This window comes from Lucilia sericata, unplaced genomic scaffold (assembly GCF_015586225.1).
Source record: "Lucilia sericata isolate MDLA Ls3-8-SP2 unplaced genomic scaffold, ASM1558622v1 Contig000923F_arrow, whole genome shotgun sequence".
NCBI classification, from domain to species: Eukaryota; Metazoa; Arthropoda; class Insecta; order Diptera; family Calliphoridae; genus Lucilia; species Lucilia sericata.
In genome coordinates this window covers 1-122,500 of record NW_023994910.1, presented here as the reverse complement: position 1 = coordinate 122,500, position 122,500 = coordinate 1, and the positions used below count along the sequence as shown (strand labels likewise).

At 28.7% G+C, this 122,500-nt stretch overlaps 1 protein-coding gene across 1 annotated transcript; it reads left to right on the top strand.

Annotated features, from left to right (window-relative positions):
- Positions 1-48,911: 48,911 nt before the first annotated feature.
- LOC119609051 (centaurin-gamma-1A) lies at positions 48,912-116,872 on the top strand. Its single transcript, XM_037963726.1, has 9 exons — positions 48,912-49,598; positions 97,652-97,884; positions 109,612-109,888; positions 111,873-112,820; positions 112,886-113,365; positions 113,494-113,611; positions 113,682-113,900; positions 115,334-115,478; positions 115,549-116,872. Exons 1-9 carry the CDS (start codon positions 49,430-49,432, stop codon positions 115,993-115,995), a joined length of 3,036 nt encoding a protein of 1,011 aa, XP_037819654.1. The 5' UTR covers positions 48,912-49,429; the 3' UTR covers positions 115,996-116,872.
- The last annotated feature ends 5,628 nt before the right edge of the window (positions 116,873-122,500 follow it).

The following is a 122,500-nucleotide window of genomic DNA, read 5'->3' as shown; positions in this document are numbered from 1 at the left end:
GGTTAGGCAGGCATTTTTTTATTATTTATTTTATGTTTTTAAACAATTTTTTGATTCGTATGTGACAATTGTTAAGCCCTTATTTTTTCATTTTCTGCTGCTTTGTTTTGCTTTAATTTTAACAAAATTTGTAGCAAATTCTCAACCTTGTTCGAGACCTTAGGAATAAATCACAAAAACCTTTTTCATTTTAAAATTTCGAAAAGGATTATTTGCTTTCAATTTTATGTTTAATGTTTATGCTTAAGGCGTTACACTTACTGTGACAAATATTTTTCAATAAAAAAGAAACTATCCTTGCCAAAAAATATAAAAAAGGAATTAAGTCCTAGCAGCGGTTTACCTGCTGAGCCTAAGATTTATTTGTTTTTTGTTTTCTTTTTCCGAAGGCGGCGTTTCTTTTTGTTTCTTTTTCATAACATTTTTTAATTTCATTAATCTATTTTCCATTTTCTGCTTGATCAGTGAGAAAATAGGATTTCAATTTAAAGTTGGTCGAACATGTTGTGGGTTTTTGTTTGAATATCAAGAGACAAATTCCAGATTTGTGTTAAGTTTTGTGGAGGGATCAGTAAGACGGATTAGACAGACAGACGGACGGACAGACAGGCGGACATAGCAAAATCGATTAAGTGATGATTCCGAGCCGATTAAGGTGGGTGTAGGGTGTATGTACCAAATTTCATAAAATTTTCTTGAAAATTGCGGACTATAGCTTGCGCACAAGATTTACATGGACATACAGACGGACAGATAGACAAACAGGCAGACAGATGGACAGACAGACGTACGGACAGACAGGCGGACATAGCAAAATCGACTCAGTGATGATTTCGAGCCGATTAAGGTGGGTGTAGTGTGTATGTGCCAAATTTCATCAAATTTTCTTGAAAATTGCGGACTATGGCTTGCTCACAAGATTTACATGGACACGCAGACGGACAGATAGACAAACAGGCGGACAGATGGACAGACAGACGGACGGACATACCAAAATCGATTCAGTGATGATTCCGAGCCATTTAAGGTGGGTGTACGGTGTATGTGCCAAATTTCATCAGATTATCTTGAAAATTGCGGACTGTAGCTTGCTCACAAGATTTACATGTACATATAGACGGACAGACAGACAAACAGGTAGACAGACGGACAGACAGACAAACAGGTAGACAGACAGACGGACATAGCTAAATCGATTCAGAAAGTGATTCTGAGCCGATTAAGGTGGGTGTAGGACCAATATTTTTGAGTGTTACAAACTTCAGCACAAACGCACTTTCGCCACTATGGGGTATAAAAAGTGTCTAAATGTGCGACAAGTGTCTTCTTTTAAACTATTTCTATATAAAGCAAGTGTTTAATTTTCGTCATAGCAAATTGTTATACCCTACACCACTTTAGTGGGGAGGGTATATTGGATTTGTGCTGATGTTTGTAACATACAAAAATATTCGTCCTAGACCCACCTTAAAGTATACCAATCGGCTTAGAATCGTTTTCTGAGTCGATTAAGCTATGTCCGTCCGTCCGTCCGTCTGGCTGGCTGTCCATGTAAACCTTGTGCGCAAGGTACAGGTCGCAATTTTCAAGATAATTGGATGAAATTTGGCACGCACGTTTTATTTGACCCAAGGACGAAGCCTATTGAAAATGGTTAAAATCGGTCCATTATTTCACCTAGCCCCCATACAACAGAACCCCCCGAAAAGGGCTTCTGAGCTCATAATTATGTTAAATATACAGATATATCGATAAAATACGGCACAACTAAGTTTTATAGAAGTCTTGATGACCCTGCCAAATTTCATAAAGATCGGGCCACATTTGACCCTAGCTCCCATGCAAAGTCCCCTTCAGAAAGTTACTTGAATGTCCCAAATTAACTTATAAACACAAATATCGCGATGAAATTCAGCACAATAAAATATTATGTCAATATAAATATATTCACAAAATTTTATCGGGCTTGGTCCATATTTGCCCCTAGTCGCCATATAAAGCCTCTTTCAGAAAATTAGTTTTTCATCCATAAATTGCTTAAATGTATCGGAACAAGGGAATATTGAAGATAAATGCTTTATTATGAAAAATAAATCACATTTAATATTCATAACTGGTGTAGGGTATCATATGGTCGGCCACGCCCGACTATAATTTCTTACTTGTTTTTCCTTTTAGTTTCTCTCTTATATAGAAAAATATCTCGCTTTTTACTCTACTTTAAGAAGAAATGTCCACAAAGTTTCTTCTTTTAACACTCCTTTCTATATACAGAAAAGTGTCTTCTTTCTACATGGAAAGATATCTTCTTTTCTATACAGAAGAGTGTCATTCTTGAAGCCTTATTTCTATATAGAAAAGTATCTCGCTTATATAGTTTTCTATATAGAAATTGACTTAATTTTATAGCCTTTTCTTTATAGAAAATTTCTTCTTTTAAAAGTATTTTCTATATAAAATAGTGTCTTCTGTTTACACTTCTTTCGATACAAAAAGAGTGTCTTCGTTTTAGATACTTTTTAGATAAAAGAGAAAAGTATCTCATTCTATAAATATTTATATAGAAATTGACTTAATTTTATACACTTTTCTTTATAAAAACACTCTTTTCTAGATAGAAATTTGCCTAATTTCTACAGTCTATTCGATACAATAAAGTGTCTTCTTTTTAGATACATTTTAGACAAACGAGTGCATATATTTTCAACATAGAAAAGAATCATTCTTCAAACGAAAACATTTTTCTATATAAAAGTGTCAAAAAAGAAGATAGAAAAGAGTCTTAAAAGAAGATACTGTTCTGTTGTTCAGTTGTAGAATAAACTGTTTTTTTCTCTAGAAAAGTATTTCCTCTTTGTGTAACGCTACTTTGTCAAGTCTTTGTATGCTCACTAACATGTATTCTTCTCCCTTTCGCCTGTCTGTGTGTTCTCTCAGTTAAGGGTTGTTTAATATAGTGTATCCTTTAATATTTTCTGGCTTAATATTACAACAATCCATAATAATAGGATTTAGTTTATGGCAAAATCTCTAAACTAATATTATTGCATCAAGTATGTTTTTGTAACATAAAATTTGGCTTATACTTGGTGAACATGTTCTGCTTGAGTTAATTTAATATATTGGCTGAACATGTAATCATAATGGTATCACAACTACATTTACCCTGATTTAAACAACTTAAAGGTCAACAAGTTCAATTTCCAAAAAAAATATATTTGCAAAAACTATACACATTTGCAAATATTGGCAGCAAACTTTAACAAATTATAGGGGAGATTAAATTAAAGAGTGTACGGCCGTTATAATTTGAATTTCTGTCCCGCATATCCTGCTGTGTTAAGTTCATTTACATCATTTATCAAATATGTAGTTTTACAAAAAACACACAAGCTGCACTTTACTTTTTGAATGACTGGTCAGTCTGTATATTTTCTAAATTTTTCATAATTTTTTTTTTTGAAATATGAAAAGGCGGCTGGCCACTAGGACAACTGCTTAATCATTTTTGAACAAAAAGTCATAACGTTTTCTTGGTCGCGTGCCTTTAACAAGTTGAAATAATTTTTTTTGCATTTTTAACTAAATGCGCATGCTCAACCACTTAACGCTTTAAAAATGGTCATTTTATAGTTTTAGTAAGGATTTCTAAAGGAAACTTTTTAAAAACCATTAAATATGCAATGCATTTTTTTATGTTTTATTTTTTTAACAAAGTGGTCAGTTTTTTTTTTTTTTTTTTTTTGTAGGATTAAACTGTCCCATTGCTAACAAAAGGGTTGTTGAAGTGTAATAATATATGCAGTTTTTATCGTAAAAAGTGTGGTCAATTAGAGGCCAAGAAAATCAACGTGTTTTTTTGTTGGCAAAAAAAGGGTTGAGGGAAATATTTTTTCAACAGAAAAAGCACAAAAACTTTATAGAAAATAACAATTAAAATAAACATTAAACACGTACTAAAAATTATGCTATTATGAAAGGATAAAAATAAACCGGTTCGAAGGACTATATCAGCGCTAAGACAAAATCGTTTCAAAAAAAAAATTAACTAGAACTAAACTGAACTAGAACTGTAGTAGAACAGAACTAGAACAGAACTAGAACAGAACTAGAACAGAACTAGAACAGAACTAGAACTGAAATAGAACTGAACTAGAACTGAACTAGAACAGAACTAGAACAGAACTAGAACAGAACAGAACTAGAGCTGAACTAGAACTGAACTAGAACAGAACTAGAACTGAACTAGAACAGAACTAGAACAGAACTAGAACTGAAATAGAACTGAACTAGAACTGAACTAGAACAGAACTAGAACAGAACTAGAACAGAACTAGAACAGAACTAGAACAGAACAGAACTAGAGCTGAACTAGAACTGAACTAGAACTGAACTAGAACAGAACTAGAACAGAACTAGAACAGAACTAGAACATAACTAGAACATAACTAGAACATAACTAGAACAGAACTAGAACAGAACTAGAACAGAACTAGAACAGAACTAGAACAGAACTAGAACAGAACTAGAACAGAACTAGAACAGAACTAGAACAGAACTAGAACAGAACTAGAACAGAACTAGAACAGAATTAGAACAGAACTAGAACAGAACTAGAACAGAACTACAACAGAACTAGAACAGAACTAGAACAGAACTAGAACAGAACTAGAACATAACTAGAACAGAACTAGAACAGAACTAGAACAGAACTAGAACAGAACTAGAACATAAATAGAACAGAACTAGAAAGAACTAGAACAGAACTAGAACAGAACTAGAACAGAACTAGAACAGAACTAGAACAGAACTAGAACAGAACTAGAACAGAACTAGAACAGAACTAGAACAGAACTAGAACAGAACTAGAACAGAACTAGAACAGAACTAGAACAGAACTAGAACAGAACTAGAACTAGAACAGAACTAGAACAGAACTAGAACAGAACTAGAACAGAACTAGAACTGAATTAGAACTGAACTAAAACTGAACTAAAACTGAACTAGAACTGAACTAGAACTGAACTAGAACTGAACTAGCACAGAACTAGAACAGAACTAGAACAGAACTAGAACAGAACTAGAACAGAACTAGAACAGAACTAGAACAGAACTAGAACAGAACTAGAACAGAACTAGAACAGAACTAGAACAGAACTAGAACAGAACTAGAACAGAACTAGAACAGAACTAGAACAGAACAGAACTAGAACTAGAACTAGAACAGAACTAGAACAGAACTAGAACAGAACTAGAATAGAACTAGAACAGAACTAGAACAGAACTAGAACAGAACTAGAACAGAACTAGAACAGAACTAGAACAGAACTAGAACAGAACTAGAACAGAACTAGAACAGAACTAGAACAGAACTAGAACAGAACTAGAACAGAACTAGAACAGAACTAGAACAGAACTAGAGCAGAACTAGAACAGAACTAGAACAGAACTAGAACAGAACTAGAACAGAACTAGAACCGAACTAGAACAGAACTAGAACTAGAACAGAACTAGAACAGAACTAGAACAGAACTAGAACAGAACTAGAACAGAACTGAACTAGAACTAAACTACAACAGAAGTAGAACTGAACTACAACTAAACTAGAACTGTATACAGCGGACACTTTGCTCTAGACAAATGTCAAGATTCTTTCCTATAAAAAAATTATTTTAAACATTCCCATTTTATAGCTTAACAAATCTTAAAATTAATTGAATATATCCCGCATTTAAAAAGTGTGACAACTATTAAAAATATAACAACAAAAAATTATGACAAATAATTATTTGTTTCTTACATCATTAAACCGAAATAAAAACTATTTGGTACAAACAAAATATTACAACACCAGTGTCCAGCATAAAACTAACGACCGTTGAAAATTAAAACAAATCCTTTTTAATAAGTAATTCTAAAACAAAAGTGTTTGGCAGAGACCCCTTCAGCAGTAACCACCACCACCAGCAACTCCACACTTTCACAAATCTAACAAAAACACACATGTAAATTGTATATCCTGGTTCTCTGCCTCTCGCTGGCATTGTCCTTGTTGTTTTAATACAATCACGTACACACTGACTGACTGACAAACAGACACATACGTAGATAGTAGACAAGCCTGTACAGCGAAACAATGAAGGACATTATTAAGCGTATTTAGTGTAATAAATGTAACATTTTATTATTGTTGTAAATTTCTCCTTTTGTAGCTGCATTTTTATTTGAATCCTTCTCGTCTCGCTATTTTATTTTCAAAAAATTCTTCTGTTGCATTTAAATCTGACAATTTCATAAAATTAGTTGTGTCAAATAAAAATGTTTAGTTTATGACTTTGAGGGTTTTGTTTTGCGACTGTCATAGAGAAGGGTAAATATTTTGGGGATTAATACAATGCGAGGGACTATAAACATTATTATATTCATATTTTTCGAAATTATGGTTATTAAAATGTAGAAATTTGCTAAAAATCTTCTGAAGAGAAGATTAAAGGATTTAGAAGAATTTGGGACAAATGTTAAGGCTCTTAATAGTAATAAAAACTTTGTTTGTAGAGTTATTAGTTTTTCATAAAACTAATGTTTTTTAATTATAAGATCAAAAATAACTCATAGATCATAACCATACATCCAAAAACAAAATTATACGGTTTCTCTAAAATTAGAAATGAACTAGAACAGAACTAGAACAGAACTAGAACAGAACTAGAACAGAACTAGAACAGAACTAGAACAGAACTAGAACAGAACGAGAACAGAACTAGAACAGAACTAGAACAGAACTAGAACAGAACTAGAACAGAACTAGAACAGAACTAGAACAGAACTAGAACAGAACTAGAACAGAACTAGAACAGAACTAGAACAGAACTAGAACAGAACTAGAACAGAACTAGAACAGAACTAGAACAGAACTAGAACAGATCTAGAACAGAACAGAACTAGAACAGAACTAGAACAGAACTAGAACAGAACTAGAACAGAACTAGAACAGAACTAGAACAGAACTAGAACAGAACTAGAACAGAACTAGAACAGAACTAGAACAGAACTAGAACAGAACTAGAACATAACTAGAACAGAACTAGAACAGAACTAGAACATAACTAGAACATAACTAGAACAGAACTAGCACAGACTAGAACAGAACTAGAACAGAACTAGAACAGAACTAGAACAGAACTAGAACAGAACTAGAACAGAACTAGAACAGAACTAGAACAGAACTAGAACAGAACTAGAACAGAACTAGAACAGAACTAGAACAGAACTAGAACAGAACTAGAACAGAACTAGAACAGAACTAGAACAGAACTAGAACAGAACTAGAACAGAACTAGAACAGAACTAGAACAGAACTAGAACAGAACTAGACAGAACTAGAACAGAACTAGAACAGAACTAGAACAGAACTAGAACAGAACTAGAACAGAACTAGAACAGAACTAGAACAGAACCAGAACAGAACTAGAACAGAACTAGAACAGAACCAGAACAGAACTAGAACAGAACTAGAACAGAACTAGAACAGAACTAGAACAGAACTAGAACAGAACTAGAACAGAACTAGAACAGAACTAGAACAGAACTAGAACAGAACTAGAACAGAACTAGAGCAGAACTAGAACAGAACTAGAACAGAACTAGAACAGAACTAGAACAGAACTAGAGCAGAACTAGAGCAGAACTAGAACAGAACTAGAACTAGAACAAAACTAGAACAGAACTAGAACAGAACTAGAACTAGAACAAAACTAGAACAGAACTAGAACAGAACTAGAACAGAACTAGAACACAACTAGAACAGAACTAGATCAGAACTAGAACAGAACTAGAACAGAACTAGAACAGAACTGGAACAGAACTAGAACAGAACTAGAACAGAACTAGAACAGAACTAGAACAGAACTAGAACAGAACTAGAACAGAACTAGAACAGAACTAGAACTGAACTAGAACTGAACTAGAACTGAACTAGAACTGAACTAGAACTGAACTAGAACTGAACTAGAACTGAACTAGAACTGAACTAGAACTGAACTAGAACTGAACTAGAACTGAACTAGAACTGAACTAGAACTGAACTAGAACTGAACTAGAATTGAACTAGAACTGAACTAGAACTGAACTAGAACTGAACTAGAACTGAACTAGAACTGAACTAGAACTGAACTAGAACTGAACTAGAACTGAACTAGAACTGAACTAGAACTGAACTAGAACTGAACTAGAACTGAACTAGAACTGAACTAGAACTGAACTAGAACTGAACTAGAACTGAACTAGAACTGAACTAGATCTGAACTAGAACTGAACTAGAACTGAACTAGAACTGAACTAGAACTGAACTAGAACTGACTAGAACAGAACTAGAACGGAACTGGAACAGAACTAGAACTAGAACAGAACTAGAACTGAACTGAACTAGTATAGAAAAATAACATTGTTTTTGTTCAAAAAATTTTCCATAAATTTTATAAAATAATTTTCACCTTTGTTATTACGCAAAACAATTTTTTTGTACTTTCTATAGAATGCCATGCTTTAACTGCTGCAACTTCCGTTTTACTTTCAACACCCTGTTCAGGAAGCAACAAAAGTACGAAAAGGAAAAAAAACCTGAATGCTAAAAAAAGTTGACTTCTATTGTTTGTTATCCGTTTGGTAGAGACGGATATATGACACGCGTCATATTTTAATTATGACAGACGTTAGTTGACATAAACACACATACTACAAACAATTGTATGGTTTGAATTGTCCGTCCGTCCATCCGTCCGTCTGTCTGCCTGTCCAATTGACTGACCATATTACAAACAGGATTATGGAATAGTTTACTTTTTTATTGGACTGGTTATTGCGTACAAGTGGTGTAAAGTTACAAACCCTGGGTTTTGTAAGGATAGTCATCAACTATTTGATGATGATGATGATGATCATGTTGTATGTTTTTGCTAGAGTTCGGCGTTTTGTTCTAAAGACATTTACAACCCCTTTTTTGGTTTATATGTTGATGATGTTGCAACATGTTCATGGTATTGAATGTTGATGAATTTGTTCCACTTATTACAAAAGGGGGTTTTTGTAAATTCTTCTTCGGTCTTGTGCCGGTGATAGTGGTCAGTCTGTAGTTCGTCATTCATGTATTCATTCAAATGGTCATCATCCTCATTATCGTTTCTTTACTGCTGTGTAAATAATTGTTATTGCTTTTGTTGTTTTTTATTATTATTTCTCTGTTTAAACTTTAAAAGTCCTGCTGAGTTATTTTTTACAAGAACCACGATTCGTTGCACTTTAACAATGTTGCGCTTGTTAGCAAAAGAAAGTGATTTTTTGCCATTTGTTGTGGGGGGAACATGTTAATGAAGTCATTATTATTTGTAATTAAATTTATGTAACAGATGTTGTCAAAATTTGGTTCTTTAATAAAAAAATCTAAACAAATATTTTTAACACATTTTTTCTGGGCAGTATTACTATTTAAAAGCCACAAACCGGCAGCTGCTTTTTCCAATTTTATTAGAATTTTTGTTTAGAATTTGCTCTAAAAAACGGGTTAAAAATTCTAGGCTTTTAATAGATTTTAGATATTTATCTAATAAAGAAAACAAAAGCCTTTAGGCTAAATATTTTCTATTCGGAAAACCTTTAGCTTTGTTGTCTTTTTTTTACTAAATGAAAAAAATATCTTCTAAAGCACCAGCTTATTATGTGCTGTTTAGTGTAAACATTACATTACGCTTACAGAATATGTAATTTTTCTATTCAAACACAAAAGTCCATATACATAGTTAAGGATCTTGATAACAAAAAAAATCATTTTTAACCAAACACACCAAAAAACCAACCACCAACACCTCATACCAAACCAAAAACAAAAAAAAAAAAAAAACACCATCAAAACTGTTTAATCAAACACACAACATCTAACCAACCCCACTATAGGTATCTGGCCCACATGTGTAAATCTTCTAGCTTTACACGTTAAAGGTCATATATTTTACCCCTTTCCTTTTATGCAGCAGATTAACTAAGAATAACAAAAACACAAAAAAATCATCATTTCATTTTATATTTTTTCCTTTTTAAACTAATGATGGACAGTTGATGAAATGTCCTGTTAGAGAAAAAAAAACTCAAATGATAAACCAGTTGCCTGAACAAGCATTCTTTTTTATACGTAAACAACACAACAGCACGTTTCAGTGCATTTTTATAATCTTGTTAACTAAACTAAAAGTTTTTTTTAAAGGGTTGCATTTTTTAGTATGAGAAGTTGACAACTAAAATTTATTCAAGTTTTTTATAATTGTATTTGAAATTCGAATTGTAAATTAAGTGAGTAAATTAATAAATAAAAGAGAGCGAAAGTTTAGTTCTACATCACTTCTAGATTAGTTTTACGTAAATTCTAGTTGTAGATCAGTTGAAGTTCAGTTGTATGTCAATTGTAGTTCAGTTCTTTTTCAGTTCTTTTTCAGTTCTAGTTCAGTTTTAGTTCATTTCCAATTCAGTTCTGGTTCAGTTCTAGTTCAGTTCTAGTTCAGTTTTGGTTTGTTTCTAGTTCAGTTGTAGTTCAGTTCTAGTTCAGTTGTAGTGCTGCTCTAGTTCAGTTCTAGTTCAGTTCTAGTTCAGTTCTACTTCAGTTTTAGTTCATTTCCAGTTAGTTCTAGTTCAGTTCTAGTTTAGTTCTAGTTCTGTTCTAGTTCAGTTCTAGTTCTAGTTCAGTTCTAGTTTAGTTCTAGTTCAGTTCTAGTTCAGTTCTAGTTCAGTTCTAGTTCAGTTCTAGTTCAGTTCTAGTTCAGTTCTAGTTCAGTTCTAGTTCAGTTCTAGTTCAGTTCTAGTTCAGTTCTAGTTCAGTTCTAGTTCAGTTCTAGTTCAGTTCTAGTTCAGTTCTAGTTCAGTTCTAGTTCAGTTCTAGTTCAGTTCTAGTTCAGTTCTAGTTCAGTTCTAGTTCAGTTCTAGTTCAGTTCTAGTTCAGTTCTAGTTCAGTTCTAGTTCAGTTCTAGTTCAGTTCTAGTTCAGTTCTAGTTCAGTTCTAGTTCAGTTCTAGTTCAGTTCTAGTTCAGTTCTAGTTCAGTTCTAGTTCAGTTCTAGTTCAGTTCTAGTTCAGTTCTAGTTCTAGTTCTAGTTCTAGTTCTAGTTCTAGTTCTGTTCTAGTTCTGTTCTAGTTCTGTTCTAGTTCTGTTCTAGTTCTGTTCTAGTTCTGTTCTAGTTCTGTTCTAGTTCTGTTCTAGTTCTGTTCTAGTTCTGTTCTAGTTCTGTTCTAGTTCTGTTCTAGTTCTGTTCTAGTTCTGTTCTAGTTCTGTTCTAGTTCTGTTCTGTTCTAGTTCTGTTCTAGTTCTGTTCTAGTTCTGTTCTAGTTCTGTTCTAGTTCTGATCTAGTTCTGTTCTAGTTCTGTTCTAGTTCAGTTCTAGTTCTCTTCTAGTTCTGTTCTAGTTCTGTTCTAGTTTTGTTCTAGTTCTGTTCTAGTTCTGTTCTAGTTCTGTTCTAGTTCTGTTCTAGTTCAGTTCTAGTTCAGTTCTAGTTCAGTTCTAGTTCAGTTCTAGTTCAGTTCTAGTTCAGTTCTAGTTCAGTTCTAGTTCAGTTCTAGTTCAGTTCTAGTTCAGTTCTAGTTCAGTTCTAGTTCAGTTCTAGTTCAGTTTTAGTTCTGTTCTAGTTCTGTTCTAGTTCTGTTTATTTCTATTCTAGTTCTGTTCTAGTTCTGTTCTAGTTCTGTTCTAGTTCTGTAGTCTGTTCTAGTTCTGTTCTAGTTCTGTTCTAGTTCTGTTCTAGTTCTGTTCTAGTTCTGTTCTGTTCTAGTTCTGTTCTAGTTCTGTTCTAGTTCTGTTCTGTTCTAGTTCTGTTCTAGTTCTGTTCTAGTTCTGTTCTAGTTCTGTTCTAGTTCTGTTCTAGTTCAGTTCTAGTTCAGTTCTAGTTCAGTTCTAGTTCAGTTCTAGTTCAGTTCTAGTTCAGTTCTAGTTCTGTTCTAGTTCAGTTCTAGTTCAGTTCTAGTTCAGTTCTAGTTCAGTTCTAGTTCAGTTCTAGTTCAGTTCTAGTTCTGTTTTAGTTCTGTTCTATTTCTGTTCTAGTTCTGTTCTAGTTCTTTTCTAGTTCTGTTCTAGTTCTGCTCTGGTTCTGTTCTAGTTCTGTTCTAGTCCTGTTCTAGTTCTGTTCTAGTTCAGTTTTAGTTCAGTTCTAGTTCTGTTCTAGTTCTGTTATATTTCTGTTCTATTTCTGTTCTAGTTCTGCTCTAGTTCTGCTCTAGTTCTGTTCTAGTTCTGTTCTAGTTCTGTTCTAGTTCTGTTCTAGTTCTGCTGTAGTTCTGCTCTAGTTCTGTTCTAGTTTTGTTCTATTTCTGTTCTAGTTCTGTTCTGGTTCTTGTTTTGTTTTTTTATCAAAAAGTACTCTTTCACATTCTATTAGTTATTTATTAAAGTTTCATTTAAACTGTAACAATTATGAGCTCATAAATAATCCTCCAAATTGCCACATTTTCATTTCATTTTCACTTTTAATTTCCACCTACACCTATTTTCTCGTTTTTTTTTATTAAACAAAACTATTCCTATTTGCATTTCAAAACTGTAAATGAAGACAACAACAACAAGAAAAAACTATTTGTTTAATTTTAATTGTACACCCAAATGAGGTATTTGAAATATAACACACAACAACTACAACAACAATTCTCCAAAGCACAGGTGTAATTTAAAAGATACAAAACAAAAGAAAATATGAATGTATTCAATGACTGAATACCGCATCATGACTCACTCCTTTAAAAACACCTACCAGTCACTCCTTCTCCTCGTCTCTTCTTCCTGCATTTCAGACTCTTCTCTCTGTATTTTCCAACCAACAAACAATTCCTTTTCTATTCATGATAATTACACATTTATACAGACATCAGACAGAAAAAAAGAACTAAACGTTAAATACATGTTGTATTGTTGCATGCCCCTCTGGTGCACCTACATTTACGGAATTTAAACAAAGTCATGGTGTTACGCGGCGAGTGAGTATTCGAGTGTGTTAAAGACACGCGCTACTTTTCTCCGTAACGCAGTCTATAGAGGATTCACGCTTGTTTTTTAACATTTTCATTGAAAAGAAAAATTGTTTCAAAACTACAACAAAAAAGAGCGAGAGTCCTTTTTAATGTAGTTGCAAAAAAACATTTACATACATATGTATTTATATGCATTTAAGGCAGCATAGAACAATTTCTCAATTTCAATGTAGTAGTAAAAATGCAACATACTTGTTAGAAAGAAAAACCTGTTAATCGTTTTCGTATGTTCAATGCCCATCACTGCTTCCAGCTAGTATGTATGTATTTGTGTTAATGTATTATTTGTGTCAGGACGTTGGATGTCGTTGCTGTAAATTCTGTTAAATTGTTGCTGTTATTAAATAAATTGTGCTGTTTTAAGTATAATTATGTCAGTTTGTGTCTCTTTTAGTTTGTTAAATTGTTTGTTGCCCTTTTTATTATGAATAAAGACTTTAATTTGCTTAATACTCGATTATTAACTTTATTTTTGAATTAGTTATTTAGAAACGACTACTAATTATAGGTTACAAGGATTAAGTAGTTAAGATGTTGGAAAAATATGAAAAACATATTTATCTTTAATTTATGAGTATTTATTATTAAAAATACGACAGGTTGGTTTAGATAATTCATCTTTAAACTATGATCACAACTAGTCATAGACACGTGTAGAAAATAAAAATTTTCTTGAATTAATTAAAAATTAAATATAAAAGTATATGAATTAAAATTTAGAAAAAACTAACTATAACTATGATATTTTGGAACAGATCGAGAAATAAACTAGACCTGAACTAGAACAGAACTAGAACAGAACTAGAACAGAACTAGAACAGAACTAGAACAGAACTAGAACAGAACTAGAACAGAACTAGAACAGAACTAGAACAGAACTAGAACAGAACTAGAACAGAACTAGAACAGAACTAGAACAGAACTAGAACAGAACTAGAACAGAACTAGAACAGTACTAGAACTGAAATACAACTGAACTAGATCAGAACTAGAACAGAACTAGAACAGAACTAGAACAGAACTAGAACAGTACTAGAACTGAAATACAACTGAACTAGATCAGAACTAGAACAGAACTAGAACAGAACTAGAACAGAACTAGAACAGAACTAGAACAGAACTAGAACAGAACTAGAACAGAACTAGAACAGAACTAGAACTGAACTAGAACCGAACTAGAACAGAACTAGAACAGAACTAAACCAGAACTAAACCAGAACTAGAACAGAACTAGAACAGAACTAGAACAGAACTAGACAGACCTAGAACATGAACTAGAACAGAACTAGAACTAGAACAGAACTAGAACAGAACTAGAACAGAACTAGAACAGAACTAGAACAGAACTAGAACAGAACTAGAACAGAACTAGAACAGAACTAGAACTAGAACGAACTAGAACAACTAGAACAGAACTAGAAACAGAACTAGAACAGAACTAGAACCGAACTAGAACAGAACTAGAACAGAACTAGAACAGAACTAGAACAGAACTAGAACAGAACTAGAACCGAACTAGAACAGAACTAGAACAGAACTAGAACAGAACTAGAACAGAACTAGAACAGAACTAGAACAGAACTAGAATGAACTAGAACTGAACTAGAAATGAACTAGACACTGAACTAGAACCGAACTAGAACAGAACTAGACAGAACTAGAAACAGAACTAGAACAGAACTAGAACAGAACTAGAACAGAACTAGAACAGAACTAGAACAGAACTAGAACAGAACTAGAACTAGAACAGAACTAGAACTAGAACAGAACTAGAACAGAACTAGAACAGAACTAGAACAGAACTAGAACAGAACTAGAACAGAACTAGAACAGAACTAGAACAGAACTAGAAACTAACAGAACTAGAACAGAACTAGACACAGAACTAGAACAGAACTAGAACAGAACTAGAACAGAACTAGAACAGAACTAGAACAGAACTAGAACAGAACTAGAACAGAACTAGAACAGAACTAGAACAGAACTAGAACAGAACTAGAACAGAACTAGAAACAGAACTAGAACAGAACTAGAACAGAACTAGAACAGAACTAGAACAGAACTAGAACAGAACTAGAACAGAACTAGAACAGACTAGAACAGAACTAGAACAGAACTAGAACAGAACTAGAACAGAACTAGAACAGAACTAGAACAGAACTGGAAGAACTAGAACAGAACTAGAACAGAACTAGAACAGAACTAGAACTGAACTAGAACTGAACTAGAACTGAACTAGAACTGAACTAGAACTGAACTAGAACTGAACTAGAACTGAAATAGAACTGAACTAGAACTGAACTAGAACTGAACTAGAACTGAACTAGAACTGAACTAGAACTAAACTAGAACTGAACTAGAACAGAGCTAGATTTGAACTGAAATTTTACATATATTAAAAATTTCTTTAAATAATCCCTTCTAATTCATCAATTTTCTTATGTCTTTTCAGGTATGTTAACTCTTTTTCCCAAATCTAATCGAAATATATTTTGTAAGTATTTCACGCCCTGGTTTCTATCATAACTGACATATTAAGCAATTTGTTAAACTTTGATTAATATTTACAAAAATTTCCTTAATCCTTTATAAAAATGTTTGTAACAATAAAATATTCGATTATAAAAAACATTTCTAAATGAACCACAAAATCAACTGCCTAATTTTAGAAAAAAAATGAAATTGCCAAAAAAAATCTAAATTGTATAGACTTTTGTAAATTTAATTCTAAAAGATTAATATCCTAGCAATTTATTAATGTATTAAAGAAAAAAATCAAAAAATAATTGTCTGGCATGATTTAAAAAACCTTAAAAAAAAATTTCTTAAAAAAAATCTTTTAAATCTCATTGTGATTACTGAATGACTGATACAATTCAGTCATGTCTTGTCTTGCCTTGTCTTGCCTTGGATCAATGTAATTAATAAAGACAACATATAGATCATGTTACAATTTCTTTGACAAGACATTTTGTTTCAATGATCTTGGTTTTGAACTATCCAACAAGGGAGGAAAAGAGAGGGTGACTTTCTATAGTGATCTCACTGAGTAGCGATTTTTCTTTGTTTTTCTGCCATTTAGACTTTGATTGATTTCAAAGTAAACTAAATGTTTAAAGAAAAATTGTTTTCGGCTACTGTTGTTTTTGAATAATTTTGGAAAAAATATCAAATTTTTTGGAAAATTTTATAAAGAGATTGTAGAAAATTTGATGCTGATTAGTGGTAATCGATCAATGATTGTAACGGTTAATTTGAAATGTTTTAGAAAAAGTTTTAATCATTTGCAAACCTGAAGAGTACATCTAAAGAAGATATGATTTAGAACCGAACGAAAATAGGAGTTTAAGGGGACTACGATTAAAGCAATAATTAGATAAGTAACAGAATAATTTTTATGATTAAAAAAAAAATATTTTTTTATGATAAAATAAAATTTTTTCCAAAATTTCTCACAAATTTGTCTTTCAAAAAATCTTCTCAGTTACACCCAAATAATCCTACAAATAATTTGCCGTTTTTTCCATAAAAAAATAATCTTTTAAAAGCAACTCAAGGGTTGTTTTTTTTTTTTCTTCTTCCGATGTCCTATATCATAACAACATGTATTACTTAGTTGTGGGTTAAAGTTCATTTGTTGTAAATGAACAATATTATTAGCAAAATATTTATGAAACGTCTTTAAAAAAACATGCAATTTTAAACGAACAAGGGTTGTTGCAAAAACCCAAAAAAAAAACGATAAAATTTTTCACAGATTTCCGAAAATAGAGGAGAACTAATTTTTCTTTAGACCTTTTGACAGTTTAAACTGAAATTTTAAGTAACTTTATTAGTTTTTTTCACACAGAGTTTATGTAATATTTTTAAAATAAATTAGCCATGACAATTTTAAATTTATTTCTTTAAATTTAACAAAAAAAAAAGATTCAAATTTTACAATAAAAATCATGTAATTCAGTTCTAGTTCTGTTCTATTTCTGTTCTATTTTTGTTCTATTTCTGTTCTAGTTCTGTTCTAGTTCTGTTCTAGTTCTGTTCTAGTTCTGTTCTAGTTCTGTTCTAGTTCTGTTCTAGTTCTGTTCTAGTTCTGTTCTAGTTCTGTTCTAGTTCTGTTCTAGTTCTGTTCTAGTTCTGTTCTAGTTCTGTTCTAGTTCTGTTCTAGTTCTGTTCTAGTTCTGTTCTAGTTCTGTTCTAGTTCTGTTCTAGTTCTGTTCTAGTTCTGTTCTAGTTCTGTTCTAGTTCTGTTCTAGTTCTGTTCTAGTTCTGTTCTAGTTCTGTTCTAGTTCTGTTCTAGTTCTGTTCTAGTTCTGTTCTAGTTCAGTTCTAGTTCAGTTCTAGTTCAGTTCTAGTTCAGTTCTAGTTCTGTTCTAGTTCAGTTCTAGTTCAGTTCTAGTTCAGTTCTAGTATAGTTCTAGTATAGTTCTAGTATAGTTCTAGAATAGTTCTAGTAGAGTTCTAGTATAGTTCTAGTTTAGATCTAGTAGAGTTCAGTTATAGCGCAGTATAGTTCAGTTTTAGGTTAATTCTAGTTCAGTTCTAGTTCAGTTCTAGTTCAGTTCTAGTTCAGTTCTAGTTCAGTTCTAGTTCTGTTCTAGTTCTGTTCTAGTTCAGTTCTAGTTCTGTTCTAGTTCTGTTCTAGTTCTGTTCTAGTTCTGTTCTAGTTCTGTTCTAGTTCTGTTCTAGTTCTGTTCTAGTTCCGTTCTAGTTCTGTTCTAGTTCTGTTCTAGTTCTGTTCTAGTTCTGTTCTAGTTCTGTTCTAGTTCTGTTCTAGTTCTGTTCTAGTTCTGTTCTAGTTCTGTTCTGTTCTGTTCTAGTTCTGTTCTAGTTCTAGTTCTAGTTCTGTTCTAGTTCTGTTCTAGTTCTGTTCTAGTTCTGTTCTAGTTCTGTTCTAGTTCTGTTCTAGTTCTGTTCTAGTTCTGTTCTAGTTCTGTTCTAGTTCTGTTCTAGTTCTGTTTCTAGTTCTGTTCTAGTTCTAGTTCTAGTTCGTTCTAGTTCTGTTCTAGTTCTGTTCTAGTTCTGTTCTAGTTCTGTTCTAGTTCTGTCTAGTTCTGTCTAGTTCTGTTCTAGTTCTGTTCTAGTTCTGTTCTAGTTCTGTTCTAGTTCTGTTCTAGTTCTGTTCCTAGTTCTTGTTCTAGTTCTGTTCTAGTTCTAGTTCTGTTCTAGTTCTGTTCTAGTTCTGTTCTAGTTCTAGTTCTAGTTCTGTTCTAGTTTGTTCTAGTTCTGTTCTAGTTCTAGTTCTAGTTCTGTTCTAGTTCTGTTCTAGTTCTGTTCTAGTTCTAGTTCTAGTTCTGTTCTAGTTCTGTTCTAGTTCTGTTCTAGTTCTGTTCTAGTTCTGTTCTAGTTCTGTTCTAGTTCTGTTCTAGTTCTGTTCTAGTTCTGTTCTAGTTCTGTTCTAGTTGTGTTCTAGTTCTGTTCTAGTTCAGATCTAGTTCAGTTCTAGTTCAGTTCTAGTTAAGTTCTAGTTCAGTTCTAGTTCAGTTCTAGTTCAGTTCTAGTTTAGTTCTAGTTCAGTTCTAGTTCAGTTCTAGTTCAGTTCTAGTTCAGTTCTAGTTCAGTTCTAGTTCTAGTTCAGTTCTAGTTCTAGTTCAGTTCTAGTTCAGTTCTAGTTCAGTTCTAGTTCAGTTCTAGTTCAGTTCTAGTTCAGTTCTAGTTCAGTTCTAGTTCAGTTCTAGTTCAGTTCTAGTTCAGTTCTAGTTCAGTTCTAGTTCAGTTCTAGTTCAGTTCTAGTTCAGTTCTAGTTCGTTCTAGTTCTGTTCTAGTTCAGTTCTAGTTCAGTTCTAGTTCAGTTCTAGTTCAGTTCTAGTTCAGTTCTAGTTCTGTTCTAGTTCATGTTCTAGTTCAGTTCTAGTTCAGTTCTAGTTCAGTTCTAGTTCAGTTCTAGTTCAGTTCTAGTTCAGTTCTAGTTCAGTTCTAGTTCAGTTCTAGTTCAGTTCTAGTTCAGTTCTAGTTCAGTTCTAGTTCAGTTCTAGTTCAGTTCTAGTTCAGTTCTAGTTCAGTTCTAGTTCAGTTCTAGTTCAGTTCTAGTTCAGTTCTAGTTCAGTTCTAGTTCAGTTCTAGTTCAGTTCTAGTTCAGTTCTAGTTCAGTTCTAGTTCAGTTCTAGTTCAGTTCTAGTTCTGTTCTAGTTCAGTTCTAGTTCAGTTCTAGTTCAGTTCTAGTTCAGTTCTAGTTCAGTTCTAGTTAAGTTCTAGTTCAGTTCTAGTTCTGTTCTAGTTCAGTTCTAGTTCAGTTCTAGTTCAGTTCTAGTTCAGTTCTAGTTCAGTTCTAGTTCAGTTCTAGTATAGTTCTAGTATAGTTCTAGTATAGTTCTAGAATAGTTCTAGTAGAGTCTAGTATTTCTAGTTTAGATCTAGTAGAGTTCAGTTAGCGCAGTTATAGTTCAGTTTTAGTTAATTCTAGTTCAGTTCTAGTTCAGTTCTAGTTCTGTTCTAGTTCTGTTCTAGTTCAGTTCTAGTTCTGTTCTAGTTCTGTTCTAGTTCTGTTCTAGTTCTAGTTTGTTCTAGTTCTTTCTAGTTCTGTTCTAGTTCTGTTCTAGTTCTGTTCTAGTTCTGTTCTAGTTCTGTTCTAGTTCTGTTCTAGTTCTGTTCTAGTTCTGTTCTAGTTCTGTTCTAGTTCTGTTCTAGTTCTGTTCTAGTTCTGTTCTAGTTCTGTTCTAGTTCTGTTCTAGTTCTGTTCTAGTTCTGTTCTAGTTCTGTTCTAGTTCTGTTCTAGTTTGTTCTAGTTCTGTTCTAGTTCTAGTTCTTTCTAGTTCTGTTCTAGTTCTGTTCTAGTTCTGTTCTAGTTCTGTTCTAGTTCTGTTCTAGTTCTGTTCTAGTTCTGTTCTAGTTCTGTTCCTAGTTCTGTTCTGTCTGTTTCTCGTTTGTTCTAGTTCTGTTCTAGTTCTGTTACTAGTTCTGTTCTAGTTCTGTTCTAGTTCTGTTCTAGTTCTGTTCTAGTTCTGTTCTAGTTCTGTTCTAGTTCTGTTTCTAGTTCTGTTCTAGTTCTGTTCTAGTTCTGTTCTAGTTCTGTTCTAGTCTGTTCTAGTTCTGTTCTAGTTCTGTTCTAGTTCTGTTCTAGTTCTGTTCTAGTTCTGTTTCTAGTTCTGTTCTAGTTCTGTTATAAGTTCTGTTTCTAGTTCTGTTCTAGTTCTGGTCTAGTTCTGTTCTAGTTCTGTTCTAGTTCTGTTCTAGTTCTGTTCTAGTTCTGTTCTAGTTCTGTTCTAATTCTGTTCTAGTTCTGTTCTAGTTATGTTCTAGTTCTGGTTCTAGGTTCTAGTTCTGTTCTTAGTTCTAGTTCAGTTCTAGTTCTGTTCTAGTTCTGTTTCTAGTTCTGTTCTAGTTCTGTGTCTAGTTCTGTTAGTTCTGTTCTAGTTCTGTTCTAGTTCTGTTCTAGTTCTGTTCTAGTTCTGTTCTAGTTCTGTTCTAGTTCTGTTCTGTTCTGTCTAGTTCTGTTCTAGTTCTGTTCTAGTTCTGTTAGTTCTGTTCTAGTTCTGTTCTAGTTCTGTTCAGTTCTGTTCTAGTTCTGTTCCAGTTCTGTTCCAGTTCTGTTCTAGTTCTGTTCTAGTGCTGTTCTAGTTCTGTTCTAGGATCAGATGTGTTCTAGTTGTAGTTCTAGTTCAGTTCTGTAAGTTCTAGTTCAGTTCTAGTTCAGTTCTAGTTCAGTTCTAGTTCAGTTCTAGTTCAGTTCTAGTTCAGTTCTAGTTCAGTTCTAGTTCAGTAGTCAGTTCTAGTTCAGTTCTAGTTCAGTTCTAGTTCAGTTCTAGTTCAGTTCTAGTTCAGTTCTAGTTCAGTTCTAGTTCAGTTCTAGTTCAGTTCTAGTTCAGTTCTAGTTCAGTTCTAGTTCAGTTCTAGTTCAGTTCTAGTTCAGTTCTAGTTCAGTTCTAGTTCAGTTCTAGTTCAGTTCTAGTTCAGTTCTAGTTCAGTTCTAGTTCAGTAGTTCTAGTTCAGTTCTAGTTCAGTTCTAGTTCAGTTCTAGTTCAGTTCAGTTTCTAGTTGTGTTCTAGTTCAGTTTCTAGTTCAGTTCTAGTGCAGTCTTAGTTCAGTTCTAGTTCAGTTCTAGTACAGTTCTAGTTTAGTTCTAGTTCAGTTCTAGTTAGTTCTAGTTCAGTTCAGTTCTATGAACTAGAGCTGATCTATAACTGATGCTGCAAGTATATTTTTCATTAAATTACAGCAGTTCCATGGACAGTTTTCTCTGTTCCTCTATGAATGAAATCTTTATGTCTTTCTAAATTTCTCAATTACTTCACACCTTTACCGTGGCAAATTTTGCTTTTAATTCTTTTTGCAACCATTACATTTTGCACAATTTCACAGCATCAATCTTTATTACAACCAAGAAAATGTCGTGTGTCATTATTTGAAGGAAAATTATATCATGTTTTCAGTTTTTTTCCTTAACATCAAGAAGAACCCTTTAAGAAACTGAACTCACACACAGAAAGGATTTCCTTATCCCATCCTTTGGCTGTGTTTTGTGTAAAGGATGTGCAAACTAATAATTATGTCATGTTGTATTGTTTTAAAAATGCTGCCACAATTTGTTACACAACATGCAATTATGAGCAGGAATCTTAAAGAATATTTTTTGCAAATTTTTTTGCCAAATAATTTTATGCTTAATTACTAATCCTTTCACGCTTGATTAAGGAAAAAATATGACAAAAATTTTGATTTTCTGCAATTATTAAGGAGTTAGGAAAGGTGTGTATTATTTAGTTTAAAAATTTGTTAAAATTGAAGGGTTGTTATTAACAAAAATATGACAGTTTTTTGGCAAAATTATTTAAAAAACGTGAGAAAATTAAAGCAATTTATTGAAAAAAGGTTAAAATTTGTTTAAAACAATATAGAAAAATATAGAAAAATTTTCAGTGATTTTTAAATTTTATGTTTTAAAAACTGTAGCAGCTGCAGTTTTACCTTTAAGCAACTTTTTTCTGCAAATCTCTATTTTTTCAAATCTTGTGTTTATTTTAAATTAACTTTAATTTTCTAACACTTTAATTTACATCCTTTTTGGCTATTTGTTGGGTATTATGCAAAACTAAAGGAAAATATGTTTTTACATTCTGTAATCCCTTAGCAGTCAAAATAGGGGGATTTTGAAAAACATGCAAATTTCTATTGTTTCTTGCAAAATCTATATTGATTTTGTTTTTCCATTATTTGCATTATTTTCTCTGTTAAAGCCGTTTTAATCTTTTAAATCGTATTCTGTTTTTTTTTTCTTTACATTTTTTTCAATATTTGCAAATCTTATCTTGTATTATTATTGCATGTTGTGGCAGTTATATTTAGTCCCTTTTTCTTTCTATATATATTTTAGCCAATATTTGCTTTAGGTTTATGCCTGTTTTGTCTTACATAGTCTATAATATCTTCTTGTATTCAATACCTATTTGTCTCAAATACCACACATTTCAATATTTGCACTAGACAAGAAAGGAATTTTTGCTCTAAAAGATAATGAAAACCACCCTTACTATAAAGAAATTCCAAAAGGAGAAACATTTTTGAAATAACTATTGTTTGTGGTCAGTTAGCAGGATTTACATATGGTTTCAGACAATTTTTACAAAAAGGGAAACACAAATATTTGAACAAGATGTAATGCAGGACAAATATGTTAAAGATTTACCAGAAGCCATATAAAATATAAAGGAAGGAAATTCTTTCAAGAACAGAAAGTTAACATAATTTGTAATTTTTTAAATATTTATAAGCAACTTTTTAGTTCTGTTCTGTTGTAGTTCTGTAGTAGTTCTGTTGTAGTTCTGTTGTAGTTCTGTTCTAGTTCTGTTCTAGTTCTGTTCTAGTTCTGTTCTAGTTCTGTTCTAGTTCTGTTCTAGTTCTGTTCTAGTTCTGTTCTAGTTCTGTTCTAGTTCTGTTCTGTTCTAGTTTTGTTCTAGTTCTGTTCTAGTTCTGTTCTAGTTCTGTTCTAGTTCTGTTCTAGTTCTAGTTCTAGTTCTAGTTCTGTTCTAGTTCTAGTTCTGTTCTAGTTCTGTTCTAGTTCTGTTCTAGTTCTGTTCTAGTTCTGTTCTAGTTCTGTTCTAGTTCTGTTCTAGTTCTGTTCTAGTTCTGTTCTGGTTCTGTTCTAGTTCTGTTCTAGTTCTGTTTTAGTTCTGTTTTAGTTCTGTTCTAGTTCTGTTCTAGTTCTGTTCTATTTCTGTTCTAGTTCTATTCTAGTTCTGTTCTAATTCTCTTCTAGTTCTGTTCTAGTTGTGTTCTAGTTCTGTTCTAATTCTGTTCCAGTTCTGTTCCAGTTCTGTTTTAGTTCTGTTTTAGTTCTGTTTTAGTTCTGTTTTAGTTCTGTTCTAGTTCTGTTCTAGTTCTGTTCTAGTACTGTTCTAGTTCTGTTCTAGTTCTGTTCTGTTCTAGTTCTGTTCTAGTTCTGTTCTAGTTCTGTTCTAGTTCTGTTCTAGTTCTGTTCTATTTCTGTTCTAGTTCTGTTCTGTTCTAGTTCTGTTCTAGTTCTGTTCCAGTTCTGTTCTAGTTCTGTTCTAGTTCTGTTCTAGTTCTGTTCTAGTTCTGTTCTAGTTCTGTTCTAGTTCTGTTCTAGTTCTGTTCTAGTTCTGTTCTAGTTCTGTTCTAGTTCTGTTCTATTTCTGTTCTAGTTCTGTTCTGTTCTAGTTCTGTTCTAGTTCTGTTCCAGTTCTGTTCTAGTTCTGTTCTAGTTCTGTTCTAGTTCTGTTCTAGTTCTGTTCTAGTTCTGTTCTAGTTCTGTTCTAGTTCTGTTCTAGTTCTGTTCTAGTTCTGTTCTAGTTCTGTTCTAGTTCTGTTCTAGTTCTGTTCTAGTTCTGTTCTAGTTCTGTTCTAGTTCTGTTCTAGTTCTGTTCTATTTCTGTTCTAGTTCTAGTTCTGTTCTAGTTCTGTTCTAGTTCTTTTTAGGTTCTTTTTAGTTCTGTTCTACTTCTGTTCTAGCTCTCTGTTCTAGTTCTGTTTTAGTTCTGTTCTAGTTCTAGTTCTGTTCTAGTTCATGCATTAGTTTCTATTCTAGTTCTAGTTCTGTTCTATTTCTGTTCTAGTTCTGTTCTAGTTCTGTTCTAGTTCTGTTCTAGTTCTGTTCTAGTTCTGTTCTAGTTCTGTTCTAGTTCTGTTCTAGTTCTGTTCTAGTTCTGTTCTAGTTCTGTTCTAGTTCTGTTCTAGTTCTGTTCTAGGTTCTGTTCTAGTTCTGTTCTAGTTCTGTTCTAGTTCTGTTCTAGTTCTGTTCTAGTTCTTAGTTCTGTTTTAGATCTGTTTTAGTTCTGTTTTAGTTCTGTTCTACTTCTGTTCTAGTTCTGTTCTAGTTCTGTTTTAGTTCTGTTCTAGTTCTGTTCTAGTTTCTGTTATAGTTCTGTTCTAGTTCTGTTTTAGGCTGTTCTAGTTCTGTTCTAGTTCTGTTCTAGTTCTGTTCTAGTTCTGTTCTAGTTCTGTTCTAGTTCTGTTCTAGTTCTGTTCTAGTTCTGTTCTAGTTCTGTTCTAGTTCTGTTCTAGTTCTGTTCTAGTTCTGTTCTAGTTCTGTTCTAGTTCTGTTCTAGTTCTGTTCTAGTTCTGTTTTAGATCTGTTTAGTTCTGTTCTACTTCTGTTCTAGTTCTGTTCTAGTTCTGTTCTAGTTCTGTTATAGTTCTTGTTGATTTTGTATCAAAATTAAAACTATTCCACCTTCACAATTTTGATTCATTTGCCTTTTTCCTTGACCTTGTTGCTATTTCATTGGCTAAGTAATTTTTATGAATATCAAGTTATTTATTTACAATATTTTTATATTTCTTCTATAAATAAATTTATTACAATGAAGCTATTAACATGTAATAACCATAAAAAATTTGTTTACTCTTGTACTTGCTGTGAATTTCTTTATTATTACTTTTGCATTTCAATATAATCAAGGCAATTTAACGTTTGATGAACTTTCTTAAGGAAAATAAAAAAATAGTATTAAGCTATTTGAATATTTTATCAAAGGAATATTGGAGAACTAATGATACAAAGCTAGCGTAAAGTCATCATTTCCCTAAGCACCGATATTTTCTCATTGAACTTATGTCTGTCTCTATATGAAATGTAGGGTATTGTGTAAATATTTACAATTTAGATTTTCTTTGTTGTTTTCCGTTTTGTTTTCACTCCCTCAAAATATTGAAAATAAACACGTTTTTTTATGAATGAATATGTAAATCAAATTATGACTATCAAGGTTTTATATATATATATTTTTTGTTGTTATAAATTTCATATTGAACTTGAAACGTTACGAATTGAATGGAATTCAAAAATTTACAATTTATATTGTTTATTTTACACACAAACCGATAATAACAAAAAATATATGATTTATACCATAAACAGGCAATAAAGTAACAAACAACATATGGAAATTATAAAGAAAAAATCTATCAAAATTTCTTTTGATATTTTGAGATCAAGGAAAATGACAAGACATTGAAATGATGTGTTTATAAAATTTTTAAGAAAAGTCTAAAGACTAAGATTTTCCAAGAAAATGAAATGAAGAAAATAAATATTAAAATAATTGCTTTATTTAAAATCAATTCTAGTTCACTTTCACTTCCAGTTATTCTTTTAAATACAACATATGTTGCCTAGTTTTAGGGGTTTAAAAAGATTTGCAAAACATAAATCAAATTTTATGTTTTAAATTTAGTTTTTTTTTTCATTTATTTTTTGCCAATATTGCCTGTGCAAAAACTGTGTCCATAAATTTAAACATTGATTTCCCATTTGTATTAAAATACCGAGAAAAAATCAAATAAATTATTCATTCATATTTTGATAAAACCACATCAGACCAAAAAAAAACATTATCAGTAAAATTCATCAATATGTAGTTATTTTATGTAAATTTAATTTACTCGCAAAAATAACAACAAAATATTCTGGATAAAATATAAAGGTATGACACCTAAAAAAGGGAAGAGACACTAAAGGACAGTGTCCCACTGTATTTCCATTAAGACACTTTATATTCTAAAATATACTGTGGTTCCTTAACAGCAACATTTTCAAGTATGTTTGTACCCTATAAATCAACCTAACTTACCATACATTTTATTATACTACATTCTTAAATATGTCATAAATTTTGGTTTTAATATTTTTTTTTATTTTATTGTTAATAAAATTAAATAACTACAAAATAAACATAATTCTTTTCAAACCATAAATTTTGTACACTAAACTTAAGAACTTATGATAAATTACAACTTCGTTTTTTTGTATAGCCTACTGTAAGGCTTCCATAAAACTAAAACAAAATACAGCATAATATTTAGGTCATATGTATGTGTCAATTTAAATATTTAATGGAAATCTTATAAATTATTCCATAGATGAAGTGTTTCAGGATAAGAGGAAAGAAATGGAGTAGCTTTTTTTTTATTATTTAAAACATACAGACATGTTTTATTGTAACTGTTTTATAGTTCTTAAACATAAAATATACATTTATCGTAGCCATGTTATAGGCAACAAAAGACAAAAGTAAAAGCAAGCCTGAAAGTATGCAATAACAGTTTAGACAGTAATAAAGATTGCACTAAATTTTTAAGGCCGCAATATAAACTGCACTAGAATAGAACTAGAATAGAACTAGAAGAGAACTAGAACAGAACTAGAACAGATCTAGAACAGAACTAGAACAGAACAGAACTAAACTAGAACAGAACTAAACTAGAACAGAACTAGCACAGAACTAGAACAGAACTAGAACAGATCTAGAACAGAACTAGAACAGAACTAGAACAGAACTAGAACAGAACTAGAACAGAACTAGAACAGAACTAGAACAGAACTAGAACAGAACTAGAACAGAACTAGAACAGAACTAGAACAGAACTAGAACAGAACTAGAACAGAACTAGAACAGAACTAGAACAGAACTAGAACACAACTAGAACAGAACTAGAACAGAACAAGAGCAGAACAGAACTTAATATACATATGGTCTTGTTTAAAAAACCTTAAATTTTAGTTAAAATATTTTAAATTTTATTCTTGAAATATACACCCCTCAAGTTATGCTACAAATTAATAATTAAACTACATTTTTGCAATTTTTCTAAGTACATACAACTCAAGATATTCTTGCCACATCATTATGAAATAATGATTCTTTATATTCTTGCTCTCCTTTCTCAATAGACTACAGCAACAAAAACTAATTTCAAATTTTACCGACAATAAAGTCTAAATTGTCATAAAGTAAACTTAAGTATACTTTTAGGATACATTTTCTTGTTAGGTTTTTCTAGTAGAAATTTCTCTGTTAATATGCTTAATGCAAACTTTTCTAGCATTATTGTTTTTTTAGTTTGTAGTTTGTGCTATTTTCAGTAGATGCACATTCAAGGCAAATATTTGCTTAACAGAGGAAAGAAAAGAAAACAAACTAAAGCATATTGTTGCTGTATAAAAAACATAACAATACAATAAAAAATTATAGCATAATGTTAGGAGGAATTTAAAGTTTCTTTATGAAAGAGGAATATTTGCAAACTAAAGTATACTTATAGGATAAATTTAAGTATTTTTTTAAAGTTTTCTTTTGTTGTTCATTGTTTATCCTCTTACTGAGGATTTGTTTCATTTTATTTTTGATAATTTGATTATCAAATATTTATTGTTTTATAACATTATAGAAAACTAGGTTAATATGATTACAGACAGTTTCTTATAAGTTTAAGTGGAGGAAAATAAACCTTAAATCATTATATTGTAGTAAGAAATAAATAATGCAAAACTTTTGTACTTCCTTTTAAGCTCTAACCCCCCTTAAAATGAAAGAAACATTTTACCCTCCTTTTGGAAAGGAAATAAAAATAAGAAATGGAAAAGAAAATTTCCTAGACTGTTAACCAAACATCATGGTAATTTTGATATTTCATGTTTTATTTTTGGTTTTATGCTTTTTTATGCCAAAACAACCTTTTTCTTGCTTTGCAGCCATAATATATGATTATCATCATGGCAAACTACTTTATGACATATTGAAATGGAACACAAAAAGCTCAATGTCTTCTTCAACCCAACAATCCTCCCCAAAATGACAACAACTCAATAACGAAAAACCCAGCCAGCTTAAGAGTAGAGTAGATGGCCCGTAAACTTAATACAGACGAAAACAACACGAGCAGACAGATAGAAGGACAGACGGACGGACCGGCAGACAGACAGACATATTTATTCACTGCAGTATATGCTGCCACAGACTTTATACAAAAAATTCATTATAATAAATTTATTTTCATGTCTGTTGAATTATTAAATTGACTTTATTGATTTAAATGTAGCTTAAACTGAAAATGACTTTTAGTGAAACGCCAAAACAAAAAAAAAAAATGAATCAAACCTCTTCATCAAAGCTGGAGTAAAAAAAATATGTCAATATTTCAAATGGTTAAAGGCCAAAAATAGTCAGACAAGTAGAAAATTTAAATAAATTTAGATTTGAAAAAAATATAAGAAATATAATTTGATTTAAAATATATTTCTCTTTGTATATAATCAAAAAGAAATCTGTTAACTGTATAGCATGCTTTTAGGCTATTAAATGTAAATTTGTTGTTTTGGCTGCCTCTTTAAGACATATTTCCTCTGTCTGATTTTCAATTACTATAGATTTTTTTACTTATTTTCGTATGTTTTAATCAAAAGTATTTTTACTCATTTGTTGGGTTTTTTTGCGTTATTATGCCTTTAAGGTATGCTGTATATTTTCGTGTGTGCCTTTAAGTAGGCTTCTGTTTTGTTTTTCTCAAGTTTCGCTTTTTCATTAAAAGTATTGTAAAAGTTGTTTGTTGGTTGTATAATTTTAATGAGTTTTATTATTTTTAAATTGAGTTTTGCATTAGATATTCGAGGGGGGAATATTACGCCTAAAGGTAGGCAAGTAAATTGAAAAAATGCCTTTTAAATAGTCACAGGAGAGACAGGTGTTTTAGAAAAAAATTAAAAATAAATTTAAAGAAAATAAATTTTTAAATTACATATTAAAATTCAATGAAAAATATTTTAATTTTAAGAAAGTTTTGAGTTCTAGTTTAGTTCTACTTTAGCACTAGTTCAGTTACACTTTAGTTCTAGTTCGGTTTTACTTCTACATTACAATTCTAGCTCAGTTTTACTTTCAGCTTTCGTTCAGTTTTAGTTCTAGTTCGGTTCAGTTCTACTTTGGGCACCGTAACATTACGCTTGGTTCATCACACAGTTCTAGTTCTGTTCTAGTTCTGTTCTAGTTCTGTTCTAGTTCTCTTCTAGTTCTGTTCTAGTTCTGTTCTAGTTCTGTTCTAGTTCTGTTCTAGTTCTGTTCTAGTTCTAGTTCTGTTCTAGTTCTGTTCTAGTTCTGTTCTAGTTCTGTTCTAGTTCTGTTCCTGTTCTAGTTCTGTTCCTGTTCTAGTTCTGTTCGAGTTCTGTTCTGTTCTAGTTCTGTTCTGTTCTAGTTCTGTTCTAGTTCTGTTCGAGTTCTGTTCTAGTTCTGTTTAAGTTCTGTTCTAGTTCTGTTCTAGTTCTGTTCTAGTTCTGTTCTAGTTCTGTTCTAGTTCTGTTCTAGTTCTAGTTCTGTTCTAGTTCTGTTCTAGTTCTGTTCTAGTTCTATTCTAGTTCTATTCTAGTTCTATTCTAGTTGTGTTCTAGTTGTGTTCTAGTTGTGTTCGAGTTCTGTTCTAGTTCTGTTCTACTTCTGTTGCAGTTCTGTTCTATTTCTGTTCTAGTTCTGTTCTAGTTCTATTCTAGTTCTGTTCTAGTTCTGTTCTAGTTCTGTTCTAGTTCTGTTCTAGTTCTGTTTTAGTTGTGTTCCAGTTGTGTTCCAGTTCTGTTCTAGTTCTGTTCTAGTTCTGTTCTAGTTCTGTTCTAGTTGTGTTCCAGTTCTGTTCTAGTTCTGTTCTAGTTCTATTCTAGTTCTGTTCTAGTTCTGTTTAAGTTCTGTTCTAGTTCTGTTCTAGTTCTGTTCTAGTTCTGTTCTAGTTCTGTTCTAGTTCTGTTCTAGTTCTGTTCTAGTTCTGTTCTAGTTCTGTTTAAGTTCTGTTCTAGTTCTGTTCTAGTTCTGTTCTAGTTCTGTTCTAGTTCTGTTCTAGTTCTGTTCTAGTTCTGTTCTAGTTCTGTTCTAGTTCTGTTCTAGTTCTGTTCTAGTTCTGTTCTAGTTCTGTTCTAGTTCTATTCTAGTTCTATTCTAGTTGTGTTCTAGTTGTGTTCTAGTTGTGTTCGAGTTCTGTTCTACTTCTGTTGCAGTTCTGTTCTATTTCTGTTCTAGTTCTATTCTAGTTCTGTTCTAGTTCTGTTCTAGTTCTGTTCTAGTTCTGTTCTAGTTCTGTTCTAGTTCTGTTCTAGTTCTGTTCTAGTTCTGTTCTAGTTCTGTTCTAGTTCTGTTCTAGTTCTGTTCTAGTTCTGTTCTAGTTCTGTTCTAGTTCTGTTCTAGTTCTGTTCTAGTTCTGTTCTAGTTCTGTTCTAGTTCTGTTCTAGTTCTGTTCTAGTTCTGTTCTAGTTCTGTTCTAGTTCTGTTCTAGTTCTGTTCTAGTTCTGTTCTAGTTCTGTTCTAGTTCTGTTCTAGTTGTGTTCTAGTTCTGTTCTAGTTCTGTTCTAGTTCTGTTCTAGTTCTGTTCTAGTTCTGTTCTAGTTCTGTTCTAGTTCTGTTCTAGTTCTGTTCTAGTTCTGTTCTAGTTCTGCTCTAGTTCTGTTCTAGTTCTGTTCTAGTTCTAATTCAGTTCAGTACTAGTTCTGTTGTATTTGAGTGTTAGTTAAGTTCAAAATCAGCTCAGTTCTAGATGACTAATTGACACTATGTAAACATAAATTAAAATTGTAAAAAAAACATTTGCCAAAAATTTATATTTTTATCTCCTCTACAACTTCTTTAAAAGAAAAACATCACATCAGAATGAAAAAAGAAAAAACAGAAAATGCTGTCAGAAATCAACATGCGGAATCTTTCCAAAATAAACATTTAACACATACATTTTTCCAAGAATTGAAAGTGTTATAATAATATACATAAATTGTATAAAATATTTTTATACATTTATGTTTTCTTTACCCCCACCGACCTAACAACCACCCACCCGACATTTTTAAAATAAAATTTTAGCAAAAAAACACACAGACCAAACACAATTTTGGCGCACGCATTTAAAAGATAAAATAAAATGAAACTTTGTTCAAAAAATAATATTTTGCATACATATGATGTCATAAAATTGTCAAACACACAAGAAAGAAAGAATTCTTAACTCTATTAAGTTTTATATAAAATGTGTTTTTTTTTTTTTTTTTTTGCAAAGTAAATTTAAAAAAAAGTATTAAAACTAACATTCTAGTGTAAATTGTCTGTTTGAGAATTTGCATAGAGAAAAAAGTGAGAGCAAAACGACGGAAATCAAAATAGTTGTTGGTTGTCTTTCGGCAAAGAATGTGTGTGACAGAAAATGTCATCAATCTTGATAAAACTGAAATTCTACAAAAAACATACACAAGTAAAATGTGTGTTAGACAACAAGTAGACAAAATATTATAATTTTTTATAGTTTTTCAACTCATATTCAATATTTTTTGGCAATTAGCACAACAGTTTTTTTTTTTTTCGATTAGAAAAAAGACAAACTTACAATCTCAAATGCAAATGATTCATTCATTTAAAAATGAATGAAATATTTTAAAGAAATTATGACTAATGTAATAGTTTTTTAAAGATTTTATTATTTAAACAAAAAATTTTCATTATTAGGATAGTCAGTCATTTGTTTAAAATTTCTATGATCTCATTATTTAAATAATTTAAAAACCATCATGTCTTATTTTTATACAAAGAAAGAGATATAAATCAATTATGTAAATAATTTTTTTTCTTATTAACACCATACGAGCGATTTTTTTATAAAAAAAAATCTTGTCCATTTATTGTAAAAATAAGTTCTTTAATCAATTAAATTCTTCATGACAAAACAAAATTGTTATTCTCGAGTCTTTTGTATGCAATTTTTTTGTCGTGATTTTTTAAATTATAATTGCACTTTGCAGGCAAGTATTTAACCTTTTGAAAAACAAAAATTTGCATTGAAAAAGTATTAAGGCTATTCAGGTAAAATTAATAAAGAACAAAATCTGGAACATAACTAGAACTGAAATGGAAGAGAAATTGAACTGGAACTGAATTGGAACTGAACTGGAACTGAACTGGAACTGAACTGGAACTGAACTAGAACTGAACTAGAACTGAAGTAGAACTGAACTAGAACTGAACTAGAACTAAACTAGAACTGAACTAGAACTAAACTAGAACTGAACTAGAACTGAACTGAACTAGAACTGAATTAGAACTGAACTAGAACTGAACTAGAACTGAACTAGAACTGAACTAGAACTGAACTAGAACTGAACTAGAACTGAACTAGAACTGAACTAGAACTGAACTAGAACTGAACTAGAACTGAACTAGAACTGAACTAGAACTGAACTAGAACTGAACTAGAACTGAACTAGAACTGAACTAGAACTGAACTAGAACTGAACTAGAACTGAACTAGAACTGAACTAGAACTGAACTAGAACTGAACTAGAACTGAACTAGAACTGAACTAGAAATGAACTAAAACTGAACTAGAACTGAACTAGAACTGAACTAGAATTGAACTAGAACTGAACTAGAACTGAACTGAAACTGAACTAGAACTGAACTGAAACTGAACTAGAACTGAACTAGAAACTGAACTAGAACTGAACTAAAACTGAACTAGAACTGGAACTGAGCTAGAACTGAACTAGAACTGAGCTAGAACTGAACTAGAACTGAACTAGAACTGAACTAGAACTGAACTAGAACTGAACTAGAACTGAACTAGAACTGAACTAGACTGAACTAGAACTGAACTAGAACTGAACTAGAACTGAACTAGAACTGAACTAGAACTGAACTAGAACTGAACTAGAACTGAACTAGAACTGAACTAGAACTGAACTAAAACTGAACTAGAACTGAACTAGAACAGAACTAGAACAGAACTAGAACAGAACTAGAACAGAACTAGAACAGAACAGAACTGAACTAGAATAGAACTAGAACAGAACTAGAATAGAACTAGAATAGAACTAGAATAGAACTCGAATAGAACTAGAACAGAACTAGAACAGAAATAGAACTAGAACAGAACTAGAACAGAACTAGAACAGAACTAGAACTAGAACTGAACGAGAACAGAACTAGAACAGAACTAGAACAGAACTAGAACAGAACTAGAACAGAACTAGAACAGAACTAGAACAGAACTAGAACAGAACTAGAACAGAACTAGAACAGAACTAGAACAGAACTAGAACAGAACTAGGACAGAACTAGAACAGAACTAGAACAGAACTAGAACAGAACAGAACTAGAACAGAACTAGAACAGAACTAGAATAGAACTAGAACAGAACTAGAACAGAACTAGAACAGAACTAGAACAGAACTAGAACAGAACTAGAACAGAACTAGAACAGAACTAGAACAGAACTAGAACAGAACTAGAAAGAACTAGAACAGAACTAGAACTAAACTAGAACTGAACTAGAACTGAACTAGAACAGAACTAGGATAGAACTAGGATAGAACTAGAACAGAACTAGAACAGAACTAGAACAGAACTAGAACAGAACTAGAACAGAACTAGAACAGAGCTAGAACAGAACTAGAACAGAACTAGAACAGAACTACAACAGAACTACAACAGAACTACAACAGAACTACAACAGAACTACAACAGAACTACAACAGAACTACAACAGAACTAGAACAGAACTAGAACAGAACTAGAACAGAACTAGAAAGAACTAGAACTGAACTAGAACTGAACTAGAACAGAACTAGAACAGAACTAGAACAGACTAACAGAACAGAACTAGAACAGAACTAGAACAGAACTAGAACAGAACTAGAACAGAACTAGAACAGAACTAGAACAGAACTAGAACAGAACTAGAACAGAACTAGAACAGAACTAGAACAGAACTAGAACAGAACTAGAACAGAACTAGAACAGAACAGAACTGAACTAGAACTGAACTAGAACTGAACGAGAATTGAATTAGAACTAAAGTAGAACTAAACTAAAACTGATCTATAACTGAGACAGAACTGAAAAGAAATTTTCGGAAAAACATGACAAATTACTTCAGTTAGTTTTGCATTAAGCTTTCAACTTTGACATTATAATTTCACGACATTTTCAACTTCTTAAAATCTTAAATTACATGAGTAATTGAGAAAAGCTTGCATCACTTTTTTATAAATTTAAAATCATTAATCAAATCATTCTTTATTTTTTAAACGTACCATGTATTAAGTCACCCCCTTGTATGAATGAATGAATGACAACATCTGGTGAATAATTAAATTTGAATACAAAACAACAAAAAAATCCATCAATCGCTTGTAATTTGTTTAAATTTAACGATTATTTTCATATTTTTTTAATGTTTTCTTTTTTTCAATTTTGTTTTTATTTACAAACAAAATAACAGTAGTAAGTGTGTTTTTGTTTTGTATTTTTTATTGTGTGTTAAAGCTCTCAAATGACGTACTTTAGCTGTCATATTTAACACTTGAAAATTTTGTTTGTTTTAAATCCAATGGAGTAAAATTTAAAAAATAAAAGAATATTTGTTTAAAAACACATTAAGACCACTTCTATGTAATATTTTGGGATAAAAAGAAATTAAAAAAAAACGTAAGAGTAAAACGATGTTGGTGACAGTATTACAAACAAACAAGAAACCACCCTCATTAGATTTAAAGCTTTTAAAATATTTTACTTGTAACTTAACAACAGATGTCTGGTGTCATTTACTAACTGTGTGTGTGTGTGTGTGTCTGTAAATCTAACTGAGTCCAGGTTCATTTTAACCTTCTTTGTCTGTGGGTATGGATGCTGATTTGACATTTTCCTTTACAATTGACTGCATATTTTAATTATATATTTTAGTATGTTGCATATTGTATTTTTTTTAATTAAAAAAAAAGAGTGTATTTATATTAAATTTGAGTATGATACTGTACTGTATGACTCACACTTTTTCCCTCTCTCCGTCTCCGATTATAACCCTGTCTGTCATATTTTTCGCTTTGGGAAGTCAAGTGGAAATAATGATTTATATTATTTTTGGGTGTCACAAAAATGTGATGACGTTTTAAGGGCTGCATTATGATATTATTTAGGTGGAATATTTTGAATATTATCGTTATGGTTATTTAGAACAGTATTAAAGGATTTGTTTATGTGCTAAATAAAGTTAAAAGTGACAGGTATGGAAATTGGATTTTATAAAATGATAACATAATGTTAGTTTGATCTGAAATTAAACTAGAAAAGAACTAGAACGGAGCTGGAACAGAACTAGAAAATCACTAAAACAGAACTTGAACTAAACTAGAACAGATCTAGAAGAGAACTAGTACAGAACTAGAACAGAACTAGAACAGAACTAGAACAGAACTAGAACAGAACTAGAACAGAACTAGAACAGAACTAGAACAGAACTAGAACAGAACTAGAACAGAACTAGAACAGATCTAGAACAGAACTAGAACAGAACTAGAACAGAACTAGAACAGAACTAGAACAGAACTAGAACAGAACTAGAACAGAACTAGAACAGAACTAGAACAGAACTAGAACAGAACTAGAACAGAACTAGAACAGAACTAGAACAGAAGTAGAACAGAACTAGAACAGAACTAGAACAGAACTAGAACAGAACTAGAACAGAACTAGAACAGAACTAGAACAGAACTAGAACAGAACTAGAACAGAACTAGAACAGAACTAGAACAGAACTAGAACAGAACTAGAACAGAACTAGAAAAGAACTAGAACAGAACTAGAACAGAGCTAGAACAGAACCACAACAGAACTAGAACAGAACTACAAAAGAACTAGAACAGAGCTAGAACAGAACTAGAACAGAACTAGAACAGAACTAGAACAGAACTAGAACAGAACTAGAACAGAACTAGAACAGAACTAGAACAGAACTAGAACAGAACTAGAACAGAACTAGAACAGAAGTAGAACAGAACTAGAACAGAACTAGAACAGAACTAGAACAGAACTAGAACAGAACTAGAACAGAACTAGAACAGAACTAGAACAGAACTAGAACAGAACTAGAACAGAACTAGAACAGAACTAGAACAGAACTAGAACAGAACTGGAACACAACTAGAACAGAACTAGAACTAGAAAAGTACAAAAATAGAACTTGAACTAAACTAGAACAGAGCTAGAACAGAGCTAGAACAGAACTAGAACAAAACTAGAACAGAACTAGAACAGAACTAGAACTAGAACAGAACTAGAACAGAACTAGAACAGAACTAGAACAGAACTAGAACAGAACTAGAACAGAACAGAACTAGAACAGAACTAGAACTAAAACAGAACTAGAACAGAACTAGAACAGAACTAGAACATCACTAGAACAGAACTAGAACAGAACTAGAACAGAACTAGAACAGAACTAGAACAGAACTAGAACAGAACTAGAACCGAACTAGAACAGAACTAGAACAGAACTAGAACAGAACTAGAACAGAACTAGAACAGAACTAGAACAGAACTAGAACAAAACTAGAGCAGAACTAGAACAGAACAGAACTAGAACAGAACTAGAACAGAACTAGAACAGAACTAGAACAGAACTAGAACAGAACAGAACTAGAACAGAACTGGAACAGAACTAGAACAAAACTAGAACAGAACTAGAACAGAACTAGAACATAGCTAGAACAGAGCTAGAACAGAACTAGAACAGAACTAGAACAGAGCTAGAACAGAACTAGAACAGAACTAGAGCAGAACTAGAACAGAACTAGAACAGAACTAGAACAGAACTAGAACAGAACTAGAACAAACTAGAACAGAACTAGAACAGAACTAGAACAGAACTAGAACAGAACTAGAACAGAACTAGAACAAAACTAGAATAGAACTAGAACAGAACTAGAAAAGAACAAGAGCAGAATTAGAACAGAACTACAACAGAACTGGACCTAGAACAGAACAGAACTAACTAGAACTAAACTAAAACTGAACTGAAACACAACTAGAAGTGATTAACAACGAAACTAAAACAGAACTGTAACTAAACCAGAATTGATCTGAAATTTCAAAAAAACGCATATGCAGCTGCACAATATCGGATCTACAACTGATCTAGAATTGAACTTCAATTGGAACTGTTCTACCTTTGATTTAGGGTTTATCTGCACTTAAACTAGAACTAAACCTCAACTGTCATTTATTACTAAAAACATTTTCAAAAGTCCATAATGTTTTATTCTAAAGTTTATCTCCTCCCTTTCTTAATTGCCTACTGCCACATTTGGTTAGTCTAACCACAGCCACCCACTAATTAGGGGTCATATTTCACTATTCGACATTTGTTGTATATGATAATTTCCAATTACCAAAATTAGCACTTAACGTTATACAAACAATATACAGCCGGAGTGAAATATAAAAAAAAAAAACTTTAGAAAAATATCAAATTTCAAGTGACTTTTTTTCGACATGCAAGCAGCCAACAACCAAACATACAATAATTTATCAAAGGGGTGTCATTAATAACACCCTCTTTCTCCCTGTTACAAAAAAAAACCAAGCACATGTTTAGCTTAGACTAACTACAAAGTCCTATAGGAGTTAGAGTATGAGTACGTAAGAGGTGAGGGGTGTAATTTGTTATACAAAATATTTATGCTTGTACTATATAATTACTTTGCAGAACAAACATTTCAAACATTTAATGAGTAGTGACAAAATAAATTGCAATGACGAGTTTAAAATTTCTGAAAAACAGAAAACAATTAAAATAAGTAACCACCACTAAAGAAAAAGAATAAAACTAATTTTAATGAACCCTTTTTTTTTTTGAGGAGGCCTTAACAAAAGTGTGGGTTGTTTTATAGGATTTTCAATAAAGTTCCTTGTTTAGGCTTATTTTTGCCAGATTAAAATCTTATCTTTTATTATGGCTTTGTTACTTAAGAGTCTCATTATTTTGCTGGCCAAAAGTGCTAGCATACTTTAGGGCTGTTGTCTGCTTGTGTTAAGTAAAGTATACTTTTGGAAGGTGTTATAAGTCAGTTTGAGTCATTGCCTTTATTTGCCAAAATAAAGCAAGTATTTTATCAACATTTTATCAAAAAAAGACATTCCTGGAAAAAATAAAGAAGGTTTCAAGCTAAGGGGGTGGCTTTTTATATGTTTTGCTATTATGTATTATCAAGCAAACTGCTGCTGAAGAGGGTGAAATGTGCTTTTGAAAAGTATGCAGTAGTGATTATTAAGTTGAGTTTCATGTGTGTTTTGGCGAGGTGTGTCACGTCCACATAACCAGTGCATTTTGACACACTTGCTTAATATTTAATCGAGATTTATCCATCATTCTGCTAACAACGTGCCCAACTTTTTTTTCTAAAAGAACTCTTCCCTTTTTTTTTTTGATTTTCTATCATTAGAAATTATATAAAAGAAATCCTCCCTGTTTTTTTTTATTTAACGCTTAGTATAGGAAGGAAGGAAGTTTGTTTTTTTTTGTAGATTTACGTTTGTTACAATTGCATTTGTTATTCTTAAATGTATTTTAATGCTAATGAAGTAATTTTGTTGCCATTGTGTGGCTGTTAGGATTTCAAATCCAAATGCACTTGCCGTTTCCAAATTGAGCCTTTTAAAGCGTATAAACTTCTTAATAGCTGTGTGTGTGGGTGTGTTAGAAGATTGTTAAAGAGTACAGTTGTCCTTGTGATTGATGGGCGCGGGGGTGGTTGGTTTATTGGTCAAATGCTAGTTATCCTTAATTTTATGCCATTTCCGGGTTTATTTTCCAAAAAATTTGTTTTAAAAGGGAAAAAAATATTGAGCTAGAAATTAAATTTAATTGAATGAAACAATTTAAGTTGAAAACTAATTTCCACAGAAACAATTAAACAAACTTAACTAGAAAAGGAAAAAAGAGAAAGGCCATAGTCAACAGAAAAGAACTGAACTAGAACAGAACTAGAACAGAACAGAACTAGAACAGAACTAGAACAGAACTAGAACAGAACTAGAAACAGAACTAGAACAGAACTAGAAACAGACCTAGAACAGAACTAGAACAGAAACTAGAACAGAACTAAAACAGAACTAGAAGAGAACTAGAACAGAACTAGAACAGAACTAGAACAGAACTAGAACAGAACTAGAACAGAATTAGAACAGAACTAGAACAGAACTAGAACAGAACTAGAACAGAACTAGAACAGAACTAGAACAGAACTAGAACAGAACTAGAACAGAACTAGAACAGAACTAGAACAGAACTGGAACAGAACTAGAACAAACTAGCACAGAACCTAGAACAGAACTAGAACAGAACTAGAACAGAACTAGAACAGAACTAGAACAGAACTAGAACAGAACTAGAACAGAACTAGAACACAACTAGAACAGAACTAGAACAGAACTAGAAAAGAACTAGAACAGAACTAGAACAGAACTAGAACAGAACTAGAACAGAACTAGAACAGAACTAGAACAGAACTAGAACAGAACTAGAACAGAACTAGAACAGAACTAGAACAGAACTAGAACAGAACTAGAACAGAACTAGAACAGAACTAGAACAGAACTAGAACAGAACTAGAACAGAACTAGAACAGAACTAGAACAGAACTAGAACAGAACTAGAACAGAACTAGAACAGAACTAGAACAGAACTAGAACAGAACTAGAACAGAACTAGAACAGAACTAGAACACAACTAGAACAGAACTAGAACAGAACTAGAACAGAACTAGAACAGAACTAGAACAGAACTAGAACAGAAATAGAACAGAACTAGAACAGAACTAGAACAGAACTAGAACAGAACTAGAACAGAACTAGAACAAAACTAGAACAACAGAACTAGAACTAGAACAGAACTAGAACAGAACTAGAACAGAATAGAACAGAACTAGAACAGAACTAGAACAGAACTAGAACAGAACTAGAACAGAACTAGAACAGAACTAGAACAGAACTAGAACAGAACTAGAACAGAACAGAACTAGAACAGAACTAGAACAGAACTAGAACAGAACTAGAACAGAACTAGAACAGAACTAGAACAGAACTAGAACAGAACTAGAACAGAACTGAAACAGAACTAGAACAGAACTAGAACAAACTAGAACAGAACTAGAACAGAACTAGAACTGAACTAGAACAGAACTAGAACAGAACTAGAACAGAACTAGAACAAAACTAGAACAGAACTAGAACAGAACTAGAACAGAACTAGAACAGAACTAGAACAGAACTAGAACAGAACTGGAACAGAACTAGAACAGAACTAGAACAGAACTAGAACAGAACTAGAACAGAACTAGAACAGAACTAGAACAGAACTAGAACAGAACTAGAACAGAACTAGAACAGAACTAGAACAGAACTAGAACAGAACTAGAACAGAACTAGAACAGAACTAGAACAGAACTAGACAGAACTAGAACAGAACTAGAACAGAACTAGAACAGAACTAGAACAGAACTAGAACAGACTAGAACAGAACTAGAACTGAACTAGAACTGAACTAGAACTGAACTAGAACTGAACTAGAACTGAACTAGAACTGAACTAGAACTGAACTAGAACTGAACTAGAACTGAACTAGAACTGAACTAGAACAGAACTAGAACTGAACTAGAACTGAACTAGAACTGAACTAGAACTGAACTAGAACTGAACTAGAACCGAACTAGAACTGAACTAGAACTGAACTAGAACTGAACTAGAACTGAACTAGAACAGAACTAGAATAGAACTAGAACTGAACTAGAACTGAACTAGAATAGATCTAGAACAGAACTGGAATAGAACTAGAACTGAACTAGAACTGAATTAGAACTGAACTAGAACTGAACTAGAACTGAACTAGAACTGAACTAGAACTGAACTAGAACTGAACTAGAACTGAACTAGAACTGAACTAGAACTGAACTAGAACTGAACTAGAACTGAACTAGAACTGAAATAGAACTGAACTAGAACTGAACTAGAACAGAATTAGAACAGAACTAGAACTGAACTAGAACAGAAGAACTAGAAAAGAACTGAACTAAAAAAAACTAAAGTTTTAACTCAATTTGAGCCCTAAGCCATATACCATTAACAAAAAGACATCAGCCAGACAAAAATTAATCTTTCATCCATCAATGGTGAATTGAATTAAATTTTCCCATTAAAATCACACAATTACACAGATGGCGTGTAAGCTAGTAAAATATACAGCAAATATATTTATAGGTTTTTAATCTTTTGCAATTATTTATAATCATTTAAAATCTGTTTTTATTAAAAATTTATATAACAAGCAGTCCTTTCCGTCCCTAAGGCCCCCTACGTGTGGTCACCAACATATTCCCATTTAACCATGTACACGAGCCAACGATAAATTGTGTATAATTTACACTCTACTCTTTTAACCAAATTATTAACTGAATTCTGTTGTTGCTGTTGCCGCTGCCATTGCGGATGAGCTGCTCATTTATGATAATTATGCCAAAGTGCAAACAGTATTATGGCCATGCTCCAATAAAATATGAATGTATGTGAATAATAACACCAACGACATCCCTGTACAATTTGTAGCAAATGAACAAAACAACTCGACCATCGTACAATATTTAGTAGCCAACATACTTATTTGTTTTTGTTGTACACATTTCGAGTTGAATATTAATTTAAATTTTTTTGCTGTTTTATTTTAAAAATTTTATTTATTTTTGTTGGTTTTATATATAGAAATTTAATTGGTTTATGTTTTTTTTTTTTTGGGAAATTTATGAATGATTTTTCGCCTTCCTTAACACTTAATGTATGTATGTGTGTTGTAAAGTACATACAGAAGTACTAAGTGGACAAGAGGAAGTGCGAACAGCGATGATCGGATAAACGGCCTAAATTATTTTAAAATAAAATGAAATTTTCAATGTTCTAGTTCAGTTCAGCTCAGTTCTAGTTCAGTTCTAGTTTCTGTTCTAGTTCAGTTCTAGTTCAGTTCTAGTTCAAGTTCTAGTTCAGTTCTAGTTCAGTTCTAGTTCAGTTCTAGTTCAGTTCTAGTTCAGTTCTAGTTCAGTTCTAGTTCAGTTCTAGTTCAGTTCTAGTTCAGTTCTAGTTCAGTTTCTAGTTCAGTTCTAGTTCAGTTCTAGTTCAGTTCTAGTTCAGTTCTATTCAGTTCTAGTTCAGTTCTAGTTCTGTTCTAGTTCCTGTTCTAGTTCGTTTCAGTTCAGTTCTAGTTCAGTTCTAGTTCAGTTCTAGTTCAGTTCTAGTTCAGTTCTAGTTCAGTTCTAGTTCAGTTCTAGTTCAGTTCTAGTTCAGTTTAGTTCAGTTCTAGTTCAGTTCTAGTTCAGTTCTAGTCAGTTCTAGTTCAGTCTAGTTCAGTTCTAGTTCAGTTCTAGTTCAGTTCTAGTTCAGTTCTAGTTCAGTTTCTAGTTCAGTTCTAGTTCAGTTCTAGTTCAGTTCTAGTTCAGTTCTAGTTCAGTTCTAGTTCAGTTCTAGTTCAGTTCTCTAGTTCAGTTCTAGTTCAGTTCTAGTTCAGTTCTAGTTCAGTTCTAGTTCAGTTCTAGTTCAGTTCTAGTTCAGTTTCAGTTCTTGTTCAGTTCTAGTTCAGTTCTAGTTTAGTTCTAGTTCAGTTCTAGTTCAGTTCTAGTTCAGTTCTAGTTCTGTTCTAGTTCAGTTCTAGTTCAGTTCTAGTTCAGTTCTAGTTCAGTTCTAGTTCTGTTCTAGTTCTGTTCTAGTTCAGTTCTAGTTCAGTTCTAGTTCAGTTCTAGTTCAGTTCTAGTTCAGTTCTAGTTCAGTTCTAGTTCAGTTCTAGTTCTGTTCTAGTTCAGTTCTAGTTCAGTTCTAGTTCAGTTCTAGTTCTGTTCTAGTTCTGTTCTAGTTCAGTTCTAGTTCAGTTCTAGTTCAGTTCTAGTTCAGTTCTAGTTCAGTTCTAGTTCAGTTCTAGTTCAGTTCTAGTTCAGTTCTAGTTCAGTTCTAGTTCAGTTCTTGTTCAGTTCTGTTCTAGTTCTGTTCTAGTTCAGTTCTAGTTCAGTTCTAGTTCAGTTCTAGTTCAGTTCTAGTTCTGTTCTAGTTCAGTTCTAGTTCAGTTCTAGTTCAGTTCTAGTTCAGTTCTAGTTCAGTTCTAGTTCAGTTCTAGTTCAGTTCTAGTTCAGTTCTAGTTCAGTTCTAGTTCAGTTCTAGTTCAGTTCAAGTTCAGTTCTAGTTCAGTTCTAGTTCAGTTCTAGTTCAGTTCTAGTTCAGTTCTAGTTCAGTTCTAGTTCAGTTCTAGTTCAGTTCTAGTTCAGTTCTAGTTCTTCTAGTTCTGTTCTAGTTCTGTTCTAGTTCTGTTCTAGTTCAGTTCTAGTTCAGTTTTAGTTCAGTTCTAGTTCAGTTCTAGTTCAGTTCTAGTTCAGTTCTAGTTCAGTTCTAGTTCAGTTCTAGTTCAGTTCTAATTCAGTTCTAGTTCAGTTCTAGTTCAGTTCTAGTTCAGTTCTAATTCAGTTCTAGTTCAGTTCTAGTTCAGTTCTATTTCAGTTCTAGTTCAGTTCTAGTTCAGTTCTAGTTCAGTTCTAGTTCAGTTCTAGTTCAGTTCTAGTTCAGTTCTAGTTCAGTTCTAGTTCAGTTCTAGTTCAGTTCTAGTTCAGTTCTAGTTCAGTTCTAGTTCAGTTCTAGTTCAGTTCTAGTTCAGTTCTAGTTCAGTTCTAGTTCAGTTCTAGTTCAGTTCTAGTTCAGTTCTAGTTCAGTTCTAGTTCAATTCTAGTTTAGTTCTAGTTTAGTTGTAGATCACTTTTAGTTCAGTTTTAGCTCAATAGTTGTTAAGATGTAGATTAATTTTAGCTTAATTATAGTTTACTGATAGTTCAGTTGTGTAGTTCTAATTCAGTCAAAGATCAGTTTTATATCACTTTTGTTCGATTGTGTCTTAATTCATAATTATTTCTGCTTTATTTCCGTTAATGTTTTTCACCGTCTTTTGAGTTCTCAATGTACATTTTCATTTATCAGATTTTTGTATTGCATACATGAATGTATGTTTTAATATTTCTTTCATTTTTGTTGTTTCATTTTAATGTTTTTACCCGCCTGGACTTTATAAAATTATAGCCAACAAATTTATGGGTTTTTAATTGCATTGACTTTAACCGCGCGCGTAGTCCAACAACTGAAACAGAAAATGAGAAAATTTTGTTTTTGCAACGACTAATGAATGAACTGCCACTGACTGCTACATAAAAGTGTTGAATACAACAATAACAATTATGATGATTTAATATATAAACGTGAACTAATAAATTATAATTGTATTAAAACAACATAAATTTTAAACTATGTATGTGTGTTAAAAGAAGCAATAAAATATTGAAATATCTGTGAAAGAATTTGGATAGTTTATGATATGAATAGTTTTATTGTTTGGTAAAATTAAATTGTTAAAATATTTATTTAAAATTAAATTTTCATTTATATGGAAAAAAGGAAAATATTCCTATAAAATTCTGACATATTTTTTTCTTGCAACAAAACGACTGCTGTGCCATGTTTGTATTTTATATGTCATTTTCAATATTATTATCTACACTTTTGCGACATCCTTATGACCCATATTTCACTTGATACTGGGAAAAATTCCACACACTAGTTCGCTGCTGCTGTTGCCACATTGGTATGTGGTGGTAGTGTTTTACCATTAACTTACTACAGCCACAGCAGATAAAGAAAATGTTGCCATAATGTTGCATAAATGAATATTGAGTAACTCTTACTGTATTTAGTTGTTTCATTCGAGATTTGACATTAATGTTAAGTAAAACATCATGTAGTTTAATATATTTCATGCAACATTTATTCAAACATTTAAAAGTCATCATCGTCATCCAATTTATATGTGGCAAGCAGACTGCCAACAAGAACAACAACATTGTGCATTAAGTATTAAAAGTGTCGTACAACATGATTTCATTTGGGTTTGTTCCCTTAAAACAACATCCTTGCTGAAGGAAATGCAGCAGTGTGTGTATGACTGTGTATTTATTTATCTAATACGCTCATTTGGTGTTGCATGAATATTTAATTTCTACAAATGAGAACATGCAATTTTCTTAAAATTAGAGTTAGTTAGTGATATGTTTGTCTTAGTTGATAAAACCTAGCAAGTTTGTGTGTTTAATATTAAGCAATATTTCAGTTCTTGTAAAGTTCTAGTATTGATATTTGATATTCTTCATGAAACAGTTGCATAGTTGTTCGGGAATATTCGCGATTTTTATTCTAATATTTGTTATTTGAAAAAAAAAAAATAGTTTTTCTCACTGCAGCTTAATATCGATTTATTTTCTAATTTTATTCTAGATCATGTTTAGTTCTGTTCTACTTTTGCTGCAATTCATCTTTTGTTCTAGCTCATGTTTAGTTATCTTCTAGTTCTGTTCTGTTCTACTTCTGCTCTAGTTCTTCTCTAGTTATATTCTAGTTTTGTTCTAGGTCATGTTTAGTTCTCTTCTAGTTTTTCTCTAGTTCTGTTCTAGTTTAGTTTTAGTTCTGTTCTAGTTCCTGTTCTGTTCCAGTTCTATTCCAGTTCTATTCTAGTTCTATTCTAGTTCTGTTCTAGTTATATTCTAGTTTTATTCTAATTTTGTTCTAGTTTTGTTCTAGTTCTGTTCTAGTTCTGTTCTAATTCTGTTCCGGTTCTTTTCTAGTTCAGTTCTGTTCTAGTTCTGTTCTAGTTCTGTTCTAGTTCTGTTCTAGTTCTGTTCTAGTTCTGTTCTAGTTCTGTTCTAGTTCTGTTCTAGTTATGTTCTAGTTCTGTTCTAGTTCTGTTCTAGTTCTGTTCTAGTTCTTTTCTAGTTCTGTTCCAGTTCTGTTCTAGTTCTGTTCTAGTTCTCTTCTAGTTCTGTTCTAGTTCTGTTCTAGTTCTGTTCTAGTTCTGTTCTAGTTTTGTTCTAGTTCTGTTCTAGTACTTTTCTAGTTCTATTCTAATTCTATTCTAGTTTTATTCTAGTTCAATTCTAGTTCTGTTCTAGTTCTGTCCTAGTTCTGTTCTCTTTCTGTTCTAGTTCTGTTCTAGTTCTGTTCTAGTTCTAGTTCTATTCTATTTCTTTTCTAGTTCTGTTCTAGTTTTGTTCCAGTTCTTGTTCTAGTTCTGTTCTATTTCGGTTCTACTTTTCTGTTCTAGTTCTGTTCTAGTTCTGTTCTAGTTCTGTTCTAGTTCTGTTCTAGTTCTGTTCTAGTTCTGTTCTAGTTCTGTTCTAGTTCTGTTCTAGTTCTGTTCTAGTTCTGTTCTAGTTCTGTTCTAGTTCTGTTCTAGTTCTGTTCTAGTTCTGTTCTAGTTCTGTTCTAGTTCTGTTCTAGTTCTGCTCTAGTTCTGTTTTAGTTCTGTTCTAGTTCTGTTCTAGTTCTGTTCTAGTTCTGTTTTAGTTCTGTTCTAGTTCTATTTCTGTTCTAGTTCTATTTCTGTTCTAGTTCTATTTCTGTTCTAGTTCTGTTCTAGTTCGGTTCTAGTTTTGTTCTAGTTCTTTTCTAGTTCTGTTCCAGTTCTGTTCTAGTTCTGTTCTAGTTCTCTTCTAGTTCTGTTCTAGTTCTGTTCTAGTTCTGTTCTAGTTCTGTTCTAGTTTTGTTCTAGTTCTGTTCTAGTACTTTTCTAGTTCTATTCTAATTCTATTCTAGTTTTATTCTAGTTCAATTCTAGTTCTGTTCTAGTTCTGTCCTAGTTCTGTTCTCTTTCTGTTCTAGTTCTGTTCTAGTTCTATTCTATTTCTTTTCTAGTTCTGTTCTAGTTTTGTTCCAGTTCTTGTTCTAGTTCTGTTCTATTTCTGTTCTACTTTTCTAGTTATATTCTAGCTCTATTCTAGTTTTATTAGTTTTATTCTAGTTCTGTTCTAGTTCTATTCTAGTTCTTTTCTAGTTCTGTTCTAGTTCTATTCTAGTTCTGTTCTAGTTCTATTCTAGTTCTGTTCAAGTTCTGATTTAGTTCTGTTCTAGTTCCGTTCTAGTTCTGTTTTAGTTCTGTTCTAGTTCTGTTCTAGTTCTGTTTTAGTCCTGTTCCAGTTCTTTTCTAGTTCTGTTCTAGTTCTGTTTTAGTCCTGTTCCAGTTCTTTTCTAGTTCTGTTCTATTCTAATTCTGTTCTAGTTCTGTCCTAGTTCTGTTCTATTTCAGTTCTAGTTCAGTTCTAATTCAGTTCTAGTTCAGTTCTAGTTCAGTTCTAGTTCAGTTCTAGTTCAGTTCTAGTTCTATTTTTCTGTTTCTAGTTCTGTTTTAGTTCTGTTCTAGTTCTGTTCTAGTTCTGTTCTAGTTCTGTTCTAGTTCTGTTCTAGTTCTGTTCTAGTTCTGTTCTAGTTCTGTTCTAGTTCTGTTCTAGTTCTGTTCTAGTTCTGTTCTAGTTCTGTTCTAGCTCTGTTCTAGTTCTTTTCTACTTCTGTTCTAGTTTTGTTCTATTTCTCTTCTAGTTTAATTTCCATTTTTATTTTTAATCTTTTGTTAGTACTTTTAGCCTCTGTTGACCTTTAATCCGTAAAAGTCTTTCTTTTTTTTTTATTCCATTTTCATTAAGATTTTGGGAGATTTTTCTTTAGTCTATGTGTTTATTTACATTTTATTTTTTCTTTTTTATTAAATTTTTCTTCTACTTCCTTGTTTTGTTTTCTGTGTTTTTTTTTATATGTTTATCTCTATGCGGTAAACAATTTGTCTCAATGTTAGTTTTGGCCGCATCTTAACTCTTAAACCTTTTCCTATAACATTTTGCCTTTTTTCCCCAAGACAAAAACATTCATTGACTATTTGTTGTTATTTATAATTTTGATCATGTTTTGGGTGTATGATTGTGTTTGTTTTTGTGTTTATTTTGTGATATTTGGCAAATTTTTTTGATTTGGCAGCAATTTTTTTTTAAACAGACTGGAATAGGAAAGACAATAACACTTCCGTTAGGAAAAAGGGGGCTAAGGTAAAAAACAATATTTTTCAAGAGGTTAAATCTATATTATTAAAGAGAAGCAAAGGTTTTATTTATAAAGTAGTATGTGTGATTATGTGTGTTTGTGTGTAACATAATTGTATTTTGTTGCTTTAGCGGCTCATACAGCTAAGAAAATAGAAATTGCTAAGCAAAACAAAAACTAGAAAAAACATGTTGAAAATTTACCCCCATGGTGTGTGTAAATGATTTTCTTTTATTATTTTAACTTAGTGTAAAGATAACATTACTGTTATATATTTAGTATAGAGTTAACAGTTTGTTATGTTAAAATTTCCCTCTGTTGAGTTATTATGGGATATTTTTTTTTCTTCAGCTTGTGTGTTTTTTTGTAGAGGTAAACAATAAAAACAACCACCAGTTTTTGTTATTGTCTAAAGCTGTTATTAACAGTTACATGTGCTGTTAATAACATTATTTATTTTCATTTAATAACATTGTGTGGTTAAAAATTTCCCTTCAGTTGTGTTTTAACTTTGCTCTAGTACGGTTGCTAGAGGAACTGCTGTCCGTGGCAGTTTTATATTATAAAGAAAATTTTGACGTTTTACGACGGTTTTGTCTAGTTTTCGAAGTGGGTTACAGCAAAATTTTACGTAAAAGCAAAAACACACACACACACATACATCATAAAAAAAGTGTAATAATTAAACATAATAATTAGTTAAGGGGTTTTAATATTTAAAAAAAACAACAACAACAAATAGTGAATGTTTTTTTTAAATAAAATTTTTAAAAAGTTAAAAAAATCTCTAAAAATTATAAAAAAGCAAAAGTTTTTTTTTAACAAAAAAAATTGTCTAATAATTGTGCAAAAATTATAATAAATTAAACAGATTATGTCACCTGAATTTTTTGAAAGAAAAAAAATGATTTAAATAGCAAAAGGTTTTAATAAAAGTGACTAATAACAACAAATTAAATTGAATATTTTAAAAAATAATTTTATATAAACAAAATGTTAAATATTAAATAAAATAAAACGTTGCTATAAGGCAGAATTAGTCACTTATAACACAAGACATTCACCAAAAATCAAAAAAATTTTAAAATTCATTAGCAAAAATTTTTTTATAAAAATACCTTAAACATAAAATGAAATAATTTAAAATGCAAATTTTTAAAACTATAAAACGAAAAATGAATGTCATCAACAAAAATTTATAACAACAAAAAATTGCAGAAATAAACCTTAAATAAACCCCAAATAAAAATACCAAATTATAATAATAATAGATTAAATCTATAAAAAAACAACAACAAAAAAGCATCTTAATTAACAATTAAAAACCAAACAAATTTAAAAAAAATTGAAAACTTTTCCTATAATTTTGAAAGGATTTTAAAGTATTTTCTAAAAAGTAAATTAATTAATTTTAAAATTATCATTATGTTGGCTGTTAAAAATTTCTTTTTACCTGAACGCACAAAAGCTCCCGATACGCCACAGCGCTTTTCACGCATGCCCGAAGCTTTTTTACGCAGCATACGCCGCCGTTCGTTACGTGTTAAACGTGCCAAATCACTAGTCGTTCCCGATCGGGAAAAAAGGAAATCAGGTGAGGTAGAGTGTTGTTGTCGGATAACGGAAAACACACCAAATACAAAAAATGATAATTTTTCTAAAAAAAAACAGAAAGAAGCTTTTGAAAATAACAAGCTTTTGAACTAATCTTAAATCTTAAGAAAGTTTTTTTTTTTGTAAACAAAGCTTTAGGAAGTAACAGTAGGACGTCAGTTACTTGTAGTTTTGTTCTAAATCAGTTCTAGTTCTGTTCTAAATCACTTCTACTTCAGTTTTAGTTCAGTTCTAGTTTAGGTCTAGTTCAGTTCTAGTTCAGTTATAGTTCAGTTCCAGTTCAGTTCTAGTTCAGTTTTTTTCTTGTTCTGTTCTAGTTCTTTTCTAGTTCTGTTCTAGTTCTGTTCTAGTTCTGTTCTAGTTCTGTTCTAGTTCAGTTCTACTTCAGTTCTAAATCAGTTCTAGTTTAGTTATAGTTGAGTTCTAGTTCAGTTCTAGTTTAGTTCTAGTTCTGTTTTAGTTTTGTTCTAGTTCTGCTCTAGTTCAGTTCTAAATCAGTTCTAGTTTAGTTCTAGTTTAGTTCTAGTTCAGTTCTAGCTGAGTTCTAGTTGAGTTCTAGTTCAGTTCTAGTTTAGCTCTAGTTCTGTTCTAGTTCTGTTCTAGTTCAGTTCTAAATCAGTTCAAGTTTAGTACTAAATCAGTTCTAGTTTAGTTCTAGTTCAGTTCTAAATCAGTTCTAGTTTAGTACTAAATCAGTTCTAGTTTAGTACTAAATCAGTTCTAGTTTAGTTCTAGTTGAGTTCTAGTTCAGTTCTCGTTTAGTTCTAGTTCTGTTCTAGTTCTGTTCTAGTTCTGTTCTAGTTCTGTTCTAGTTCTGTTCTAGTTCTGTTCTAGTCTGTTCTAGTTCTGTTCTAGTTCTGTTCTAGTTCTGTTCTAGTTCTGTTCTAGTTCTGTTCTAGTTCTGTTCTAGTTCTGTTCTAGTTCTGTTCTAGTTCTGTTCTCGTCTGTTCTAGTTCTGTTCTAGTTCTTGTTCTAGTTCTGTTCTAGTTCTGGTTCTATTTATGTTCTAGTTCTGTTCTAGTAAGTTCTGTTCTAGTTCTGTTCTAGTTCCTGTTCTAAGTTCTGTTCAGTTCTGTTCTAGTTTCTGTTCTGTTCTAGTTCTGTTCTAGTTCTGTTCCTAGTTCTTTCTAGTTCTGTTCTAGTTCTAGTTTCTAGTTCTGTTCTAGTTCTGTTCTAGTTCTGTTCTAGCTCTGGTTCTAGTTCTGTTCTAGTTCTGCTCTAGTTCTGATCTAGTTCTGTCTAGTTCTGTTCTAGTCTGTTCTGTCTAGTTTTGTCCTAGTTCTCGCTTCAAGTTCTGTTATTGTTCTGTTCAGGTTCATGTTCTAGTTCTATCAAGTTCTATTCTACTGCTGTTCTAGTTCTTTTCTAGTTCTGTTCTAGTTCTGTTCTACTTTTCTAGTTCTGTGTCTGTTCTAGTTCTAGTTCTAGTTCTGTTCTAGTTCTGTTCTAGTTCTGTTCTAGTTCTGTTCTAGTTCTCGTTCTAGTTCTGTTCTAGTTCTGTTCTAGTGCTTTTCTAGTTCTGTTCTAGTTCTATTCTAGTTCTGTTCTAGTTCTGTTTTAGTTCTCTTCTCAATTCTATTACTTTCTCCCTTTCCCCTTTTATCTCTTTCAAAGTTCAAAGTTCTTTTAATTAATCAATAATTTCCCTGCATAAAGCAACTAGATGTTAGTTGAATAAACTTTTAGTCATTTTTTTCCACAATTATTATTAATTAATAATATTTTTATTATTTATAAATAAATAACTTATGGAAACAGAGTGCAAAAAATAGAGCAAATCATATTTTTTTTAACCTATAGTCAAGGATCATTTAAATTTTATGATGAAAAAAAAGCTTTTATTTTTGCAAAAGCAGATAGTTAAAACTGCTGATTATTGTTTATTTGCTAAATAATATAGAAACAAATAATATTTATAATATTTTTTTTGCAAAAAAAAAAACAGACAAGATAAGAGACACACAAACAAGAATTTTGTAGAAAAATATAAGAGGAATATGTTAATAAGATTTTATTTTATATTAAATAATACAAGATTGATTCATTAAGATTTCAAACCGGTTTTTTGTTAAATTTATTTATTCCAAAAGAACTTGCTTTAAAGGTATTATTAAAGTTTTAATTGCTATAATGATGATAACTTTTGAAAAAAAGCTTTTTTTGTTTAATATGTACTACAACTTACAAGCTTTTGAAATTTGCAAAGCTTTACAAAGCAAAGTTTTACTATTAAACCTTATTAAAGCTTTGTTTTATTTCTACTTATTTATGTAAAGCTTTACAATATTTTTACACTTTTTATCAAAGCTTTCTCAAATTTACTTTAAGCACGTTCATTTCTTTACACATTTTTTTTATTTATTACTCTTATTGCAAATATTTTTTTGTAATTTTTTCAAACATCTTCCTCATTTTCTCTTTTTATATATTTGTTACTCTAACGTTTCCCACAATAATAATAATCATCATCATAATAATTTCATTAAAAATGCTGCTTACAATTCCTCTATCTAACTAAAATATATGTACTTTTTCAAACATCCATAGACAAAGTCTAGAGGTCTAGTATATCATCATTTAACATTGTGGTTTAGACGATCGCTATACTACTTATGCCTGATATGATGATATTGTTATACTTTCGTCTATACAAAAAAACTATCTATCTAATTGTCTATAAAGTAACATGTGCATTTGACAAATATTTGGTTGATGTGTAACAGACACACAACAAAAAAAAAAACGAACTGAAATTGAAATGACAAATTTATGTTGTATATAGACTGTTGCAAACCAGCAAGGGGTCATCATAAAGTTTACACTTTAAATAAGTAATAAAAAAACTAGTTAAAAATTACAATGTAACCATGCTAAAGTTACGATATCAAATGATTTAAATGATAGAGTTGAATGAATGTGAGAGATCATTTAAGCTTTTGGCAAGATTGACAGTAATTTGGTAGCTAAGGTTTAAAGCGGAAAGTGGAAAGAAATAATAACTTTCAAAATTTGCTATGATGAAAGATAGCAGATAAAAGTAATAACATTTTAGTCTAAACCTAAAGCTTTAAGCTTTCTCTGAGCTTTTCATATAAAAATTTCTTAAATTATAGAAAAAATATAATGAGAACTTAAAGAGTTTGTTGCTATGATAGAAAGATATCAGCTAAAAGTTATAAAATTTCCATCTAAACCTAAAGCTTTAAGCTTTTTCTAAGCTTTTAATACAAATATTTCTTAATTTATAGAAAATGATAATGAAAATTTGTAGAATTTGGTCAAATTTATGAATTTTTTGTAAAAAAAACTTATTTTTCTTATTTATTACAAAGAATAAAAACGTTTAACTTAAATATAGTATAAAAATATTAAAAAAAAACAAGCTTTTTCTATAATAGCTACCAAAAACTATCAAAATTATGAAAAAGCTTTTTTTTTAAAAAAATTTTGAAAATTTTATATTTTTTTAACAAATTTATCTGTTATATTAGTATTTTCTAATAAAAAAGCTTTTTTTGGAAATTTTTTGTAAATATTGAAAAAAAAAGCTTTTTTACCAAAATTTAAAAAAATAAAATGTTATAAGGAAAAACTTAATTTTTACTAATTCTTGACTCAATAATAATGTGATATAAATAATTAAGCTCTTACTATATTATTGTGTTAAGAATTAATATTAAGAAAAAAGCTCTTTCCAAAAATTTTGCAAAAATACATTAACAATTAAAATATTTTCTTTAACTTTACTTAAATTTTATTATTTTGTCGCATAAAAGCTTTTTGTGGAGCTTTTATTAAGGAAATTTTAATTTTAAGAAAAAAGCTTTTTTTAAAAAATTTTCAAAAAATATTAAAAATAAAAATTTTTCTTCAATTGAACTTTCATTTCATTGTTTTGTGGTAAAATAGCTTTTTATAGAGCTTTTATTAAAGAAATTTTAATATTAAGCAAAAAGCTTTCTTTAAAAATTACCAAAAATGCTTTAACAATTAAATTATTTACTTTAACTTAACTTAAATTTCATTATTTTGTTTGCAAAAAAACTTTTAGAGAGCTTTTATTAAAGAAATTGTGATGTTAAGCAAAAAGCTTTTTTTAAACGTTCAAAAAATATAAAAAATTAAATTGTTTTCTTTATTTAAATTAAAATAACATTATTTTTCGTAGAAAAAAAGCTTTTTTAAAGCTTTTGTTTAAATAATGCTAGTTAAGAAAAAAAGCTTTTTTCAAAATTTTTTGAAAAATTCATATTTTTACCGGCAATTGAATAAAAAATGTATCCAATGAAGTGTTTTCAAATTTAAAGCATCTTTTGGTTAAAATTTCTCTAAAAGCTTTATTGTTAAAACCTATTGTAATTAATCAGAAGTTTAAAAAAGCTTTTTTGGGAAAAATGTTTAAAACATTGAAATTTTGTGTATATTATAGTTTATTAGTATTATTTTGTTTAAAAAAAAGGCCTTTTCTACAATTTTGTTAAGAAAAAGCTTTAGTTAAGAAAAAAAGCTTTTTTTTCAAAAACTTGGAAAAATTAATATTTTTTCGTTTTAATAGGTTTTAAATTATATGATGAGGTTTTCTATAGCTTTAAGCTTGTTTTTGGATAAATTTTTTTTAAAAAGCTTTCTTGTTATGAAAAGCTTAATATAGTTACACAAGCAAACAACTTTTGAAAAATATGATATTTTTACCATCTAATGAATAGTAAATCATCTAGCGAGGTTTTCTATAGCTTTAAGCTGGTTTTTGGATACATTTTTTAAAAAAGCTTTATTGTTAAGAGAAGCTTTATACAGTTTTTTTTTTTTTTTAAATATGATATTTTTGTTTCAAATTTGTTGTTTGAAAAGGTTTTTCTTGAAAACTAACTTAACTTAGCCGTCAAAAAACCTTTAGATTTCTAATGCAAATTAGAAAGCTTTTATGTAAATCTTCAATTTTAATTGAAATTTTCTTTTGGAATTTTGTTATTAACCTCTCATTGAACTGATTTGAACTTTGTAATCATTTTTAATCGAAAAAAAAGTTTCTTTTTTTTGGCTTATACTACTTATTGGTCAAAGTTTTCTTTTCAAAATTTCACTTTCATTTCAATTTTAATCATAATAATGATAATAATGATCTTCAGCACTTAACTCAATTAAGTTTCAATTTCAACAAAATACGTTTTTTTTTTTCTTAAACATTTTGTTTGTGTCACTGTGATTACTAAACAAAAACATTATTAAAGAAAAATAACCATAACAATAAGCGAAATAATTATAAGATGAAGATAAAAAAGTTGAAAATTTTTTACAAAAAAATTACTTAATTTTTTAAGAGATGTTTTTTTTTAACGACCAACATAATTATGTGTTAAACAATAAACGGTTTTGTTAATTTATGAAACAAATAAATCATAATTGGCAATAAAGTTATTACCACACTTATGCAAAGTTTTGCAAAACTAAACAGCCAAAGGGCAGGAGGAGACAAAAAGCTGCCAAAAAATAGCATATTATGAAAGCTTTTATTGATTGTTAAGTTATAATTAACTAAATTTATAAGATTAATAACCTTAACCTTAAAATTGGTTTATTAATAACTTATAAAGGTATCCTGTTTCTTTAAATCCCCTGAATGTTTAAATACTCATTTAAAAAAAGGCCTCCCTTTTTAAAACATAAATTTATAATTTCTTAATATTTGTTCAACAGTCATAGGGGTCATTAAAAGGACTGTTAACAAATATTTTCTTTTGTTAATTAAAAGACCATCTTATACTAATCTTAATACTACTTCACAATTGATTTCAAATTTTAAATTTTATCCACTAAAATGCGGGCTATTTAATATGTTGACACTTTTGCTTTTTATAACTACATATTACATTTGCCAAGTTGTTTTCACATACAAACGTGTTACTCTGTGACTTCCGCAAAAGTGTGAAAAAATTAGCAAATAGTGGAAAATGAATGTGAAAAAAAATGATGTGAAAATTTACACACAATACCTGATTAAGTAAAAATAACAGGAAAATTACATTCAATAGTTTGCAAAAGATTAAGTTATTGTTGTGACAGTAAATTAAAAGTTTGATTTGGAAAAGGAAATTTAACAAATTTCGTAAAAAATTAAACAAATTTGTTTAAAATGAAGCTAATTTAAGAACATCAACCTTTTCTTAAGTTTTGGAAAAAAGCTTTTTTTGTTAAACTTGTAAAGCTTTTACTAAAAATGTACAAAAATTTGGAAATTTCAACCAAACTAAGTTAAATATTAAAAAAATTACGTGATTTGCAAAAATTTTTAAAATTTTAAAAGTTTTAGGAAAAAGCTTTTTTGTTCAACTTTTAAAGCTTTTACTAAAAAGTGCAAAAATTTGAAAAAATTAACCCAATGAAGTTAAATATGAAAAAATAGCATGATTTTCAAAAATTTTTGGATTTTAAAAGTTTTCAATAAAAGCTTTGTTTCACAAACTTATAAAGCTTTTACTAAAAATGTACAAAAATTTAGAAAAATTAACCCAATTAAGTTAAATATTAAAAAAAATAAATTGATTTTAAAAAATTTTTAGACTTTAAAAGTTTTAGATAAAAGCTTTTTTATTAAAATTTAAAAGCTTTTATTAAAAATTTACAAAAATTAAGAAAAATTAACCATCTAAGTTAAATATGAAAAAAATAACTTGATTATCAAAAATTTTTAGATTTTAAAAGTTTTAGATAAAAGCTTTTTTATTAAAATTTAAAAGCTTTTATTAAAAATTTACAAAAATTTAAAAAAATTAACCCAACTAAGTTAAATATTAAAAAAATAACATAACTTGCAAAAATTATTACTCTTTAAAAGTTTTCAATAAAAGCTTTTTCATTAAAATTTAAAAGCTTTTACTAAAAATGCACAAAAATTTTGAAAAATTAACTCAACTAAGTTAAATATGAAAAAAATAACTTGATTTTCAAAAATTTTAAGATTTTAAAAGTTTTCAATAAAAGCTTTTATATTAAAATTTAAAAGTTTTTACCATAACAAACAAAATTTGCCCAAATTTATCCCAAACGGCTTAAATGTTTTAATAATTAGGGAAAAATTTAACAAATGACAAAATTTCCAAAGTTTTGAGAAAAATAACAAATTTTACTTTTAGTTGTTTCTTTTTGATAAATTTATCAAATTATATTAATTATAGTAAAAGCTTTTTTTTACCTTTTAATAAAAAAAGCTTTTACTATAATTAATAACATTTGATAACTTTAACAAAAAGAAACAACTAAAAGTAAAATTTGTTCTTTTTTTAAGATCTTTAGGTTAAAGCTTTTAGTTGAAATTTTAAAGCTTTTACTATAAGAAACTAAATTTGGTAAATTTATCAAAATCTGGGAATATTTTTAAAATAATCAAGGAAAAATTTTAACTTAAGCGTTAAAAATACAGATTTTTATAAAGTTTAAGCTTTTTTTTTTGCTATAATATTGTCTGTATTACAGCTTTTTATAGCTAGAAATAAAAGTTGTAGGAAAATTCTCTTTAAAGTTGTATTTTTTGATAATTATGGATAATTAGTTAAGTTTTGAAAATTCAAAAAAAAAAAGTAGCTTTTAAAAGCGGAAGTTTATAATAAGCTTTTTCTGGGTCATAGTTGATTAAAGGCAGGTGTAGGGCCTGTAGATAATTAATGATACTTTGTAATGCTTGTTTTTTATTTAATGATTTTTTTTCTTTTTCAAACAATTATTTAGAGATTATTCTTTTGTTTAACTTTTTTTTAACAAAAAGGAAAATAACACAATAATTTTTTAAGTAATTTATTGTTTTAGTTTACAACAAGTGGGTTTTTATGATTTTGTTTATATTAATTTATGATACATGTATGTATGTATGTTTTATATAAAGTAGAATTAACTTAGTGGCTAAAAAAAACTTCACGGCCAAAGCATGCCCGAGCAGTATTAAAGAAAAACAGGTGTTAATTTAGAAATAATATAAATTTAAATAAAATTTATTTAGTTTTAGTTAGAAAAAAAGGTGCTAAATTTTTATAGCGTTTTTTTATAAAAAGAAAATTTCATTTAAAACATCATTAATCTTTAAGAGAGTTTCTTTTTTTTCATTATTTTTTTAAATAAACATTTTGATTTTTTTAGCAGACATTCAATGATTTGTAAAATTTTCTTTAAAGAAAAAAAAGAAATCCTAAAACATTTCAAATATTTGAAGTGTTATTTTCAGCTTAATCATTTGCTAATCATTAATTATTTTCTGGAGTCTATATTTAAGCCTTAAGAGGACTTCCCAAAAAAAGGACTCCTGCTGCTACAACACAGCCAAACAATCTTTAAATTTTCTTACACAGGCTGCTGTCAAGTATCATGTTTTTAATTGAAAATTGTTAAGTAATTCAAAATTAATTTATTATAAAATTATTATGAGTTTTTTTTTGTTGTCTCTTGAGAGACAATTTGTTTTTGGAATTTCTATTAATTAACACTTCATATGATCTCATTTTGAAATAATTTATTTAAGTATTTTGTTGCTGTTTTTGCTTTTATTAAAGGCAAATTTAATTGCCCATGAAAAGCTCTTTGTTTGTTTAAAAAATACTTAAACAAGTGTTAAATTAATAAAGAAAGAATATAAAGTCTGTAAAAAAACGTGTTTTAGAAAAAAGTAATTTCTATAAAAAAACACACATAAAATCGTGAAATACTTTAAAAAGGAGGGAGAAAAAAAGCTTTTTTTATTATTATTATTAGCAGCTATAAACTAACTTTTAAGTTAATATTATAAACAAATTAAATAATTGATAAATAATTTAAATAAGAAAAATACACTGTCAGAAATAAAGCAAAATATACCCACAAAACTTATCTCTGAAACACTTCCTGTTTCAATTTCTTTTCAAATTTAAGGGATTTTTTTCTAATTGTTAACCATTCTTTGAATGTCTAGATATTTAATTAAATAATTTGTTAATAATAGTTTTTAGTCAATACTCCCCCTTTTCTTTTCTTTTTTTTCAGTATTTTATCATTTCAGTGATAAGATTACTTAAGTCCCCTTGAAGTAATAAATTGCAAATTACAGTTCATTTCGTTTTTTTTTTTTTTTTTTGCAACAAAGCATTGTCTGATAAAAATGTGTTTTAAAAATAAAAAACCTGAAAGCTAATTATGTGATAAGATAATTTAAGTGATAAATAATTACAAGCAAAAACAAATAAATAAAACAAATTTAAAGAAAACAAAGTAAATAAACAATTAAGAATCAATACTATATTGAAGAATTGCTTTCAATATTAAAATTTTATAAAAAAAGCTTTTTTGATAGTTTTTTACCAGAAAAAGCTTTTTTAAAGCTTTTACCAAAAAAAGCTTTTTAAAGCTTTTACTAGAAAAAGCTTTTTAAAGCTTTTACTAAAAAAAGCTTTTTTAAAGTTGTTACCAAAAAAATCTATTCTAAATTTTTTCTTAAAATTATTCCTTAAGATTTTATTTCTTAAGATTTTACTGAAAAAGCTTTTCTTAAAATTGTTACTAGAAAAAGCTTTTCTAAATTTTTTACTAATAAAGCTTTTTAAAGTTTTTACTAATAAAGCTTTTTTAAAATTTTTTCTAGAAAAAGCTTTTCTAAACATTTTACAGAAAAAACTTTTCTTAAAATTCGAAAGATTTTACTATAAAAAGCTTTCTTTAAAATTCGAACGATTTTACTATAAAAGCTTTTCTAAATCTTTTACTATAAAAACCTTTATAAAAGCTTTTCCAAAGATTTTACTAGAAATAGCTTTTCCTAAAGTTTTTATTAAAACAAGCTTTTCTAAATAAAAATTATAAAAAAAGCTTTTCATTAAAAACTGTTAAAAGTTTTACTATTAAAAGCTTTTCTAAATATTTTACATGAAAAAGCTTTTCTAAAGTTTTTACTAGAAAAAGCCCTTCTAATGATTTTACTACAAAAAGCTTTTCTAAAAAAATCAAAACTTTTTTTAAAGCTTTTCATAAAAACATATTTCATTTAATAAATTTATTGTTTTTTCATATTTTTGAAAATTTTTGTAAAAGCTTTTTATTTATGTTAAAAATTAGTTTTCCTAAAAAGTATAAAAAGTCATACATTTAAGCTTTTATAAAAAGCAACAACTTTTTATAAAAACTTTAACTAAAAGATTTAATAGAAAAAGCTTTTATTAAAGGCTTTTTTAAACTTTTCACAAAATGCTTTTGCGAAAAAAGTTTGTGAAAGCTTTATGTTAAGCTCTTTCATAAAAAGTACAAAAAGCCTTTATGAAAAGCAAAAACTTTGTATAAAGACTTTTTGAAAGATTTTTTATACTTTTTATAGAGAGCTTTTATTAAAACCTTTTTTAAACTTTTCTCTAAAAGCTTTTGCGTAACTCTTTTGGAAAGCTTTTGCAAAACTGTTAGAAAAAAGATTGGCGAAAATATTTGTGAAAACTTTATGTTGAGCTTTTTCAAAAAAAAAATTAAAAAAAAATTTATAAAAAGCAAAAACTTTGTATAAAGCTTTTACCGAAGACTTTTTTTTAAAGATTTGGTATAACTTTTATAGAAAGCTTTAGTTGAAAGCTTTTTTAAACTTTCCAGAAAAAGCTTTGGCGAAACTCTTTTGAAAAGCTTTTGCAAAACTGTTAGAAAAAAGATTGGCGAAAATATTTGTGAAAGCTTTATGTTAAGCTTTTTCATAAAATGAACAAAAAGCTTTGGTAAAAAGCAAAAGTCTTTTTTTTTTTCTTAAATTCCTTCAAAATTTAAATTGTAGAAAAAAAAATTATTTCATTTTAACTTCCGTTTTGCAAACAAAAAGGGCTAAAAACTCCTTATTTTACAACAATTATACCAAAACAAGAGTGGCACTTGTTGCCCCCCTTAAAAAGGCCGGTAAAATGAAAACAAACTCAAATTGAAATAAAAAAAATGTTCAACTAAACTACAGCTCACAGCACACAATACTATTGCTTTGACTCTAGAGTAAAATTTCATAGTAAACATTTTATGTAAAAAAACAACAATAATAAAACTTATACCATGTAAATATTTAAATTACAAAAATATAAAAAAACAAAAGTTCAAAAAAACGTATGAGAATACAAAACGCATGGTCTCTAGCCCAAAAAATACAAAAAAAACACATGCCAAAGTACAAACTATAAGTACGATTTTGAGGCATATTAATAATGAAGTTGTTAATGATGATTATGTTGATGATGTTATGCTTCAACAATTAAATGAGTAGAGCATATATAGGAAGAACAAATAAAAAAAAAAACAATTTTAAATGCAAAGCACATGTAAAATATACTAAAACAGGGAAAAATTTTAAATATTTCTTTTTTTTAATAATAAATAAAATAATAGTAGAACGTACTACTATTACTAGAGGAAAAAGAACGTAAAAAAAACTAGAAGCCCTTTTAGAGAACTTTGTTGAAACTATGCAAAGGTATTTTGAAAATTTTTATATAATGGTTAGGTCAGTCGCTGGGCCCAACCCTTTAACCAAAACACTTGCTGCTACACACGGAACATTTTTCCCGTTTATGTGTATGTGTGTGTGTGCTGTTAAGGGGGTTGTATACAAATGAAATTGAAAAGAGGTAAAAATTTATGATTAATTTAAGCGGAAGTTTTCATTTAATAATGAATGTATACAACTATTGTACCCCAAACTCATTCATTTGTTCATACTATATTACTTCTTTTTTATAGCTTTTTTGTTATAATTTTTATATTTAAAATAATATATAATTTACTTTAAACATTTACATACATTGTTATGCTAATATGCATATAAAAATATTTAAATATGTGATTTAATACATTTCTTTAAATTTTTACAGGAAGTTTAGTTCAAAAAGTCATGTACACATTATGAAAATAGTTAGTGTAGGTCGTTCATTCATTCGTCTGTTTTAGTTTTATCCAGAAAAGGAAATTACTATGAAATCATAATCAAGTAATTAAGCAATTAAAATAATTTTTTTTAAACAATTATTAAACTAATTAAATAAATTTATGTTCATACTTAGAGTGGGCAGACCAAATATTTATACTTTCTATTTTAATTGCCAAAGAAATAGAAATTTCTTTTAATAATTACAAAAATAGAGTGAAATTTTTATGGAACAAAAAGCTTTCGAAATTATGAGTTTAAACCTTAAGAAAGATAATTTGTTATCACAAACTTGCTAAAGATACAATATTTCAACAATTTTTACTAATAATAAACTTAAAAAAAAAGCTTTATCTAAAAGTTTAACAAAAGCTTTTATAATAGATTTTTACAAAAATTTGTTATAAAACTTTTTTGTAAAAGCTTTAAGTAAGCTTTTTTGTAAAAGCTTTTTGTTAAAGCTTTGAGAAAGCTTTTTTGGTAAAAGCTTTAAGAAAGCTTTAAGAAATCTTTTTTGTAAAAGCTTTAAGAAAGCGTTTTGTAAAAGTTTTAAGAAAGCTTTTTGTAAAAGTTTTAAGAAAGCTTTTTTGTAAAAGCTTTAAGAAGGTTTTTTACAAAAGCTTTAAGAAAGTTTTTTTGTAAAAGCTTTAAGAAAGCTTTTCTGTAAAAGCTTTAAGAAGGTTTTTGTAAAAGCTTTAAGAAAGGTTTTTGTAAAAGCTTTAAGAAAGCTTTTTTTGTAAAAGCTTTTCTGTAAAAGCTTTATGAAAGCTTTTTTTGTAAAACTTTAAGAAAGCTTTTTTGTAAAAGCTTTAAGACAGCTTTTGTGTAGAAGCTTTAAGAAAAGCTTTAAGACAGCTTTTGTGTAAGAGCTTTAAGAAAGTTTTGTATAAAAGCTTTAAGAAAGCTTTTGTGTAAAAGCTTTAAGAAAACATTTTTGTTAAACCTTTAAGAAAGCTTTTCTGTAATCGCCTTATAAAAGGTTTTTGCAAAAGCTTTAAAAAACATTTAAGAACATTTTCTAAAAGTTTTACGAAATTGTCTTATAAAAGCCTTCTTTAAATCTTGATCAAAGTTTATCATAACAGATAAAAACTTGTTTTCATCAAGTTTTGTTAAAGCTTTATGGAAAGTTTTTTTTATAACAGTTTCAAGAAAGTCTTTGGGAAAAGTTTTGCAACATCGTTTTACAAAAGTTTTTTGCAAATACTATTTCTTCTTATCTAATCTTAACGAAAGCTTTTATATAATATTTGCAAAAGCTTTTTATGAATTCTTATGATCTACAAGAGACTTTTTACTAGTTTTAAGTTCTTTGCTCACTATACATGATGATTATAAGTGCCAATAGCAATAAAGCTTTATGAGAACTTTATGATATTTGCGAAAGCTTTTTATAAAATCTTATCGAAAGTCTCCAAAATAAAAGATCTACAACAGACTTCTTACAAATTTAAAATTCTTTGATCACTCTGCAAAACATTTATAAGTTCAAGTAGTTTAGATAAGTTTTACCAAAGCTTTTAGTTAAAACTTTACATAGGCTTTTTTTAAAGGCTTTAGAAAAGCTTCATTTCTAAAGAATTTGTAGAAGATTTTTCTAAAATATTTAAAAAGCTTTGTCACAAAACCTTAGGACAACTTTATATAAAAGCTTTACAGAAGCTTTTTCTTAAATATTTAAGAAAACTCTTCGCAAAAGTGTTAGGAAAACTTATTCTAAAAGCCTTAGGAAAGTATTTTCTAAAAGCTTTTAGAAATGTGTTTCCCTAAAAGCTTTAAGAAAGCTTTTTCCTTAAAAGCTTTAAGAAAGTTTTTTCCTTAAAAGCTTTAAGAAAGCTTTTTTCCTTAAAAGCTTTAAGAAAGCTTTTTTTCTAAAAGCTTTGCTTTTCGCTTTATGAAAACTTTTTACTAAAAGCTTATTTCTAAAATCTTTAAGAAAGCTTTTTTTTAAAGCTTTAAGAATGCTTTTTTTCTAAAAGCCTTAAGAAAGCTTTTTTCTAAAAGCTTTAAGAAAGCTTTTTTCTAAAAGCTTTAAGAAAGCTTTTTTTCTAAAAGCTTTAAGAAAGCTTTTTTTCTAAAAGCTATAGGAAAGCTTCTTTTCTAAAAGCTATAGGAAAGCTTTTTTAAAGCTTTGGGAAAGCTTTTTATAAAAGCTTTGGGAAAGCTTTTTTTCAAAACTTTACGAGATCTTTTTCTTTTCTCATTATGCATATTATAAGTTCAAATTCTTTGAAATACCTTAAAAATCCGTACAAAACTTGTAGTAGCAATAGAAGAAAAGTTAAGCTTTTCAATCTCTAGATCTAGATTGTTAACAAAACTATAATATATTTTTAGTTACGTAATGTTATTAAATTTCCTTTCAACTAGTTATATGCTAATTTTTGCTATAAATAAATTTCTAAACCAATTACTCATTATAAGCCTTTGGAAATTTCTTAAGAAACCCAAAACAAGTGTTTTTAATATATTTTTAGCTTAAAAACACGTTGGCAGCTATATTAAAACCACAATTTCTAGTTTGTGGCTGTTTATGATTTTCTTTTCAAAATCCGTTTAGCTAATTAGTTTAGACATGGACGACAACAACATTGAGTCAATCACTACGTCTTTTTTATGTTTAATTACCAATTTGCTATTCCAAACACAAAATAAAAAGAAGTCTAATTGCTTTTAACTGCTACTACTACTACTACTACTACATTTGTTACATTTGTTCAGCAATTATGGTTATAAATCATAAGGATCAGTTGAGGCAGGCATTCTTTTGGCCATATGCTGCCGGTTTTATAAATTTCTTAACATCTTTTCTTTATTTTTTGCAAGAAATTGTTTAAGCCTGTAAATTGTTTATGTGAAAATTGCGTGTAAATGTGACATTTTTAAAGTTTTTCTTTTCTTTTTGTTTAACAATTATGGTTTAATTATTTTTAAATTGTTTTCTTTTACACACATGTGTTAACTAGTGTTAAATTGGCGCCAATTGTTTTAAAGTCTTATTTTGACATTGAGGACTGTCAAGGGGAAATTAGGAGTGTCGTCTTTATTAGTTTTTTTTTTCGAAACTAATATGATATTAGTTTAATTATTTCTTTAGTTCAAGTTTCATTACAAACCCAACCTTAAAGCTTTAGTTTATGCAAACAAATTCTTTAATAATTTAGAAAAAGAAAAAGAAAAATCCTACTCATTGTTGTAGTTAGAAGACGCCTACTTTCTTTTCAAATTGTAAAACAAAAAGTTCAATTGAAGATGACACATATCTTTTTAAAGACAGGAAACATATTAAAGTTTTGCATCATGAAACTTTTTGTTCTAAAGCTGAGAATATTAATGAATTTTTAAGAATTTTGTTTGAAAAAATTTAGATTTTTTATTTTAAAAGCATTGAAAATGTTTAGCACCTCAGTTAATTATAATTAAAAGCTTTTAATGTTTCAAATACAAAAGCTTTTGTTGTTAAACCTTAAGTTCAACATATATTTTTGTTTAAAATGTTTATTAAATAAAAGTTTGTTTAAAATACAGCTTAATTACCATAAAAGCTTTTTCTTTGAAAGCTTTAGAAAAAAGAACTTTTTGCTAAAAACTGGACTAAAACTTTTAATTTAATTTAAATGTCAATTTCTTAGCATAAAGTGCCTGAAAATGTAAACCAAATAAAAATATTTTATAAAAAAGCTTAAAATCAAAAGCTTTTCTGCTTAAAGTATAAATTTCAACAAAGCTTTTGGTTTAATAAGTTTATAAAATAAAAGTTTGTTTAAAACATAATGAAAGCTCCTTCTTTAACAGCTTTGGAAAAAAAGCTTTTAGCAAAAAAAGCTTTGTAAAAGATTTGAATGCAATTTAACAATGAAAGCTCTTTCTTTAAATATATGTAAAATTAAGATTTGTTTGAAATACAGCTTTGGAAAAAAGAGCTTTTAGCTAAAAAGGTTTGAATGCAATTCTACAATGAAAACACTTTCTTTGATAGCTTTGTAAAAAAGGGCTTTTAACAAAAAGCTTTTAAAAATTTTAAAAGCAATTTAAACTTAAAATGTTAGTTTTACAAAAAAAACTTTAAAATACTTAAAATTGAAAGCTTTTGTCTTTAAATGTTTTTTAATTAAAATTTCTTCAAAATAAAGTGTAAATAATATAAAAGCTCTTTTATTGTATAGCTTTTGATAAAAGAGCTTTTTGAAAAAAGCTTTACAAAAGCTTCATTATTCAATTTAAACTCAAAATTTTAGACATTTTCACCATTTTTAAAGATTTTAAGAAACTAAAAAAGAAATTCTATAGGTTTCTTACATTCTTTATTTTCTTAAGCTTTTTAATAATTTTCAAAATACTATTTTCAGGCAGGAGGTATATATTTCTAAATGTTTTATAACAATTCTTATCGTATTTACTTTTCAAACCTCAAAACCTTTCCAACCAAATACTCAAAATTTTTACCACAATATCCTGTTAAACAATAACTAAAACTCAAAAATATATTTCATAAAAATTTCTTCTATTCACTTAAAGACTATTCTAACCATACAGCTGCTTTTCAAAGACAGTAGTAAAATTCTCATTATTTTCTTTTTAGAAAAAATATATAAAAATATTGAATAGAAAAGAATTAGAAAAACACTTCATAAACATGTCAAATTTAATAGAGAGCATAATCATAATTTTTGTAAAGAAAATTCTTGGCTTGTTAACCAAAAAAGAATCAATTCAATTCAATTTTAAACAAAATAATGATTTTTGATATTTGTAAATCAAACCAAAAAAAAGTGATTGACAAAATGTAAAAGAATTTTTTTGGGTAGAAAAACACAAAGAAATTTTCTTACACAAAGAAATGATTATGATTTTGACACAATGGGTCAGTTTTTTTGCCCTAAAAAAAGGGATGCTTAGCAAAATGTGCGTGTGTGTGTAGGCAAGCAATTTTTTGTCATTAATTTTCCTTTTAATATTTAATAGAAAAAATATTAGTTTTTGCCAGAATTTAAAAGGTTTTAATAACAATACTTCAGGTAGTTTAAGGTAATATGATTTTTTAAGATTTCTAAAACTGTAATAGATATTTTAAAAATGTCAAAATCAATCAAAATTTATTGGAAATTACAAGAGAATTATTAATAGAGAACCTTTTGGGAGGAAAATTATTAATCACGAGTTAAAAAAAGGTTTAAATTAAATTAATTAGAAAATAGTTTAAATGAACTAGGAGTTCAAAAGGGTTAAAAACAAACAAATAACATTTTTTGGTTGAAAAATAAAAAAAGAATAAGCCACATTTTCATTACTACCTAACTTTTGCTATAGTTAACAGATCTTTATAAAATTTGCGTTGTCAAGGCAGCAGATGTTGATCTTTTAGAAATTTAACAAAAAAGTTTGAAAATTTTTATGAAACACCCGTTATAATAGATCAAAGTTCAATATATTTTGCAAAAAACTTAATATTAATTTATTTAGTAATTCCAAACCTTTGTTCAACACTTCCAAAATTTTGGCCAGATCTTTATAAAATTTGCCTTACTAAAGCAGAAGGAGTTAATCTTTCAAAAACATAACAAAAAAGTTTGAAAAGTTCTATAAAACTCTAGTTACAATAGGTCAAAGTTCAACATATTTTGCAAAAAAAAATAAAAAAAAAAATAATTTGTTCAACATTTCAAAATTTTGATCTAATGGCCAGATCTTTATAAAATTTGGTTTACTAAAAGAGGAGAAGTTAAACTTTCCAAAACATAACAAAAATGTTTAAAAAGTTCTATAAAACTCCCGTTACAATAGGTCAAAGTTTAACACATTTGCAAAAAAATCGAATTTTTCATTATTAAAACTGCAATGAAGTCTATACTTTCTATGCTTCAAAACGTTTGATCTAATTGCCATATCTTGACAAAATTTCTCATACTAAAGCAGAAAGAGTTAAACTTTAATAAATTCAACAAAAAATTTGAAAATTTATATAAAACTCTAGTTATAATAGGTCAAAGTTCAACATATTTTGCAAAAAAGTAAAAAATATATTAATTCGTTCAAAGCTTCCAAATCATGGATCTAATGGCCAGATCTTTATAAAACTTCACTCACAAAAGCAGAAGAAGTTAAACTTTCATAAATTCAATTAAAAGCTCTGAAAATTTATATAAAACTCCCATCACAATAGGTCAAAGTTCAATACGAAGTTTTCATTACTTCAAAACTACAATGAAGTCTTTACTTTCTATACATCAAAACTTTTGATCTAATAGACATATCTTGACAAAATTTCTCATACTAAAGCAGAAAGAGTTAAACTTTCATAAATTTAACAAAACAGTTTGAAAATTTATATAAAACTGCCGTTATATTAGGTCAAAGTTCAATATATTTTGCAAAAAACTAAAAAAGTTATTAATTTATTCAAAACTTCCAAACCTTGGATCTAATGGCCAGATCTTTATAAAATTTCACTTACTAAAGCAGAAGGAGTTAGACTTTCATAAATTCAACAAAAAAGTTTAAAAATGTATGTAAAACTCCCATTACAATAGGTCAAATTTCAACACTTTTGCAATAAAATCGAATTTTTCATTACTTCAAAACTACAATGAAGTCTATACTTTCAATACTTCAAAACGTTTGATATAATTGCCATATCTTAGCAAAATTTCTCATACTAAAGCATAAAGAGTTATACTTTCATAAATTTAGCAAAAAAGTTTAAAAATTTATATAAGTCAAAGTTACAATAAGTCAAAGTTCAACATATTTTGCAAAAAAGGAAAAAAGTTATTAATTTATTCAAAACTTCCAAAACTTGGATCTAATGGTCAGATCTTTATAAAATTTCTGTCACAAAAGCAGAAGAAGTTAAACTTTCATAAATTCAAGAACAAACTCTGAAAATTTATATAAAACTCCCATTACAATAGGTCAAAGTACAACACTTTTGCAATAAAATCGAATTTTTCATTACTTCAAAACTACAATGAAGTCTTTACTTTCTATACATCAAAACTTTTGATCTAATAGTCATATCTTGACAAAATTTCTCATACTAAAGCAGAAAGAGTTAAACTTTCATAAATTTAACAAAAAAGTTAAAAATTGTTTATAAAACTTTAGTTACAATAAGTCAAAGTTCAAGTCAAAGTCAAGTTCAAGAATTTTTGTTAACAAAAACTTTGGTTAACAACTGTTAGTTATCCTTCCCCTTACATTAAATTTCATTTCATTTAGCTATTTTACATATTCTACCATAATTCTATTTTAGGTTTTTCTTTATCGCATAGTTTACAGCTTAAATTTATACATTTGCCTTGAAATATTTTGCGAAAAAAAGCTTGCATATACAACAAAACGACTAAACAAACACATAAAAATAAAACTGTAACCTTGAACTTGTAAATTGTAGATATATGTACATTTTGGAGGTTTTTGTTTTCTTACACTTTTCTAGCATTTTCCTTAACAAACAAAAAAAAAAACAAGTTTTTGCATAAAAAAAGACAAACATTTAAAAAAATTTACAAATTTTTTGAACTTTCTCAAGAACTTAAATAAAAATGTAAGAAAATAATAGAAATGTTAAACAGTTGTTTTATTAAAAGAAGTAAAAATAAGCTTTTTTCTCTAAAAAAAGCTTTAACAAGATTTTAATATTAAAAAGTTCTAAGAATTTTTTTATAAATTTCAAGTAAAATGTTTTTAATTGCAATTTTACAATTCTAGTGAAAAACACGTGTTGTGCTGGTTGTTGTTAAAAAGCTTTTTAGTTTTGCTAACATATTTTAAATTGTTTATTCCTTATTTTAGTTGTTTAGTTGGCTTTTTGCCTGCTAAATATTTTATTGTTTTCGTTTTTTTTTTTGCCTTTTTATTATTTAGTTTTATTGTAATTGCAATAAATAGCTAAATTGTTAAAATAGATAACAATAGTTTTTTTTTTTTTTGTTTTGTTAGTTGCAAAATAAAAATATTTTTGTTTTATAAATAGCTTTTTACGTTTTAATTAAAAATCTGTAACAAATAAACACTTGACGAAAAACAATTTTATTTAAAGAAATTAACAATAAAATTTAAACAAATATCGTTTTTAAACAGATTTTTCTCTCTGAAAGCTTAATTAAGCTATATTAAACATTTGTTGCTAAAACAGTTGTTGGAATTTACAAAAAAAAAATCTGTTTAATTGCAGTTCATGAACTTATCAAACTCAAGGCTATAGTAGGCAGCCAGTTCAAATTTGTTAACATTTTCACTATTTATTTAAAATTATGTTATATTTTCAAACTAAAAGCTTTCGAACTTAACACTTATCAATATTTTCCTATCTTTACAAAAAACTTTAGTCTTTTGCTACAATTATTTCATAAAATGATATAAAATTTTCCATATCGTTACCTTAAACTTAAAAGCTTTCCCATTTAGAGCTTTCAAAAAAGCTTATAAATATTTTTAACCAACAACTTTTTATGCCTGGTTTATATTTTTAACAAAATTATGTCGAATTTTGAATTTTTGAAAAGTATTATATATTTCAAACTAAAAGCTTTTGAGCTTAGAGCTTTTAAATTCTCTTAATTTTACATTTAATAAAAAACATTAATGCTTTACTTTTGATTTTTATCAAAAAAAAGTTTTAATTGTTAATATTATAACTTTTAAACCAAAAGCTTTAAAACTTAGAGCTTTCATAAAACTTTATTATTATATGTAATAAAAAGCTTTCATTGTTAGCTTTATATTTTTAACAAAATAATATTAAATTTTTATAACGTTTAATTTCTAACTAAAAGCTTTCATACTTAAAGCTTTTTAAATTTTTCATTTTTTTTGTTAACAAAAAGCTTTAATCTGGTGCTTTCTATATTTTACAAAAAATCTTTAAAATTTTATTAAATTTTTATAACTTTTAATTTCTAACTAAAAGCTTTCTTACTTAAAGCTTTTAAAATTTCCCATTTTTGCTGTTAACAAAAAGCTTTAATCTTATACTTCATTTATTTTACAAAAAATCTTTAAATTTTTATTGACTTAATTTTGTACTTGAAAGCTTTTAATATTAAAGCATTCCAAAAAGTTTTTAATTATGTTTAATACAAATCTTTTCTTCCTTAAATTACTTTGTTAATAAAATTATTTAAATTTTTGTTGGTTTTACTGTGAAACTAAAAGCTTTCTAACTAAGAGCTTTTCAAAAAGCTTTAAAATACTTGTAACAAAAATTTTTTGTTTTATTTTTAGTATTTTTGTTAAACAATTTCTTATATAGTGTTTACTTACACTTTTAACCTAAAAGCTTTTATGTTTAGAGCTTTTGAAAAATCTCATTTTTATTAGTAATAAAAACCTTTTTTTCTCTATTACTTATTTATAACAAAATATTTAAATTTTTGTTCAAAAATATAAAGAAAACTTTTGAAAATATAATTTTTTCTTTTATTAATACTTTCTAACTGAAAGTTTTCTTAGTTAAAGCTTTTTAAGCTTTTCTTGCATAAACCTAATAAAAAGCTTAAACTGTGTAGTTTTAGAATTTTAGCCAAAATTTTTATGTTAGGTTCATTTAAACCATTTTTTAAGCTTATATTTAAAAAAGCTTTTTTTATAGTTTTTTAAATTTGCAGCAATTTTAGGTATTATGTATTAGATTAAACTGTTTTATGTTACAACACATGTTTAGACACTTTTGATTTAATGTTTTCTTTTGTTATTGTTGTTGTTGTTGTTTCCCATAACAACAAAACCTGAACTTTACAGCAATAACTCTTCTTATTGAATTAAATTGACTTAATGATGTGTTGCCAAAGTGTATGATTATATGTGAAATGATACATAAATAATTTGTTTAAGGTTTTAGAAAAACTTGATTTAAGTTTAAATGTACTGTAGTATAAAGTTTGATATCTGTGGGTTTACGTTTTTTTTTTTCAGTTCAATGACTTGTTGTTTTAGGGGTTTTGATCTTCTAAATTTATAAATTTATTGCTGTTTTGTAAAAGCTTATGGTGTTGTAGTGAATGGCTGTTGTTTCTATTTAAATCGATAATTAATTATATGTTTAGTAGTTTAGTTTGTAGTTTAGAAGGTAAAAGTTATATAAAGTTTGGAGATTTTGAAGCTTTTAAAAGATTTCCTGGTTTGTTTGTGGTATGAATGAAAATTTCCATTTTTGGAGAGTAAAGATTTATGAGAATATATGACATGTGTTTTGTCATGTGGTTATGCTCTTAATAAGCAATAAAAACAAAAACAAGTTTTCGAATTTTAGGAATAATAAAGCTTTTTGATTCCAATTTATTTGGAGTTTTTCTAGAATTTTTTTCTTCTATTGTTTCTGTACAAAATCATATTTTAATCATAATTTAATAGCAAATAAATTTTGAAAAATTTTCTTATTGATCTCTTCCTCTCTCTCTCTCTCTCTGGCAACTGTCGTTATATGTCTGTGTGTCTTTTACCTAACATTTAAAGTCTTATTTATGATATGATCAACAGCAGCAAGCTGTTCTTTTATTACAATCAAAGAAAATTCTATTGTTTGATCTGTAAAAGACATTTGGTAGCATTGTAGGGTGTAACCGTTAATAAAATATTTAACTAGCGGTTTAGGGGTCCCATAACAAAGTTACCAACCTTAAGGAAAATTATTAAACTATAACGATTCTTTGTCTAAATTTCCTGTGATAAAAAAGTCATTGACTTTTTAAAAAAAATTTCTTCATATTTTTGTTCGTTTCAATATATGAGTGAGTGTAACCAGTCCCAGGTCTCTATAACAGAGTGGGGTTTAGTCAACAGATTTTAGTTAAGAAAACTAACAGCTCAGTTATAAGTAGGCTGTCAAAAGTATATTTTGCCTCTTTTCCTCTTTAAGGTCATTTTACTACACTACTTTGTTGCTACCAACAGCCTGTTCCTGTTTTATTTTTTTCTTACATAATCTTATTTGTGTCTCTTTTGATAGTATTTTTTGGCTGACTGGCTGCCTGCAAAAAAAAAACCCCTGTAGGAGGTAACTGACACATTGCTTGCTTTTTGTTGTTGTTGTTGTTATTGGTACCCAGATAATCAGTTTAAACTGTGAAACATAAAGAAAACAAACATGTTGAAATTTTTGGTTTCAAAATTGCACAAAAAGGAAGGGGATTGTAAGAGAAAAAAAAAACAACACAAAGGAAATCAAAGACATAAGATAATAAACATAAGAAATAAAGTAAAACAAAACAAAAGTAATATTAAATTTAAAAAGGCTTTAAAGCTAAAAGCTTTCATAATTTTTAAAATTTCCTTTAAGTAAATCTTAATTTTAACTAAAATAAACCTTAAAACTTGAAATTTTTTATACAAACTAAAAGCTTTCTATGTTAGAGCTTTCCTAAGAAATTTCTTATAACTTCAATAAAAAGCTTTTCTACCTAAATATTTTCTAAGATTTTTTTAATATCTATAACAATAAGTTTTCAGCTTAAAAAGTAAAAAATAATCTTTAAACTTACAATTTTTACTTTTGAAACTGAAAGCTTTCTATGTTAGAGCTTTCCCTAGCAATTTCTAATAACTTCAATAAAAAGCTTTTATAACCAAAGTTTTTTTAAGATTTTTTTTCAATACCTACAATAGAAAGCTTTTAATCTAAAATAAAAAATAACTTAAATTCTTAAATTTCTTTCATTCAAACTAAAAGCTCTCTATGTTAGAGCTTCCATAAGCTTATGTTCATACCCTCATTAAAAAACTTTAAACCAATGCTATATATTTTACACATAAAATAACTGAAATTTTTAATTATTTAATTTTAAAACTAAAAGCTTTCATACCTAAAGCTTTGTAAATATGTTAAAAATGCCTTTAACACCAAATTTTAACTATATAATACATGTTTTGAATAAAAAAATGTAAAATTTTCTTTATTTTTATTTGCAACTTAAAAGCTTTCATATTTAAAGCTTTCACAATAAAACGCATATGCTTTACTTAAAAAACTTTAATGTTCTGCTACATATTTGTAATAAAAATATCTTAAATTCGCACAATTTTATATTACAATCTAAAAGCTTTCATACATAGAACTTTTAAAATATGTTATTATTGCTTCAACTAAAAACATTTAGTACTCTGCTACTTATATGTATAACAAATATAACAAAAATATCATAAACTCTTGTTATTTTAACTTTCTAACTAAAAGCTTTTGTAATTAAAGCTTTCGAAATTTTTCATTACTGCATTTAAAATAAAACTTTAAGCATTTGCCACATAATTATAACAAAAATATTTAACATTTTTAATATTTTCAATTTCAACCTAAATGCTTTTATACTAAAAGCTTTCTTATGATTTTGGTAATATTAAAAATGAAAAGCTTATCTTCTCTAGTAAATATTTCAAGCAAAAAAATTTACCAATTTGGCTTATTTTAAGTTATAGGTAAAAGCTTTATTTCTTAAAGCTTTTTAAATATTTTTCTAAATATTTCATTATTACATTTAATGTGACACATTAATAATTTGCTATTTATAAATAACAAACATATTTAAATTTTTATATTTTCACTTTCAACCTAAAAGCTTTTATAATAAAAGCTTTCTTATGATGTTGTTAATTGCAAAAACAAAGAGCTTTTGACCTTTAGTAAACATTTCAAGCAAAAAAATTATCAATTTGGCTTATTTTGGATTTTACCTAAAAGCTTTCATTGTTAAAGCTTTTTAAATATTTTGCTTATATACTTAAAATATTATATAAATTTCATTTTCTAACAAAAAGCTTTGCTACATAAAGCTTTTCAATTATAAAAACATTTGTGGCAAAACAAACCTTATAGTCTGTACTATTAGTTTTTAATAAAAAATTTTAAATAATTTTAGTTTAATTGCATATTTGCAACAAAAATGCAAAAAAGCTCTTTTTGGGAAATTTTACTAGTTTTTAAGATAAGGCCTTATTACAACTGTTTTAATAAAGTTATAAGTTAGTGATGGTTGGGTAATATTAAAAAGGACTTTGAAAGGAAGTTTTTTATAAAGTACTTTTTTAAGTATCTTTTTAAAAAAGGTACTTTTTTCAATGATTTATTTAAATTTTTTTTTTTTTTTTTTTTGAGAATATTTAACATTTTTACTAATTTTTTATATTTATTCTTATCTTTACAGGTATGTTATTGTATGCAACAGTTTTGTTTAAATTAAGAACTAAAAACCAGGTAAAAACCTTTATTTCAACATCCTTTTGTAAAAAAAGCCACCAATCAAATTGCAAAGATTGTTGCACTTAGCAACCAAAAGGCGTGTTTATTTTAGGTTGTTAATGTTTAAACAAAAACAAATATTTAAATGACTTTGTTGTTTTTCTTTAAAACAAACTTTAAGACTTAAAGACATACATATATATATAGAAAGGCCTACCTACAAATCACTAAAAAGGGGTTAGCTAACCTTGTAATTTTTGTTGTTGCAACAACCCTTAGTAAAGTTTTCTTTATATTTCTTTTTTTTTTTTTTTTGATTTCTTTAATGTTGTACAATATAATCACATATGTATGTTGTTTATGAAAAGGATATGAAGTATCCTTTTTTTTTAAATTTAGATCATATTTATAATTTATATTTTTTTTCAAAATGTGTATGAAACATTTGATTAGCATAAGTGCCATTGAGTCTTAGTTGTTAGATGTTATTTTGAAGTTTAAGTGTTTTTGTAATATTCCCTTTTAAAGGTTGTTGCTATTTTATTTTTTGCATTTTGATTTAATGTCATACATTAAGCGAAGAGTTTGAGTTATAAATTTTTTATTTATGCGTTTTTAATTTGGAAAGGGTTACCTTAAGTTTCCCTGTTTTTTGAATTATGAATATGAAATTTGAATATTAAATTAGTTATTAAGTAAAGTAACATTTACTTTTATTCTACTCCCTTTTTTAAGCCAGAAAAAGGGAGTTATTCAAATGACCTTGTAGAAGAGAAAGGAAGATGTCTTAGTAGTATAAAGAAGTCATAAATATGTATGACAATTTTATAAGAAAAAGGGAAAATGTTAAAAAGGCTTTAATAAAGAGTTAAAGAACAGATTTAGTTGAAAAGGTATCTATTTAAAGTATGTAGTAATTAACAAAAATTTAACTTTTAGAAGGTTTTTGGCATAAATTCACATCTTATTAAAGAGAATAGTTACTTTTAAAAATTTTTGGGAAAAAAAGTACTTTTTGGAAAAAGTAGTAGAAAAGTACTTTTTGAGAAAAGTAGTAAAAAATAATATTTAAAAAATTTATGAATGAATATCCTTAAAATATTTATGATATAAAGTTTTTAGTTAAAAAAAATACCTTTTAGAAAAAGTATTAGAAAAGTACTAATCGAAAAAGGTAGTAAAAATCTTTCTATAATGTTTTGGCATAAATAAACAACTTATTAAAGAGAATATTTACGTTAAAAAAGTTTTGGGAAAAAAGTAGTAGAAAAGTACTTTTTGAAAAAAGTAGTAAAAAAGTAATATTTAAAAAATTGATGAAAAGATTTCCTTAAAAATTAGCGAAATAAAGTTTTAGTGAAAAAACTTTTTAAAAAAAGGTAGTAGAAAAGTACTATTCGCAAAAAGTTAATAAAAGAGTTCTACAATATTTTTGCATTGTACTATTAAAGAAAATATTTACTTTTAAAAAGTTTTGCGAAAAAAAGTACCTTTTGGAAAAAGTAGTACCAAAGTACTTTTTGAAAAAAAGTATTAAAAAAGTACTATGTAAACAATTTATGAAAAAGATTCTCTTAAAAAAGTTATGCAATAAAGTTTTTGTGAAGAAAATTACCTTTTTTAAAGAAGTAGTAGAAAAGTACTATTCGAAAATAGGTAGTAAAAAAGTTCTATAACGTTTTGGCATAAATAAACATGTTATTAAAGATAATATTTACTTTATAAAAATGTTTAGAAAAAAGTACTTTTTGGATAAAGTAGTAGATGTATAACTATTTTTTTACTACTAAAAAGTAGTAAAAAAGTACTATTTAAAAAATTTGTGATGAAGATTTTCTTAATAAAGTTGTGCAACATAGTTTTAGTGAAAAAAAAATATCTTTTAAAAAAAGGTAGTAGAAAAGTACTATTCGCAAAAAGGTAGCAAAAAAGTTCTACAATATTTTTGTGTAAAAAGCATTTATTTTCTTAAAAGGTACCTTTTGTGAGAAGTAATAAAAAAGTGACGTTTTCACAAAAGTAATAAAGAAAGTACTATTTAAAAAAAGTAATATTTAAAAAAGGTACTTTTTTAGGCAAAAACAACAACCAACTAAATACATTTTTCTTGGACTGTTAGCTCAGACTCAATTCTTATGAAATTCTAGGACTCTTTAGTCACATTCGTGCGTCTGTCTTTCCGTTGCATTAAAGTACTTTAGCCCTCAAAGAAAGTACTAATGTGGCTCACAATTTCTAGCCATAATACACTAAATATTTGACAATAAGTACCATTTTAACAAAGTTCCTTTTAAGTTAAATAAATGATTTTTAGTATTCGATGAACTTGTAAAGTAACTTTTTAATAAAGTACTTTTTTAAGGCCTTTTATATCTTAAAACAATAAAGTACTAAGACGCACGGATAGACGGACAGATGTGTGCAGATAATAGAAATCCCTGCCTCCAACTGTCACTCTGTAATTTGAAAATACTTTGGTACCAAAAGAAAGTACTAAAGTTTCTTACAACTTCTAGTCGTCCATACACTTTAGTAAATGTTAGACAAAAAGTACCTTTTTCATTAAAGTACTTTTTAAAGTAAATAAAACATCTTTAGTTTTCGATGAACTTTTAAAAAAAACTTTTTATTAAAGTACTTTTTAAAGGCCGTTTTTTACTTAGAACATGTAGCAACTAAAATTATCTCACCATAACCGTGTGTTTGTCAGTCCTTCCCTCTGTATGTTGAAAGTACTTTGGTACCAAACGAAAGTACTAAAGTTTTTAATGACTTCTAGTCGTCATACACTTTAGTAAATATTTGACAAAAAGTAACTTTTCATCAAAGTACTTTTTAAAGTAAATAAAAGATCATTAGTTTTCGATGAACTTTCAAAGTAACTTTTTACTAAAGTACTTTTTTAAGGCCGTTTTTTTTTTAGAACAAATAACTAACTAACACCATCTGCGTATGTCAGTCCTTCCCTCTGTATTTTGAAAGTACCTTTAGTTTCACAGAAAAGTACTAAAGTTTTTAACAACTTCTAGTCGTCATGCACTTTAGTAAATATTTGAAAAAAGTACTTTTTTCATCATAGTACTTTTTAGAGTAAATAAAAGATCTTTAGTTTTCAATGATCTCTCAAAATAACTTTTTATTACAGTACTTTTTTAAGACCGTTTTTTTTTCTTGAAATTTTTAGTACCTTTTTCCCTTAATTTGAAAGGATTCTCATGAGAACTTTTTCCATGGCAATTATATTTTAAATTAGTTTTCTGAATTAGTTTACTAATTAGTTTTCCTCTCTTTTTGTTATAGAGTTATTAAAATGTAATTAATCTTAGTTTAAACTAGACAGTGTAGTACTTGTTTTTCTTAGGGGAGGGCGGTTTAATAATAATGACATTAACTCATCCCTTTTTGAAACAGATGACACTTACTTTTGGAAATTTTGATATTGATATTTAAAAATTTGTCCTCAGAGACTATTTTCACTTTTTTTCAAATGTTGACAATTAGCTTTAAGGCACTAGTTACAGGACTAGCGAAAATGGTACAATCTGGTAATGAGTTTAAGTTTAAATTTATAATAATTTGCAATATATACTATTTGAATTCTTTGAACTGTGTTAATAATAATATTAATTGAATATTCTTTAGGCTCGAATTCGAGTCCCACAATTGATCCTCTATAATTAATTAAAAATAGTTTAAAATACTTTTTCTTTTCCAATGACTAATACCTGGTATTTTTTGCAAAATACTTTATTTTTTTATAAATAAAATCAAATTCGTGACAAAAATTCTTAAAATAATTAACCATAAAATTTAGAAAACAAAAACAAATATCTGCAAAAAACCTTTTATGAGGGTGGGTTACTTTTTTTTTTTGTAAAATTTAACCAAAAAAATAAGCAAATAATCACAAATCTATTTCTAAAGTACCTCTTCACATAATTACAATTTTATTATTGTTATTTATTTATTGTTTTTGTAATAATTGCGTATATGGTTAACGCCTCTTTATGGCGTGTTTTTTCCCTCAAAAAAAAAGTACTATCATTTAAGGTATTTTGAAAATTAACGCACGTTCTTTTAGATACCTTTAGCTATTCTTTACTAGAGTTAAGAACCCATATGATTATGGTGATGACTTCACTTTATGTATTTGCTTAATAATACTAAAACCAAAAAAAAAAAGTACTATATGGGTATTTTTATTTAGTACCTGATGTGTAAAACTAGTCAAGCGAATCTCTTTAGTATAACATGTTTTGAATAAAAATTAGTGCGCAATTATTATTGAAAACAATATATAGAAATTGAGCGTTTTTTGGGGGTTTAAAATTTATATGTTTTTTAGGATTTTTAAAAGGGTAATTAGGGGATTTGTGTTTTTATTTTTAGAAAGCAGCTGTTTAGTTAAAAACCTTGTTGTTTGAAAAGCAAGGTTGAGTTATATTTAATTATAATTATTTGATTTGGCAAAATTTTTACAAAAATATATTTCCTAGAGTGTAATGGGAAGGAAATTGTTTCAGTGCCAATACCTTGAACGTTGTTCTCAAGTAGTCATTGTTTTAGTTATCATTGGTTTAACTTTTATAATTTTTATAGAAGAGTACTTGTCACTTCAATATAACATCAGTTTAGAAGAGAAAAATAGATACTAATTAGTGTCCCCTTTACGCTAGTCAAAGTACGAGTTCGTTGGAATGGTATGGGCGCAGAATTTCATTAAACTACCAAGAATTAGTTACAATTTTCAAACTCTATATAAAGCAGATCTATCACTTGAACTAGAAACCTTACACCTTCTCAACTTAATATGTCCCCATAGTGTCTCCTTTTCGCTAGTCTAAGCACTAGTTGGATTAAATCAATACGTAAAGCAGAACTGCTGCCTTAAGCAAGTTCATAGTCTTAAAGAATCTACCACTTGAACAAGAGACCTAATACCTTCTAGGCTTAACTTGATATGTCCCCATAGTGTCCCCTTTTCGCTAGTCTAAGCACTAGTTGGATTAAATCAATACATAAAGCCTAACTGCTGCCTTAAGCAAGTTCATAGTCTTAAAGAATCTACCACTTGAACAAAAGACCTAACACCTTCTAGGCTTAATTTGATATGTCCTCATAGTGTCCCCTTTTCTCTAGTCTAAGCACCAGTTGGATTGAATCAATACATAAAGCCTAGCTGCTGCCTTAAGCAAATTAATAGTCTTAAAGAATTAACCCCTGAAAGTACCCTTTTTCACTAGTAAAAAGAAGCAGTTCATTTAAATCCAAGAGTAGTTTAAAGCCCCCATAGTGTCCCCTTTTCGCTAGTGTCAGCACCAGTTGGATTGAATCAATACATAAAGCCTAGCTGCTGCCTTAAGCAAGTTAAGAGTCTTAAAGAATTAACCCCTTAAAGTATACCCTTTTCGCTAGTAAAAGTACCAATTCACTTAAATCCATTAGTAGTATACAGTCATCATAGTGTCCCCTTTTCGCTAGTCTAAGCACCAGTTTTGAATTTAATCAATACATAATAGTCTAGGATAATTGACACCTTAAAGTATCCCCTTTTCGCTAGTAAAAGCACTAGTTCATTTAAATCCAAGAGTAATTAAAAGTCATCATAGTGACCCCTTCTCGCTAGTCTAAGCACTAGTTTGTTTAAATCACTACATAAAGCAGACCTGCTGCCTTAAACACACAGACAGTCTAAGAGAGTTGACACCTTAAAGTGTCCCCTTTTCGCTAGTAAAAGTACCAGTTTATTTCAATCCAACGGTAGTTTAAAGTCCTCTTTTCGCTAGTCTAAGCACTAGTTTCTTTGAATCAATACATAAGGTCTAACTGCCACTTTAAGCAAGTTAATAGTCTAATATAATTTATACCTTAAATAGGCCCCTTTTCGCTAGTAAAAAGACCAGCTGAAGTGTAGTTTAAAGTTGCCAGATTTCTTCTTGAAAACTTCAGCTAAATTCCCTTTTTTTGCAGGTTAGTTAAGAGCTGCCATATTTTCTTTCAACTCCAACATACCTGCCTAGTTTTACTTATCTAGTCTCAAATCTAAATATTTTCTTTTTTACCTTTTGGCCTTCTTTTCTTTCTTCCTTTTCCCAATTTCTATACAAACTGTCTTCTTGCCTTTCATAATTGAATTTTCAGTTTAATCTTTTGTTATTGCTTACATACTGCTTCGAAACCAACTATTGTTGCAACCTTAATACACTTTAGCTGCTTGTCTGTCTGGTCCGTGCAGTACTATCTATCTTCTTAGGTCGCTATTGTTTAAAATTCTTGCTTCTAACAACAATAGTTTCTAAACTAAATCTCAGTTTAGTGTTTGGTAAAAGTAATCTTGACAGCTGCACCTTTAGTTCTTCGGTTTGTTTTGGAATTTTGCAATTGCGCGCCTTTTTTTTCTAGATCATTTAAGAAAGTGGCGAATTTGAGAAAGAACGCCAACGCTTGAAAAAAGGGCAAACTGATAAAATAGGGTTAGAAATAGAAAAAACTGAATTATTTATTTAGAGGCGAAATTTCTTTTAGTTCTAAAATTTTGAACTTTGACCTTTTTTATATAAAGTTTTTTAACTTTTAAACTGAATCAATGATTTGATTGAAAATTTTATTTAATTTCTCAAATTTGACCTTTGACCTTTTGAGTTTTTTGTTTAAATTTTTAATTAAAACTTTCATTTGGAATTTAACTTTTAAATTGAAAACTGAATGTTCACTTTTCAAAATTTCCTTTAATATTTCAAGTCGACCTTTGACCTTTTAATTACTTTACAATACTTAAGAAGGACTTTCATTTGGAATGAAACTTCTAGTTTATAGTCTAAAGACTAATCTATAATCTAGTCTATAGACTAGTTTATAGTCTATTTTGAAGACTAGTTTTTAGACTAGTCTATAGTCCTTTCTATAGTCTAGCCTATAGTCTAGTTTGTAGCCTGGTTTGAAGTATATTCTATATAGTCTAGTGTATAGACTATTCTATAGTCTATATTCTAGTCCATAGTCGAGTCTACAGTCTTGTCTATAGTCTAGTCTGTAGTCTAGTTTATTCTGGTCTCTATTCTAGTCTAGTCTGTAGTTTAGACTGTAGTCTATTCTGTAGTTTAGTCTATAGTTTAGTCTATAGTTTAATCTTTAGTCTAGTCTGCAGTCTAATCTACATATATTCTAGTCTATAGTTTATTCTATAGTCTAGTCTATAGTCTAGTCTATAGTTTAGTCTATAGTCTAGTCTATAGTCTAGTCTATAGTCTAGTCTATAGTCTAGTCTATGATGTAGTCTATTTTCTAGTCTATGGTGTAGTCTATTGTCTAGTCTATAGTCTAGTCTATAGTCTAGTCTATAGTCTAGTCTATAGTCTAGTCTATAGTCTAGTCTATAGACTAGTCTAGTCTAGTCTAGTCTAGTAGTCTATAGTCTAGTCTATAGTCTAGTCTATAGTCTAGTCTATAGTCTAGTCTATAGTCTAGTCTATAGTCTAGTCTATAGTCTAGTCTATAGTCTAGTCTATAGTCTAGTCTATAGTCTAGTCTATAGTCTAGTCTATAGTCTAGTCTATAGTCTAGTCTATAGTCTAGTCTATAGTCTAGTCTATAGTCTAGTCTATAGTCTAGTCTATAGTCTAGTCTATAGTCTAGTCTATAGTCTAGTCTATAGTCTAGTCTATAGTCTAGTCTAGTCTATAGTCTAGTCTATAGTCTAGTCTATAGTCTAGTCTATAGTCTAGTCTATAGTCTAGTCTATAGTCTAGTCTATAGTCTAGTCTATAGTCTAGTCTATAGTCTAGTCTATAGTCTAGTCTATAGTCTAGTCTATAGTCTAGTCTATAGTCTAGTCTATAGTCTAGTCTATAGTCTAGTCTATAGTCTAGTCTATAGTCTAGTCTATAGTCTAGTCTATAGTCTAGTCTATAGTCTCTAGTCTAGTATAGTCTAGTCCTATAGTCTAGTCTATAGTCTAGTCTATGTCTAGTCTATAGTCTAGTCTATATTCTAGTCTATAGTCTAGTCTATAGTCTAGTCTATAGTCTAGTCTATAGTAGTCTATAGTCTATAGTCTAGTCTATAGTCTAGTCTATAGTCTAGTCTATAGTCTAGTCTATAGTCTAGTCTATAGTCTAGTCTATAGTCTAGTCCTATAGTCTAGTCTATAGTCTAGTCTATAGTCTAGTCTATAGTCTAGTCTCTAGTCTAGTCTATAGTCTAGTCTATAGTCTAGTCTATAGTCTAGTCTATAGTCTAGTCTATAGTCTAGTCTATAGTCTAGTCATAGTCTAGTCTATAGTCTAGTCTATAGTCTAGTCTATAGTCTAGTCTATAGTCTAGTCTATAGTCTAGTCTATAGTCTAGTCTATAGTCTCTAGTCTATAGTCTAGTCTATAGTCTAGTCTATAGTCTAGTCTATAGTCTAGTCTATAGTCTAGTCTATAGTCTAGTCTATAGTCTAGTCTATAGTCTAGTCTATAGTCTAGTCTATAGTCTAGTCTATAGTCTAGTCTATAGTCTAGTCTATAGTCTAGTCTATAGTCTAGTCTATAGTCTAGTCTATAGTCTAGTCTATAGTCTAGTCTATAGTCTAGTCTATAGTCTAGTCTATAGTCTAGTCTATAGTCTAGTCTATAGTCTAGTCTATAGTCTAGTCTATAGTCTAGTCTATAGTCTAGTCTATAGTCTAGTCTATAGTCTAGTCTATAGTATAGTCTAGTCTATAGTCTAGTCTATAGTCTAGTCTATAGTCTAGTCTATAGTCTAGTCTATAGTCTAGTCTATAGTCTAGTCTATAGTCTAGTCTATAGTCTAGTCTATAGTCTAGTCTATAGTCTAGTCTATAGTCTAGTCTATAGTCTAGTCTATAGTCTAGTCTATAGTCTAGTCTATAGTCTAGTCTATAGTCTAGTCTATAGTCTAGTCTATAGTCTAGTCTATAGTCTAGTCTATAGTCTAGTCTATAGTCTAGTCTATAGTCTAGTCTATAGTCTAGTCTATAGTATAGTCTATAGTCTAGTCTATAGTCTAGTTTATGGTCTAGTCTACAGTCTAGTCTATAGTCTAGTCTATAGTCTAGTATATAGTCTAGTTTATAGTCTAGTCTATAGTCTAGTCTATAGTCTAGTCTATAGTCTAATCTATAGTCTTTCTGTAGTCTAGTCTATAGTCTAGTCTGTAGCTTAAGCTAAAGTGTAGTCTAGTCTATAACTTGAGCTATAGTCTAGTCTTTAGTGTAGTTTTTAGTCTAGTCTATAATCTAGTCTATAGTCCAGACTTTAGTCTAGTCTACAGTCTAGCCTATAGTCTAGTCTACAGTCTAACATATTGTCTATTGTATAGTCTATAGCTTAAGCTATAGTCTATATGCTAATCTGTAGACTAGTCTATAGTCTAGTCTTTAGTTTATAGTCTAGTCTATAGTTTAGTCTATAGTGTAGTCTATAGTCTAGTCCATGTTCGAGTCTATAATCTAATCTGTAGTCTATTCTATAGTTTAGTCTTTAATCCAGTCTATAGTCTATTCTATACTCTAGTCTATAGTCTGTCCTTTCCAAGTAGTTTAAACTATGCTTGGTACATTATCTAGCAAATATTTAAAAGCTTACGCACTAGCCCCTTCGCTAGTGAAAAGGGGTTATTAAGGTGGTGTGTTCTTACAAAATATGACCTTTTCTCTATATAACTTGCTTTTAAATCTCAATTAAAACTAGATTTTTAGTTTCTTCTTGTTAAAATTACAAAACTTTTTCAATCCATATCCTATTGATATCCTTGTAATTACTTAATCTTTCCTTTTATCAAACTCTTAGCCTAGTTTTCAGTAAATTTTTCTTCTATTTCTTTTTTTAATCTCTAACTTTTTAATAATTTACTTTTAATTTAATTGGAAAAGAAACCTCCTTTTTTAATTCATTTTCTTAACAATTTTCTAATAAGAAATATTTTTCTTTAGAATTTCTTTACTTTTTTTTTCTATTACTAAAGAAAATATAATTGAAAGAAAAAATACTTTTTGATTGCAACAAACACTGCCTACACGACTTGCCATTATTCTAAAAGGTCTTTTATAAATTATAAAATAATTTATTGATTATATTTGTGCCTACCCAACCCTGCTTGAGAATGAACATTAGGGAGAGAGAGCTAGCATATGTTATAGTAGGTTGTATAAGGCATGGCAGGGGTGGTCTTGTTAATAAAGAATTTTGGTAGATTTTTAAAGAAAATCACCTGTTTAAGGTTTTAAAATATATGGAAGCTAGTTAATGTTTAAGTTAATATAGAAAATTTTGTAATATTCAAATTATAGTTTTAAAAACTAGTTTATTTTTTAAATTAAAAAGATTCTTTTGAGATTATTTTCCAAAGATAATGAAAATTTTTGCTTAATCTGCACACAGATCTATGTCTCTCCATTTAAATCCCTGCTAAAAACTAACAAAATTTGCATCTGCCTCTTTTCTTTTTTAATCCTCTACTTAAACTCACCCCTATTAAAAATCGTTTAAATAACAATTTTTACATCCAAAAGGCAAAAAACATATTTTCTTTATTAAAATATGCCATAATTTTTTTCCTCAAATTTTTTTACAATTTTTCTGGCAAAAATTATGCAAAAAAAACATTAATTGTTTTTTTTTTGATTACCATGATGTATGTAACGAATTGTTTTCATACTTTTTTTGTAATAATTTTCATAGTTTGGTATATGTTTTATAGGGGTTCTGTGGGTCATAGTGGGAAAAAAATCGGCGTAAACAAAAATTTATTAAAATTGAAAAATACCATATGTCGTTGGGGCGAATATGAAACTGAAAATAAGCGAAATTGTTTTAACTTTAAAAAAAATTCTTTAAGAACATGTGTTTTTAAAGATTTTTGTGGATTTTTTGTTAATTTTTTTTATAATGTAAACAAATTTTATAAAAAAGTCTACAATATATGAAAAAAAAAGAAAAGAAAAATCATAATATTTCTTGAAAAATTTAACAATGAACGATTTTCATAATATTAATGAACGAATTTCATAATATATATGATATATTACATGTGTTTTTTAAGATTTTTGTTGATTTGTTTATAAAATAAACAAATTTTATAAAAAAATCTACAATATATGAATAAAAGAAAAAAAAAATCATAATATTTCTTGAAAAATTTGACAATGAACGATTTTCATAATATTAATGAACAATTTTCATAATATATATGAACATTTCTTAAAATATATGAAATATTTCATATATTTATGAATATTTTTCATACATTTTTAGCGAATACTGGCAAAATTTTGTATGGATTAAAATTTCTTAATATTTATGAAAAATTTACTGGTTTTAATGAAAAATGTTCTTAATTAGTTTTCCAATGTTTCGATTTCTTAATATTTACCAATTAGTTTAACTATGAAGAATATTCAGGGTTTTAATGAAAGCTTTCATACATTTAAAAAGTAGTTTATAGAATAAGTGAAAATGTTGTTTATATTGTTATGAAATGTTTCATTATATTGATAAATGTTTCGATTTCTTATTATTTACAATTTAGTATCATAACTATGAAGAATAAGCGGGATTTTTATGAAAGCTTTCATACATTTAAAAAGTAGTTTATAGAATAAATGAAAATGTTGTTTATGTTGTTATGAAATGTTTCATTATATTGATGAAATTTAAAGAGAAAGTGCGAATCCGAGTTTTAACTAAAGTTAATAAAGAAATATCACAATATTTATGAATATTTCATGAAAAACTTTGCAAATAAACGATTTTCATAATATTAATGAACGAGTTTCATAATATGTATGAAAATTTTTGTAATATTTATGATATTTATAATTACTATGAAAAATAATCTGACTTTTGTGAAAGCTTTCATACATTTAAAAAGTAATTTCATGGTATATATGAAAATTTTATGAAATGTTTCATTATATTTATGAAATTTATAGAGAATTTCTCTTGCTGAGTTTTAACTGAAGCTTAATTCTTTAGTTTAAATAAAGTTTGAGTTAAGCTAGAGAATTTTTAGGAAAGATTTAAACTTCTTTCCTAGTTTTGTCTTTAACACACATTTTATATTAAAAATGCTTAACTAAAGTTTAACTGAGGTTTTTCTGCTTCTGTTTAACTAAGGTTTAAACTCAAGCTAAATGTTATTCATTACTATAGCCACTTAAACAGTCGCAACTACTCCTCTAACTTTTAGTTTATAATGTAACTACTTAACTGATCTTTAAATAAAAATTATTTCTAGTATTTAACTAAGGTTAAGTTAAACACAAACATTATTAATCTCTTATTCATATTTCCTAGGTTTAAGTGTTCCCAAAGTTTAGTAACTTAACTTTAAAACATTTACGTCTTAATTCACATTCATTAAGTACTATTATTATTCCCCTTTAACTGTCATTCCCTTCCCTTCTTAGATAAACCTAATCTTCCCCTAACCTATAAAACTAATAAAATTAATCTTAGGTTAACCATAAAGATTATTTAATCTTACTGCAAACCTAAACTAAGCAACACCTTGCTCATTAAACTATCTAGCAAACTCTCAATAAAAGAGACAGAGAGAGAGTTCTTGTCATTAACTTACCCTTTTAATCTCTTTGTTCTTTTGATAACAACAATAACAATAAAATTTTATGACATTTGCTCATACTCTCCTTTAAACTCTCAACACCTTGCTCATTAAATTATGTTTTATTACTTTCAACAAATACCGCCATAATTTATGACTTAAGCAAGAGCGGGTGTGAGAGAGAAAGAGAGAGAGTGTGCGTAATAAGGTGTATGAGTTAGTAGAACCATAAAATTTTTATTATAACCATAAAATTGCCTGGTAATCTGTGGTCTTATTTAACATTTATTTCATTTTTATGACCCTTACAGCCTTTAAGATTAGGAGCGGCTTAAGGAAGTTGTCCTTTTTTAGTTTACAGCTACTGTATTTAGTTTTGACACGAGTCTGTTAAAGGGGGCTATAAAACTGGTAGTTTAAGGTCGAAAAAAGTAAGTTGTGGTTTAATGTTTTAGAGCAGGTGAGTGAGAAAGGAGTTAAATTTTGGTTGCCAAGCGCAGCAGCTGTGGTAATTTGAAAGATTTTGAAACTTGATTAAGTAAAGTTTAAGAAAAGAAAGATTGTTTTAAAAGATATGATCAGCTAACATAACCAGAGTTTAATTATACAAAAAATCTGCTCAATAATTAAGGTTTGGATTAGACATACTTACAGAACTAGAGCTCCCATTTTAAAGCAGTTGCTCTAAGCTTAATACAAGCTTAACCTGAGTTTTATATCTTCTCAATAGTTGCGGTTTGGTTTAGAAAGACTTTATCTAATGAGAGAGTTCTCATTTTAAAACAATTGCTCTCTCTTCCTTTTTCTACCATATGTATATCAAATGATAGCTTAATAAGTTTTAACTATAGTTTAGCTAAACTTCTCTTGAACATAATGAACTCAAATTCATTATATTTTATGAACCAAATCTCTCATTAATCATTCTCTAACTTAGAGCTCTTAATTTATAACTATTTAGCTCTCTCTATAACTCTCTTTTGTTCTACTTAATAACGGTTTTAATCAATCAGCTAATCGTTTAAACTTAAACTCTCTTTAACTAATTCTCATTATCATTTATCATTTGATTTGTAATTCTCTCTAATTATCAAACCATTTTGACCCCTATGACATTTCCAGCTGTCAAATTAAGTCAATTTTCTGCTCTTTTTAATCTTCCTTAAAGAAACATTAATCACTTTTTCTAATCTTTTACTTTTACTAATTTGTTAAAGAAAATGTCAAATATGTATCTTCTTAAACTAGAACAGAGCAGAGTGCAATTAATCTTGGCGAAAGAGAGAAATGCAAATGAGTTAGGATTAAAATTAGAGCATAACATTTAAAGAAATGTGAGCAGAATTGTTGATCTAAATATCAAGATGTAATTGACCTGGGGAAAATGAAGATAATTAATGATTTAAGTAAAAAATTTTCAACATTAAGAATGAATTTTAAGTAAACTAGAGTTGGAATTATATATTGAGCAAATACTGTTAAGAATAACTTCTCTCTTATATCAATCTTTGATCGTCAATTACTGGGAAACTTTTCGTTATGAATCATTTCTTTTCTCCTTATAATAAAACGATCTTTTATGCAAAAGAGTATTCAGAGAGTTAATGGAGTTAAAGTGTGGATTTAAGAGAACATTTGAAGTTTTTAGGGGTTTCAAAGCCACTGGGTTAGATCTAATGAAGATCTGTATAAAGTTTTAGTTAAGGTTTCTTTAAAAGTTTCCTTAGAAACGTATATAGCTTAGTTTTTCTTTTAGCCAACCTCTTCCTAATGCTCGCTTCCTGAAGTTTGTAATTTAGCCCCTGGTCTTTGTACCACCTTATTTTGATTATTTTGTTATTAGGTGAAAAAAGTTGTAAAACTAATATGAAAAAAGTATTAATATGGATTAAAAGAACATTTCAAGTATCTAGGGGGTCCTAAAACACTGGGCTAGAACTTAGGAAGATCTTTACAAAAGAATAAGTTAAGGTTTCTTTAAAAATCTCCTTAGAATCGTGTTCAGCTTAAGTTTTCTTTTAGTTATACTTTTCCTAAAGCCTGTTTCTTGAAGTTTATACCTGAACCCCTGGTTTTTGAACCCCTTATATTCATTATTTTGCTATTAACTGAGAAAAGTTGTAAAATTAAAACAGAAATAAACACAGTTTTTCCTTTTAACTATATTTTCACTAATTATCACTTAAAGTTTATACAAAAAAAAACAAGTTTTTCTTTTCAACAACTTAACAAATCTAACAAGTTTTACAAAATTTTTGCCCGAAAAAGGCGTTTTTCCCAAAAAACAAACCCCCCTCCTTGGTCTTAAAAGAAAGAAAACAAAAAACCATAACAAATTACCTTATAATAGAGTAGTAAAAATAAATAAAATTAGAGCAGTTTTTGTGTTAAGAAATAAAACAAGTTTTTTCTTTTTAAATTTTAAACCTAAAAACCTAATAAATATGCTATCAATTTCATATACATACATAAGACCGCCACTTAAATAAGCTAATGCTATATAGAATATCTTAAAATAGCAATAAAACACAAATTTACTCACTCCTTAAAGGACAAACAAACAAAAAAGGATGGTCTAATGGTTTCATGCTTTTAGGACGAAGGCAAGGAAAAGAAAAGGGGTTGCAGTAGGAAAACTGACCATTTTAAAAGAAACAAATTTTGTGTTTGTCGGCAGACAAACAAAAAGGACACGTGAAAATTACTGTATTAAAAGTTGTTAAAACATCATAAAAATATGTTTGTTTGTAAGGATGTACAAGGATATAAATCTAAAATGTTGAAGAAAAAAAGGGGTCAGTTTTTAAAAAGAAATGATATGGTCAATGTTATTTTTAGAGTTTTTTAATTTTTATGTTTTTTTTTTTTTTAAAGAATAAGACATTCAACAAGTTTAACTGGTTTGGCTTTTGTTGAAGAGAAAAAAACTAAATTTCAATTAAAATACTATAAAAACTTTAAAAGACAAAGAACAACTTTTAAAGTAGAAAATACAAAGGAAAACAGCAGCAGCCTTAAGGTGGTCTTTGGCATACTAAAGCATCTTTTTAGAAAGAGTGTTAAACTAAAGAGAGTAAGAGTAAGAAACATATAAGAAACAAAGGAGAGAGCTTGAAGCTTTCAAAAAGCAAGAGAGGTAGATAGATAGATAGATAGATAGATAGATAGATAGATAGATAGATAGATAGATAGATAGATAGATAGATAGATAGATAGATAGATAGATAGATAGATAGATAGATAGATAGATAGATAGATAGATAGATAGATAGATAGATAGATAGATAGATAGATAGATAGATAGATAGATAGTTAGTTAGTTAGATAGATAGATAGATAGATAGATAGATAGATAGATAGATAGATAGATAGATAGATAGATAGATAGATAGATAGATAGATAGATAGATAGATAGATAGATAGATAGATAGATAGGTAGGTAGGTAGATAGATAGATAGATAGATAGATAGATAGATAGATAGATAGATAGATAGATAGATAGATAAGCGTTTATCCAAAGCTTTTTGAAATTAAAACTTTTAAACAAAGCTTTCTTTAAATTAAACTTTTATTGACAACTTTTTTTTTCAAAAAAACATTATATCAAAGCTTTTTATAAAACTTTCAGTCAAGGTTTTGTTTCAATAAAAACTTTAACTCAAAGTTTTCTTTATATAAAAGCTTTTACATTAAATTTGTCCTTAAATAAAAGCTCTTACCTAAAGCTTTTACCAAAAATTTTCTTAAAATAAAAGTTTTACATTCGTTTTTAATAAAAGCTGTCTTAGATTTAGATTTTAATTAGAGCTTTCAGAAATCCAAAATTATGGTTAAATACTTCCTATACCGAAAGCTTTAACAGAAATGTCTTTTAAATTAAAAGTAATTTATTAAAGCGTTCAATTGCTAAAGCTTTAAGGTATATCTAACTTAAACTAAACTTAAACAAAGCTTTCTTTATAGAGAAGCTTTAAGTCAGTAATTTCTTTAAGAATTCTTTTAGCCAATAATTTCTTAAAAATAATAGCTTTTCGTTAAAGTTTGATTTTCATTAAAACTTTATTAAAATTGTCCTAAAACGAAAGCTTTTACTAAAATCTCTTTTAAATTTAGAAATAATTTATTAAACATTTCTTATATTAAGACATTCACAGTCTTTTTCAACAATAAAACTATAAACTTTCCTTTGAAAGAAATTTACCAGACAGCTTTCTATAAATAAGAGCTTTTACTTAAAGCTTTTTATTAAACTCTTACTTAAGATCTCTTGAGGAGTGTAAAGTAACAGAATTATTTTCCATAGGTTCAGTATATAGAGCTTAAAGCTTTTTAATTGAACGGTATTTAGAGAGAATTACATGGAAAAGAAAGATTGAAAAGCTTTTAAAAAAGCACTGCTAGAAGAAATAAATATTTTTAACTGAAGTTTTTTTAAAGATTTTCTTTGGAAAAACGTTTTTTTTTCTTTCCAATGATTAATGCTTTGGATTTACAACTTTCCCTTTAAGTCTTATTAAGTCTTACAAATTGCTTAAAGTTAAGCCCAGACATTAATCTTGTTTAACTTAACAGTTTATCGACACAAAAAGACTCTATATATAAGTAATAGTTCCCAAAAACCTTAACAAATTGATTTCTTACAATATTCTTTATAATTTATGTTAAATCTAAACATTAATAAATGAGGTGTAAACAAAACCGTTTAAATGTTTTAAATTTAAATATGTGGAAAAAAATGCATTTAATTTAGGTATTTTAGTGATGAAAAAAAATGTCTTTTTTTAACAATTTAATCTATATTTTCAAAACCATTTCCTGTTCGAACCAATAAAAGGTGGTGGACTAGTCATTATTTTTAATTTGACACAAACACACACACATGCACACGGATCTTTTTCTTTCTTCTTAATGGAAAAACTCTTCATTAAATATGCAAACAAGGTTTCTTACTTACAGTTTTCTTAGGGCAACTTAAAGGAAAATTTATTAGTAGTAAAATAGAAAGAAAGGGGTTTATTTGAAAATGTTTTATTTATTTTATCTAGATACACACAAGAAACAATAGCTTTTGTTGGTTAAACGTTGTCACATTGGATTTAATTTATTTTCCTTTCAAAGGGAAAAACCTTGATCTAATCAAAACTGGTTCGAACAAACAAACCCGCCAATATGAACACATGTAATCATTCTGGTATTGAAAAGGGGTCAAGTAGGGTTTTGTTGTGACAAAAAGTGTTAAAGAAAGTTCATTGAAATGTTAAGATTGTAAAAGAGAACATAACCTAAAAGTAAATCCGGCTAAGTACCTGGAAACTAAACTCTTTTGTCGGCTTTTGGTCATATTCCCAAAAAAATTTAATGAGTTTTCTTTAAATTAGTTGAAAATTAGAAAAAAATATTAAATTTAAGCTTTAATAAGCTAATAAAGCTTAAAAGCTTTCTTAAGCTTTAAGCTTTCTTTACAAACTTTTCCAAAAAAAATTCTTTAATTGAAAATTAGAAAAAATATTAAATTTAAGCTTTAATAGGCTAATAAAGCTCAAAAGCTTTCTTAAGCTTTAAGCTTTCTTTACAAACTAACTAAAAATTCAATATATACTGTTAACAAACAAAAGCTTTTATACATTTTAATAACAAATCGTGTATAATTTCAAGAATTTATGTCAAAACTCTGGTTTCCTGCAAAAATTTCTTATTTCAAACAAAACTTTTGAAAGCTTTTTGTGATTTTATTTATACTTAACATCTACAGTAATCATTATAAAACTAATTTAATTAACACATACCTTTTTTTGTTTCATTAAACATGAAAAAAAAAATTCATTAAAATTGTTTTATTCTAAAACCCGAAAAAAAGATTAAGTTTTTAAAAAGAGACTTAACAACTAGTTTAACCCACATAAACTTAAAAGTTAAACAACAATGTATTTAACAATTGCAGCCCAAAAAAAACTATTCAGCTATTCTTAATACAATTAAAAATGATTTACAACATAAAATGGCATTGAACTGAAAATTATAAAGAAGAATATAAATAATGAATACTGGCTTTTAAATAAAATACCTTAAAAGGTAATTTAAACTAGACACACGCTTATAAATTGATACTTTACAAATAAGCTTAAAAGGTGGGAGGATTTAAAGTAAATGATTCATAAAAAGAAATATTAGTTTTAAAAATAATAAAATTATGTTTTTATTTGTTGAGAAAATGTTTACTTTATAAACTGTGTTTTAAACTTAGTTTAAAGTAAAGCTTTTTGTTTGAAACTTTGTTAACTTGTAAGCTTAAACTTTGTTAAATTGAAAACATTCTTAAACGTTTTCAAATTGAAAGTTTTTATGTTAAAGCTTTCTTTAATCAAAAGCTTTTTGTAAAAGCTTTCTTCAATCAAAAGCTTTTTGTAAAAGCTTTCTTCTATCAAAAGCTTTTAGTGAAAGCTTTCTTTAATCAAACGCTTTTAGTGTAAGCTTTCTTCAATCAAAAGCTTTTTGTGAAAGCTTTCTTTAATCAAAAGCTTTTAGTGTAAGCTTTTTTCAATCAAAAGCTTACAACTTTCTTATACTCAAAAAGCTCTTAGTTAGATCTGTCGTTAACTGTCTTAAGCTAAAAGTCTTACAGTTGAAGCTTTCCTAAATCGAAAGCTTTTATTCAAATCTCCTTTAAAGTACACAAATATTAAAACTTTAAACTATATATAATACATAAAAACTTTTGATTAGATCCTTATTAAACCAAGAGTTTTTAATATAGCTTTCATAAACTAAAAGCTTTTTAATAAAAACTTTCTCAAACTCTCTTTAACTAAAAGCTTTTGATTATAGCAAAAACTTCTGAACAAAGATTTCTTAAAATGTTAAACTAAAACATTAGTCAACCAAAAGCTTTCTTATATTCAAAGCTTTCTTAATCTTTCGTAAAATAAGAATCTTTTGTTATAGCTTCCTCAAAGTAAAAGCTTTTCATTAAATGTTAACAAACTTTAAACTAAAACATTGAAAGCAAAAGCTTTCTTAAACATATTTAAAGTTTTCATAAGCTTTCCTAAAATAAGAATCTTTTGTTACAGCTTCCTGAAAGTAGAAGCTTTTCAATAAAGTTTTCTTTAAACTAAAGCCTTCTTATACAAGAATGTTTCTTAAACATGAAAGCTTTCTTTAATTTTCTTAAAACTAATAGACTTTAGCTATAGCTATGTATATCAAAGTGAAAGCTTTTTATTAAAGTTTTCTAAAACGAACAGTTTTTGCTCAAACTAAGAGCTTTCGGAGACAATACTTTGTACAACAAACAGCTGTGGTATACTTAAAGTTTCTTAAACTTGAAAGTTTTCCTAAAATTTTGTTAAAATTAAAATTAAATTTTCTTAAACTAAAAGCTTTCTCAAACACTATATTTTCTACAATAGATATGTAGCTGTTGATTAAAGCTTTTTTATACTAAAATGTTTGTTAAACTTGAAAGGTTTCTTAAACTTTCTGAAAACTAATAGTTTTTTGTTAAAGCTTTCTTAAAGTGTAAGCTTTTTATTAAAGTTTTCTTAAAGTAATAGTTTCATCATAAACTAAAAGCTTTCTCAAACACCAAACTATGTTCAACCAAACAGTTCTTAATTAAAGCTTTCTTAAGCTTAAAACTCTTGCGAAAAGCTTTTCCAAACTCAAAGCTTTTTGCTTAAATTCAACTTAAACTATAAAATTCCATGTTGTTAGCTCAATCCTTTCCTTTATCATATGTTCCTTCAAATCAACATCAACCAAGTGTTCAAGCATATTTGTGGCAACCAAGCAGCTCATATACAAATGGAAAAAAGATTAAATACTCATTAACCAACTAGCTATAACCTCCCTGTTATAAACGAGTGTACATCCATTATATACAAAAAATTAACATGACAATAACTTCTTCAACTGTCAATCAAATTGAAAAAAAACTGAAATTCTGAAATTCATACTTACTTGGCTGACCATAAACATTCCTTGTAGGTATAATTGTTATATAAGAGTAAAACCCCCCAAAAAAAACTGGTTACAAAAATCAACCTTCTGCTTATATAGTAAAGTTTGTTGGGTTAGCTTTGGCAATTTGCCTTTAAGGTATATACATACATACATAAGGTTTTGTTTAGGAAATACCAACTATTTTTTATTGTCACAGCTAATTACGTATTCAATTCCTTTTTTTCCTAAGGAAGTTAAAAAAGGACATCTTATGTTTAAATGTCTCTGGCAACCAGTTTATTTTGTATAGAAATTTAGCTACTTTTTTTTGGACAATTGCAATAATGCAGCAACCTTCATTTTTATATATTATTTACGTTTTTTTCTGGCTCAAGTGCTTTAAAATACTAAATCTTAAATATAGTTTTTGTGTTGTTTTTTGCTTCCCCCTTTTTTTGGCTGAGGCGGCTGTTATGCCAGTTTGTTAACAGACAAAAATCTTGATGGCCACCCAGTGCTTTTTCATGTGTGTTTCTTTGTAGTTGTTGTCTTTCAGACAAATGCTGTTTGTTTTGTTCGGGGTTTTTTCTACCATTCAATTGTTAAAGCTTATATAACATGTGTAAGCTTTTTTTGTTTGTTGTTGCAATGTGCTGGTCTGTGCTGTAATGTTATACTGGCAATATGTTTTTGACAGTTGACAGTTCATAGTAGCTGTCTTGTCAAATAATAATAATACAAACACAAGAGGGAAAAAGACAAGACATACACAACAAAAAGTGGAAGGAGAACAAAAAATAGAGGGACGAACATAAATATGACAATGTTTTTTAATTGTTTTAAAAAATTGTAAAATTAGATAAATTTAAAGCTTTTTTAAAACGTTTTCTTAATGTTAGTTTTTTAGGTAAAAGCTCTTGATTAAAACTGTTTCAAATTAACATATTTTATGTGAATACTTTCTTAAACTTGAAAGTTTTTGGTATAAGCTTTCTTAAACTTAAAGCTTTTGGTATAAGCTTTCTTAAACTTAAAGCTTTTGGTATAAGCTTTGTTAAACTTAAAGTTTTTGGTATAAGCTTTCTTAAACATAAAGCTTTTAGTGATAAAATTCTTAAATTTATGGCTTAAAATTAAAGTTTTTGATGGAAGCGTTCTTAAATTTAAAGCTTTTAATGAAAGCTTTCTTAAACATAAAGCTTTTGGTGATAGATTTCTTATATTTATGACTGAAAATCAAAGCATTTATTGAAAATTTTCTTAAACTAAATGCTTTTCATGTCTTTTTCTAAACTTTAAGCCTTTTGGTAAAAGTTTTCTAAAACTTAAAGCTTTTGATGAAAGCATTCTTAAACTAATAGTTTTTAGTAAAATATTGCTGAAATTGCGAAATTTTGGTGAAAGTTTTATTAAACTAAATGTTTCTTAAAATAAAAGCTTTTTATGAAAGCTTTACTCAACTAAAAGATTTTGCCAATAAATTTATTAAAAATTTAAAAAATTTTGAATTTAAAAACTTTTAGATTCATAAAGCTTTTTAACAAAGCTTCCTTTATCTGAAAGCTTTTGATTAGAGATTTGTTTAGCTAAACATTTTTGATTAATAGTAACTAAAGTGTTTTTAAACTGAAACTTTCTTAAACTAAAATATTTTAGTAAAAGCTCTGCTTAACTAACAGATTTCAGTAAAAGTTCTGTTAAACTAAAAGCTTTTTGTTATAGTTATTCTTAGAGCTTTTGATGAGAGGGTTGTTTGATTAAAATTTTTGGGTTAAAAGTTGCTAAAACTGAGGTAAAAGCTTTCTTATACTTAAAGCCTTTTTAATCTTATTCTTTCTTAAACTAAAATCTCTCGTTAAAAGAGTTTTCTTAAACTTAAATTTTATTTAGTTCTATCTACACATAAATCATTTGAATTTATTATCTTTATATTAAAAGCTTTTGTTTAAAGCTTTCTCAAAATTCAAATTCTAAAATTCTTTCTTAATATAAAATTTTTTAAATAAAACTTTTTTATTCTAAAATTATTACAATTAGTCATCTGTATATAGTTAGTTAATCATCTGTATATAGAAAGCTTTTGTTTAAAGCTTTTTTATATACTTATTATTGTTGAGATGTCTTCTTTACATAAAAGCTTTTATAGCATAAAACTCCTTATATTAAAATCTTGACAAATAATCATTTTTATATGCAAAGCTTTTGTTTAAAGCTTTTCATACAATGAAAAAGAACATATAAATGAAACATCTTTATATTGAAAGCTTTCAGTTAATACTTTCTCAACCTTGATTTTTTTAAACTTTTTCACTGTATAAAAGCTTTTAGATAATAAATTTTTATGGTATTAAAACAATTTCAATTAATCATTTTTATATTAAAAGCTTTCATTTAAAGCTTTCTCAAACTTTAAAATTTTTATTAAATTTTCACTTTTTTATTCTTTTCTCTTCCAGATTCCTTTGTAAATAGTCAAGAATGGACGATATCACGCTCAGTGCCCGATTTACGTTTGGGCATAGTGGGCTCTCTAAACTCAGGCAAATCTGCATTAGTACATCGTTATCTGACGGGTTCGTATATGCAAGAAGAATCACCCGAAGGAGGACGTTTCAAGAAAGAAGTATTCATCGATGGCCAAAGTTATTTATTGTTAATACGTGATGAGGGTGGTGCTCCAGAAATGCAGGTTAGTTAAGAGAAATCAAAAAAAAAGGGAAATTTAATATTTTTGTTTAATTATTACATGTTTATATTGTTATTAAAAGTTAATGAAGCGTAAAATGAAATAGATTTTGTTTTAAGTTTTACAATTTACGTCATTTCCCGCTTTTTTTTAGTCAGAGACCTTGATTTAATGTGATTGCATATAATCTTTGACTTTTTGTTGTTCATTTTGAAACAAAAAAAAAATTATAACAAATTATAGTTATTATTATAATGTTTTGTTTTAGTTTTTAACATATTATTAAGTTTTTTTCTTTGTTATTAGAGAGTGATATATATAAATTACTTTACGGTTTTTTTTCGGTTGCTTTGTTTCTAGTTAAGACTTAATTGTTTTTAGTCAGGTTTTGCCTAAAAGCATGCCATGCTTTTTGTTCAGTTACCTAAAAGTATTTTATATAATTTATTGTAAACCATTAAAATAAACTGTTTTTTTCTCTTAAGCTTCAAGTGGTTTTGTAGTCCCTAGTGTTTTACCTCATGCCTTTTTGAAAACTTTGTTTTTTCACCCAAGACATTAGTTGAATGACCCTCTTCTCTCTCCCTCTCTTTCTTTAGCTCTTAACAGGTAGAGGGTCATATCAAAAGTTAGCTTTTTTCTTGTTAATGTTTAAACAATAAACATTTGTTTGTTTGTTTTTATTTCTTCATAAATTTAGCATACTTTAAGGCTTTTAATGTTTAGTTTTATATAAAAAGCCTACTTTAGGGGTTGTTATAGTTTACCGCCTAACATTATTGTTTTCCATATATGTTTAATAAATATTTAATACATATTTTATCGATATAAGTAAATTGTTGGTGTTTTTATAACAACCCCTATTTCCTGGTTGGGGTTTCTGTTCAATTATACCTTTCTCTTTTAAAGTGTTTTCATATGTTAATTGCTTTTAAGCCTAACTATATGCAATTTTTTCCTATTGTAGTTTAAAATACAATTGTAATTTGCATATTTTGTATGTTATTGTCTCTTTTCCAAATCATAACGAATTGTTTATTATGTGTTTTATATAATCTGATAAATTATGAAAATAAATTTTAAATAATTTTTTATTAATTACTTAATAACATCAAGTAATTAGCGTTTGATTTATGCAGATTAATGGCATAAGACTTTATAAACAAACATGTCAAACATTTTAGTTTTAGTTTTTTAGGTATTAAGAAGTTTACAACAATAGTTTTGCTATAATGTTTTAAAATTTCCATACAATTTTTCCCCCTTAAGCCTAAAGTTATGCTTATAATTTCAGTGTTAAGTCAATACATGGCAAGTACTGCTTAAGCTTTTGTTAAAACTTTTACAATTTTCACACGATTCCAATAATTTTTAATAAACTGTTAGATCTTCCTTACAATTTTTCCTCCCAAGCCTAAAGTTATGCTTAGAATTTCAGTGTTAAGTCAACATATGCCAAATGTTGCTTAAGCTTTTGTTAAAACTCTAATAACTTTTCAGATTTCAACAGATTTTCATAATTTTTGTCTTATTTTATTCCCAGCTAAACAAACTTAAATAAACTGTTAGATTTTCCTTACAATTTTTCCTCCCAAGCCTGAAGTTATGCTTAGAGATTCAGTGTTAAATCAAAATATGCCAAGTATTGCTTAAGCTTTTGTTAAAACTCTCATAACTTTACCCGTTTTCACACGATTTTAATATTTTTTGTCTTATTTTATTCCCAGCTGAATAAACTTTGATAAACTGTTAGATTTTGGTTACAATTTTTCCCCCTAAGCCTTAAAATATGCTTAGAAATTTCAGTGTTAAATCAAAATATGCCAAGTATTACTTAAGCTTTTGTTAAAACTCTCATAACTTATACAATTTTTACTCGATTTTCATAAATCTTAGCTTATTGTAAACCCAACAGAATAAACTTTAAAAATTTGCTACAATATTTTCAAATTTTAAAGTAAAAAATTTAAAAATTTTGCCCACAAATTTTGAAATTTTTAAATTTAATTTTGTCCTTTATTCATTGCTAAAACTCTCATAACTTTAGTAATTTTCACACGATTTTCATAAATCTTAGCTTTTTGTAAAACCCACAGAAGACACTTTAAAATTTGATTAAAAAAAATTCTTAAATTTTAACAAAAATTTTGAAAAAATAAAAAAATTAAAAAAAAAATCTTAAAAAAACATTTCAGTTTTTTAATTTCTTAACTTTGTGAGGAATTTGTTCAAAAGTTTTATACTGAACCTTATAAATTTGTAAATCTGTTGTGAAAGGTTTTTTTGTTAAGCTTCAAACATGGGTTCATTTTTAAAAATCGCTTGAGAATTGTAGATTTTAGGGAAAGAATAAAAAAATTAAAAAAAATCTTAAAAATTTTTTTTTTTACTTTTTTTATTTTTCAAAAATTTTATATGAAACCTTATATATTTATAAATCTGTTTTGAAAGCTTTTTTTTTTTGTTAAGCCTCAAACATGGTTTCATTTTTTACAAACGCTTGAGAATTGTAGCTTATAGGGACTATTTTCTAAAACCCTTTTTTCGCATTTTCCAAACAAATTTTATATATAACAGCCTTAAAGTATGCTAAAAAAATTTCGATTTAAGCTTAAGTATTTAACAAAATATAAGAAAATTAAATGCTAGACAAGTTTTAGTTTACTTTAGTTAACTTTTTTTGTTAGAAACTAATCAATTTTTGTGTGCAAGCCTTAAAGTATGCTATGGAATGTTAAATTAAGCTGAAGTAAGAAAAATATATGAAAGGCTTTACTTAAACGGCCATAAATTGAGCAATTTTTAACCGATTTGGGAAAATTTTAACTTTTTGTAAAGAAAACTTAAAGAGCTTTGAATTTAGGTAAAAATGTTTTAACTTTTTAAACAAAATATAAAAAAAATTCTTAAAGAAAATTACAAATTTTTTAAATATTTCTTTTTTATTTAATATGATTTTAAACCTTTTTTAAAACATAATATTATACTTTTAAGTTATTACAGACATTCTTATTTCCCTTTCCTTTTATAAATAATTTCATATGGTCCTTTTGTTTTGTGTATTATTTCTAAATTGTCTAAAATTTTACTGCCATATTATTCATGTCATATCTCTTAAACAATGACATTCCATCTTATGCAATAAATATAAAAAATTTTCCATAACAAAAACGTGTGCCAAAGAAAAAAATCGAAACAACAAACAGCCAACAACAACAACAACAAGTTAAATTGTAACAAAAACGTGACATTTTAGCCATAAAATGAAAACCAGCCAACAACTTAAAATAACATATAGTATAGAGAAGGGTATTTAGTAGAGTCTTAACAAAAGTTATTAAAGACATTCATTCATTCCTTTTAGGCCATAACAAGTCCACAACAAAAAAAGCTTTAAGTTTAGTTTCTATGCACAATTTACAAACCATTAAAAGAAGGTCATTTAAAAGGTTTTCAAATGTATACAGCCAATGTCTTTAAGTTATAATAAAGACATTTTTCCAAATCCACACCAGCCACCCTCTTGTTTAGAAAGCAGGAAATTGACCTGAATTTTGAATATTTTTATTACATTTTCCTCTAGCCAGTAATAGTAGTTTAGTGTAAACACTAAAACTATTAGTTTTTATATGTTATAAACCATATTTAGGTCAAATATTTGTAACCAAAAAAATGGCTTCAATATACCTTTCTCCGGCTTTCTTTATTAAACCAAAAAGTGAAGCTTTTTTTGTAAAACTACCTTAACTAAGTAAAAATTGCAAAATAAACTTTTTAATAAGCTTCTCTAAAAGTTTTTCTTTAACAAGTTTAATGCATAAAATATGCTTGTTAAGTATACAGTAAATAAAAAGTTTTCCTTTCTCTTTTCACCCCCTTCTTTTCGCTCTCAATTGGCAAATATCCTTGTATAAGATGAGCTAATAATCTTGTGTAAATATTTATAGGGATTTACCTTGATAAGTACTAAAACATTTATGCAGGTTTCATACAGTTTGTTGTGACGCATTAAGTGTTTGTTAAAAGCATTATTAAGTAATTTAAGTGATTTTTAATTGAGCTTTTTGGTGGGAAAAAGCTTTTAAAATCGAGTAAAGAAGTTTGACAAGGGTTAAATAGCAACAACAGATTAAGAAACAAACAATTAAAAGTAAATTTAAAATGTTTTTTAACAATTAAAGAAACAGTTTCTAACAAAAGCCTAAAAGTATGCTAAGCTTTATATAGTTAAGCATAACCCTGAAAAATAGAGCATGTTTTAGAAAAACTGCCATAACTTGAGTAGTTCTCAAGCGATTTTAATGTTTAATAGCTCATTGTACAGCTAACAAAATAAGCTTTTGGTATATTAAAAACAACAACAATAATTTTAAACAAAAACAACTTAAAAAATACAACTAAACTTTCAAATTACTTTTTATAAACTTTGCTGTTAAGTTTTAACAAAATTTTCTTTAAAACCTTAAAGATTTTTCTATAAATTTTGCAAGACATTTTTATGGTGTATTCAACCTGAGTTTCAATTTTAAATTTTTTTGAAAATTAGAAATTTTTTAAAAATTTTTCTCTAAACACCTTAAAAATCTAAACAATTTTAATATAAAAGCCTAAAAGTAGGCTAAGCTAACTTACTTTAAGCTTAAATTTGCAAAATATGTTTTAAGCTTAAACAAACTTCAATAAACTTTATAAATTTTTAAGAAATTTGAATCGAATTAACAAATTTTAAAACCAAATTGTTAAAAATTCATAACATTATTTGAGTATTAATTTTGTGCAACTTTGCTGTTCAATTTTTAAAAATGTTTGTATAAAACCTTATATATTTTTAAAAAAATCCTAATTTCCTTTCTTTTGCAATTACAACAAGTTTTAATTTTTCAAAATCCCTTGAAAATTATAGATTTTATGCTACGTTTTCTCTAAACAGCTTAATAATTCAATAAATTTTTATAAAAAAGCCTAAAACTAGGCAATGCTTTTAAACAAAGAGTCTGTAGATGAAGAATATATATTTAGTTTTAAAAAAACTTTCATAACTTTTATAATTTTAGAAAAAATTTTCAAATTTTTAACTTTTTTTCAACAAATTTACATTTTCTTTAAAAAGTTTGATAAAACGAGTCTGCGTTTTAGAGAAACTTGAAGAAATTTTATAATTTTTTCAAAAATGTTCAAAATTTTTAAAATTTTTTTAAATCAAACTAATTAAACTTTAAAAATTTTGAGCAAAATTTTAGATTTTCAAGTAAAAGTTGGACAAAATTTGAGCTCAAAATGGAAAATTTGAATTAAATTTGAGTTTTTTAGCAAATTTTGAAAAACTTTTAAAAATTTTCAATAATTTTCAAAAATTTCGAACTTTTCTTAAACTAAACTCAATATTCATTTCAAGATATTGAACAAAAGTTTTGGTTTTGTAAGAAAAATATTGAAAAATTTGAGCTCAAATTGAAAAATTTGAACAAAATCTTAAATATATGTTGTTTGTTGGAAAATTTTGAATAACTTTTAGAATATTTCAACAATTTTTAAAATTTTGTACTTCTCTTAAACCAAACTCATTAAACTTTCAAAATTTTGAACAAAAGTTTCGGATTTGAAAGAAAAATGTTGAAAAATTTAAGCTCAAATTGAAAAATTTGAACAAAATCTTAAATATATGTTGTTTGTTGGAAAATTTTGAATAACTTTTAGAATATTTCAACAATTTTCAAAATTTTGTACTTTTCTTAAACCAAACTCATTAAGCTTTAATAATATTTATTAAAAGTTTAGGATTTGAAAGAAAAATATTTCCCAATAATTTTTTTTTTTGTAAAATTTAGACAGCACGTGCCTTAATAATAATAATCTCTAGTTTCTAATTTTTTTTTTAAATCTAAAGCAATTAATCCTCTAATAATTACACAAAGGATTAAACAAAAAAAAATTTGATTGGCATTTACTTTTTTTCCACTTAACCCCTGGTTACAGGGGAAAACCTTTGTCAAATCTCTTAACAAAAGAAAGTTTTCGAACAAAAACATTGTTTAACGATTTTGTTGCCACTAAATATTTAAATTTTAATTGTTTGTTGAATTTTATTTTTTAACCTTTTTTTTAACAATTAACAAAAAAACTCGATATGTGTGCAAAATTTACTTTAACGATTAAAGAATTGCAATGTGCATATAATATCTTGGTATGGGGCAGTTTAAGGGTTGCACTCAGTGATGCTTGGTTTTTTGAAAAAGGGGAGGTTTTTGCTTTCGTTGTATTTCGATAAAAAAAGTGATTTATTTGAAATGTTTGACAACAATGTAAACAGTATGTATGCAAAAAAAAAGGATTTAGTTAAATCTGCAGCAGATTTCTAGGGGTTTAAAATGTTTGCTTTTACAACACAAGTTTAGAGTTCAATGAAAATATTTAAATTTCTTTTAAAGGAGATCATAGAGGACTTTAAAACAAATGGTCCTTCGAGCTTGCTTAACCATAACCTTAAACCTCTCCCCTTAGAAGTAGGCAATGCTTTTTTTTTCGTCATATTGCTAAACTTAAACATCAACATTACATCAATAACTTGTTCCCTTAAAAAAAAAGTAATATGGTCCTTCAAACTTTGTCTAGTTAGTGCTTAGTAACTAACCCTGTTAAACATTTAAGAACTTAAGACTATATTCCTTGCCTTTGCCCTTTTTCAAAGTTGGCAATGCATGCTTCTATGCCTCCATGTATCTTGCTGCAACCTTAAGGCCAAGCAATAGCATCTAATCTCTACATTTCAAATGATATCATTATATTTATTTCCAAAGAAACTGCGCAGTTGTAAAACAAATAAATAAAATCTAGCAGTTTTTTTCTATTATTTTTCTCATTTTTATTTATTATTTTACGTTTGTCACTCTTACAAACACACACATACGCAACACAACCTTGACGTTGAGCCAAGGTATACAACAGCAACCACAAGAAGGACTCCAATTCGATGGATGTTGCATGCTGGCAACCACCCTTGCTGCATTTTTGTATAATCTATATCATCATAATAATGTTGTCGTCAACGTTGTTGTTGTGTTGTTTCCAACAACTCTTGAGACATCACGACACTTCAATAGAAAGTTTTTTATTTTGGTTTCTTTTTTTTTGGAAAAATATTAAAAATCTAGATTTTTTTTAGCAATTTTTAAAAAGAGTGTGAGCAAAGTGTAAAATAAACTTTCATTCTCTGCTGTGTGACAGACGCGTGTTTTTAGTAATACATTTATATGAGAAAGTTAAAAGTGATTTGTGTTAGTACTTCATCAGTTTTCTCGGTTTGCTGCTGTTTAAAGGTAGTACAGTTATGTTTACCACAGGATTAAAATTTATTTCATATAAAAAAAACTCTGGTGGAGGAAGGAAGGAATGCAAAAGAAGATTAAGCTGCAAATGATGCAGTTGGTTTTTCTTAATTCAAAGAAAAACACAGAGAAAATCTTTTAATATCGTAAAATTACTTGAAAATTGTCGTTACTCCTAAAAATAGGCAATAGTTTGATGAGATTTAAGCACCTAAAAGTATGCAACTCATTTTAGTGATGTCTTTTTAGTTTTCTACTTAAGAATGCATACAAATTAGCTTAACTCCTAAAAATAGGCAATAATTTTGTTGTTATTTAAATACCTAAAGGTAGGCAGTACATTTTTGTAATATATTTTCTGAAACCTCAATGTATGTAGTTCCTAATTTCATTTATTTACTGCTTTTCTTCTCAAAATTACATATAAATTGTATTACCTCCTAAAAGTATGCAATAGAATTTGTAACTTCTTTTGAAACTGTTTGTTTTCAATTTTAATTATTTTAAATTGATGGAGTTTACAAATTTTCTTCTGAAAATACTTATAAATTGTTTTACCGCCTAAAAGTATGCTATAAAACTTGTCCCTTTCTTTTTGTTCTCAATTGTAATTATTTTGATTTGATTAAATTTCTATTATTTTATTACAATTTATATAGGCAAACAATTTTTATTTCTTAAACTCCTAAAAGTAGGCAATGATACTCTAAAACAATCTCATTTGGAAGTCTTTTCGATTAAATTAACTTAACTCCTAAAAATAGGCAGTAGTTTTTGATTAATTAAACTCCTAAAAGTAGGCAATACTTTTTGGTACTCTAAAACAATTTAGAACCCCAAAGTATGCAACAGATTTTAAAACCTTTTTTCCTTGACCTGTATCTTAATTATCTATTAATTGTTGGTTCTTTTCTTCATTTTCATAAAAGTAGGCAATATATTTTGTAATCTAAGACAAGCACTTATTTTGAAGCCCCAAGATATGCAACATATTTTTAAACTTTTTTCTTCTTTTAAACCAGTTTATTCTCAATTTTAGTTATTTATTGATTTAAATCTGAAAAAAAATGCTCAAATCCTAAAAGTAGGCAATAGTTTTTGATTATTAAGCTCCCAAAAGTAGGCAATACTTTTTGTTACATAAACCAATATTTTAATCAAAAACCCCTAAAGTATGCTCCTTATTGTAAAACTATATGCTTCACCACTACTTTTTAAAGACCCAAGGTATGCTTTATATTTTTAAACTCTTTTCTTTATTATATGAACTTCTTTGTCGTATTTTCAATGTTCTCAATTCTCTTTATTTATTGATTTTCTTATTATATCCACTAATTACTTTATTATTTCTGAAATTTCCTTTAACAAAATTTTCTTTCACTGTAAAAATTTATAATTTTCTTCTACAAACAACAAATCGGCCTATTATTTCAATATTTCACAAAAAAATTTACTTAGACAACTTATTATTTACTCTCTTTATAACTTTAAACTCTTGCTCGCTCTCTCACCTCCCCCTCTCACCAAAACACTCATGCTTCTTGTAATTCTTTCTGCATTACTGTGAAGAAAAACAAACAAACAACTCTCCCTTAAAGAGCAAAAACAAACAAAAAAGCCTTTAGTATGCAATCAGCAATTTCTAGCAACGATAACAACTACATGAAAATTAAAGCATACTTTTAGGTTTCACTTAAACAAATGTAAACATAGCAAACCAGCCAAAGCCACCCACTCTCACAAGGAAAAACAAAACATTAAATGAATTGAGCAGACATCACTCATTTCATTACAATAACACATACATACATACATACACACACAGACACTTTTACTCACACAGTTAAATGGATAAACATATATTTTGTTGTTTTATGTTTTATTTTTCGTTTTTCGTATAAATGAGGGACGCCAGTCTGACGACAGTTCAGACAAAAATACAATAATAAACATAAACTTTATTAAATACATAATATTTTATAGAAGGAAATTTTCACAAAAGAAAAAAATCAAACGAACATTAGGAAGCAATTTGTAAATAAAAATATTTTCCTGGTTGTAAAGAGAACAAGAAAATGCAATGTTAACGTTAAGGCGTTTTAACAATGACAAACATTAAAAGTGTAAATTTCTTAACTTAAATATTTCAAAAAATTTACAATAAATAGTAAAACTTAAAATTTTCAAAATTTAACAAAAATCAAAATTAGAGAAATATTAAAGCTTTCGGAACAAACAAACTTTTTTGTTAAAGGAGCACCCTAAGTATTTCAAAAATTTACGATAAGCTAAAAACAAAATTTTAAACTTAAAATTTTTCAAATTTGACAAAAATCAAAATTAGAGAAATATTAAAGTTTTCTTATGGCATACACATTATTGTTTAGGGAGCACCCTAAGTGTTTCAAATTTAAAACTTAAAAATTTCCAAATTTAATAAAAATCAAAATTAGATAAATATTAAAGCTTTCTTAACAAACAAACTTTTTTATTAAAGGAGCACCCTAAGTGTTTCAAAAATTTACGATAAGTTGAAAATAAAACTTTAAACTCTAAATTTTCCAAATTTAATAAAAATCAAAATTAGAGAAATATTAAGGCTTTCTTAACATATAAACTTTTTTGTTTAAGGAGCACCCTAAGTATTTCAAAAATTTACGATAAGTTAAAAAAAAAAAACTTTAAATTCAAAATTTTCTAAATTTAACTAAAATCAAAATTAGATAAATTTTAAAGCTTTCTTAACAAGCAAACTGTTTTGTTTAAGGAGCACCCTAAGTATTTTAAAAATTTACGATAAGTTAAAAACTAAATTTAAAACTTAAAATTTTCCTAATTAAACAAAAATCAAAATTAGATAAAAATTAAAGCTTTCTTAACAAACAAACTTTTTTATTAAAGGAGCACCCTAAATATTTTAAAAATTTACGATAAGTTAAAAACTAAATTTAAAACTTAAAATTTTTGAAAATTTAACAAAAATCAAAATTAGAGAAATATTAAAGCTTTCTTAACAAATAAACTTTTTTGTTAAAGGAGCACCCTAAGTATTTAAAAAATTTACGTTAAGTTGAAAATAAATTTTAAAAATTACAAATTCACTAGATATTTTCTAATTTCTTACTATTAAACGCTTAACGTTTCGATTGTGTCTTTGTCCAACATACTGTGTCAGCTTAACGCTTTTGTGGTCTATTCGTTTCATGTTTTTATTTGCTTATGTTATGGTATATGTGATTTTTATTACTTATATGCCGCCATAGACTAACACAAACTCTAACAACTTTAGCCTCAAACCACCCACTAGGTTATCCTGTAGGATATCACACACACATATACACTAACACGTACTACTTGCTCTCTCTTTATAAACATATAAAAAAAACCCGGTCTGTGTATAACTTCAAAGGCGGGGGGTCTTGTTTCAACTGATTACCCTTACAGTTTGTCGAGAATCGTAGAGTCGTTGAGTTCGTTCGCGGAAGTTGAAAGTGTTTTTTTTTCTAACAAAAAGAAAGGTTTCAGTAGTTATATTAAAAAACAGCTTTTGTTTAAAAAATATAATAAAAATATTTATTAAAATTTTTGTTAAAAAAGGTAAATTTTCAAAATTTTTGTTTAAAAAAAGAAAACTCTGCTTTTTACCATTTGCCTACCAACCCTTCCTCCTCCTTAACTTATACTTTAATAATTTCCTTTTTTTTTTTCTTTTCAACAAAACCTGCGCAGTATGCAACAAATTGCATGTCTAAATTATAACTGTTTGTTGCTATTATACAAAATTTATGACATTTTTTTTCACAGTGTAATTTTTTTTAAATTGTTTTTTTTTTCTATTATAAATTTCTTTAAAAAGTTCAATATCCTTTAGGGTTATTGGTGGCAACAACAACATGCAAGTTTAGCTTAATATTTTGCATTATGTGTAGCCTAAAAGTATGCTTCATTAGCTTTTATAACAATTGTTTAGTGGTTAATGAAAAGAGTTCCGGTATTTTGTATTCAAACGTCATTAATTAAAACAAAACTAAAAACGAAACCCAGAAAATGTTAAGAAATCAATTGATTTTTTTTAATGGTTTTTAACTCTTCTTTTTTTTCTTATTATGGGAATAAAAGAAATATGAAACCCCTTTTGAAACACCTTCTAGGTTTTTGTTTGTTTAACAACACCTTTTGTTTACTTTTGCTTCTAAAGGATCTGTAGAGTAGCATTACAATATATACATACATACACAAACTTAAAGAAACCTTAACCTTAAGTCAAGTATTTGAGTTGAGTTGTTGAGGCGCAAAGTCAAGGGCTTTCATATACTATTATATCTGGCAGTTTTTGTTCATTAAATTTATAAAATAAGATTTTAATATTTTTTTCTTCCTTTTTCTTCCTTTTCTCTCATTACAGTTTGCTGCTTGGGTTGATGCTGTTATTTTCGTTTTTAGTTTAGAAAACGAATCCAGTTTTAATACAGTCTACAATTATTATACAAAAATGGCTCATTTTCGTAACGGCCAGGAGATACCCATGATTTTGGTGGGCACTCAAGATGCCATTAGTGAACGTAATCCCCGTGTTATAGATGATTCGCGTGCTCGCAAATTGGCCAATGATTTGAAGAGATGTTCATATTATGAGACTTGTGCCACTTATGGTTTGAATGTGGAAAGAGTTTTTCAGGATGGTAAGCTTTCATTTTCCAAATATTCAGTTCTTGGTCGAATTCGGTTCTAGTTCAGTTCTAGTTCAGTTCTCGGTCAGTTCTAGTTCAGTTCTAGTTTAGTTCTAGTTCAGTTCTAATTCAGTTCTAGTTCAGTTCTAGTTCAGTTCTAGTTCAGTTCTAGTTCAGTTCTAGTTCAGTTCTAGTTCAGTTCTAGTTCAGTTCTAGTTCAGTTCTAGTTCAGTTCTAGTTCAGTTCTAGTTCAGTTCTAGTTCAGTTCTAGTTCAGTTCTAGTTCAGTTCTAGTTCAGTTCTAGTTTCGATCTAGTTCTGTTCTAGTTCTGTTCCAGTTCAGTTCTAGTTCAGTTCTAGTTCAGTTCTAGTTCAGTTCTACTTCAGTTCTAGTTCAATTCTAGTTCAGTTCTAGTTCAGTTCTAGTTCAGTTCTAGTTCAGTTCTAGTTCAGTTCTAGTTCAGTTCTAGTTCAGTTCTAGTTCAATTCTAGTTCAGTTCTAGTTCAGTTCTAGTTCAGTTCTAGTTCAGTTCTAGTTCAGTTCTAGTTCAGTTCTAGTTCAGTTCTAGTTCAGTTCTAGTTCAGTTCTAGTTCAGTTCTAGTTCAGTTCTAGTTCAGTTCTAGTTCAGTTTCTAGTTCAGTTCTAGTTCAGTTCTAGTTCAGTTCTAGTTCAGTTCTAGTTCAGTTCTAGTTCAGTTCTAGTTCAGTTCTAGTTCAGTTCTAGTTCAGTTCTAGTTCAGTTCTAGTTCAGTTCTAGTTCAGTTCTAGTTCAGTTCTAGTTCAGTTCTAGTTCAGTTCTAGTTCAGTTTCAGTTCAGTTCTAGTTCAGTTCTAGTTCAGTTCTAGTTCAGTTCTAGTTCAGTTCTAGTTCAGTTCTAGTTCAGTTCTAGTTCAGTTCTAGTTCAGTTCTAGTTCAGTTCTAGTTCAGTTCTAGTTCAGTTCTAGTTCAGTTCTAGTTCAGTTCTAGTTCAGTTCTAGTTCAGTTCTAGTTCAGTTCTAGTTCAGTTCTAGTTCAGTTCTAGTTCAGTTCTAGTTCAGTTCTAGTTCAGTTCTAGTTCAGTTCTAGTCAGTTCTAGTTCAGTTCTAGTTCAGTTCTAGTTCAGTTCTAGTTCAGTTCTAGTTCAGTTCTAGTTCAGTTCTAGTTCAGTTCTAGTTCAGTTCTAGTTCAGTTCTAGTTCAGTTCTAGTTCAGTTTCTAGTTCAGTTCTAGGTTCAGTTCTAGTTCAGTTTCTAGTTCAGTTCTAGGTCATGTTCTAGTTCTGTTCTAGTTCTGTTCTAGTTCTGTTCTAGTTCTGTCTAGTTCTGTTCTAGTTCTGTTCTAGTTCTGTTCTAGTTCTGTTCTAGTTCTGTTCTAGTTCTGTTCTAGTTCTGTTCTAGTTCTGTTCTAGTTCTGTTCTAGTTCTGTTCTAGTTCTGTTCTAGTTCTGTTCTAGTTCTGTTCTAGTTCTGTTCTAGTTCTGTTCTAGTTCTGTTCTAGTTCTGTTCTAGTTCTGTTCTAGTTCTGTTCTAGTTCTGTTCTAGTTCTGTTCTAGTTCTGTTCTAGTTCTGTTCTAGTTCTGTTCTAGTTCTGTTCTAGTTCTGTTCTAGTTCTGTTCTAGTTCTGTTCTAGTTCTGTTCTAGTTCTGTTCTAGTTCTGTTCTAGTTCTGTTCTAGTTCTAGTTCTAGTTCTGTTCTAGTTCTGTTCTAGTTCTGTTCTAGTTCTGTTCTAGTTCTGTTCTAGTTCTGTTCTAGTTCTGTTCTAGTTCTGTTCTAGTTCTGTTCTAGTTCTGTTCTAGTTCTGTTCTAGTTCTGTTCTAGTTCTGTTCTAGTTCAGTTCTATTTCTGTTCTAGTTCTGTTCTAGTTCTGTTCTAGTTCAGTTCTAGTTCTGTTCTAGTTCTGTTCAAGTACTGTTCTAGTTCAGTTCTAGTTCTGTTCAAGTTCTGTTCCAAATTCTCTTATAATGTACAACTGATTTACACTCTAATCTCACCTCTCTTTTCCTCTCTCTTTCTCTTAACAGCTTGTCAAAAAATTCTCTCACAACGTCTACCCCTACCCGCAAATGTTACCTCCCGACCCACTACACCCCAGGGCACACGTTTGGGTATAGCCTCCTATCATCATAACTCACAAAATGGCAGCAATACCAATGGTTTTGCTTCTTCAAACTCTTCCTCCAATTCCATGCAAACGGGAGCCGGAGCTGCCGCTGGTAATCTCACCCTACCCCATAGACATCATGTACTCTCGAGTTCAACTCACCATATACCCATGCGCATGAGTGCAGATTTTGTGCATCAAGAACAACAGCACAGTCTGCCGTCCACAGCAGGCGGTAATGCTCAAAAGTTATGGCAGGCACAACAGCCACAAGAAACCCAACATGTACAATTGAGATCTCATCATAATCGCGAACGGGAACGTGAATGCTATAATATGACCAATGAAAATAACAATATAACCAAATATAATCCCCAGGGTACGAATTCACAAAATAGTTCGGCCTCCGAGCAATTGGCTCCCCTGTCGTTGGTGCCTTTAAGAGAAAAAGACTCGAATTTGGCAGTGAGTGGTAAGGATTTGCCCACACCCACTTCAACGCCTACGGCCAGTAGAAAATCACGCAGAAGATCGAATCTCTTTATACCCTCCTCCTCGAAAAAGGGTGAAAAAGAAATGAAAAATGGTGAAGTGGGTAGTGGACGCTCGATACCCATTAAACAGGGTTATTTGTACAAAAGATCTAGTAAATCTTTGAATAAGGAATGGAAAAAGAAATATGTTACTTTGTGTGATGATGGTAGACTGACCTATCATCCTTCACTACATGACTATATGGATGATGTGCATGGCAAGGAAATACCTTTGCAATATGTTACTGTAAAGGTGCCGGGCCAGAAGCCCAGAGGTTCCAAGTCCATAATAACAAATAGTGCTTTGACCACTTCCATGTTGTCCACCAATAATGGTAAGTTTTGTTAAAAACTTTAAATTTAAAAAAAAAATATAATTTATGTTTATTTTTCTCAACAGCTTTCGAACCCCTTAAAGAGTCGGCAGTCAAATCGAATTCATCCCAACAAACCAGCGGTGACGAAGGCATAGCCATGTCCAATTCTAACTCTCAAACCTTTATAGCGGGCGCCGGGGAGAACTCACAACGTGAACTTTTAGCTGTTAATGCTTCCAATAAATTGGAGGCCCAAACCCCTAATGTTAAGAAACGTCATAGACGCATGAAGAGCAGTAGTGTTAAATCCAATGAAATTGATGATTCGGATGGTTATGAATTCTATATTGTCTCTTTGGACTCCAAACAATGGCACTTTGAGGCAGCCAATTCGGAAGAGCGTGATGAATGGGTGGCCGCCATAGAACAGGAGATATTCAAGAGTCTTCAAACCATAGAAAGTACTAAAATGAAACCGGCCACCACTAGTGAATTGGCCTCGATGGTGACGATACGTACTCGCGTACCGGGTAATGGCTATTGTGTCGATTGTGATGCACCAAGTGAGTAAAAATGTTGGGTTACAATTTTTTTTTTATTTCTTTTCTTATGATTTTCTTGTGGTTTTATTGTAGTTGTTGTAAAATGTAATAGAATTTTTCTTTAATATTGTTTGTGTTTTTATTTACAGATCCCGAATGGGCCAGTTTAAATTTGGGTGTCTTAATGTGTATTGAATGCTCGGGTATTCATCGTAATTTAGGTTCTCATATCTCTAAAGTACGCTCTTTGGGTCTGGATGATTGGCCGTAAGTATTTTGATAAAAGTTAATAGGTCCAGAGTTTTATTTTCTAACTTTTCCTTTGGTTTTCTTTTAGAGCCGGTCATTTAAGTGTTATGCTGGCCATTGGCAATAGTTTGGCTAATTCTGTTTGGGAAGCAAATACCCGCCAGCGTTCGAAACCCAAACCAAATTCATCTAGGGAAGAGAAAGAGTGCTGGATTAGAAGTAAATATGAGGCCAAAGAATTTTTACCTCAACAGAATACGAATACAAATGCTACACCCGGTCAGCAATTAATCGAAGCTGTGATTAGGTAGGTTTACTACAAATTTCTTTAACTAAACTTAAGATTGAAAGTTTTAAATCAGTTCTATTTCAGTTTTAGTTCAGATCTAAATCAGTTCTAGTTCTATTTCTGTTCTAGTTCTGTTCTAGTTCTGTTTTAGTTCTGTTCTAGTTCTGTTCTAGTTCAGTTCTAGTTCAGTTCTAGTTCAGTTCTAGTTCAGTTCTGGTTCAGTTCTAGTTCAGTTTTAGTTTAGTTCTCGGTCAGTTCTAGTTCTGTTCTAATTCTGTTCTAGTTCTGTTCTAGTTCTGTTCTAGTTCTGTTCTAGTTCTGTTCTAGTTCTGTTCTAGTTCTGTTCTAGTTCTGTTCTAGTTCTGTTCTAGTTCTGTTCTAGTTCTGTTCTAGTTCTGTTCTAGTTCTAGTTCTGTTCTAGTTCTGTTCTAGTTCTGTTCTAGTTCTGTTCTAGTTCTGTTCTAGTTCTGTTCTAGTTCTGTTCTAGTTCTGTTCTAGTTCTGTTCTAGTTCTGTTCTAGTTCTGTTCTAGTTCTGTTCTAGTTCTGTTCTAGTTCTGTTCTAGTTCTGTTCTAGTTCTGTTCTAGTTCTGTTCTAGTTCTGTTCTAGTTCTGTTCCAGTTCTGTTCAAGTTCTGTTCTAGTTCTGTTCTAGTTCTGTTCTAGTTCTGTTCTAGTTCTGTTCTAGTTCTGTTCTAGTTCTGTTCTAGTTCTGTTCTAGTTCTGTTCTAGTTCTGTTCTTGTTCTGTTCTAGTTCTGTTCTAGTTCTGTTCTAGTTCTGTTCTAGTTCTGTTCTAGTTCTGTTCTAGTTCAGTTCTAGTTCAGTTCTAGTTCAGTTCTAGTCCAGTTCTAGTTCAGTTCTAGTTCAGTTCTAGTTCAGTTCTAGTTCAGTTCTCGTTCAGTTCTAGTTCAGTTCTAGTTCAGTTCTAGTTCTGTTCTAGTTCTGTTCTAGTTCTGTTCTAGTTCTGTTCTAGTTCTGTTCTAGTTCTGTTCTAGTTCTGTTCTAGTTCTGTTCTAGTTCTGTTCTAGTTCTGTTCTAGTTCTGTTCTAGTTCTGTTCTAGTTCTGTTCTAGTTCTGTTCTAGTTCTGTTCTAGTTCAGTTCTAGTTCAGTTCTAGTTCTGTTCTAGTTCTGTTCTAGTTCTATTCTAGTTCTGTTCTAGTTCTGTTCTAGTTCTCTTCTAGTTCAGTTCTATTTCTGTTCTAGTTCTGTTCTAGTTCTGTTATAGTTCTGTTCTAGTTCTGTTCTAGTTCTGTTCTAGTTCTGTTCTAGTTCTGTTCTAGTTCTGTTCTAGTTCCGTTCTAGTTCTGTTCTAGTTCTGTTCTAGTTCTTTTCTAGTTCTGTTCTAGTTCTTTTCTAGTTCTTTTCTAGTTCTGTTCTAGTTCTGTTCTAGTTCCAGTTCATTTCTAATTCTATAACAATATTAATTTCTCACTTTCTTTTATCTTGTTTTAGATCTGATATGAAATCGATTGTTTTAATCTTGGCCAATGCCAATGCTGAAGTTACCAATGCCAATGTTAGTCCTAGAGATGTTAGGACTCCCCTACTATTGGCCTGTGCCATTGGCAATTTAGCCATAGCTCAACTATTAATATGGGTAAGTTTCCATTAACTCGTAACAGATAAACTAAACAGATTTAACTTATTCCAAAAAAATTCCATTACAGAATGGTGCCAACATTAAACATACCGATCATGAGGGACGCACTTGTTTGGCTTATGCTCGGGCGGCTCAATCTTTAGCCACCGCCAAATCTTTGAAAGCCGCTGCAGCAGCAGCTGCTGCTACGCAAAATGCCAGCAGTACCAGTAATACAAATTCCAGTATGGCTAGCAATACTTCATCGTCATCATCTTCGGTATCGAATGCCACAACCACCTCAACAAATTCTCACTCAGCTAACAGTAGCAGCAGTACGGCTGCCAATAGCTCCACCAGCAATGGTGGTATACCAGCACCACATTACAGTGTAGAGGAAACTACTGCTTTAGTGGAACTTTTGACGGGTTTGGGTTGTCCCGAATCGGCGCCTCTTACCGCAAGTGGTACTTTGCCTAGACGTAGAGATACTTTGGGTACACCTTATGAAAAAACTGTTTCCGGGGTGATATAAATAAATTAATAATTTAAGCATCTTTTTTCTAAAATCTAGAGATATTTTTCGATATATACATCTAGTAACTAGGAGACAAGTAGTTTTTTTTTTTAATATTTAAACCATAAAACAAACAAAAACACGCTTAGCTTTTTCTAAAAAAAACATAAACAAAACAAAACAAACAAACCGTTATAATTTAGTTTTAAATTTTAATTTTAAAAGTTTTTAAAGGCCTACATTTTTAAACAAAAATCTAAGAACATTAAACCTCATAAATTTTGTAATTTAAATTTTTACAAATTTAACGCTTTTGTAAAAATTTCAATTTTGTTAACGGGTGTCAAATTTGGGCTGTTAATTAATTTTAAAACTTTTCTTTAGCTTGCTGTAAAATTTCTTTTTTCGCTTCCTTTTTATTACATTTATCTATTAATATTAAATTGTTGAGTTTTTTTTTTTAATTTTTGTATATTTTTTCCTTTTTGTTTTTAAGTTTTGTTAAAGTTTTTTTTTTACTTTTTTTAAAACCTTTCAACCCAAATACTTTTAAATCAGTTTGTAAAATCTATTGTATTAAATTTTCTTAGCAATCTATCTGGCTTTTATAATTGATTCCCTGTTAATTGTTTTCTTCTGTTTTTTTTTTTTAATTAGTTAATCTCCTCTATTTTGTTTATTATTTAATTTTAACAATTAGTGAAAGAAACAAAAATTAAAACCTAGTTTATATAATTGTTTTTAATTGAAAATTATATATTATATGTTTGTATAACTTTTATTGTGTATGTGTGTGTAATGTATATAACTATTATTTTTTATTATTATTATCATTATATTTAAGACAATTATTTATTAAGTTTTATTATTATTTTTATTAAAAATGCAAAAAAGCTATTTTACAAAATATCCCTGAATCTCGTTTTTATTTCTTAAATTGTTAATTCATTTGTAATTCTATTCTTTATTTAAAATATAAAAAATCTAATTTTTTGGGTTAAAATCGTTCCTCTAGCTTTCAAATATTGAATTCATTTGTGGTAATTTTCTAGTTTGTGCTAGTCAACGTATTCTAGTTCAGTCTTTTAGGCTAGTTAGTCTTTCAAATATTCTATTTCAGAAGTCTATTCATTCATTAGTTCATTCAGTATTCATATTTATCTAGTTCATGTGCTAGTTCAGTTCAGTTCTAGTTTAGGTTCTAGTTCAATCTAGTTCATCTAGTTCAGTTATAGTTCAGTTCTAGTTCAGTTCTAGTTCAGTTCTAGTTCGTCTAGTTAGGTTCTAGTTTTCAGTTTCTAGTTCCAGTTCGTTCTAGTTCAGTTCTAGTTAAGTTCTAGTTCAGTTATTAGTTCAGTTCGAGTTCAGTTCTAGTTCAGTTCTAGTTCAGTTCTAGTTCAGTTTAGTTCAGTTTCAGTTCTAGTTCAGTTCTAGTTCAGTTCTAGTTCAGTTCTAGTTCAGTTCTAGTTCAGTTCTAGTTCAGTTCTAGTTCAGTTCTAGTTCAGTTCTAGTTCAGTTCTAGTTCAGTTCTAGTTCAGTTCTAGTTCAGTTCTAGTTAGTTCAGTTCTAGTTCAGTTCTAGTTCAGTTCTAGTTCAGTTCTAGTTCAGTTCTAGTTCAGTTCTAGTTCAGTTCTAGTTCAGTTCTAGTTCAGCTCTAGTTCAGTTCTAGTTCTGTTCTAGTTCAGTATGTCAGTAGTTCAGTTTTAGTTCAGTTCTACTTCGGTTCTAATTCAGTTCTAGTTCAGTTCTAGTTCTATTCTAGTTCAGTTCTAGTTCAGTTCTAGTTCAGTTCTAGTTCAGTTCTAGTTCAGTTCTAGTTCAGTTCTAGTTCAGTTTCTAGTTCAGTTCTAGTTCAGTTCTAGTTCAGTTCTAGTTCAGTTCTAGTTCAGTTCTAGTTCAGTTCTAGTTCAGTTCTAGTTCAGTTTAGTTCAGTTCAGTTCTAGTTCAGTTCTAGTTCAGTTCTAGTTCAGTTCTAGTTCAGTTCTAGTTCAGTTCTAGTTCAGTTCTAGTTCAGTTCTAGTTCAGTTCTAGTTCAGTTCTAGTTCAGTTCTAGTTCAGTTCTAGTTCAGTTCTAGTTCAGTTCTAGTTCAGTTCTAGTTCAGTTCTAGTTCAGTTCTAGTTCAGTTCTAGTTCAGTTCTAGTTCAGTTCTAGTTCAGTTCTAGTTCAGTTCTAGTTCAGTTCTAGTTCAGTTCTAGTTCAGTTCTAGTTCAGTTCTAGTTCAGCTCTAGTTCAGTTTCTAGTTCTGTTCTAGTTCAGTTCTATGTCAGTTCTAGTTCAGTTTTAGTTCAGTTCTACTTCGGTTCTAATTCAGTTCTAGTTCAGTTCTAGTTCTATTCTAGTTCAGTTCTAGTTCAGTTCTAGTTCAGTTCTAGTTCAGTCTAGTTCAGTTCTAGTTCAGTTGTAGTTCAGTTCTAGTTCAGTTCTAGTTCAGATCTAGTTCAGTTCTAGTTCAGTTCTAGTTAGTCTAGTTCAGTCTAGTTCAGTTCTAGTTCAGTTCTAGTTCAGTTCTAGCTTCAGTTCTAGTCAGTTAGTTCAGTTCTCGTCAGTTCTAGTTCAGTTCTAGTTCAGTTCTAGTTCAGTTCTAGATTCAGTCTAGTTCAGTTCTAGTTCAGTTCTAGTTCAGTTCTAGTTCAGTTCTAGTTCAGTTCTAGTTCAGTTCTAGTCAGTTCTAGTTCAGTTATAGTTACAGTTCTAGTTCAGTTCTAGTTCAGTTCTAGTTCAGTTCTAGTTCAGTTCAGTTCAGTTCTAGTTCAGTTCTAGTTCAGTTCTAGTTCAGTTCTAGTTCAGTTCTAGTTCAGTTCTAGTTCAGTTCTAGTTCAGTTCTAGTTCAGTTCTAGTTCAGTTCTAGTTCAGTTCTAGTTTCAGTTCTAGTTCAGTTCTAGTTCAGTTTCATTAGTTCAGTTCTAGTTCAGTTCTAGTTCAGTTCTAGTTCAGTTCTAGTTCAGTTCTAGTTCAGTTCTAGTTCAGTTCTAGTTCAGTTCTAGTTCAGTTCTAGTTCAGTTCTAGTTCAGTTCTGGTTCAGTTCTAGTTCTGTTTTAGTTCAGTTCTAGTTCAGTTCTAGTTCAGTTCTAGTTTAGTTCTAGTTCAGTTCTAGTTCAGTTCTAGTTCAGTTCTAGTTCAGTTCTAGTTCAGTTCTAGTTCAGTTCTAGTTCAGTTCTAGTTCAGTTCTAGTTTAGTTCTAGTTCAGTTCTAGTTCAGTTCTAGTTCAGTTTTAGTTCAGTTCTAGTTCAGTTCTAGTTCAGTTCTAGTTCTGTTCTTGTTCTGTTCTAGTTCTGTTTATTTCTGTTTTATTTCTGTTCTAGTTCTGTTCTAGTTCAGTTCTAGTTCAGTTCTAGTTCTGTTCTAGTTCTGTTCTAGTTTTGTTCTAGTTTTGTTCAGTTCTGATCTAGTTCTGTTCTAGTTCTGTTCTAGTTCTGTTCTAGTTCTGTTCTAGTTCTGTTCTAGTTCTGTTCTAGTTCTGTTCTAGTTCTGTTCTAGTTCTATTCTAGTTCTGTTCTAGTTCTGTTCTAGTTCTGTTCTAGTTCTGTTCTAGTTCTGTTCTAGTTCTGTTCTAGTTCTGTTCTAGTTCTGTTCTAGTTCTGTTCTAGTTCTGTTCTAGTACTGTTCTAGTTCTGTTCTAGTTCTGTTCTAGTTCTGTTCTAGTTCTGTTCTAGTTCTGTTCTAGTTCTGTTCTAGTTCTGTTCTAGTTCTATTCTAGTTCTGTTCTAGTTCTGTTCTAGTTCTGTTCTAGTTCTGTTCCAGTTCTGTTCTAGTTCTGTTCTAGTTCTGTTCTAGTTCTGTTCTAGTTCTGTTCTAGTTCTGTTCTAGTTCTGTTCTAGCTCTGTTCTAGTTCTGTTCTAGTTCTGTTCTAGTTCTGTTCAAGTTCTAGTTCTGTTCTAGTTCTGTTCTAGTTCTGTTCTAGTTCTGTTCTAGTTCTGTTCTAGTTCTGTTCCAGTTCTGTTCTAGTTCTGTTCTAGTTCTGTTCTAGTTCTGTTCTAGTTCTGTTCTAGTTCTGTTCTAGCTCTGTTCTAGTTCTGTTCTAGTTCTGTTCTAGTTCTGTTCTAGTTCTAGTTCTGTTCTATTTCTGTTCTAGTTCTGTTCTAGTTCCGTTCTACATCAGTTCTAAAGTTTTAGTTTGGATTTTCTTCAAAACTAAAAAGCTGGCCATTGTTTGCAAATCTAAACAAAAATGTATACAAAAACAACAAAAAAAGTAATAAATTATTAAAAAAAAATCCAAAACAAATTAGCTTTTTCCAAAAACAATCACCAGAAAATAAATATAAAACAAAAGATTAAAACACCTTGAAACACGCTTAAAATTGAATTAAAATTTAAAAAACAAAATCCTTTAAATAATTATAAAACCCTTAAAAAAATATATAATAAATTTACTTAAAATACGTAAATATAAAAGCTAAAATTCTTAAAGACAAAAAAATACTGAAAAACAAACTTTATAAAACAAAATTTTTCAAAAAACAAAGAATTTAACTAAATACTAGAAAAAGAAAATCTCAGTTTTATTATAAATTTTAATACTTGATTAATAAAATCTATAATTTATAAATGAAATTATAAAAAAATAAGCTAAAGGTAGGGTAATTTATTCAAGAAAAAGTAAAGAGTAATTTTTTTTAAATAATTAATTTTTAAAAAATGTATAAAACATAAATTTATGGCATATTAATTTATTAGAAAAAACAAAACAAATATTGTTTAAAAATATAATAATTTAATGAAAAACACAATTTAATTGGAAAGCAAAAGTATTGCAATAAAACAAAAACAAAAAATAATAAAATAAATATTTAAAAATACCCCATATAAAACAGCTTGGTGTTTTATTACTAGTTTTATAAATCCTTAAACTGGCAACCCTGGAATTATAAGTATTAAATGTTACTTTCTAAACACTCTTCAAAAATGTCTGAAAAGTTCATAACCGACTACGTGTTTATTAAAAGAATTCCATCGCTTTCCATTTCTTCTAAAAATTTACTTAAATGTTGGTAACCCTGGTAAAATAAATATTAAATTCTACAAAAATTCTCAAAACATAATAAACATCTTAAAAATTATCATATATTTGCTTTAAACATCATTAAATTTACATGTGTACAGGTGTTTGTTTGTTTTGATTTCATTTACTTAGCCGATGACGTCACACACAAAAATGAATGCAATTTTGTCCAACTGCGAAAATCGACTGTTTTCGTTTTCTTATTACTCGGCTTACAGAATGTCAACAAACACAACAAGGGGTGTTTTGCAAATTTTTTAAAATAATTTCCACAGCATACTTTAGGGATGTGAAAAGTATCTGAAACAGCCTGTTGCCAAAATACTGCACAGGGCAACTCAAATACTTTTCACATCCCTAAAGTATGCTATGGAAATCATTTTAAAAAAATTTGCAAAACACCCCTTGTTGTGTTTGTTGACATTCTGTAAGCCGAGTAATAAGAAAACGAAAACAGTCGCTTTTCGCAGTTGAACAAAATTGCATTCATTTTTGTGTGTGACGTCATCGGCTAAGTAAATGAAAAAAAAAACAAACAAACACCTGTACACATGTAAATTTAATGATGTTTCAAGCAAATGTAAGTTAATTTATAAGATGTTCATTATGTTTTGAGAATTTTTGTAGAATTTAATATTTATTTTACCAGGGCTACCAATGTTTAAGTAAATTTTAATATGAAATAATAATGAAAAATGTAAATTTTAATGATGTTCTAAAGAAATGTAAGATAATTTTAACAGATTTTTAGAATATTATACCTAATAATGTTAGCTTTTTGTTTAAGAACAATTATTTCATAGAATTTAAAACTTATTTTACTAGTGTTGCCAACAAATACTCAAAAAACTGAAAATTTACCTTCATGCTATCTTTTTAAAAGATTTGGACTTCTTTTCAATTGCAGTTAGTTCAGATATAGTTCAGTCCTAGTTCTGTTCTTGTTCTGTTTCTAGCTCTGTTCTAGTTCTGTTGTAGTTCAGTTCTAGTTCTCTTTTAGTTCTGCTCTAGTTCAGTTCTATTAGTCTTCTCTTTAAGTTCTGTTCTAGTTCTTTTCAAGTTCTCTTTTAGTTCTGCTCTAGTTCAGTTATAGTTTAGTTCCGTTTTTAGTTCGTTTTAAGTCGTTTCTAGTTCAGTTCTAGTTCAGTTCTAGTTCAGTTCTGTTCTAGTTCTGTTCTAGTTCAGTTCTAGTTCAGTTTTAGTTCAGTTCTAGTTCAGTTCTAGTTCAGTTCTAGTTCAGTTCTAGTTCAGTTCTAGTTCAATTCTAGTTCAGTTCTAGTTCAGTTCTAGTTCAGTCCTAGTTCAGTTCTAGTTCAGTTCTAGTTCAGTTCTAGTTCAGTTCTAGTTCAGTTTCTAGTTTCAGTTCTAGTTCAGTTCTAGTTCAGTTCTAGTTCAGTTCTAGTTCAGTTCTAGTTCAGTTCTAGTTCAGTTCTAGTCAGTTCTAGTTCAGTTTCTAGTTCAGTTCTAGTTCAGTTCTAGTTCAGTTCTAGTTCAGTTCTAGTTCAGTTCTAGTTCAGTTC

What these genes read in the sequence shown, in the direction of transcription:
- LOC119609051 (XM_037963726.1), top strand. Translation starts at nt 49,430, where the DNA reads ATGTTGGCTGTTAAAAATTTCTTTTTACCTGAACGCACAAAAGCTCCC. An exon ending in TTGGGTCTGGATGATTGGCC is followed by an intron (nt 113,612 to 113,681) that starts GTAAGTATTTTG and finishes GTTTTCTTTTAG; the next exon opens with AGCCGGTCATTTAAGTGTTA. An exon ending in TAGCTCAACTATTAATATGG is followed by an intron (nt 115,479 to 115,548) that starts GTAAGTTTCCAT and finishes ATTCCATTACAG; the next exon opens with AATGGTGCCAACATTAAACA.